The sequence below is a fragment of the Arachis ipaensis genome, chromosome B7, assembly GCF_059453495.1.
Source record: "Arachis ipaensis isolate K30076 ecotype BB chromosome B7, ASM5945349v1, whole genome shotgun sequence".
Taxonomy (NCBI): Eukaryota; Viridiplantae; Streptophyta; class Magnoliopsida; order Fabales; family Fabaceae; genus Arachis; species Arachis ipaensis.
The window spans coordinates 4,610,282-4,752,112 of NC_142442.1; the positions used below are offsets into that span (position 1 = coordinate 4,610,282).

General features: G+C 33.3%; 17 protein-coding genes across 23 annotated transcripts in view; 11 read left to right on the plus strand and 6 right to left on the minus strand.

Annotated features, from left to right (window-relative positions):
* Window positions 1–3,114, minus strand: part of LOC107609951 (protein DETOXIFICATION 41-like) — a 3,889-nt gene extending 775 nt beyond the window's left edge. Inside the window, exons 1-7 of one of the 3 annotated variants that reach the window (XM_088493348.1) lie at window positions 2,690–3,114; window positions 2,055–2,493; window positions 1,759–1,845; window positions 1,613–1,669; window positions 1,274–1,512; window positions 657–775; window positions 472–558 (exon numbers count right to left, since the gene is read on the minus strand). In XM_088493348.1, the coding sequence (XP_088349474.1) occupies window positions 472–558; window positions 657–775; window positions 1,274–1,512; window positions 1,613–1,669; window positions 1,759–1,845; window positions 2,055–2,493; window positions 2,690–3,017 (1,356 nt within the window). In that variant the 5' untranslated portion in view covers window positions 3,018–3,114. Of the gene's footprint in view, window positions 1–471; window positions 559–656; window positions 776–1,273; window positions 1,513–1,612; window positions 1,670–1,758; window positions 1,846–2,054; window positions 2,600–2,689 lie in introns of all 3 variants that reach the window. The other 2 variants (XM_016312016.3, XM_088493349.1) reach the window with 2 other exon arrangements.
* A 2,107-nt stretch (window positions 3,115–5,221) lies between these two features.
* Window positions 5,222–11,174, minus strand: MEE22 (maternal effect embryo arrest 22). Its single transcript, XM_016310935.3, has 8 exons — window positions 10,855–11,174; window positions 10,650–10,764; window positions 9,450–10,474; window positions 7,646–9,087; window positions 7,340–7,470; window positions 6,360–7,177; window positions 6,135–6,247; window positions 5,222–5,857 (listed from the first exon to the last, which is right to left on the minus strand). Exons 1-8 carry the CDS (start codon window positions 10,918–10,920, stop codon window positions 5,560–5,562), a joined length of 4,008 nt encoding a protein of 1,335 aa, XP_016166421.1. The 5' UTR covers window positions 10,921–11,174; the 3' UTR covers window positions 5,222–5,559.
* Window positions 11,175–22,715: 11,541 nt separating this feature from the next.
* LOC107608816 (Pentatricopeptide repeat (PPR) superfamily protein) lies at window positions 22,716–25,809 on the minus strand. 3 transcript variants are annotated; one of them, XM_088493502.1, is made up of 3 exons: window positions 23,804–25,809; window positions 23,275–23,692; window positions 22,716–23,057 (listed from the first exon to the last, which is right to left on the minus strand). In XM_088493502.1, exons 1-2 carry the CDS (start codon window positions 25,637–25,639, stop codon window positions 23,438–23,440), a joined length of 2,091 nt encoding a protein of 696 aa, XP_088349628.1. In that variant the 5' UTR covers window positions 25,640–25,809; the 3' UTR covers window positions 22,716–23,057; window positions 23,275–23,437. The 3 variants fall into 3 exon arrangements, with proteins under 3 accessions (XP_088349628.1, XP_016166037.1, XP_088349629.1); XM_016310551.3 differs by having other exon boundaries at window positions 23,275–25,809; XM_088493503.1 differs by having other exon boundaries at window positions 22,810–23,669.
* Window positions 25,810–28,335: 2,526 nt separating this feature from the next.
* Window positions 28,336–37,551, minus strand: LOC107608815 (auxin response factor 6). The gene is made up of 14 exons (XM_016310549.3): window positions 36,812–37,551; window positions 36,286–36,398; window positions 36,006–36,104; window positions 35,858–35,914; window positions 35,629–35,787; window positions 35,443–35,527; window positions 35,252–35,342; window positions 34,892–35,056; window positions 34,696–34,818; window positions 34,504–34,579; window positions 34,224–34,371; window positions 32,949–34,087; window positions 32,654–32,844; window positions 28,336–28,801 (listed from the first exon to the last, which is right to left on the minus strand). Exons 1-14 carry the CDS (start codon window positions 36,855–36,857, stop codon window positions 28,585–28,587), a joined length of 2,709 nt encoding a protein of 902 aa, XP_016166035.1. The 5' UTR covers window positions 36,858–37,551; the 3' UTR covers window positions 28,336–28,584.
* Window positions 37,552–43,539: 5,988 nt separating this feature from the next.
* On the plus strand, window positions 43,540–48,787 carry LOC107609254 (Pectin lyase-like superfamily protein). The gene is made up of 5 exons (XM_016311139.3): window positions 43,540–44,094; window positions 46,774–46,894; window positions 47,220–47,394; window positions 47,588–47,658; window positions 47,919–48,787. The coding sequence occupies exons 1-5, from the start codon at window positions 43,768–43,770 to the stop codon at window positions 48,554–48,556; spliced, it is 1,332 nt and encodes a 443-aa protein (XP_016166625.1). The 5' UTR covers window positions 43,540–43,767; the 3' UTR covers window positions 48,557–48,787.
* Window positions 48,788–54,123: 5,336 nt separating this feature from the next.
* Window positions 54,124–59,152, plus strand: LOC107609703 (Pentatricopeptide repeat (PPR) superfamily protein). The gene is made up of 12 exons (XM_088493962.1): window positions 54,124–54,537; window positions 54,819–54,918; window positions 55,424–55,649; window positions 55,791–55,893; window positions 56,016–56,080; window positions 56,506–56,622; window positions 56,724–56,822; window positions 56,976–57,129; window positions 57,542–57,651; window positions 57,793–57,933; window positions 58,195–58,290; window positions 58,593–59,152. The coding sequence occupies exons 1-12, from the start codon at window positions 54,489–54,491 to the stop codon at window positions 58,686–58,688; spliced, it is 1,356 nt and encodes a 451-aa protein (XP_088350088.1). The 5' UTR covers window positions 54,124–54,488; the 3' UTR covers window positions 58,689–59,152.
* A 441-nt stretch (window positions 59,153–59,593) lies between these two features.
* Window positions 59,594–61,950, minus strand: LOC107610008 (putative pentatricopeptide repeat-containing protein At3g49142). Of its 2 annotated transcripts, XM_016312077.3 has the most exons (2): window positions 61,417–61,861; window positions 59,594–61,333 (listed from the first exon to the last, which is right to left on the minus strand). In XM_016312077.3, the coding sequence occupies exons 1-2, from the start codon at window positions 61,471–61,473 to the stop codon at window positions 59,774–59,776; spliced, it is 1,617 nt and encodes a 538-aa protein (XP_016167563.1). In that variant the 5' UTR covers window positions 61,474–61,861; the 3' UTR covers window positions 59,594–59,773. The 2 variants fall into 2 exon arrangements, with proteins under 2 accessions (XP_016167563.1, XP_016167562.1); XM_016312076.3 differs by having other exon boundaries at window positions 59,594–61,950.
* A 4,236-nt stretch (window positions 61,951–66,186) lies between these two features.
* On the plus strand, window positions 66,187–71,165 carry LOC107609275 (Actin-like ATPase superfamily protein). The gene is made up of 7 exons (XM_016311161.3): window positions 66,187–66,832; window positions 67,789–67,936; window positions 68,501–68,692; window positions 69,040–69,168; window positions 69,539–69,708; window positions 70,140–70,270; window positions 70,726–71,165. The coding sequence occupies exons 1-7, from the start codon at window positions 66,532–66,534 to the stop codon at window positions 70,789–70,791; spliced, it is 1,137 nt and encodes a 378-aa protein (XP_016166647.1). The 5' UTR covers window positions 66,187–66,531; the 3' UTR covers window positions 70,792–71,165.
* Window positions 71,166–71,445: 280 nt separating this feature from the next.
* Window positions 71,446–75,298, minus strand: LOC107609028 (DEAD-box ATP-dependent RNA helicase 53, mitochondrial). The gene is made up of 7 exons (XM_016310846.3): window positions 74,697–75,298; window positions 74,436–74,563; window positions 73,863–74,274; window positions 73,494–73,592; window positions 73,191–73,415; window positions 72,849–73,010; window positions 71,446–72,419 (listed from the first exon to the last, which is right to left on the minus strand). Exons 1-7 carry the CDS (start codon window positions 75,084–75,086, stop codon window positions 71,937–71,939), a joined length of 1,899 nt encoding a protein of 632 aa, XP_016166332.1. The 5' UTR covers window positions 75,087–75,298; the 3' UTR covers window positions 71,446–71,936.
* Window positions 75,299–82,600: 7,302 nt separating this feature from the next.
* Window positions 82,601–87,848, plus strand: BAM3 (Leucine-rich receptor-like protein kinase family protein). Its single transcript, XM_088494304.1, has 2 exons — window positions 82,601–85,440; window positions 86,959–87,848. Exons 1-2 carry the CDS (start codon window positions 82,791–82,793, stop codon window positions 87,312–87,314), a joined length of 3,006 nt encoding a protein of 1,001 aa, XP_088350430.1. The 5' UTR covers window positions 82,601–82,790; the 3' UTR covers window positions 87,315–87,848.
* An 11,763-nt stretch (window positions 87,849–99,611) lies between these two features.
* On the plus strand, window positions 99,612–101,267 carry LOC107606477 (pentatricopeptide repeat-containing protein At2g34400). The gene has a single exon (XM_016308539.2). It carries the CDS (start codon window positions 99,612–99,614, stop codon window positions 101,265–101,267), a length of 1,656 nt encoding a protein of 551 aa, XP_016164025.2.
* A 1,321-nt stretch (window positions 101,268–102,588) lies between these two features.
* LOC107606476 (uncharacterized) lies at window positions 102,589–103,626 on the plus strand. The gene has a single exon (XM_016308538.1). It carries the CDS (start codon window positions 102,589–102,591, stop codon window positions 103,624–103,626), a length of 1,038 nt encoding a protein of 345 aa, XP_016164024.1.
* A 4,711-nt stretch (window positions 103,627–108,337) lies between these two features.
* On the plus strand, window positions 108,338–124,525 carry CHR5 (chromatin remodeling 5). Its single transcript, XM_088492899.1, has 31 exons — window positions 108,338–108,788; window positions 109,572–110,438; window positions 110,580–110,638; window positions 110,866–111,318; window positions 112,623–112,847; window positions 112,993–113,076; window positions 113,798–113,857; window positions 113,953–114,056; window positions 114,288–114,339; window positions 115,189–115,252; window positions 115,893–115,986; window positions 116,062–116,149; window positions 116,224–116,358; window positions 116,688–116,879; window positions 116,978–117,045; window positions 117,392–117,485; window positions 117,590–117,714; window positions 117,811–117,874; window positions 118,437–118,649; window positions 118,952–119,194; window positions 119,269–119,379; window positions 119,554–119,643; window positions 119,831–120,013; window positions 120,154–120,234; window positions 120,386–120,622; window positions 121,401–121,556; window positions 121,648–121,825; window positions 121,913–122,094; window positions 122,782–123,135; window positions 123,225–123,318; window positions 123,493–124,525. Exons 2-31 carry the CDS (start codon window positions 109,700–109,702, stop codon window positions 123,972–123,974), a joined length of 5,304 nt encoding a protein of 1,767 aa, XP_088349025.1. The 5' UTR covers window positions 108,338–108,788; window positions 109,572–109,699; the 3' UTR covers window positions 123,975–124,525.
* Window positions 124,526–126,349: 1,824 nt separating this feature from the next.
* AGT (alanine:glyoxylate aminotransferase) lies at window positions 126,350–130,666 on the plus strand. The gene is made up of 7 exons (XM_016310390.3): window positions 126,350–126,489; window positions 126,602–126,752; window positions 127,400–127,661; window positions 128,207–128,491; window positions 128,949–129,315; window positions 129,569–129,779; window positions 130,290–130,666. The coding sequence occupies exons 3-7, from the start codon at window positions 127,457–127,459 to the stop codon at window positions 130,425–130,427; spliced, it is 1,206 nt and encodes a 401-aa protein (XP_016165876.1). The 5' UTR covers window positions 126,350–126,489; window positions 126,602–126,752; window positions 127,400–127,456; the 3' UTR covers window positions 130,428–130,666.
* Window positions 130,667–132,713: 2,047 nt separating this feature from the next.
* On the plus strand, window positions 132,714–133,787 carry LOC107606475 (F-box protein At4g18380-like). Its single transcript, XM_016308537.1, has one exon. The coding sequence runs from the start codon at window positions 132,714–132,716 to the stop codon at window positions 133,785–133,787; it is 1,074 nt and encodes a 357-aa protein (XP_016164023.1).
* Window positions 133,788–134,915: 1,128 nt separating this feature from the next.
* On the plus strand, window positions 134,916–136,806 carry LOC107608682 (F-box protein AUF2). Of its 2 annotated transcripts, none has more exons than XM_088494186.1 (2): window positions 134,916–136,232; window positions 136,535–136,806. In XM_088494186.1, the coding sequence occupies exon 1, from the start codon at window positions 135,130–135,132 to the stop codon at window positions 136,228–136,230; it is 1,101 nt and encodes a 366-aa protein (XP_088350312.1). In that variant the 5' UTR covers window positions 134,916–135,129; the 3' UTR covers window positions 136,231–136,232; window positions 136,535–136,806. The 2 variants fall into 2 exon arrangements, with proteins under 2 accessions (XP_088350312.1, XP_088350313.1); XM_088494187.1 differs by having other exon boundaries at window positions 136,544–136,806.
* Window positions 136,807–138,164: 1,358 nt separating this feature from the next.
* Window positions 138,165–141,831, plus strand: part of LOC148550196 (uncharacterized) — a 5,061-nt gene continuing 1,394 nt past the window's right edge. Inside the window, exons 1-6 of the mRNA XM_088494365.1 lie at window positions 138,165–138,366; window positions 138,552–138,739; window positions 139,122–139,336; window positions 139,418–139,492; window positions 141,351–141,433; window positions 141,629–141,683. Of these exons, the coding sequence (XP_088350491.1) occupies window positions 138,165–138,366; window positions 138,552–138,739; window positions 139,122–139,336; window positions 139,418–139,492; window positions 141,351–141,433; window positions 141,629–141,683 (818 nt within the window). The remainder of the gene's footprint in view (window positions 138,367–138,551; window positions 138,740–139,121; window positions 139,337–139,417; window positions 139,493–141,350; window positions 141,434–141,628; window positions 141,684–141,831) is intronic.

A 141,831-nucleotide genomic window follows, 5' to 3' on the forward strand; every position in this document is an offset into this window, starting at 1 on the left:
TTTTTAAACACTTTTTTTCATTTTTTGTTTTTATTCTTCTTTTAGTTATTAACTTTATTTATTTTATTTTACAATTTCGTATATATGCTCAAATTATGTGACTTATTTTTTAAAATAAAGATGATTCTATTGACAAATATTATTTTGAACAATTTTATTGAAGTTAAAAATTAAAAAAATAATAATAAAATTATATTATAATTTGACTATTTTTTATTTGTATTTGATTTTTTAATTATTATTTTTTGGTTAATTTTAATGAAAGTTTTATTTTTCAAAAATAAAAAGCGGGCTAGCCCGCCGCTATAAAGCGGGGCGGGCTAGCATTTTGAACCCATTTTAATTGGTGGGGCGGGGCGGGTTGGGGCGGGCCGGCCCGCTTTGCCACCCCTACTAATATATTAACTTTCTGGCACTAAATTTCTCTAAAATATTTTAGGTTGTATAGTCTAATGTTTTGAATTTGATTACCTCATTATCCCAATTTGTTCTTGCAGTCAGAATTATAAGAGTTACTGTTTGTATGAAAACTCCAAGGATCATTCCCCACCAGATACCCTGTAAGAAATTCCAAATGCTTAGAATTACACTGATTTTAATACAAGCTTAGGAGCAGTAACTAATTAGTGAGGGAAATGGTAATGGTTCAAACTTACAGCTACTCCTAAAGATGTTTTAAAGCCAAGGACACATCCAACAGTAAGACCAATAACATAGTAACAAAACAAGTTAACATAAGCAACTATAGCTTGCCATCCACTTCCAATTGCAACTCCTGAAAATTTTCAAACAAAAAGTAAACTAATAAAGATGGAACATTTATTCTTTCCAGGTCTAAATGAACCATTAGTATCTAAACCATATTATAAAAGGTTTGATCAATTCAATCCAACTTGATTGATGTTTCATTGGATGTATTTATTTATTTAAGATAGGAAACAAAGATAACACATAAATTTTGTCTTGGTTTCAACTTTATAAAGACAAAAAAGAGACAAATTTTGCCTTAACAGTTAAGACAAAGATCTTTTATCTAATTTTGTATCTGTTTCATTCTCCAAATAGTTTGTATAGTATTTCTGTCTTGAGACATTTATCAAACTTAGCTATAAAAAATATAGTTGAAAGTGTTTTTTTATTATGTTTTATTCTTGGTACAATTTTATATCTCCCAATATCTCTTTCTTCCTATTTACTCAAACCTAAGACCTTGGATCAGAAATAAATGATAAACCATAGAATGGTGTTTATATATAGCATATAGTTTTATTACCTGAGAGTATAGGTTGAATGCCATTAAGGAAAACAGACATGGCTAGCAATGGAGTTAAGTTAGAAACATCCTCAATAACTTCAGAGTCAGTAGTGAAAAGCTTGCTCAAACCAACCCTGAAGATCAAGACAATGGCGCAAAATACTATACTGATCGCGACGCTCGTTCCATTTACTACAAACACTGAAAATTTTGCTACTCTTGGATGTGCTGCTCCTAATTCATTGCTAACCCTCACACTGAATTCATTGAAATTGTGATCAAAATCTTTGTCTGAAAGTTGAGTGGATGAAAAAAATTAACATAAAATAAAACTCTGTGTTTTGTTTTTTAAGTTACCTTGCAGCTGCACTAAGTCCTAACATAAATTGCATGTCCCAGTTCAAGTAGTTCATACTGAAAAGTACATAAACATGGAGATTATTGTTAGAAAGAAATTTGAACAATGGGTAGAAAGATCATTCTAAAATTAACTATGAACATACCAAATTGAAATCGTGTCCAGTGAAATAGTTGGATTTGAGAGCAGTCCTGATATAAGCACTAGTCCTTGATTGTACCATATCTCCAAACTACATTATCAAAAATATGTACATAAGTGGTTTTATTCTATAGATTTAACGTATTTTGAAAAGTTTAAACAGATCATTAGATATGAAAATTTCACACGATTTTATCACGTCTGATCTTTACCATTATTTTTTTTTTGTGCCGTGTCATGTTTGGGTCCTGCCTCTTAAATTAACAGTTAGATATTATGCGTAATTAAATCGTTACATACCATAACATGATAGCAGAAGCAAGTGTGAGCTTGAAATAAGGCCAGATTCCTTTGAAGGCTTTTAAAGTAAAGCCATTCCAAGTTTGGTTGCACCTTGGGCTAAGAACAATGTACAAACCATTCAAGAAAGCAAGAATGCACCAAGAAAAGCTGAGTGTGAGTGCTGCACCAAGAAGTCCATAATCGAAAACATAGACAACTAGCCAACTCAGAAGAACATGCAGAAGGAACACACCAACTGACATGTATGCCAAAGGATTCACTATGTTCTGTGCTTGCAGGAACCTCTGCATTGGACAGGTTACCGCGAATGCATAGAGCTGAATGATTAGTCCTCGGGCGAAAATCTGCGCCTGCCCAGCTATGCTGTCTGATTGACCTATGGCTTTTAGAAAAGGCCCTGAGAACCAATAGAGGAATGTGAGTAGCACAGCTGCACCTATGTGTAAGATGATTGCTCTTTGCAATATGACTCCCATTGCCGCGTGTTTCGCAGCTCCATAAGCCTGGCCACACACTGTTTGCACTGCACTCGCCATCCCCAACTGTTTGATGGAAATTTAGAATTCAAAACTGAGCATACTATCATAATATTACCAAAGATAAGTATGAGTTTTCTGAGAAAATAAGAATACATACCATAATTCCATAAGCAAGGCCTTGAATTCCAACACTAGCTATGGAAGCTCCAGCGAGCTCTAGAGAACCCAAATGGCCAGTGAACATCAATGTTACAAAGCTTAGCATGTAATTGAAAATGGATACAATAATGGAAGAACCAGAGAGGAGCCAGAGAAGCCTTGACTCCCAAGCAACTAGCTTCAGCCACCACCGTGCCTCGATTGGTTTGTGTTCTAAGAATTCCTCAATGGCATCAGCTGACAAAGATGAAACCTTTGTGTTTGAGTCTAGCAATGGTTGGTACTCCACAGACCCCATGGTTCTGTGTGTCTCACTAAGCATTCAAACTAGTTCACTACATGAAAAGTTATTGCTAGTAAACTTGTATAAATAAGATGTGGAAAGTTAGGTTGGTTCCTCCTGTGTATGCTTAGGCAAGCAGATACATATTATATTTAGGGGGCGACTTTGGTGTAGAAGCTCTTATGGCTTCTACACATGTAGAAGTCCAGTGGCGGATGGAGCTGAAGACACGTGTCCGAGGAAGGAACACAACTTGTGCTGGTGCAGGTGATGTGTAAGGCATGTTCAGTTTTTATCACGTTGGGATTATGACAGTCTTCTTGTGTAATTATGTGTATTAGCGCTTAATGAAGATATCATAATTACAGGCTTAGAAATTGGGCTGAATGTTGAGGGTTTTGTTTTGAAGAGCGTATTTTTTTAATTTAAGGGCAATGTTTATATCTAACAATTTTAGAAGCTGAAAATGTAAAAGATATATAGAAAGTTGTTTAATTTGTATGTAATTTGTTAATTTTTTTGGTTTTGAAAAAACAATTCAAATAAATATAATTACATTTAATTAAAAATATAATTTATTATCACTTATTGAATATGTGCTTTTTTTGGGCGTTTATATTTCTCTAAAAAAAAACTGTGATATTTTTAATAGTACATTTTGATATCTAGTAGATTTTGATAAATATGCCAGTTTTGATTAAGTAAATGAGTGACCATAATTTGATGTTTGGGTAACATATATAATTAAAATATTTTGTTTCAAAAGATATTATATTATAAAGTAATTTTACTACAAAGGTTAACATTCAATATTTTAAAAAAAGATTACTCGAAAAATAATTTATAGACTTAATATCAAAATGTTTAAAATGAAATGAACGATAGTAAACAACAAAAAAGCAATGCGATTGATGCTAAAAGACAATAACATCACTCCTAAAAAATGAATACAAATGAGTAACAAAAGATCGGGAGAATAAATTTTTTATAATTTAATTTTTAGCGTGAATTTATTAAAGATTGCAATTTGTAAAAGTGGTATATTTTTTGCTTTTTTAGATATAACGCTGATTTGATAAAATTTTTAAGTTTAAAAGTAACTTATTAAAATTAATTTTTGAAAGAATTTTTTAAAAATTGTAGCACATATATTTAATAAATACAAGTAACAACATTATATTCAGTAAAATAATTTTAAAATTTAAAAAATCATAATATAATATAGTTAAATAGTATTTATGTCATCCATTTTGAATGAATCTTTGAAGTAATATATTAAATTAAACTATTAAATTATGTAATTCAAATCATTTATAAAGTTAGTTTGATTTGTTCAACAATATCACAGTTTCTTTGAGAGAAATATAAACGCCCAAAAAAAGGCACATATTCAATAAATAATAATAAATTATATTTTTAATTAAATGTAATTATATTTATTTGAATTGTTTTTTTCAAAACCAAAAAAATTAACAAATCCCATATGACAAATTAAACAACTTTCTACGTATCTTTTACATTTTCAGCTTCTAAAATTGCTGGATATAAACATTGCCCTTAAATTAAAAAAATATGCTCTTCAAAACAAAACCCTCAACATTCAGTAAACTGAACGTGCCTTGCACATCACTTGCAGCAGCACAAGTTGTATTCCCTCCTCAGACACGTGTCTTCAGCTCCATCCGCCACTGCACTTCTACATGTATAGAAGCCATAAGAGCTTCTACACCAGAGTCGCCGCCTATTATTTAATTAGCATCATGAAATTAGTTAAAGTAATAATTATCGATTTCAAGTCTTGAGAATTGAAAAAATCCTTACAAAGGGACTTTATTCTTTTTATGGGACCCAAGTTAGATCAGGTTGAATTGGTCAAATTCTTAGTAATAAGACTTAGATGGTTGTAGTTAGATTGAAATCCTAAAAATACTATTATGTTTTGTTTTCTTTCTAACTTCTTCAGATGTTTAGTTGTCTCTTTCCTTCAATGGGCCACCTAACAAGTTAACATCAAACATTCTTCACAAAATCAGGTCATGACTGTCCTAGTGAGGAGTGAATTTAGTTGTTGAACAAATGTGTGAGCAATGACCGGTAGGTAGTAGCTTCAGGTCTTCATTTGACACTTGAGAAATATATCTAACACTTGAGTGAACCTAGGAGAAATAATGTCTTTATTTTGATTAATGAAACTAATGCGAAAGTGTCTATTTACATGAATGTAGACTCATGAGTCACGACCATTGTGTGAATCAAGCTTGATACTAACATTTAATTTCAAAAGTATGGAATTTTCCATGAAAAAAATAAGGTTACAAAAAAACAATGAATTTACATTACAACCAACCAAAGGGGGATTTATTTACAAGTCTAAGATGAACTACAGAAGCATACCCTTAACCAACCAAGTTGGAAGCCTCTAAACCTAACATGATATTTAATTTCCCAATATCTTGTTCAATCTACAAAACTTTTTTCAGGTGTGCAGTCAATTACATTTCAAAACAATGACTGCAAGAGCCTCCTACTTATTCAATTAATTTCGAAGTCTTGGATGGGTAATCAAACTTGCTACATACCATCATTGTGGTCTTAACATGGTAGATAGAAATTCCTGGTCATCTTTATCCAGCCCAGACGACCACTTCCTCAAAGTTTGCGCATGGTCGGAAATGGATTTAGAATATGCTGGAAGATTGATCTCAGTGCAAACAAGAGCTTCAGGATCAAGAGGAAGAAGGCCGAAAAGAGATGTCACGGCAGAAATCTGAAGAGAATTGCGAGCTTTCATGGAAGAGGTGTGATCCAGAAAAGCGAACAACTTATATCTCAAGTTCTCAACTCCCCGATCTTCATATCCAGCAGCATCAACTCCAATCCTGAAATTTTTTAAATTAACCCCAAAATTAGAAAATCAAAGAAAATGTCAAAGCATCAACCTCCATTAAAATGTTCCGTGGGTTGTCCACGGATATAGGATCACAAGAGAAACGGCCGTAAAATCATACATGAAACATTGATTATCTCTTCACATGCGGGATTTTAGTTGTTATAAATCTGACTTAAGTCAACTAATAGACTTGGCCTAAGCCCCTCAAAGAATAGTGGGCCATGGTTGGTAGCATCACAATCAATATCAATGCAACAATAATTTACCTGCCAAGTTGACCAAGAAGAACAATGATCGCAATACCAAAGCTTTCCTCTATGCCTGAATCAAGCATATCCAGCAACTGAGGAACGAGTTTGATGTCAGTCCAATGCCAGCCCTGTATTAAGAGAGAGAACCATTCGGTTAGTTTCATATTCATGCATCACTGAAGTTAAGCAACAGGTTAAATTCACAAATATGATATTCACTTGGAAATAAGAGAGTAATACCATTTTCTTTGCAACCAGCTCCACCAATGACAAGACATCACAAAGGCAACACAAGTCTACATTGCCAAGAACACCTGGTTGAGCAGCAGAAGAAACCGTGCACCTTTTCAAACTACAAGGTCCATCACAACTCTTGTAGGCTTTCTGAACTGCTTCCGGATTAGAGCATTGTCTGCCGTTAAAATTCTCTGGCATGAATCCAGAATCCGACAAAGCAACCTGTTCTATCCATTGAAGCCTATAGTATTTTATCTCTTCTAAGAGCAAGCATGAAACTGAATCAATGGATTCAGCACCTTCCAAGAATGGGCATTTAATACTTGTGCAAAATTCAGTATGAAGCTGATCGATTGAAGGAAGATAAGAAGTAGAAACTTTTTTGCTCTCATCCTCAAGAAAAATAACTAAAGATTTCAAAACAGTCACCATTGAACCAAAATTGTCCACATAAAAAAACTTCTCTCCACCCAAATAAGCAAAAATATGAAGGATAGTCAACAGCATTAAAGAATCCCATTTGCATAATCTAAGAATCTTGTATGAAGCTTCACAAATGAATCCAACATGATCAGTTGCAGCACATATAGAAGATAATATAATACTCCCTGCTAGCAATTGTTCACTTGTAGCAACCTCCGAAGAAAAGTTACTAATGCCATCTAGAGAATCATTGGAAGCATGATCTGCAGATGCCTCAGCAGGCACTGTATTCTCTACTAGAACTTTTCCTTCTAAAAGAAAGTCTTCAATAAGTCCAAGCAGCTCAAGAAAAGAACAAGTTTCTAAAAAGAGGATTCTTGTCTCAGCATCCAACATAGCTGCCCAAAAAGGAAAACATTTTAGTTTGATTCAATACTCAACAGCACAAAAGGAACATGAAACTCAAGTTTATAGAAAGTGCATATAACATGATATGAAAATATCTAAATAGAAACATTCAATTACATAAACAGAAATTGTATGAGAACAAATGAATATACCTGTGCGAATATGTTGGGCATAAGAATTCATGCAGCAAAATATATTGCCATCGCAAAGATTTCCAAATGTACTTGTAGAAGCCATGACAAAGTTGAACAGCATCAGCGTTAACAACACAGAAACCTTCTCCCTGAAAAAGATTAGAGGAAACAGAAGAAAATCAATACTATCAGTCCACCATCAATTGTCTTGAGCCCTATTGATTAATTTTGTCATGAATTGATTTGCTTGATAAATCAATAAATTTGAGTATCAAAACAGAAACTAAAAAAGGAGTGCATTGTTCAAAATCATGAGATACTTACTTCTTTGAGAGTGTGTCTTCCTTTTTAAGTGCAGTCAGAATGCTACCAACAGCCCAAACTGTTTGTGTATCCAAACTGCACCGAGCCATACAGGCTTTTATAGCAAAAAACATCCTAGATAAGACACTATGGTCCTCGATATTGGAAAAGACAGCACAAATTTTAGGAGGTTGTTTGTTTAAAGGTCCAATTTCATCCTCCGCCAGAAATGAGGCCCTGGAAATATCTGATGTGTGCATATGTGGCAATTTTACAACCTCGGCTTTACTTGCTTGTGTAGGCTTAATCCGTGAATCAGATGAACTATCTAAGTTTTCATTATTGGAACTGATTTCAAAATTAGTTCCATCAAGACCAGGTGAAGGAAACAGGTCTGCTTTTTGACTTGACATGCCTTCTTGGAGTGCTTCCTCTAGAAAGGGCTTCTTCAAACTATTATCCTCAAATGTTTTGTGAAATTCAATTTCTGGAAGTGATGGTGACAAGGGAGAATCCATTGCTCTTCTGTAACGTTGCTCATAAGAAGCATTATCTAGTTCTAAGAACTTCATATAAGTTTCATCAGTCATTTTATCCAAACTAATCAAAGAATCAAAGCTGTTTGCAGCACCACATGTCCTCACTTCATCAGGAGTGGTTTCTAAATTTTGTGCAGCATCACATATCCTCTCTTCACCGGCAGGAGTGGTTTCTAAATTTTGTGAGCCAGGGCAAGAAATGTGTTCGCTAACATTTGCATCCCCATAGATATTGGCTTTGGCCTCTTCTGTACCCTTCTTCGCAACCCTTCCTGTGCTAGGTACTGTGACAACTTTTTCAGTGTGAGATTTCTTTTTCTTCTTGTTGGCTCTATCATTATTTTTCTGTATACTGCTTAGATTAGGGAGCACGTCTCTCCCTCCTTCCAAGCATTTGTCTTCTTCTCTATACAACAAACCATGCAAATTAGAGAGATTCTGAGAAGACAAATTTGCAACACTACCAATATTATCATGTGTTCTTTTCCGCTTCCTATGGTTCTCAGTAACATATCTTTCAGATGAGTTGCACATGATTTGTCTTGCATTGAGGATCTCCTGATCCAACTTTGCCGATGCACTAACTGGGAAAGCAGTTGTTTCCTGTGAGCCCATCAACTGTCCATCAGAAAAAGATTCTGAATTGGAATTTACTGCAGAACTCTGTAACTTTGTTCTGTTGGGTCCTCTGCTAAGAGGCTTCAATTTAGAATCAATACCTGGGATGGATTCTGAGTAATTTCCACTAGATAGCACAAGAGGTTGAGTGGGCTGCATGTCTTTCCTCAAAGGATCACATGTGTCCATTGTTGTGCAACAAGTCTGCAGAAGCTCATTTTCAAGTTCACTATGCTTCGGAGATAGATTGAAATTGCATACTTGCCTCGTGATAGCTGAGTTCTGCATATATAGCATATTCCCAGACTGCAAAATAAACATCCAAGAAGTTAAGAAACATAGTTTTTTTTTTTTTTTTAATTAAAGAAAAATAAAGAAGAAGAAGAAACCATTGGAAAATCCCTTATTTATTGCTTTCAGAAAATCGCCTAATTCCCAACGGCTAAAAACCTGGTAGTGCACAGCTAATATGATTGTAAACATAAGATTTCCAACATCACTACAAGGGAGAACCAATAATTAAGTTCAAGAGTCCATGATTTTATAACCAAAAAAACATTATACAGATAAGAGATATCTACGTCCACGGTATCTTCATATGAGAATAAGCCAGAACAAGATTGTGACAGTGAAGAGAGGTGCAAAATAGAAAGTAAGGTGAAACCAACCTTTGTTTGTTCACGTCTTCCAGGAAACGATGAGAAGGATGCATCCAACATATCAAGCCGACGCAGGAGTTGAACAAAATCCGTCTTTATACGCCCTAATTCTTGGTGTAAAGAGTTGCGACGACTTGCTTCCAACTTAAATTTTTGCCTGGCATATTTTGCTCGTAGCTTTTCAAGCTTTAGTTGGCTTTTCAAAAGCTTTACATCACTAGTATCTTCAGCTTTCGCAGTAGGTACTCCGGCTGTTTCAACAGGTTTTGATACAGATAAGAGCTCAGATATCTTCTTCTTCAACTCCTCAATTGTCCGCTTATCCCTTTCAACCTGATGAGACATCTCATCCGCACGCCGTTTCTCTTCGATGAATTTCCTCCAGTTACTTTCTGCAAGTGCCTTCTGCTCCTTTGCTTTAACCATCTCTGAATCTGCTCGCTTCTTTTCCTCAGTCACTTTCCCCCTTTCAGTTTCAAGCATTTCTTTAGCTTTCGTCATCCCCAACTCGGCATCTCTTTTTCCTGCTAATATCTTCCGCTTCTCAGTCTCAAACCTTTTCGTTGCCTCTTTAGAGGCAGATATTTGAGAAGCCAGCTTTGTTTTTGCCTCATTAGCTTCTTTCTCCAATCGAACAAGCCGAGTCCTATACTCCTCAGCCTTCTCTGCTTCAACTTTGGCAATTTGCATCTCTTTTTCTGCAGTTTTGCTCTTCTCCGCTTCTACTGCCTTCAAAGCTTCAGCTGCTTTCTTTCTCTCCTTCTCCGAGTTTTTCTTCTCCTTATCCGCCTTTTTCTTCTCTGCCTCCAGGAGCTCCTTCAACCTACTGATTTCCTTTTCCTTATCAGCTATACAAGCTTGAAAACCCTCTATGCTCTCATTTCCATTCTTAGCATCACCACCAGGTTTCTGCCGAATCGCATCAATTTCAGACCTCAAGCTACATACTTCATTCTCTAAAGATACTCTAGCATTACATTCTTTAAGCTTCTCCTCAGCGTCTGCTTTGGCTCGCGCCTGTTCTTCTTCACATTCTGCAGAAAATACAACATTGCAATGTTCACTAATTACAACTTAATCCAATCTGTTCAGTGAATCCACTCGCAGAAATTCCACTACATATGCATAAAATTCTTATTCAGATTCACTACTCACATCCCAAAGAAAAAGGCATAAAAATAAAAAATTGAAAATAAATAAATAAATAACCTTGGCTGAGCTTCACATTTTGAGCCTGAACTTCATTGATTTTGGTTTCTAGAAGCTTCACAGCTTGGCGAAGAGCGTTTCGTGATTCTTGAAGCTTCGAACACTTCTTCTTCCACTGCCACAGAGAAGGAAAATAACTAAATAAATAAAGAACTCGGCTTTGAATGACAAATAAAGCGAAAAAGAGAAAAAGAGAGGGTTTTACCGCTTCACAGTGGGAGCAAGCAGTGGCGGAAACAGGTTCGAATGGGTGATCTGCAGAGAGAGCCATTGGCGGCAAAGAGGGAATGGAGAAATGTGAGATTCTTCAAACACTGGCATCGGAACCGAACAGTAATTAGAGATACACAGTGGCGGTGCAATCAAGTAATCATTTTTACGCCATTAAAACCCTAAACCCCCGTAGTAGAGATTCTACACCACCGTTCTCTTCGTTCTTCTATTTCAGATTTTCAGTCAATAAATTTAAACTTTTTTTTTTTCTAATTCCGGGGCTTTTTTTTTTTTTTTTGGTAATTGCAAAACACGGGAAAAGTAAAACCATTCTTTTTTTTATTACAAAGTTTCAAGATCATTTATAACTAAGTTTATAAAAATTAGATTAGACATCAACAAGAATCAATAAAATTAATTTGGATTGATTTAGGGACTAATTTGCTTAAGTAACGGTAGAAATTTAAATTCTGTCTTATGCATGGAGTAAATGACAGATTTTTAGATAAAATTTTGATTCACGATAAATTAATAGTTAATTTGTTGAGTTGAGATGTATTAAAAAAATTTAATAAAAATAAAACAAATAGAGTTTAATTTTAATATACTGATAATATAAAATATTTTACACATTAAAATTAAATTTTAAAAAAATAATTAATACACAAATAAAGCTTTTATTAGAATAATTTTTTGACGTCTTAAGAGCTTATTATTTATTAATAGCTAATTTAGACAAAAAAAATTAATATTAACTGATATTTTTTTGTATCGGTCTGATATGTAAACTAATATTAACTAACTTCCTTCTTTTTATACTAAAAGCATTAGTCCCATATATTTCTCTCGATAAATAAATCTTTCTATAATTATTGTTTTTATTTTTAACGGTGAGAATAAAAATGATTAAATTTTAAAACAATATCTACTTAATATACTAAAATTGGGTTTTTCCTCCGCTACTAAAGGTGACGTGTCGATCTCTCATGCCTCCGTTTTCTCTCCAAAACAAATAAAATTTTTTTCTATTCTAAATTATTTTATTGTAATTATATTATAATTAATACTAAATGAATAATATATAATTATACTAATTTAGTAACATATCTTCATTATAATTATATCAAATCAATATTTAATGCACTATTAAACTACTTATCAATTATCAATTAAAAATACTTTTAATAATTTTAATGATAATAATAATATCAATAATAGTAATAATAATAATAATAAATCTTTGTTACCCGATTCACGTATATCAAATAATTTTTCTAAATTATTTTATAAAAAATATCTTTAATATAATTATATTGTAATTAATATTTAATAAATAATATATAATTATACTAATTTAGAAACATATTTTTATTATAATTGTATCAAATCAAAATTTAATGCATTATTAAAAAATTACCTTAATAATAGGTAATTTACGTATTTATTTTTGTTTCACTAAAGTTTATATATAGTGTTTTCCTGTGGTACATGAATCTAAATTTGAGAGTTAATTCATAATTTTATATTTAGTATTTTTTTTTACTACTTCATAGAATAAGAATGTATTCTTCGTTTTTTATTGAAGTTGATCCTTTTAAGGTACAATTTATAATTTTTTATAATATTTTTCATATACTCATTCTATTATATTATTCTTTTGATAATTTTTTATTTGTTGTTACTCTAAGTTATTCTTATCGTCTAATGTTCCAGTTCGATTGTCTTTTGCCACAATCATTTACAATACATCACATCAATGAAATACCTCATCAAGTTGTCTTCACTGATTCGAGTTCCAACTACATGGATGTAAGCGTTCAAAGAAGAGGCAATAGTCTCTACTTTACCGAAGAATGGTTGGATCTACTCAACTATTATGACCAACCCAATGGAATGTGGTTAAAGTTAGATTTCTTAGGAGGAGCTCGATTTTTGATTGAGGAATTGCATCCACGGAACTTTATAGGGCAAGTTCAAGTTCCATCCCCTCCATGCTTTTTACGTCTGCCCGAAAATCTTCGAAGTGGAGCACATAATGAAATTGAATTCCCTCAGTTTCAGTTCAGTTTTGCTAAATTCGTGATAAATTCAGATATGCAATTTCAACGATTGGTAATATATTTAAATTTTCTTAGTTTAAGCTGTTCATTATTAGAATAATTTTTTAACATATTTTGATTTTTCTCAGAAATTACCAGCTTTCTTTTGCATGCATGCAATGTCATTGAGGGGAATAAGAGTTAGTTTGGTTTCTCGGTGTGGCAATTCTATACCTTGCCGCATTGCATGGATAGCGGATGATGAATCTTATCTAACAAGAGGATGGTCTGATTTTGCACGAATTCTAAATATTGAAACTTACGATGTTATTTCAGTTGGTTGTCATTACAAGAATGATTTTATACTATAGGTGACTAAGGACTAGAATATGTTCAATATTGTTTAGGTAATTTGGTTTTACTATTAGTATTTGATTAAATTATAATTATAGAATTTTAAATTATTGCCTCAATTTATATATTACGATTATTTTTTGTGGATGTGCTATTTTTAAATAATTTAATAAAATGAAGTAGTGTCAGATATTATTAAGTTTATTTTTATCCTTTATTTCTTTATTTGTATTTTCATTATATTTGACAAAAAATGAACCTACACATATATTAAATCGTTGACCTAAAGACAATTTATTTACCAATAGAAACATATTTTATTTATAATTAGAATAAAATTTATTTGCCAATAATCGGTGGATAAAATTGAAATTACACCCGTGTCATATAATTATAATTGATTAATTGGTATAAAATAAAATTATACCCGTGCCATGAGTAATAATCTAAATAATTATATCTTAACAAAATATAATTTGAAATAATTTATAAACAATTATCTTAACAAAAATAATTATTTAATAATTGATTTAAAAATCAATGCAAAAAATAATTATTAATAATAGTATTATTAACTGGGTAAATAATATAATTTCAAATTATTACTTGAAATATAAATAATATATGAAAATCTATTGAGTAAATCAATGATTTTGCACCTTAATAATTTGACAATTATTACTCAATTAACCAGTTAATTGAATTAGTAATAACAATTTTCAATTTCAAATTTTGTATATTAAGTAGTTATTAAAAACGGGGTAATAACGATTTACATGGGAAAATCATTGATAAATTCAATTAACTATATAGAAGATAATATACTAAAAGTTTTAGTATATTATTTATGGCAAGCGAAATTATTTTCTCAGATTTTCTATTAAAATTGAAATTAGTAATAGTTTAAAAAAAGGTTTATTAATAAAATTACTAATAGTCACATTTTTATACACAGGATATATGTTTTCTATATATTATTTAAAAAATATAATGAAACATGAATAATGAATGAGTATGTTATTTCTTCGACTAGCTAATTAATGCAAAATCGAGTACCCTTTTTTATTCGATTGAGATCATATTCTATTTGGTGAAAGTTTCAATCACCTTAATTAAATTCTGTCTTTGTGCCTTAACTTATATAGGTAGTAATATGTTACATATTATTTGGTATATCTAAGTAGTTATTTCCCATAGCAAAGATGTAAAAAATCATATTAAGGTTTATTGCCAAATAATTAGTAGATGAATAATAGTAGATTATATTATTTTAGAAAAGTATTTTCATTATAATTATATCAAATCAATATTTAATTATGATAAAATATGTTAATTATAATTATATCATAGAATTATAATAATTACGATATTTATGTTATATATTTTAATCATTTATGTACGTAAATAATTAGAAATCAATCAAATCAAATTATCACAGTAAATAATATGTTGTATATTATTACGAGAAATAATTCGTAGATAAAATTGAAATTACACCCGTGTCATATAATTATAATTGATTAATTGGTATAAAATGAAATTATACCCGTATCATGAGTAATAATCTAAATAATTATATCTTAACAAAATATAATTTGAAATAATTTATAAACAATTATCTTAACAAAAATAATTATTTAATAATTGATTTAAAAATCAATGCAAAAAATAATTTTTAATAATAGTATTATTAACTGGATAAATAATATAATTTCAAATTATTACTTGAAATATAAATAATATATGGAAATCAATTGAGTAAATCAATGATTTTGCACCTTAATAATTTGACAATTATTACTCAATTAACCAGTTAATTGAATTAGTAATAACAATTTCCAATTTTCAAATTTTGTATATTAAGTAATTATTAAAAATTAGGTAATAACGATTTACACAGAAAAATCATTGATAAATTCAATTAACCATAAAGAAGATAATATACTAACAGTTTTAGTATATTATTTATGGCAAGGGAAATTATTTTCTCAAATTAAATTTTATATAATTATAGTAAGTTTCTATAATTAAAGCAATACAAAACTGCTTCACTCTTTCATATACTAGGGGATTTCACTTGGAAAAGAGAATGTTCCATACTAATGGACTCGGGTGCATAACCATAACTATGGGTTCCAATGTACGAGATCTTGTAGCACTTACCAATGAGGCCCTATCGATTAGTATTATACAAAAGAAATCCATTATAGACACTAATATAATTAGATCTGCTCTTCATAGACAAACTTGGGATTTGCGATCCCAGGTAAGATCGGTTCAGGATCAATAATATTATACATATTTATATATCTTTTCTTTTATCTCTTTTTTTAAAATATTGACATATAATTAATGTAAAAAATATATAATATTAAACTGTTTTGTTATACATATATATGAATTTATATAATAACCCGTATAATTTATACGTATGGCATAATACATACGTTAAAAAAAGATTCCATAATTTTTGAAAACCACTATTTTGTTATATGAAATTGAAATTGAAATTAAATAATTTTTATTAATATAATTTTTTTTCTATTAGTATCAAGTATCTCCATTAAAAATTCATATCGTTTGTAATTAGTGTATATATATAAGTCGTAATAGTCAATTGTTTCAATTATTTTTCATCTACAAAATTCGTACCTTATTCGTATTTCTTTTTCTCTTTATTATTTTCCATACCTAATGGCTACAAGCTATGATTCTATCAACAGTATTACCTGTAGTAGATTATGTAATGAAAAGGTTTGGAAAATAAAGGCAAGGATTATAAGGTTATGGAAAGTTCCATCCAAATTTGACAAGAGTAAGACAGCTTATCTAGAAATGGTTCTCATGGATGATAAGGTAGGTTGATTATTCTACATGATTTCTTCGAGTGATGCTAGGTCCAGTTTATATATATTTACTGTTGACATTTTAACTTTATTTCGTGAGTAAACTCTTAGAGGAATCAACCACAGTGCGATTTAACAGAGTTGTAAGTGCTAATAGTCTTTTTTTTAATTTATTTTACATTGTGATAAAATCCATTGTTCAGTGAAGAATTATTTGGCAAAGATGTTTAAGAATGATCTGATAGAGGGGAAAGTTTATGTCTTCTCAAATTTTCTGATTGAGGAATCAAGCGGAATTTATCTTCCGACTACACATGTGTGTAGAATAACCTTTAAGAAAGAGTCACGTATAGTAAATACGATTGATGATCGTAACATTCCTGACAATCATTTCAATTTTCTCGATCATGCTGATATATTGAGACAAACAAATGAAAAAGCTAACTTATTTGGTGCGTAGTTAATTTGTATTATTATTATTATTATTATTATTATTATTATTATTATTATGTTGTTGTTGTTGTTGTTGTTGTTGTTGTTGTTGTTGTTGTTTCATTTATTTGTCTTTAATTTCATGCTTTTAATTCGTCTTTTTTTTTTAAATTAGATGTTATTGGACTCTTAACCGAAAAAGGAGAACTTATAAAATCATATTGAGTATTACTAGATTATTTATGGTCATATTGAGTATATATGCCTGATTTATTGAAAAAAGTAGATTAAATAACTATTTTATAGTTAATACAATTAACACTATATTAAGAAAAGAAAAACAACGCATACAAGTTATTCTTTTATTAATTAAATTATTATAATTAAAATGAAATTTAACATAACAACTTAAAATTATAATTTCAATCTTATCACGTGCATGGCACGGGTGATTAAACTTGTTCTACTTATAAATTTGACTACCGTCTCGTTATATATCCAAATTTTTTTGACAATCAAATGTAATAAAGTTAGTTTTTAAATCTAATAAAAATCAATTTTATTAATGAAAACGTATAGATACGCTCCAACTCTCAGTGTGACATGCTTCTTCTTCTTCGTATTCTTTTTTCTTTTTGCGCTCCTCCTTCTTCGCGTTCCTTTTTCTTCTTTGCATGCAGCTGTTGTTACATTTTTCTTTTCTTTTCCTCTTCATTTTTCTGATGATTTTTAGAAATATTGTTTCTCATATTAGACTTGAATAAACATATATTACAATCTTATTTAATTAAATAAATCTAAAAAATAAACTACAGACTAAAAGATCACAAAATAGCACCAAAATTACATGAATGAACATGTTTGTACTATATTACGATCTTATTTAGTTGAATGGATGTAGGTTCATATTTATTAGATTGAATTCTTGCTGAAAAAAAAAAAAAACCGAAATTTCTTACTTTTGACACCAAATTTTTTTAATTTTAACACCATAATGTTACTATAAAAATTTAAAAATGTCTTCTTAATGTCTTCTTATACTTCGTATACTTCAATAAAAATTTCTTTTTTTTCTTCTACTTTTGAATTGTTATTTACAAGACTCGAATTTAAAACCTTAACTAAGACCTAATTGGCAAACACTCAAATTCGTAGCTGAAATTGTCTTTATGTCTCTATCTCTTCTTCGAATCTGTTACCCACTTTGGGATTCGTGGCTCATTTAACTTTGGAAAAGTATAAATAGACAATGAGAATATTAAATAAGGTGAACAATTAAGATATAGAAATTAGGATATTTAATTCAATAAGTATGCACATGATTATGTTCATTATTTTTAATTGGATGGTTATTTCTTTTTATTCGATTTATTTATGCATAGTTAATAATAACTAGATGTTCAATTTATTAGGTGTGAAAATGATTATCCTAACGTTAAAGTTTAGGAGATAATTTAAGGATGAAACAATTTTTTGGTAATTGCAAAACACGAAAAAAGTAAAACAATTTTTTTTATTACAAAGTTTCAAGATCATTTATAACTAAGTTTATAAAAATTAGATTAGATATCAATAAGAATCAATAAAATTAATTTGAGTTGATTTAGGGACTAATTTGCTTAAGTAACGGTAGGAATTTGAATTCTTTCTTATGCATGCAGTAAACGACAGATTTTTAGATATAATTTTGATTCGCGATAAATTAATCGTTAACTTGCTGAGTTAAGATGGGTTAAAAAAATTCAATAATAAAAAATAGAGTTAAATTTTGATGCACTAATAATATAAAATATTTTATATTATCGTATAATTATATTATTTTTTTGAATGACTATTTACGCTGTTAATATAAAAGATAATTATTTTTATTAATGTAGTGTTACATAATTAGATGTATGTGTATTTTACACATCAAAATTAAATTCTAAAAAAATAATTGATACACAAATAAAGCTTTTATTAGAATAATTTTTTAACATCTTTAAGAGTTTATTATTTATTGATAGCCAATTTAGACAAAAAATTAATATTAACTAATATATATTTTTTTTGTATTGGTATGATATTTGAACTAATATTAACTAACTTCATTCTTTTTATATTTCTCTCGACAAATAGATCTTTCTATAATTATTATTTTTATTTTTAATGGTGAGAATAAAAATGATTAAATTTTAAAATAATATTCTATTTATAAATTTGGCTACCGTCTCGTTATACATCCAAATTTTTTTGACAATCAAGTGTAACCAAGTTAGTTTTTAAACCTAATAAAAGCCAGTTTCATTAATGAGAATGTATAGACACGCTCCAACTTTCAGAGTGACATCGCGCGCTTCTTCTTTTTTATATTCTTTTTTCTTTTTGCGCTCCTTCTTCTTCGCGTTCCTTTTTCTTCTTTTTTCTTCTTTGCATGCAGTTGCTACATTTTTTTTCTTTTTCTCTTCATTTTTCTGGTGATTTTTAGAAGTATTACTTCTTATGTTAGACTTGAATAAACATGTATTACAATCTTATTTAATTAAATAAATCTAAAAAGTAAACTGCACACTAAAAGATCACAAAATAGCACCAAAATTACATGAATGAATATGTTTGTACTATATTATGATCTTATTTAGTTGAATAGATGTAGGTTCACATTTATTGGATTGAATTCTTGCTAAAAAAAATTTCTTTACTTTTGACACCGAAATTTTTTAATTTTAACACCATAATGTTACTATAAAAATTCAAAAACTTCTTAATTTTGACATCAAAATTTTACCACAAACACAGAAATATCTTCTTAATGTTTTTTTATACTTCTTATACTTCAATGAAAGTTTCTTTTTTTCTTCTACTTACTAAAAAGATAATGAAAAGGAATATTCTAATTAGATGTTCTAATATTGCTAAGTAATCATAATGATTAAGATAACAAAAAATAAGGAGAAGATGAGGAGGAAGAGTTTTGAATTGTTATTTTTATGTTTTTTAAGAGTATTGCTTCTTATATTAGACTTGAATGAACATGTACAATCTTATTTAATTGAATGAATGTAAAAAATAAATTGTATACTAAAAAATCACAAGATAATACCAAAATTACTTGAATAAACATGTTTGTACTATATTAAAATTTTATTTAGTCGAATGAATGTAGATTCACACTTATTAGATTGAATTCTCATCAGAAACAAAAAAAAAAAACACCAAAATTTTTTAATTTTAACACTAAAATATTGCTACAAAAACCAGAAATCTCTTCTTTAAAATTGCATTTTCTTATTCCTTTTTTTTTTGCTCTTACTTCTTTTAAGAGCATTATTTTTCAATTAGACTTGAATGCACATTTATTGGATTAAAATCTTACATATGTAAAAATTTAAATATAACAATGCTGAAGATAATATAAAAAAAGAAAAAGAAAAGAGGAGAATAAATTCAAATGAGAAAAAAAGGAAGAAGAGATGGTAATGGTGATGATAACAATAATAACAAGAGAAAGATGAAGAAAAAGGAGGAAAATATCATAATAAAAAAAGGCAGTAGCAACAGCAATATACAAGAAAAAAAAGAAACAACAGAGACACAAAAAAGAACGTGTACGTGTATATAAATAACTTGGTTGCTAATATAACTTATGCGGAACATTATTGATTTGGCTATTGGATCTCATCTCCATAAATTTGTTACTAGAGAATAAATGTAACACCCTAACTTTTAGCACGTCATGATCGTACCACAAGTAAGGCGTTACGGACCTGATTTCCTATATTATCTATTTAATACTGAGCCTTTACGTCGATATCGCGTTTCAGTTTATAAGAAAATACCAGAAAATTATTTGTAGTAATTAAAATCACACAATTATTAATAATAATAAATGCTATACAAATGAATCCAATATAAAACTCAAATACAATACCTATCCCTCTGGATAAAATAAAAACCCTGAAGCAACAAGGACGAGGGAACTCTATAAAAACAACAGGAATCACAAGTAAATTTACTAATCGTCTGCAGCTTCTTATTGAATCTCCGAACCTGTGTCACTGAAAGGGTGGAAGATTTTGGGGTGAGAACAAACCACACGTTCTCAGTAGGGAATGAGAATGCCGTAAAAGTAATGAATTTAATGCAAATAATTAACTTACTTAGTAAAACTATTTTGTTAACCCTTTGAAAATACTTTTACTGCTACTTTAGATAAATAATTACTTTTCTTTAAATTTTTAAACTCAAAACAAATTTTAAATATAAAACTAGTCACATTTTCTGTCTCTCAGCCACATAGTTAATCATCAGTCAAATGTCAACTCGTAATCACTTTAATACACTCACAAACAAATAGTACAAGCAAGAGATTCAATTCAATGTACAAGCAAGTCACAACAAGACAAACAATACAATCACAAAGTAATAAAACAAGTAAGCCCAATCAAATGCAAATGTATGTGCAAACAACATGATACATGTCTATCCCTAACGCAGGCCATGAGCTCATGTGTCGGTTGCCTACTCGCTCCCGACATTACCCGGGCACGAGTCCCAGATATGGTTTTCCAGATGCATCAGTGTGCTTATAAGTCGTACGGCCAGGCCGCATCAGTGTGACTTTAAGTCGTACGGCTAGGCCGCATCAGTGTGACTTTCCAAATCAATAAGCGTACATCTGGAAAACAGTTCTCAATGTGTGGGCGTCCCCACTTTACATTTGGCACTAAGGCCCAAACAATGTCACATCTGCTCTCCTGTGGCAGACACTTCATTAATTAATATATTCTTTAAATCCTTGTTCTCTGCTCTCCTGTGGCAGAGATTCCTTTTCTTAATAAACCGAGCTCAAATCTTTACTTAAAACAAAATCTCTCCTTAAAATATTGGGTTTAAAACATTATGTTTTTCTTAATAAATCTAGTTTTAAAAATAGAATACACCTTTTTCTCAATTAAATAAATCTCAAATAATTTAATTTTCCAAAACCAAATCTTTTTAAAATAATTTTTCAAATAAAACCTCAGATTTTTATAAAATTTCGGCAGCACTTTCCCTAAAACTCGGGGTTAGCCACCCTTTTTCGGGTCCCAACTGAACCATTTTCAACCTCTTTTCAATCAAGAAATCAAATACATATTCATCAAAATTCAGTCACAAACACAACTCAAACTCATCATTTAGTCATTTCAAACAATCATAAATTATTTACAAATACCCACTAGACTTCCATGGCATTCATAGTTTAAAAACAGTTAATTTCAAAACAAAATCCCCTACCTCCGTATGAAATCAAAATCAACAAAAGTTTCGGAAGAGCTTTTTGACCGAGCTGATGAAAAAGAAAACGTCAGAAATCATTTGTGCCTTCTAGAACTCCAGTTGGTTGAATTCAAAGGGAAGAGGAGCTACGTCACCGTCAGCTTCCACCAAACAAAAATGACGCCAATACGTAAAGGAGGAAGATACAAACACTTTTACCAAATTAAATTTTTTATTGGAGTTACAAATCGCAAGAAATCGAAGTCAGAAATTCAGGTTCCATGGTTTCTCAATCTCTTTCTCTCACGGCCTTTCTTTCATTTTCTTATGGTTTCGGTTATGAATGAGAAGAAATGAAGAAGATTAAGGATAATAGTGATTTGTGGTGGTTAAGGTTGCGTTAGGTGTCAAGGTTGGATATATACATATTGCATTAAAGCCACGTTTCATGATTAAGGGAATGGTTATATGTATTAAAGGGTTACAAGCCACGTTCCCCCTATAATGATGATAATGAATTATTATAAGTGAATAGATATATATATATATATATATATAACAAATCTTTATTTGTTTCTTATATAGATATATAATAAATATATATAGTGGCTTATATGTATAATAATATCCTTCGGCCATTTTTTTTTCTTTTTGAACAATAATAATAATATTAATAATAGTAATAATAATATTTATAAAAATTAATTTAGACCGTAACTATCAATATAGTATTAATATAGTTTCTGATAGATAATTTAAAATAATAGAATAAGTCATAATTAAATTAAATTTTATTTTTAAATTCAAAGTATAAAATTTAATTTTAAAAACTCGGATTGTTATAATAAACAAGAACAATCGTATTATGAGTCCACTTTTGGTGTTAAACGCCAAAAAAAAAAGTGAAGAAAGAGGAAAAAGAACCACAAATGGTATGCAAATTGAACACAAAAATAATTTTTTTTCTTTTACAAATGTGGAATGCAAATTTTGATGTCAGCTCAGTTGTTCCAGTAACAGTAACATACACAATGAGAGCAATATTCTGCAATCTCAGATAGATGCCAAAACACAAAATAAATAATGTTACAATAGTATAAACTGACTAGCAATATTTACAAATCTAGGTATATTACATTCTTTTTCTATTTGCATGAGTTATTGTAACATAATGAGAGCCAGCAGATGATGATAATGCACATATTATCATCTTAATTGCACAAGCACAAGCACATCCTCACCCCTCTTCAGCATCCATGTCCCTCTTGCTTTATACATAAGATCTGAAGAAAAGCATTAATAAGAACAAATACTTCAAAAGTGAAGCACACAGGCTAAACAGCAAAGGGTATTAGAAATTTTAGAAGTATCATAATGCCTGTGAAAATAGTGACAAAAGATGGGAAGGTGATTTTTCTTAAGAATTTCCACCAATGGGGCATTCATTGCATTGGAATGCATGTATTTTCCAAATCAATAGAAGCATAAGAAAAACTGTACCTGTACAATTGGAGATTGAGAACTGGTGCTGAACAGAAAAAAATTGTTGAGATTCTAGTTTCACATGAGAAAAATCAATTGATTCAAATGGACTACCAGTATAATCTGGTATTCATCATGCCAACAGACAAATCAAATGAGATCAACCAGCAAATGAGAGGGTTTATCCCCAACTTGCATAGCCCATATCAACCCTAGAAGAAGGTCCTACTCCCCTTAAAACTCTTGCAAAATAATTTAGCAATATGTACCAGGTGATTTCATTGGGCACGAACCCGTTATCCACACCTTTATACATCATCAAACATGCTTCATTAAACAATCCCTCGTAGCAGTATCTACTGACAAGTGTGTTATACGTGATAGCATCGGGACGCATTCCTTCGGCTTGTAACCTGTTAAAAAGGTTCAAAGCTTCCTGAAGATGACCCATCTTACAAAGACCATTGATCAGACAGTTATAAGTGACTATATCAGGAATCAAACCACGATGAATCATATCCCGAAGAAATTGAAGAGCATCGTTTACCTTTCCGATTCTACAAAAGGCATTGATCAGAATATTGCAACAGTTGGTATCAGGAAATATCCCTTTCCCAAGCATTTCTTCAAAAAATGCCAATCCTTTTTCTACTTCCCCGGCCATACATAGAGCTTTAATAAGTGTCGTATATGTAATATTGTCGAGAGGGCACCCTCGAAATATCATCTCATCAACAAGCTTAAATGCTTGTTGAATTGCGCCTCTCCTAATAAATGCATGAATCAATGTGTTGTATGTCACAGTGTTGGCAATAACACCCTCCATGAACATGTCACGATACAAGCGCAGAGCCTCTTCCATCTTGTCATCGTTGCACATTCCAAATATTAAAGAATTAAATGTATAAATGTCAGGTTTACATCCTTTGCTTGACATCTCACCAAACAATTGTAGAGCTTCTTCAGTCCTCCCATCTTTACACACAGCACTTATCAGGCAATTGTATCCCACTGTGTTTAAACTGAGACCTTTAGCCCACATGGCATTCACGACTTCCACAGCTTCATCTAATCGACCTTGCTTGCAGAAACCATTTATCAATATAGTGTATGTGACCACGCAGGGCTCAAAACCTTTTGTTACCATCTCATGTAAGAATTCAAGAGCCGAGACCAGCCGCCCCTTCTTGCAAAACCCATCAATCATTATATTAAACGTGAAGCCATCGGGTTTGTAGCCTGAAATTACCATGTTATTGTACAAAAGATCCTTTGCTTCGTCAAACCGTCCCCTAGCAACATAGCCATTTATTAATGTATTATAGTGAACAGCATTCAGGTTAGGAATTTTATTCAACAAGGCCCTTGCTTCATCAACGTGTCCCGTCCTGCACAATCCATTAATCAAAAAACCATAAGTCAGTTCATCTGCACTGAAACCGCGAAGCAGCATTCGATCAAGCAACTTTGCTGCCTCATGAATCCTGCTGGCCCGGCAGAGGCCATAAATAACATCATTGAAAGTCTGCACATCAGGTTCGCAACCCATCAGAAACATTTCCTCCAAGAGCTTCATCGCCTCGTTCACTCTATTATTCTGCGAAAGAGTATGAATTAGAGTCTGGTAGATGATCGAATTCGGAACACAACCATGCTTCATCATGTCCTTTAGAAGTGAGCAAGCTGAATCAACCTCATTAATCATACACAATGCCTTCATCACCACCCCAAATGTAGAAACAGTTGGTGAAACACCCCTATTCAGCATGTCATAAAACACATTCGGCGCTACCTTAGGACAATTCCCGGCAACCAGAATCTCCAGCACAACATTGTAGGACTTAAAACTAGGTTCACAATCATAAACACCCCACATATCCAACAAAAGTCGAGTCGCCTGGCCCGGCAACCCAGCTTTCCCATAATACCTCATGATCATGATAAAGATTGATTCCTTAAACACAATACCCTCATCCTTCATTTGCTTCAACAACAAATCTATAGTTTTGAAGTCCCCATTAGAACCAAGTTTATCAATCAAAATGCAGTACACATCAAAGGAGTGGGAATAACCATTTTGTGAACCAGCTTTTTCAAACAACTCCATTGTAGTTGGAATGTCAAGTGGAAGCAAAAGCAATTTGCAAAGCTGGGAAGGGCTAATTGGGGAAAGTGAACTACGAAGTTGTTTGAGGCCAAACGGTTTGAGTAACCTCTCCCATTCATTGTCACTACTCTCTTCTTCTGCACTATCCCAAAATTGATCCTTTTTTGCTCCAAGTGTAGTGGTGGTGGTGGTGCAGAGTGGGAAAGATGCGATTTTGACGGAAAACAATATTGTTCTATGCACATGGATTGTTGAAGATTTGAATGATTTCAACATGAAGATTAAAGATTGAAGGAAAAAATGGAAGAAAGAAACTGACCCAGTGAAAGGAATAGAGTGTTTCGTCGACGGTTCTAGAAGCTTCTCGTCGGAGCTATGGCTGTGCCTTCTACAGACACTGCATACTTCTTTTCGTGAAACTGCGACTGTGACTGCATTGAGTTCTTTTTTTCCCCTCTATTTACAAGACTCGAATTTAAAACCTTAACTAAGACCTAATTGGCAAACACTCAAATTCGTAGCTGAAATTGTCCTTGCGTCTCTATCTCATCTCCAATCTGTTACTCAATTTGGGATTCGTGACTCATTTTTTTTTTTTTCCAAAGATAAATATTATTTTATTAATATAAAATAAAAGTGTTTTTGAAATACAAAAGAATTGGGTATTTCCATTTATCATCAGCTGTGACTGAAAGACTAAGAGCTTAAAGAAGAGTAAAGTAAGAGTAAAGAAAAAGTAGCATCTATCAGGTATGGTTCACGAGTTCACGCACTAAATTGCTAGCTTCTTTCATTATCTCTGGTGCTGGGCTTATTACCTTCTCAAAAACACACCGATTCCTCGCTTTCCAAGTGCTCCAACACAGCGCCGCTATGAGCAGGGTCTTTTGTCTACCGTCGAATTGAGCCGCTGCCCAGGATAAGACTCGTTGCCACCAATTGAAAAAAGTTTCTTCTTCTCTCATCCATAGGTCAGGGGTTATTAAGCTTAGGCTCCATATTATTGAAGACAAGGGGCATTGGAACAAAGCATGAGAAATTGATTCAGTCTTCAACATGCATCTTGGACAAGTGGCAAGAGTGGATGCGAACCGGCTATGAACTTGTTGCAACACCGGAAGCTTTTCATGAAGACTTTTCCATAGAAAAATCTTAATTTTATGTGGTAATTTCAACTCCCAAATGCTATTCCAGTTGTGTATGTTCTGGGACCTCAATGAAGTAGGAGAATGAAAGAATCCATAAGCAATTTTGTATCCTGAACAAGTAATGAAAATATTAAATAAGGTAAATATTGGAGATGTAAGATGTTTATTTCAATACATACTCAGATGATTATGTTCATTATTTTTAATTGGATAGTTATTTTTTTTATTCGATTTATTCATGCACAATTAACAATAACTGGATGTTCAATTTATTAAGTGCGCAGATAATTATCCTAATATTAAAGTTTAAGAAATAATTTAAGGATGAAGTATTTTTTTACTTTATTAGACTGTTTTACTTTTTTATTATGTTTTTATCACCGTTAACCGCTTGATAAAATAGAATGATTAAAGTAAAAAGTTTTCATTATCATCTCAGATAATAGTTAAAAAGTTTAATGCAATAACTATCTGTATCTTAACATGGCGCTAAGGACTGAGAATGAAAGACTAAGATTGTGAAACAGAAATTGATATTGTATTTAGTATAAAATGTATTGGACTGAGTTATGATTTAATATTATGTGTAATTTAAAATAAATATGAAGATTAGAGGATAAATTTAGAATTTGAAAAATTAAATTAAGATATTTTTGAGAATAAATATTATTAAAGTTTCAGTTCCCTTATGTGCTCACTTTTTGGAAATACTGAAGAGACTACAACTTTAAAAACAGAGACTAAAATTTTAATTTCATTCTTTAGCTACCAAATATAATACTAAGTCACAGTCTCCTAATCTTAATTTTAGTCCTGCAACAAAAACAATATCAGAGACCAATATAGATAAAAAAAATACTAAATTAAGAGACCAAATTAAATAAATCGAAATTTTAGAGATCAAATTAATATGCGAAAATAATTTGGAATCAATATAAAATTAACTCAAATGATAAACCAATTAGTCACCAAAAAAAAATGATAAACCAATTATTACCTTATAACACGATATTTACACACTAAATTAAGAATTAACTATTATATATATATATATATATATATATATATATATATATATATATTCTCATGTGATATTTTATATATTTTTTATTTATATTTTATATTCTAAAATATATTTTATACAAATAATTAATTTTATGATTTTTTTTATATACACATAATATAATTAATAAATAAACGCGTAAAATTTTACAAATCAAATTAAGAATTTAATCTTGATATATTATGTAAACCAATTTTACTTATGTATCTAATCATGTAATATCGTATCCAAAAATAATTATTTTTAACATAACCTACATGAATAGTCACGGATGTAATTGAACAACAAATTGAGAATATATGAAAATTCATTCAAATTAATTTTACCCTTCCAAATGAATTCGATCTAGAGGTTCTTTTCTTCATGCACTCCTGTATAACTTATCAAGATTTTCTTCTTAATCATGTAAGATCCTAAACAAGAATCATTATTTATTATGCAATAAAATAACCAGTTAAGGTGGTCAAGATATAATTGAATATCTCTCAGAACCATCTCCGTTAACGGAAATGTTTGGTAACCAAAGAAAATCAGCCAAAAACAGCCATAACTTGCCTTATTTAACATTCATTAATTGTTGCAATAATTAATTAATGCTAAATAAGGCAAGTTCTAGATATTTTTTTGTTTACTTAGCATTACCCCTTTGTTAATTATGATGAAATAAGAATTAGCAACACATATACAAATGATCCCAAAGTTTCAATTATAAGAGCCTTGAAAAAAAGATATGATTATGATAATAATAATAGTAACTGCTATAAGGAACTAACCATTACAGGAACATGTTTCATTCACCTACTATAATTTACAGTCATTTGCTGTTGATCTGTATTAGGCACTTCAGAAGCAATAATACATCTCAACCATTCATGTTTCATTTGTATAAGAATGTTGTGCATGTCCATACAAGGAAAAAAACAGGTAACATAAAAAATATATATATATTCTGCCACCATAATAATATTCTTAAACTAATGTAATATATTCTATTAGAAGTAGAGAATGTGCTAATAGTGAAGGGACCCCATTGATGCCATACCATTGCTGGAACTTCTCAACTCTTGTTTACCAACACCATAATTATTGTCACAAGAATTGGTAGTAGCAGTAGAAGAAAGCTTTTGAGCTGAAGGGGCAGAAGTAGAAGGAACAACACCTTTCCCCATTTGTTGAACTTCAAGTGGAGATAGTATCTTAATGGACCATACACTGTTCACAAACTCCCTGCAACAACGACGACGAAAAATGAAGTGTAAGTCTTTCGAATATGAAATAAGAAATCGGCAAAATCTCGTGTAGCGGTTTTATTTTTGCAGAATTGATTTAGCTAGAATTGAACTCCGCCTATGTTACACTTGCGGTACATAGCCGGTCCCAAGCCCGGATAAAGGAGGAGGGTTGTGTTAGGTCTTCGGCAACCAACATAAAAATATAGCCGAACCCCCATGACATGAATCAAAGACATTATTGCGCTAAAGCTAGGTCGTTGCCCGGAAGCAACGCGCCGTATGGCTCGAGTACGGTGTCGAAGCAAGAGCCGCTGCATCGGTGCCCGGATGTAGTGTTAAATGAGCAAGGGTTCTCGCGTTTTCGTGAACGGACGAGGGTAAATAAGCTAGTTCACAAAGGAAAAGGTAAAGGTCGAAGCGACAGAAGGTTGAGATTTGGGACATGGAACATAGGCACTCTAACAGGAAAGTCCATGGAGGTGGTGGACACCATGACAAGGAGGAAGATTAACATTATGTGCCTACAAGAAACGAAATGGGTTGGTGCAAAGGCTAGGGAGTTGGATACTTCTGGTTTCAAACTTTGGTATACAGGAAAGGTGAAGAATAGGAATGGGGTTGGAATAATTGTGGATAAGCAGTGGAAGAAAGACGTAGTGGATGTCAAGAGGGTGGGAGATCGGATCATCTCTATCAAACTTGTGGTGGAGGGAGGTGCTTTCCATGTGATTAGCGCCTATGCACCGCAAGTGGGTTCGGATGAACAACACAAGATAAGGTTTTGGGAGGATCTAGAGAGTTTGGTTCAAGGCATACCTTTGGGAGATAAGATTTTCTTAGGAGGAGATTTAAATGGCCATGTTGGGAGAGAAGTGACTGGATATGGGAGTATTCACGGAGGCCATGGTTTCGGGGTGATCAATGCCGAGGGTAAAACTATTTTGGACTTTTCCTCAACTTTTGATCTTCTCATTGCAAATACATGTTTTAAAAAGAGAGACGAACATCTTATAACCTATAAGAGTGGCATGACAAGCTCTCAAATCGACTTCTTCTTGTTGAGGAGAGTCGACCGGAAATTTTGCATTAACTGTAAAATTATCCCGGGAGAGAGTTTGACAACACAACATAGGGTGCTCGTCATGGATTTTCGCGTTGAGCAAAAGTTGAGGAAAAGACATTATACGAAGAACCCAAGAACGAGGTGGTGGCGGATGAAAGGGGAGGAACAAAGAAGCTTCCTAAGACGGGTAGGAGAAGAGGCAAAGTGGGATGGGAATGGAAGCGCGGAAGAGATGTGGAGGGAGATGGCAGAAGTTATTAGAGGAACAGCAAAAGAAAGTTTTGGTGAATCTAAAGGAATAGGACCAAGAGACAAGGAGTCCTGGTGGTGGAATGCGAGTATACAAGAAAAGATAAAGATAAAGAGGGGATGCTTTAAAGAGTGGTCTTTATGCCGCAATGCAGATAACTGGGAAAAATATAAGGCGGCTAAGAAAGAGACAAAAGTGGCTGTAAGTGAAGCAAGAACAAGAGCATATGAGGGTCTCTACCAGTCTTTGGGCACGAAAGAAGGAGAAAAAGGTATATATAGAATCGCAAAGAGTCGGGAAAGAAGAACGAGAGATTTGGATCAGGTTAAGTGCATAAAGGATAAGGATGGAGAGGTGTTGGCCCAAGAGGAGAAGATTAATGAAAGGTGGAAGAGCTACTTCTACGAGTTATTTAATGAGGGACAGAAGACTCTTCCGAGCCTTGGTCGATTATGCACAAGGGAAGAAGATCAAAACTTTAACTACTATCGAAGGATTCGAGACTTCGAGGTAAAAGAGGCTCTAAAGCAGATGAAAAATGGCAGGGCAGTAGGACCTGATAATATCCCGATTGAGGTTTGGAAGGGTCTTGGAGGAAAAGGCATCAACTGGTTAACCAAGCTTTTTAATGAGATTTTAAGGTCAAAGAAGATGCCTGATGAGTGGAGAAAGAGCACCTTGGTACCTATCTACAAGAATAAGGGGGATATACAAAGTTGCGGAAACTATAGAGGGATTAAGCTTATGAGTCATACTATGAAGTTATGGGAAAGGGTGATAGAACGGAGGTTGAGAAAAGAGACACAAGTAACAGAGAACCAATTTGGATTTATGCCAGGCAGATCTACCACTGAAGCGATATACCTATTAAGAAGGATGATGGAGAGGTATCGTAGTAATAAAAGGGATCTACACATGGTGTTTATTGATTTGGAAAAAGCGTATGATAGGGTACCAAGGGAGGTCTTATGGAAGGTTTTAGAGAAGAGGAGAGTAAGGATCGCATATATTCGGGCAATTAAAGACATGTATGAGGGGGCCACAACTAGTGTGAAGACTCAAGGTGGTGTGACAGAGGAATTCCCTATTGGTATAGGATTACACCAGGGATCATCCTTAAGTCCATACCTTTTCACATTAGTCTTGGAAGTACTCACAGAGCACATCCAAGAGCCTGTGCCATGGTGCATGCTTTTTGCCGATGATATCGTCCTTATGGGAGAGTCAAGGGAAGACCTAAATAAGAAGTTGGAGTTATGGAGAGAAGCTCTAGAAGTGTATGGTCTGCGCATAAGCCGCAGCAAGACGGAATATATGGAATGTAAGTTCAGTCTGAGAAGGGAAAACTCCAATATAGAGGTGAAGATCGGAGAAAACATCCTGCGAAAAGTTAAAAGTTTTAAGTATCTTGGGTGCATCATACAGGATAATGGAGAGATTGAACAGGATGTAAATCATAGGATCCAAGCAGGTTGGTCAAAATGGCGGAGTGCATCTGGTTTTATATGCGACAAAAAAGTGCCTTTAAAACTTAAAGGTAAATTCTATCGCACCGCTATAAGACCGGCTATGCTGTATGGTACGGAGTGTTGGGCGGCTAAAGGGGAGCACGAACATAAGTTGAGTGTGGCAGAGATGAAGATGTTGAGATGGATGAGTGGTCATACGCGATTAGATAAAATAAGGAATGAAGATATAAGGGAGAGAGTTGGAGTAGCACCCATTGTGGAAAAGATGGTTGAATCGCGTCTCAGGTGGTTTGGACATGTGGGAAGAAGACCGATAGAACATCCAGTCAGGAGGGTGGATGAGATGGAAGATGGACAAAGGGCGAAAGGCAGAGGAAGACCTAAGAAGACCATCCATGAGGTGGTCAAACGAGATCTACACGTAAACGGTCTCTCTGTAGACATGATACATGACAGAGCACAATGGCGTCGTTTGATTCATGTAGCCGACCCCACTTAGTGGGACAAGGCTTTGTTGTTGTTGTTGTTGTTGTATTTAGCTAGAATTGCTTTTGGAGTAATTTACATGAGTTTTACTTTTCCCACAAACAATTGCCTCTATTGATTTTGAGAAAAGAAAATCAAACATCATAGAAAAATTACAATAAATCAAAAAAATAGAGAAACAATAGTTGAAAAATATCCATAAATTCAAAATTTCAGCAGTCGAACCGACGACAAAAAATGTAATACTCCCTCCATTTCAAATTAACTGTCTCTTTTGAGTTGTGCACAAGTATTAAGACAAACATTAAGTTTTGTAGAAAATATAAGCAATCAAAAGAAAAAGACTAGAGTATCCATAATACTATTTTCGCTCTCTATTAATTCTTTTAGTGTTTTAACTTTCTCTTTCTATTCAATAGTAGAGGGCATAATAGATAAAAGTTAATTAATGACTTATTGAAATTAGAAAGACACTTAATTTGCAACAAAAATAAAAATGAAAAGAGAGTTAATATGGAACAGGGGGCGTAAATCGTTTATCAACAAAACATAGAGAGACATTCGAATGAGGTGACTTACTGCCAGGGATCATCACCAAGAAGGAGAATGTCATTCTCCCGGTCAACAAATACAAGCTGCCAGCCTGATCTCTGAGGATCCTCTAGTTGGCCTTCAAGGCCAAATAACCGAGCAAGTTCACTGCGCAGCTCGTCATAGCTGCTGAACTTCGAAATGTCCAGTGACCTGCCTAAGGACCTTGACTTGTGAACCTGTCAAGATTTCACATTCAAAAACAATGCGAATTTTCTACACATAAAATATAAAAATAAAGGCATAACAACAATAAACGAAAAAAGAAGCTAGTCATCATCACCTTGACAAAGGTTCCAGTTGGAGTATTGGATTGGTCTACATTTTCGGAAGACTGCAAGAATCCCGATTCATCAACACAACTTGAAGTTGTTACGTTTGAACTTAGGGGGAAATCGGAGCCAGGAGCATTAGCACCACCACAATTTGGAGCAGAAAACGTCATTGACAATGAATCGTTCACGTTGCCTAGATTTCTAAGGTTTTGCATGCCATTTTGCAGCATAAGAGAAGAAGGATCTATGTTTATCCCAAACAAAAGATTGCTATGAGGATCAGCTGCACCTTGATATCCAGAATGTTCTCTTCCAGGAAACGGAGGCAAAGCGGTAAGTTCGGACACATTTGATTGTGATGTTCCCAAATTTTCCACCTGAGGCAATACACACTGAGCACCAGCTGATGGTACCTGAGATTCAATGGTTATTTGCTTCGGTAGTAAGGCTCCAGAAGACATGACAGAGTTCGGTCCGTTCCGGTTAAGTAACTGTGATGCTCCATCCTGAGAGAATGAGCCTAGTAGACTTTGCATAGGGGAAACATCAGAGCTTGAAACATGATTCCTGATTGGCTCGGGAAAGCTCTGCTGCTGGCAATGTGAAGCAAGGGCTTGCAAGGATGGAGATTGAGGTTGTGTAGCTGATGCAAAATTAGACAACGGAGAGACTAAATTCTGTAACTGCTGCTGAACAGGCACAGTTTTTAGTTGCTGCTGCTGTTGCCGCTGATCGCTATATGGGTGGTAACGATGCAACTGCTGTGGTGAAATCTGTGACGGTGCAGGAGTTTGATGTTCTTGAAAATTTTGTAGAAGAGTGTTTTGGGGCTGAGACTGTGGTAACACTTGTCTCTGTAACTCAGATGCAAAAGCAGAAGGAACATTTGAAGGCTGCTGAAACTGCAACAGAGATTGGGATGAAGGTTTCGAAGGATCCATCGTCCTCATTTCCTGGAATGCAGCAGAAGTCATTGCTTGGTATAACTCCGGTTGGAGTCCTGGCATGGAAGCATCAAATCTCGGTTGCATCCACGGTGTAACACCAATCCCCTGGAAGTTCAATGATTGCATTCCTTGATCCCCAAGCCCACTTTGGAGCCACATGAAAGGAGAATTAATGCCCATGTCACCACCATCCTTGAGACCTGAAGCACACAAATCGAATGGCAAAATGGTCTTAACAGATACCATGTCATGTACCTCGCAGCATAAAATAAACCATAGCATACTATCGTAAAGATCCGAGCGGATGCCATAATAAATTAACAATCCACCATGTACCGTATAAAGAAGGTAGTCCAGATGGCCAAGGACGCCTCAACCTCAAGGGGAATGGAGATGGATACATTGGGAATGTTGTCAAAGGCTCAATCTCCCACAAGGAGACTCTTGGTTGCCTATCTCCTGCAGTAGACTCATCCCAACCAACCTAAACCAGCAGGCAAAAGTTAAAGAACAAAATTCAACATTATCATTTAGGAAGGTATAAGATACCTCTAATTGTGATAAAATCTATCATGGCAAAATATATTGCTAGAAGAATTAAACAGTTGTAACAAACCTTCACAGAACGCCAGTGTGAATTTGGCCAGCGGACTGAATCTAAATCACTAATGCCTGTTATAGTACCCATATATCTGTTCGATGGTATTCAGTGAGTAGATATATCAATGCATGTATGAACATCATATCAGCAATACATCATTTGGAGCCTACTAAAAAAGAAGGGATAATTATGATAAATAATACTTACCGACGGACACTTGACTCTTCTGTCTCGAAGAGCATCCTAAACCGCATACCAACAGAAACTCGTGTATGATACACTGCTTTTACATACTTGGTCAAGGGAATGACAAATTCAGATGGGCTTGCCCTAAAGCAAATCAAGTAAACTTAGTAAGGTTTGAAATATTATGCTTTTGAACAGTAGAATTATAGCAACCAACCTAGGATTATAAAATATAGTAAAACGGCTGTTTGTGGCAGCTGCATGAGCTGCAGCAGCGAGGAGACCAATGTGCATGCTATCACTTGACAGAACTGATGATGGCATGACAGTCTGCGGACGATTTGCTCTCCGTATACCCAAAAGTAATTGATTTTTTTCATTCCTGTAATAAGGTAAAAGAGAGGTTATGATTATATCTGCTTTGAATAGAATTTCCTTTAGATTTTTGAAACGTATAACTGATGGATGCAGATTGACATATTAGATAATGAAATAAGAGAAAAAGAAGAATAATCTCAGCTAAGGTAAGTGACACAACTAGCTTAATGGCAAGTTGGAATATCACGGTTATAAGTACCATATGAAAAGAACAGAATCACCAGCAACAAGCCTCTTAGCACTGACAAAGACACTCCACCCAGTAGTAAGAAGATGCCTTTTTGGCTGACCTGCAAGAGAAAATTGAAAACTACTAAGAAGGCAGCAAAAATAAATATTTACGTTATAGGTCATAAAGAAACTAATGCAAGGACTTCATGAGCTACTAACCTCGAAATATATGTCTGAATTTCCATTCATTATCATGAAGATCTCTAGCAATCAGTTCTTGAGCAGGAGGCTGCTGTGTGTAATCCTGAGAAACAAAGAAAAGCATCAACCAGATCAACGGTTCTGACAAACTAATAACTGTATCTCAAATAACACAGACAGAATCACTAAGGCAATATGACCTACAAGAGGAGGAAAGACTTTTTCAGCTGCTCTTCGAGGAACAGAAAATCCTCCGTGAGTGCTGGTATCACTAGCAGTTAATGTCTTACAGAAGTAGTTGGTTGGTTGTTTGCTGGGAGTACCCAATTCGGCCGGAAGTAGATACACATCCTTTTGTTCTTGCTACAAAACACAACTTGTCAATATATGATCATGAATTGAAGAAAGTACCAAACAAGAGAAAATTACATACTGGATTTAGAGGTTGCAGAGTCATCTGAGCATATACTTCATCTGTTTCAGCATCAGCCTGAAATCAGCATGCTTTAAAAGGCTTAGTGTAAGCACACAAAATTGTTCTTAATCAGATTTACTTTGAAGTTTTAAACAATTAATCCTACATGCATCGTCACGTTGTGGAGCTGACAGATAAGCTGGGGCGGCAGGTTAGGGTAATTCGGAATATGTGCATCTGCTTCCCTGTTGGTCGAAGCAGCTACCTGTAACAACATATAAATTTGTCAAACAAAGAACAGCAGATAGAAATGAAGCTTTAACAAGCTATCCTGTGGCTACATGGGCATAACTATCACATAATGACTTCACAAATATCAATGAGAAGCAACCAAACGAAGAATAATGAGCTCAATCAAACTTAACGACCGAAATAGCATTACTGACCTGTTCGCTGTGACCTTGAGGAAAGTATACTACACGACTTCCAACCAGTGGTAGAGAAACCAGAGGACCAGCACATGCATGCCATAGTTCAGAATTCAAAGTTTTCTTCTCCCCTACACAATCACAGGTTAAAATGAATGCACACGACTTTAAACTGTTAACGACGTTGGTCATCAAATGATGGAACATAACTCAAAAGGACACCATAGTCCATGAACTACCTACCATGAATGCATACACTGCATAATTTTGCCCAACAGATAGGAACTTTGAAACATCATAACTTATACTCAAAATTAAAAAACATAATGCACAATAACTACGTATAAATAGGAACATGAACCTTAAACTAGAGATGAAAAATGCACATACTTGCAGACCAAGCTTCAACTCATAACAAAAATTAGTGTGAATTAAATGCTAAGTTGGCACATAAATAAAAACTACATCAACAAAATGAGGTAAGAAAAGATTGAAAATTTATTAAAGTAAACAAAAGTGGGGCATCAAATATTAAAGAGCTTACCTTCTTCTTCAGCTGGTTGATTAAACCCAGAGGAAGAAAGCTTCATGCTTTCAGCTACGGATAAAGTTCCAAGCTACTAAAAACAAAAACCCTCCACCCTTTTCAACCCCAAGTCCAATAGCATTCAACAATTAGTTTAGCTTCATTGAATCACAACCCATTCATATTCTGATATCTCATAGCACAAAAGTACATAACAGTAACACACTCCACCCCGCCCCCCCACCCACCACCCTCCCAAAAAGCTCCAAAATTGGAACAAGAAACAAAGCTTAGCTCAGCTACACGAAATCATCATCCAAAGCCATTTCCAATGCAATACCCAACCCTTATGGTTTTCATAAGACAAGGGATCCTCAGCACCAAGCAACAGCCTTTACCACATTCAAATCAAGCATCATCCTGGAAAATGAGAACCCTTCAGCCCCACAACACAAAAAAGCCCTAATTGAACAAGCTCTCAGCACAAAACCCTAGGTGCCCCAGATCTCAAAATTTGAGCTTTATGCAAGAAAAGTGGCATAAACAGTGGAGTTTAACAGGGGGATAACGAAGTTCAGACTTCAGAGCTCAGGGTGGAGAAGGTGTGTGAAGTGAGAGTGACATTCATGCTGGTGGATTTATGAGGACCAGAGAAAGAGAGTGTGAATGTGATGTAAGAGAGAGCAGAGAGAGAGAGAGAATAAGGAGTGAAACCGAGAGAGGAGTACATGGCTATGTCTCAGCTTTTTCTTTTTTATTTCTATTTTGACCAAAGAAGACTCTTTTATTTTTTTATATGAACAGTGAGAGTGGTAATAATTGACTTCATTTTTTACTCCATTTTGGTTACTTAATAACTTAAAATGTGGGCTAATTTTTTTTTGCTATGGAAGTAGAAGTGGTGATATACCTTAATATTGTAATTTTTGGTGTATTTTAAAATTGTGGAAGTACACAAATCAGAGGGTCCGATTTCTGTACCTAAAATTTTTTAATTTTTTTTAAACACAAATCAGACGGTCCGATTTGTGTACCTCTCACAAATCGGACGGTCCGATTTCTGTACTTCTAATAAATCGGACGGTCCGATTTCTACTTTTCTAGTTAAACGATTCCACATTTGAGTATAACCCCCCAACAATCCACATTTTAAAAAAACACCATTACCATTCCAATATTAAAAATAAAAAATTCTAAAATGTGTCAAACAAGGCAAAGAAATTTTGAAATTTTATGTGAAATCGAACAAATAAATTAAATATGTAAATTATAAAATTATAATAAGATTTAAAATATAAAATTTTTAAATTTATTAAAAGTTTTATAAAATTGATTTATTCACTTAAAATTATAATAAATCGATATTTTAACTATTATATGGTATCAAGAATTAATTTAAATTTAAGATTAATAAAATATGGACAAGAGTATTTTAGACTTTATTTTATCGGGATTTTTTTTAAATAAATATTTTAATTAACGAAATATACATTTTAGAATGTTTTTATTGAAAAGTATTGATAAAAATCTAATTAAGTAGCAAAATATTTATATTTGTATTTATTAAATATCTGAGTAAATTATGTTTCGCATAAAATTTTTTTGTTATTTAAACTAAGTTATCAAATTGATGGTGTACCTGTTGGTTATTTAAGTAAATATTTTCACTTAATCTACCATGTATATGAAATGCAAAATAAATTTTGTTATTCACTATTTAACTAAATAATTTTATTTATATTAAACAAAATAGACGTTTATTAGTGTAGTCATTAATTATTTTAAGAGATATTTTTATTTGCATTATATTATACACACGTTTAAGTTAATTATTTTACTAAACATTTTCATTATTCAAGTAAATTTTTTTATGTAAATAAAATTATAATTTAAATGTTTGTAATTATTTACTTAAATAGTTTACTTATAAGTCGAATTAATTATTGATTCGGTATTTTTATTATTTACCAAAAGCCTCGCCTACTGCTTTTGAGGAGAGTGAGTCAGACACTCCCACCACCGAATGCCATTGTCTCGTATATGAGGGAAGCCAGGTTCAGTGACGCGCTGCCACTCAAGGATTTTGTGTTCGACAACTCCTTGATCACGGCATTCGTTGAGTGTTGATGCCCAAAGACCCACACCTTATATCTGTCGTGGGGTGAGTGCACGATTACCCTATAGGACGTCGCATACCATATCGGGCTGTAGGAGTGAGCATGGGTAGCGGGTACCCGATTACCCATCCGAACCCAAACCGAACCAAATAAATTGGTTCTGAAACCAACGGATAATCGGGTCCAACCCAAACCAAACCAATGGCTTTTGTTAGTGATTGGTTCATATATGGGTTTTGGGGGTGCGGAACCCGAACCAACCCGCGAACCCGATCATATATTAATTAAATAAAAAAATAAATAAATATATATGGCTTTTCCATTAGACAATGATTATTCATTATTAATATGTTTGGATTTTAATGAATTTAGTTTTTAATGTATTTGGTGTCTAACATGTTTGGATTATTTCTATTGATGTTACATGTTTATTGTACTTGTTGAATTTTTAAGATAAAAATTTGGTTTTTTTTATGAATTTCAAAGTCATCGGGTACCCAATTACCCGAACCGAACCAATCCGTTCTTAATCGGTTTGGTTTGGTTCGGGTACATATAGAAAAAAATACAAATCCAAACCAAACCGAACCAATTATATTTTGATCGGTTCGGTTCTAATTTTACCATAAACCCGAACCAAACTGATACGTACTCACCCTTATCGGGCTGCACACTAATGGAGAGCCCGTAGGTAGTTGCTTTCGTAACTTTCACACATGGTATGGGACCGGAGTCTGGGAGTTGGTTGAGAAACTACTCAGTGTCAGACCTCCTGTAGTCCAACAGTAGGGAGCACAGAGGAAGGAGTCTTTTTTCCTGAAGTTGACATGACTTCAGGAGCGTGTTCGACAGATGCCAGTTGGTACTGGTGACCCAATCACCTTCCGACAGTATGCGAGGTGCTACATATTGTTGATGATCGGGGGTTACCTGATGACTGATAAGTCCAATAATCAGGTTCATCTCTGGTGGCTCCCATTACTAGACGACTTTAAGAGGTGCCGAAGTCTGTCCTGGGGATCTGCGGTGCTAGCATGGACGTACCATTTTTTATGCTCTGTGGCCCACTGCTCCACCACAGACATCGACGGATACACTCCTCTACTGGTATCTTGGATATACCAGAGGTTCCCTAAGTGGTGTCCACCTGAGCGACAAATTTACATGTTCCTTATGGCTGCAAGGTAACTGTTTAGTTTGGTTTTACTATTCTTCATTTTTCGCATAACATTATTAAGACAGATTGATTGAATGGTGGTTAATGTTGCAAATGTCCACAGGTTGATCGGCATGACACAGTAGAGCAGAGACCAACACGAGGGTTTGAAGTGATAACTCTGTCTAACTGCACCTTGTAGGAGTGAGATGCTGACGAACGGGTTTGATTGTATCAATGGGAGGATGACACGGCAAATGAGACTGATGTCCAACTGTCGGTGGTCTTGCAACATTGTGGGTACCAAACACGTGTGCGCTCCTCCCACCCTACGCACCTCCCTAGCAAAATAGAACAACAGTGGTAAACAGGTTCAACAAGCATGACAATGACAATAGAGAATATAGAACACAATGAATCTTTAACTTACCAGTATCCGAGATTCTGTCGGAGAGCAACACTGAGACTCTAAGGAAAACTTGTTGCATGTTATCGGCAACGCACATGGTACTTTAATCAATCCGACTCCACTATTCGGTATTCAACACTTATGCGAATGCTGTAATTTTTCATATCCTGCATTACTGCATCTCTACTTTTGAATCTGTGGCCAACCCTAACTCCACACCACTGTCCAAATTGTAATCTTCCTCACCCGTGTAGGAAAATGGGTTCTTCTCTTGCATTGCGTCTAGATCCAGCGTACCATAGTGACTGGGTACAGATGACAAGGATGGAATTGGGTGTGGGGGAGACAGAAAATACCTACGTGATGCCTCGATCGAAGGATATGGTACAAACTCTTCCTCATCATCATCATCATCCTCAGAGGAACCGCTCTTGTTGCTATCCACAACATACTCCTCGTCGGAGTCCTCCCCGTCGACCTCTATGTCTTCCACTGTACTAGCAACATGAATCGGTGGTGGTGCGAGAGTTGGGTCATCCTGGACGAAGTCTGACGACTCAAATCCACTGCCACTGACGTCACCAACCCCGCAGAAATCTTCATCACGTGCTCCGCCATGATTCTTCCATGGATGTCAAACATCAGGCGCACATGCTTATCGCCGTAGAGCCAAAATAGACGAAACCGAAAAACTCAATTTCCCATCGGTACTAGCAATCTATACCCCACCCTTCCGATCTCTTTTCTCCCGCTACCATCGATGCCACCTAATATCAGACTCTTCAATTATGCTAATGAGCTTACTGGCTGGATACGCAATAGAATGAGATTCTCACACTCAAATGTCACTTCATTATCACTATTTCTTATACGACAATTCGGATACACACTTACAACCAAGTATCTATTACTACTGGACATTTTGGCTTATTTTCGGAAGGAATAGATAGAAAAGAAGTAGTAAAATGTTTGTGGAGAATACAAAGAGTTGCACATTCTTTTATAGCTATTAAAAATTTGTCTTAACGTATCTCGTTTACAGTGTAAATATCATAATTATTTTCTTATCTCGTTTATAATGTAAACGAAATAAGATAATACGTACTTCGTTTATACTATAAACGATATATGCGCTTCATTTCTTCTTGGCCTTATCTCGATTACACCAAATATGTGATACATTTCGATAAAAATGCTCTAAATGGTATATTTCAATAAATAAAATATTTATTTTATTTATTTAAAAAAATCCCAGCTTATCTTACCTACGTAGCCATGCTATAGATAACTAAAATTATTATTTGCACCTTAAATCAATTATTATAAATAGTTTAATTTATTTTAATACATATTTTATATTTTAATGCGTATTTTATTTTAATAGCTAATTTTCGTATATATCTTATATGATTAATAAATAATCCTTTATGATAGATGTGAAAAGTTCTTTTCAATATTTTGCAGATTATAAATAGGTTAATTTGATTAGATTTAATATATTAATTTAATTTTTAAAAAAATTGTAATTTTTTATTATCTACGTCATTTTTTAACGTCACGTAACACATTAAAAGTCATAAATGACAATTTTATCAAAATACAAATTTAAATGATATAATTAATTTTTAAATACTAAATTAAAAAATTAAATTTTAAAAAAATTAAATTGATTCATGGTAATTTTTCAATAACCAATTTAAATATTAACCTGATATTCATATCCTGTGATTCTAATGTTTGTCAAAATTAATTGGATTTAGTATGACTATTTAAATTTTTATTCTTATTTCTAAATTATATTAGATGAGATGTTTAGTCAATATTTACTTTTAACAATAAAGTTAGGTGTTTAAATTGTTTTTAAACCAAGCCTTCAACTAAATTTATATGCTTTGTAATAAAATTTATGTGTTAAAGGAGTGCAGAGACAAAAACTAACCGATAGACGTATATTTTTTTGGTCAAACTTATATATCGATTTGGTTAGACTTGATTAGTAGAAATTTTGTATATGTAATATTATTGTTAAAATGTTTAAATATATCAATAAAATGAATAATTATTGTAACTAATTTAAATTGGTCGAATAATCAATTTATTTGTTTATTTAAATAAGTGTTAATAATTCAAATTGCATTTTGTGTATATAATAATTTATTGACTAATAATTTTTAAATAAAATTTAGATTCGTAATGAATTAATTTTTAATTTACTAAATTAAAAAATATGGTAACAAAAAAAATGATGGCTGTTGTCTTGGATCTTCATTTACAATTCAATGATTTGAGTGCAAGTTGCGATAAATAAAAACAACTTTCATCTAATTCATAGTTTACAAGTGTTAAAATTAGAAAGCCATATATGTAATATTGTAATAAAGCGGCATATGTGGAGAAGACATTCCTCCTTCTTCTTTAATATATGTATATGGATATGTAATACTGTAATAAAGCGGCATATGTAATATATGTAATTTTTACTCCGTTCTTTTTTCTTTTTTATTCTTTTATTTTGTTGTCGTATTCTTTTAATTTTTTTGTGTATTTTTTTAATTATCATTCTTTTATTATTATTATTATTATTATTATTATTATTATTATTATTATTATTATTATTATTATTACGTTTTTTTTAATTAAGATTTATTTAAATTTAAAAATAAATTTAATATATTTTTATTGGTGATCAAATCTTTTTGATCGATTATTTAAAACTGAACTAATTTTAATTCATTTGTATATTAATTAAGTAGATAATATATTAGTAAAAATTCACGTACATTTATTTTTATGTAAAGTTAATATTTAAAAATAATTAAATAATTTAACAAATTTAATTAAATTATTATCTAATAATTTTTAATTATTAATTTCACACACAAAACATAACACCTAAATCTTCGCCTATTATATTTAAAAGTAAAAACTTATACACAATTATTTTCATATAAAATTAATACTTAAAATTTATTAAATAATAATTTAATTAAATTTATTAAATTATTTAATTATTTTTGAATTATCTAATTATTTTTAAATATCAATTCACATAAGCACATTTTTTACGCGAGTTTCTACCAATTTTGAAACACACAGAGAGCATTAGATTCTTTTCTATGTGGAGAAGACAGAGCAGAGAGAAAGCAAATGATGCACCACTTTTAATGCTCCCTTCACTCTTCACTCTTCACAACCATCTACCATTCTTTTTCTTCTTCTTCTCTCTCTCTCTCTCTCTCTCTCTCTCTCTCTCTCTCTTCAATTCTCCAAATCTCACTCACAAAAGCCTAAAATGCTTCTCCCAACAACGCTCCTAACCTTACTCTGCTTCTTCTTCTTCGATGCGCTTTCCGCTGAAGAAGTGGTCACGTGTTCCAACATCGTTCCCTTCCCTCGCCGCACCGACAAAATATCCATAACGGACTTCGGCGGTGTTGGCGACGGCGTTACTCTCAACACCAAGGCTTTCCGTGAAGCAGTCTACAGAATCCGTCACCTCCACAGGAACGGCGGCACCGTCCTCTTCGTGCCACCTGGCATCTACTTATCGGAGCCTTTCAATCTCACCAGCCACATGACGCTCTACCTGGCCGCCGGTGCCGTTATCAGAGCCACACAGGTTCCTACTACAACTAACTAATTAAATGCGATACATGATTCTGCGCTTTTTTAATATTTTAGTTAGAATTCAATTTTGATGTGATAGCTAAAATAATTATTTTTACATTGATTTCGAAATATTTCGTGAATGTTCATAAAAAAAAAACGATATGATTGGAGGAATGAGAAAAACATTATATATATATATATATATATATATATATATATATATATATATATATATATATATATATATATATATATATATCAAAATTAAACTCTTTTAGTTAATAATATATTTCAATTAATAGAAATGAAATTGAAACTTAGCTAAAACTTGAAGAATGAGGATTAAACATTTTTTTTCAATTCATTGATTAGTTTATAGTATTCATTGAAAATAAGATATTTGTGAAGCATAATTATAAAAAAAATATAATGTGATTAGTAAAATAGTATTTTAATATAAAGATATTCAAACAAGTTTAATTGTTCCGTGTAAAACTAAAAATAACCCCTCAAGTTTGATTGACATTGGTGCACTCTAATAGGAGCAAATAAGATATGGAAATCATAAAATTATGTAGAAGATAAAAAATAAAAGAGAGTTTTATTGTTTATGCTGTTATGCATAATGTTAGACTTTAGTGCATCCAATGAGGTGTTGTAACTTTTAACATTACATAGATAAAAGTGGTTTCTCTTTTTTAGATTGGGGTGAAAGGTAATTTAATTACTTTTATTCATAGTAGAATAGTGTAAAAAGAGTTTTACACGTAAATATTAAAATCAACAAATTCCTTTATTTGATGCGATCATTTTTTTTTTAGAAAAAAATAATTTTTCTAATATTTATATTTAAACCGGTATCTTTTATTTTGACTGACATTTAAAAGTTTGTTTAGACTTCACAGAAAAAAAAATATTTTACTTGATTTTTAGAAGTTTTTTGGTTTTTTGTGGGATTTCAGATCAGGTTAATTAAGTAAAATGCTCTACGAAGCTGTAAACTAGTTCAAATTAATTAAGGCTGGATTTAATGTCACACGACCTAACCTATCGTTTAGACATTTTTTTCCCAAAATAAATATTTAGTCATTTATGTTGCTGTTAAACATTTTAGGAAATAGTATCAAGTTTTATGATTACTAAGGTTCTAATTAAAAACTTTGGATAATGACTTTATTGGAAAATATTTGAACATGAGGTTTATCCATATTATTTTAGCTTTAAGCAGGTCCATTTGTAATTTGTTATCTTGTCTGTATGTGTTTATTACATTGCTATGTGAAAACTCTTGCTGGGCAATACAGTGAAAGAAAAAGACTTAAGGTCTTGGTTCTATTCATACTTGACAAGCGTCCATTTTTTGCTACAAGTACCAATGACATTAATAAATATTCTATGGGAAAACACTATTTTAAGGTCACAGATTAAAATTACAGTAGCAATTTACTACAAAGCATTCCTTCTTATATATGGTTATCATGATGGTTTGGGTCCATATGACCACGTTTATTAATATGGTTGGTAGCAATGTACTATAAAGTCATAGATGATTGTATAATGGATCATATTCATTGGAAACGGACAATCTATAATGGCTATGGCGGGTCCCTTTTTAGTATGGGTGAGATTGAAAAAGCATATTGATGGGTCTTTGTCTTCATCACTAGCATGGCAGCATGTGCATGACATTTATAGCCTTTAGCAAAAATAATTTAATGGGGCAGCATAGATAGCTGGCACTGCTGTCTTTTTCATTTGATGAACAAGTAAGTGTGTAAATACTGAATAAGATACTGACTTATAGGAGGTTCCATATATATGGTGGACTAATTTTAGCCACTTCTCATACTTGTTCAATCTTTGCTCATTGAAGCAATTTGTATAATGTGACATTATAAAATTGACTAATAGAATTTGGGAAGGTGAAAAATCATGGTGGGTAGTTATTTGGGATTATTTGACACTAGGTTATGCACTGTAGTTGCATGGAAATTAAATCCTTTATTCTTAGGCGTAGGAATGTTGACATTGTAATACTTAAAACTTAGGCAGCTTATAATAGCAACGTTTTACCACTACTTTGGTCAATTACTTGTTGGAGTACTCCTTAGTTCTTTAGCATTGCTCCTTGCATAAACAATATTGAAGTATCCATTTTTATCTTCCTCATGAATGCATGGTTATCAGCTAGCCAGTGGCTACACACAAAATCAACATATATTCGATCACACTCAACAACATGCCAGGTGGTATAAGTTCCAAAGCTTCTGAGTCTGTTTGGACCTTCAATATGTATCCATGAACCATTATAGTGTTGAATATCAACATATCTTTTTTCAATAAATTAACAAACTTAACAAATGCTTTCTCTGCTAGTAGGTGAATATAATCTCCATTTCTCATAGTTAGAAACTTAACAAAGCCTTTTCCCACTAGATGGGATTGGCTACATGGATCAAAACATCGTTGCATTCTGTCCATGCATTGGGATGCGACAAAGTTTTACGTAAGTTGTCGCAAGCCTAACACAATCCTCCTCATTTTTCTGGGCTTGGCACTGGCTATGTAAACATAGGCCGAGTTCAATGCTCATTGTTAGAGATTAAAAAAGGTTTAAAAGTAAAAGTTCAGATGAACAATGACTTCAATGATCCTAAAACTATTTGGTGCTCTTCTTTGCATTCCTTAGGATTTGTCAACTTGGCCCTTGATTGCACCATTGCCATCTTATGGCAGAGGAAGGGAGCTCCCCGGAGGAAGGTATATGAGTTTTCTCCATGGAGATGGACTTGAGGATGTGATAATCACAGGTTTGTATCTAATAATATTCAATATCTTCTGAGGAAACTATGAAAAAATATGTTGCTAATGCTTAATACTAAATCAAATTTTCATTTTATATAGTTATACCACTGAGTGCACCATATAACTTTCTATAAGTATATAAAGCATGATATCTAGAATAATTAAGAGGAGTGAAAAGGAAATTGCATGCTGGAAAAGCCTTGTATTCCATGGTCATAATTTTATTGATTGCATATGGAGCAGTAAGCTTCTCCGGTTATTTTAAGTCTTTGGGCTATCATGTAAAAACTGGACTGATTCTCTTTCTTATCCATATTTATATGTTCATAGGGGAGAACGGGACAATTGATGGTCAAGGAGAAGTGTGGTGGAACATGTGGAGAAAGCAAACACTTAAGTTTACCAGACCAAACCTTGTTGAATTTGTGAACTCCAAAAATATTATAATTTCAAATGTGATTTTCAAGGATTCTCCGTTCTGGAACATACATCCAGTTTACTGCAGGTATTGGTCAAGTATATAGGTCATGAAGAGTTATCTTTTTCTTTCTAACGTTGGTTTAACATGATTATGGCCAATTCTTTATAAGTTTGTACTATTACTTAATAGTTCATGCTCTTGTTACTTTGTTGCTTGTGGCGGCTTGGACTAGCCATTACCTTGAAATCTGATTCGAAACTTTCTTGCTTCCTTCCAGCAATGTCGTCGTAAGATTCGCCACTATTTTGGCCCCACGTGACTCTCCTAATACTGATGGAATTGATCCAGGTTTGTATATTATAATAAATAATCAAAGGACTAATGAACCTCATTATTGTTGTATTATTGTGAGTTTTACATATTGGTTGTTGTACCTTTTCTTTCTAAGATAAACTATGCATTGTCTCATACAGGATACGAAAAAATATTGGGATTATGAACATTGATTATTCCATGAGTTCAGTTAGTGGATTGTTACCTTGTTTGAAAAGTAAGATTATCCTTGTTTTGATTTAATCTTATATAATATATATGATTCATGTATGTAGATTCAAGTTCAAATGTCTGCATAGAGGACTCATATATATCTACTGGAGATGATCTTGTGGCTGTGAAGAGTGGTTGGGATGAATACGGTATTGCTTATGGTCGCCCTAGCTCCGACATTACCATCCGGCGTGTAACTGGTTCATCTCCATTTTCCGGCATTGCAGTCGGCAGCGAAACCTCCGGCGGGGTGGAGAATGTGCTCGCCGAACACATCAACCTTTTTAAGATGGGAGTAGGCATCCATATCAAGACAAACACCGGCAGGGGAGGGCTTATACATAACATAACAGTGTCTCATGTTTATATAGAGGATGCAAGGAAGGGAATAAAGATTTCCGGGGATGTTGGGGGCCATCCTGATGACAGGTTTGACCCTAACGCCCTCCCAGTTGTGAAGGGCATAACTATCAATAATGTGTGGGGTGTGAAGGTTCTTCAAGCTGGCTTGATAAAAGGGTTGAATAAAGCACCTTTCACTGAGGTTTGTTTATCTGATATCAACCTTCATGGGGAGACAGGACCTAGAACACCACCTTGGCAGTGTTCTGATGTGGTTGGTGTTGCTCATCAGGTTAGCCCTTGGCCTTGTTCTGAGCTGATTAGCCAACAATCTGGATCATGTGGCAATTTTTCATGAGTTTATGTTGATGGAGGATTTTTCCCCTAATCAAGTATTAATAGTGGTAACTAAGTGCTTCTCATATTGATTTATTTATTATCGTGAAAGAAAAATGTTCTCAACTCATGAATATATGATTTATGATAAGCACATACTTGTAACTTGTTCCCATTGGACTACTTGTATGTACATGCAGCAGGATCTCAAGTTCGAGAAATCAAAATTAGAGGATTGAACTCTTTCTTTCAATTAATTTCCGCATTTTTTACTAGATACTAAGGGGAATGAAATTGATGAATTCAAAAGCCATTTTAAGCTATTTTCTTAACAATGGATACTAGTCAAACCATAGTTACATGAATTCACCGACATATAGCATACTAATTCGCGTCTTTTTCACATAAAGTATTTTATAGGAGGGATAATTGAGAGTGATTATCACTCAATTAATTTTTCAATTTTCGATGGACTAGTTACCAAGATATGACTGGAAACAATTGAATTCAAGGGTGAATCTAAGGGTAAAGTATGCTCTTTTTCTTTTAACATCAGTTATTGATATCACACAAGATATAGAGAGATGATTAATGTCATATTTATAAGTGAAGCTAGCACTATATCTCAAAGAAAGTCTTATCACATTTTATATAACAAAAATGCTGCATCAAATGTCATACAATCTATGTGCCAAGGACACTAGTGAAGTGATTGGATGATTGCTTACTTGAATATAAATTTTGGTTTGGTAAAATTTTTAAAGAATATCGTGTTTTTTGAAAAGCACAAAGTTTTTTCATTTTGTATTTGATGAATAAAAAAGATTATATGCTTATATTTGTAATTTTTAAAAGATATGGGTGTTTTTGAAAGTACGGGTTAATACTCAAATTCGTCCCTGAAAGATCACGCGATCTTCATTTTCGTTCTCGAATGATTTTTTTAATCAAATTAGTTCCTGAAAAATAAAATGTAAGTCAAATTAGTCCTTTTGTCAGAAAGTACCACGTGGCATACTTGACATGTAAAAAAGTTTTTAATAGTCAAAATAGTCCTTGAAAGTCCAGACGTAAGTCATTTTCATCCCTCAAATTTTAAAAATTAGTCAAACTAGTCCTTATATAATTTTTTTTATTTTTTTTTCATAATATTAAATTTGAAATATTTTTTGATACTACTAATTTTAATAGAAATGTAATTGACAAACAAAACATTAGTAATCGTATCTTTTCTTCTTAAAAATTTTTTCAATAAAATTATCTCTCTCCTTTAATTCTTCTCAAAATCTCTCTTATTCTTTTCTATTCTAAAACCTTTTTCTTACATTATTACATTTTGCTGGAATATATATATATATATATATATATATACTCAAAATTAAAATGTATGTATTTATTAACCTAAACAAAGTTATATGCTCAAAATCAAAATTTATGTATGTTAAACTAAACAAAGTTGTACCACTATTTTTTTTCTACTACATCTTTTTAAAACATATAGGATATAATGGTATAACTTACATATAGGATGTAATGGTATTACTTACATAGGATGTAATACCATAATGGAAAAAAAAAGATGTAGTAGAAAAAAAAATAGTGATATAACTTTGTTTAGTTAAACGTACATAAATTTTGATTTTGAGCATATAACTTTGTTTAGGTTAATAAATACATACATTTTAATTTTGAGTATATATATATTCCAGCAAAATGTAATAATGTAAGAAAAATGTTTTAGAATAGAAAAGAATAAGAGAGATTTTGAGAAGAATTAAAGAAGAGAAATAATTTTATTGAAAAAAATTTTAAGAAGAAAATATACGATTACTAATGTTTTGTTTGTCAATTACATTTCTATTAAAATTAGTAGTATCAAAAAATATTTCAAATTTAATATTATAAAGAAAAAATAAAAAAATTATATAAGGACTAGTTTGACTAATTTTTAAAATTTGAGGGATGAAAATGACTTACGTCTAGACTTTCAAGAACTATTTTGACTATTAAAAACTTTTTTACATGTCAAGTGACACGTGCCGCTGACTTGCCACGTGGCACTTTCTGATAAAAGGACTAATTTGACTTACATTTTATCTTTCATGGACTAATTTGATTAAAAAAAATCATTCGAGGACGAAAATGAAGATCGCGTGATCTTTCAGAGACGAATTTGAGTATTAACTCTTGAAAGTACCTAAGAAGGAACTTTTTAAAGATGACTTGTATTTATTAAAATTAAAAAGTCTAATATAATTTTATATTACTTAATATTTAAATTTAATTCTTATATTAATATCTATTATAGTATTTTTAAATTTTAAAAGTTATTTTATGAAACAAATTTATTGTTATTTGTGTTTATTAAAAATTATTTTTAATTTAATTTATCAAAACATAGATGTTACCATTTTTGAAAATTTATTTTTTAAAAACTAATTTTTAACTTTTTATAAACTAAAAGTTTTTATAGTTCTGTTCAAAGTTCAAACAAAGGATAACAAAATTAGCATCAGGCCAAACTAGAGTAATTTTTATTTTTTATAAGCGTAAGCAGTTATTTCTAAATTGTAAAAAGAATTATGAGAGATTTATATACATGTAATACGAACGTGATTTAAAATACATGCAATAATATTATTTTTCAACCAACAAAATCACCTAGAAAAACTCAAAAAAAAAAAAATAGGGCTCATTTTTTTTTGTTGCTAAGAATAAGCGCGAATCGGGTTGAATATGTCCAAAATTTTGATTCGATTCGCACTAAAATTATCGGATCGAATTTCAGATATATCCGCAAAATATATAAATTATTTAAAAAGATTATTTTTATTAAAAAATATCAATAAAATTATTTTTTTCACTTTTTTAAATATATTTATTCTTAAAATATTATTAAATATATTTTTTTAAATAATAAAAATAAAATAATACAAGATATATGATAATTATTAGTTGAATTTTTTTTGTGTCTAAACAAAAGAGAAAACCAAAACAAACACCTATCCTAAATCAAAAGTGATGATTTGCTGGAGAACATCACTAGGCTTTGACCAAATCACATGATTGAGATTACTTCTTATTCTATATCTAGTCATCCAATTCGCCGTTTTATTTGCTTCCCTAACTATCCAATCGACTTGAACAAGATCTTTATAAAAGCTCATGAATTTTGTGAACTAAATCAACAACTTCAGATGTGTACTCACCACCAGAATCATGCAAAAGGTATAAAACGTCCAAACAATCCGTTTCACACATAATATCTCTCAAACTGCTGTCTCAGGCTAAGACAAGCTTCCTCCAGACTGTAAAAAGCTCACATCTGGTGATAGATCAGGGAGGAGAACTACCAGAACAGTCCGAGATTCAACTCTCATTAGAGTCTCTAATAATACAAACAAAACTAGCCAAACTCAAATCAGGGAATAAACTTGCATTATAATTAACTTTAAAGCTATTACCTACAAGGGGTTCCCAACACCAGCGATTCTTGAAGGTGTTGTAGGAAGAATACCGGTGCATATGAAGTCTCAGGTCCATGATAGTGCTTCTGATAAGAGCTTTCACCTTATGACCCATCCAAAGATTCCCAACATTGAGAACATCATTACACCTATATCTCCACAACCACTACACTCCAGCCCCAAAAAAAACCTCATTACTAGGCACGACTTTTCTAAATCAAGCCTCAATGGAGGTACCTTCAAACGAGTCAATAAAGCGAGGGTCTAACATTTGCCAAAGACTCTTAGATTTAACACAGTTCCGCATGCAATGTTCAATTGTCTCTTAAGCTGCATTGCATCTCTGGTACAAATCCGAACTAGCTAGATGCCGCTTGAATCAGAAAGCCTCCGTCGGGAGAGCGTTATGAAGCCCAATCCACATAGTGAATTTGATCTTTTTCGAAAGATTTAAATGCTAAAGCCAGCTCCAATCACTATTTCCATTCCAATTCACTTTATATTTCAACAATCAACTGTAACTTTCTCTTGTACTGTACCATTTTGTCCTTGTAGGCCACCAACTCCACCCCAGATTAAGGTTCGCCGAATTTGGGTAGTAAATGAATTGCTTAACTGCAAGAGGAATTGTTGTAGCAAGCATATCTACCATCTAAGATCCATCACGCCATAAATCAGCCACTATGAATTCTGACTCAGATATGTGAACATAGGGAACAAGATTACAAAGTCTTTCAAACGGGATCCATTAATCATACTACACAGATTGATGCACATCCCTTATATTCCACTTAAGCCCATATTTAAGAGCCTCATATGTTTTAAGAATGTTCTTTCAAGTGGCCGACGCATTCGGTCCATGACTACCACCAAAACAATTCGAATTTTGGAGGAATTTTTGCATCACAAACTGCACCCACAATTTGTTTTTATTATTGAAACAATCCCAAACCAACCTGCCAAGAAGTGCCAGATTAGCACAGTATGTATATCTTACACCCAAATCACATGCTTTTTTGGGAGTAATAGCTACTTCCTTAACCAATGGCAACCTTCTCCCATTATTATGGCCTCTCCATAAGAACTGTTGCATCAGCGAATCAATCTTTTCACATGCATACTTCGGAAGGAGAGTAACTGCATGTTATAGATCGGAACAGAAGTTATTATTAACTTAACCAAATAAAATCTTTTTGCTTTATTCAGCAGACACCCCTTCCAACTAGTAAGCTTGTTCTGAATTTTCTCATTGACTTCTTGAGTCGTCCTCCTAGAAGACCTTTTATACCTAATATTAACCTTTAGGTACCTTCCCAAGTCCTGACAAAAACGAATACTAGAGACTCACGAGAGCATTTCCATCCTTCTCACAGAAATATTCTTTGAACATTGAACCCTAGACTTACTAAAATTCACCCGCAGGCTTGATGCTTTGGAGAATAAGTCCATGCACTTCATAACTTCCTCTACTTGAGTTTTCATAGCTTTACAAGATACCAGATTACCAGTAGATCATCAGCAAATATCAAATGAGATATTTTAGGGTCATGTCTGGAAACTGATACCGGTATCCACGAGTCTTGAGAAATCTAATGGGTAATAAAACAAGCAAGACACTCCATACAAAGTACAAAGTGATAAAGGGATATGGAATCTCCTTGTCTCAAACTCCTCTGAAAGTTAAAGCTTTCGAATAAAACATAAAAATAATATTTAATTAATTATTTATTTATTTTTGTAGATCTGCAGATATGCAGATACATATATAAAATCCGCAATTTAATTTTATTAGTGTGTGGACTGGATCCAATTCGATAGTCTTGCAAATCAGATTGATATCCATAATTTTCAGATCAGATTCGGATAAATATCGTGGATATACGAATTGAATCCGACACATGAACACGGAACACCCCTATTTTCTTTTCTCTCAACCACATCCTTTTGTTTCTGTTTTTTCAGTTAAAAACGTTCAAAAGTTTTATATACCCAAATATTAAACGTGAAAGTAACTAAATTTTATGTTTGTCGCAAAAATAATAATTCAAAATAACAGATATTATTAAATAATTATAAAAAAATATTTTATGTATTAAATTTAAAACTTAGAAGAAAAAAAAACGAAAAGAAAATTGGCATTTTGGCATATTCGGAATCTGTGGGGAGTAGCAGCAGTAGGTACAGCCGCAATTAGAACACAAACAAGAAACAAACGTAGCTCCAAACTTTCAACTCTGCAACACTTTCTGAACCATTAAAGCTTAAAGCTCACACCTTTCAGTTTTGGGGTTCGAATTCCACCTTCCAACTCCACAAAACGACAGAACCCTATGGCCGTTTCAGCAGCAAATTCACTTTCCTTTCTCAACACTGTCTCTGTCACATAAACAAAACAACAAACACATCATCTTCATATCATCGCATTCTCTCTCTCTCTCTCTCTCTCTCTCTCTCTCTCTCTCTCTCTCTCTCTCTCTCTCTCTTCTGATGGCTATTGTTGCCGCTGCAGCTGCTGCTGCTTCTTCTCTCCCCTCTGGTAATTTTTTCCCCGTTGCTCAAAACCCAACTCATCAACTTGAAATTAAAAAAAAGAGTTATTTCTTTTTTTTCTTTGCCCCCCGGGGGGGGGGGGGGTGTTCTGTGAAATTTGAGATTTGGATTATTTGTTAAGAAAAAAAAGAATGCAGAGCATAGAGAAGGTCATGTAATGTAATGAAATTATATAAAATTAGTTGTGGGAGTGTTAGGTAACTATTGGGGCCGATTTGTTTTGAATGATTGAGTTTTTGATAGTACTTATTGTACACTTAATTGCAGAAGGGATATGTCATTCAATATCATGTGGAAATGGAACCACGAGCAATTCAATGAAATCTCCTATTGATGGTAGAAGAGTGCATGACTTTACTGGCATGAGGTGCTTACATGAGTAACGGTTATCTAATATCTATCCTTATTCACAGAAAAGATTGATCTGCTCACTGTTCTCTTGCTGATATGATTGTAACTGCTCACCCTTGATCCACATGAACACAATATTCATGTGTTATTAACTATATGTTGTTGTCGTCGTTGTTTGTTGCAAGATTTGAATTCTCTCAACCAAGTAATTTTATGGCATTTCACATGATTTGAAGAGGAACCACCTAGGATCATGAAAATAAGAATGTTATAGTTTTAAATTAGTAATATAATTATTGATCATATCACAACAATATTTTCGGTTGGCCTTATTCTCTTGATTCTGCAACCAAATATCCATCCAATGTTATTCAGTGGCAATTGACAAAATCAAAATGTGTGTCTGCATTTTGTTATATCGGTTCATTATCGTCACATTTCTAATCTTAGCTTTAGGAAGTTATTGTTCCTGGAAGATATAACTTGCATTGTTTACTGAAAATCGTTTTGGTTATCTTTAGAGGCAAAAGTTCAGTTTTTGGATCATCACACTTCCTTTGGCTGTCCATGGGTCACGATCTGTGCCTTTCAAAGGTTTGTGTTGCTGCAGACTATTCAGATTCTGTACCGGATTCATCTAATTACATGAATAAACAAGGTTATCATCCTCTTGAAGAACTGAAAGTTTCCCACAATACTCGCCCAGCTAGACTCTCTCCTGCTGAGACAGCAAGAACCACTGTTGAGGTTTGTGGCTATATACTTTTTTTGTCCCCCCCCCCCCCCCTTCTTTTTTCCCCTTAGATGCATAATTTAGTGCATTTCATTTGCTGGACATATTGAAGCATCTGTATGCTTATATCAACTTGACCTTTTTGTATGTATTAGGCTAATAGAAATGCTTTGCTGGTATTTCCTGGAACTGTACACTGTGAACCACATGAACAGATTTCATGGTCTGAGTTTCAATATCTTGTTGATGATTATGGAGGTTTGTATATATGTGTGCGTGTGTATGTGAAATGCGAATTATCATGTGCTTGCATTATTTAATGATTTAACATTAATTTAATCACTGAATGCTTAAGCTTTCTATTGCCTTTTTCTGTGTAGACATATATTTCATAATCTCTGAAGACGCAAACATTTTGGAGGATCGTGGTGCAGATAACCCAGTGGTAAGAACTGTGCAGATACACCTTAAAAGCTAGCTATTAAGGAAGAAAAAACCACTTTCCTTAAATACAACATCAAACATCCCATACTACCTGATGTGAGACTTTGGACATCCCATAATATCCAAGTCTCTTAACAATATACCACCCGTGGAGAACCGATGTCCATGGCAACTTCACTCTATCAACACTGACCACAACAAAAACTTTGATTACATTGTTAAGTATATAAGGAAAGTGGGAAACTACACCTTAAAAGTTAGCTATTAAGGCGGAAGAATCACTCCTTAAATACAACATTAAGCATCCCATACTACCTGATGCGGGACTTTGGGCACCCCATAATACCCAAGTCCCTAAGAGTAGCCTTATTTATTTCATCGAAGTTGTGGTTGTGAAATTGACGTTCAAGATTTGACTCTCTTCAGAATGCTTTGATTGGAATGGACATTCCCATATATGATAATAGAAGAACAGCTAGTCAATATGACCTTTTTGATGCTGGAAGCAATGAGGAATTCCCATTTGATGATGACTATGTTGAGGTTTGCATTTTCAAATGCTTAGGTTACAGAATGTTATTAGTTGTTCTAGCTACTACTTCTATTGTATGCACAAAATTTACAATGTTATTTTCTGGTAACAGGTTCTGGAGATGGAAGAATCTAATTTCCCAGTGAATTGGGGGCTGCCAGATACTACCAGCATTGTTCATCCTATTTACTTTTCCAAGTGCTTAACAAAGGTTCTCTCCCTCCCCCCCACCAAAAACACACCAAAAAAAAAAGGAAAAAACTTTTCTTTCCTCTGTCCCCTTTTTTTTTTCGTGTTGCATGGTAGAACTGATTACTAATAGTTTCAAGAAATGATATTGAATCTTTGTAAAATTCTTATGCAGGCTTTGAACATGGAATATGACAAGAAAATGAACCATCCTTCAAATGGTGTTTCTATTTTGGGGTATCTTAGACCCGCTTTTGTTGACGAAGAGTCATATCTGAGAATGATATGTCACCCCGAAGATGTGGATGGATACAACTTGGAACGTATAGGTATCTGGTTTTTCTAATCTTGATATTCTGGATCATCTGATTTCTTGTTTATAATTTGCTATAAAGTCATTATGGTTTTTCCATGAGAAACTTTTTAAAGTTGTACTCCTTTAAAATTGTTGCAGAAAGATCTTGTGTAGTTGAGTGAAGTTGTGTATTTATTTTATTAAACATTCAAAACTTCATAGAAGTTGGTTGAGTTTCAACCACTCTTTCCTAGGATGCCAATCTAGTGTAGGAATACCTACAATGCATGCTTGTTATTTATCATTGCAATCCTATGAGTATATCACTAGCAAAGGCAGATTCCCCTCTTTCCAACCAGTGTATGAAATCTTACTTTCTGTAATACAGAATCATACATAACTTGTCTTTCAAACTTGATTTTCTTTTTTCATTTTTAAACTTTTAGACACTGAAGAATTACGCTCAAAGAGTTTTAGTGATCGAAGAGACTCTGGGTTGACACTATATCGATTGGAGATCCTGAAAATCAAGTTATATTCTGTGTATGGATGTCAGGCATGTATCTCAAACTGGCTTCATACATATGCTGAATAATGTTATCTCTACAATTTGGAGTTTTGTTTAGAGAACAGAAAATGTACAGAGCCATTCTTAATTACAAGTTATGAATGTTCTGCCTACCCAAAATATTTGCAGTCCGATATTAATTCGCTAGACTTTCAAGATGCTGAACCCGATATTCTGGTGCACTCTTCTTTGGCAATTCTGGAACACTTCAACCAAAACTGTGATGATGCTCTTAAAGCTCTTTGCAAAAAGAAGGGTCTTGATGTTGAGGTAATCCATATTTTCAACATTTTATCCTTATTTGGTTATGGTATCTTTCTTTAAAATTAACATGCAGTTTGAAAGATATAGTGTTCATAAAAGGATGAATAAAATGTCTATATAACATATTGTCATAAAAGTCTTTGAAACAGCTTAATGAAAATTTACACCATACAACCATTATGTTTGAGAAACTAATTTGACTCAAGGTAATGAAAATTAATAGGTTTTTGCTGATTTATTTAGTTCATTTTGTTACTTGGCTTTCAGGGAGCTTGCTTAATTGGGGTTGACAGCCTAGGCATGGATGTTAGAGTTTTCAAAGGGTCAGAAGTTAAAACGCATCGCTTTCCATTCAAAGTGCAGGTAAGCATCTTAGGTTTAAATAAAATGCATATTTTTTCTGGTTGATTCTCTGATGTCATGGATCCTCTTAGTTGAACTTCTTGCCTAACACAAATAACAGTTGTTTAGATAGTTTAGTTACAATCGTTTGGAAAATCTGAGACCACCACGTAGGTTATTATTGCGCACCATCTAATTGACCCTTCTCATATAAGCTTTTGTGAAGTCATGGATATGAGTTTGGTTAAAGAAAAGTGTCTCTCATTCTCTTGTGATCCCTTTTCAAACTCATAAATGGATTTTTTTCCTCTTTCCATTTGCAGGCCAACTCTGTATCTGTAGCTGAAAAACAGATTCGGCAACTTTTGTTTCCCCGATCTCGCCGAAAGAAGTGTGTGAAGTCATGGCGGAGTGCTTAGAATCCGCCAAGAGTAGACTATCCCTAAGCCGAGTTGGTCCTTATTTTCTGATTTTCCTTTTCTTTCTGCCTTAATTAGAGCCTGATCCGGAGCAATTAAGATGTACATTAAGATGTATGAATAGGTCTATAATTTGTACATTATTTCCAGGTTAGTCCTATACCTCAATTTTTCATCTATATCATGAAGTTTAGGCAAAAAGGAAGTTAAGGGCATTGCCCACTTTTTACTAAGGGGGATGACTGTATGCAAGAATCAAAACTTACCAGTCTTTTGATCCTTGCTGGCTAAACCAACCCCCATTGGCCTCTATTTCAGGTTGTAAAAGGGTTAAGGTGGTTGCTAACTTGTTTCCTTTTCACTTCTCTACTTCCTTAGTTCAAAACTCCAAAAAATTGTAACCTCTTTTTCCTGACAATAATAAGAATAATAAGTGGTGCCAAGGGTTTTCTTCTTTACAGAAATTATAGTATGGCTTTATATTATGTTTTCACAATTATAAGAGTAACACTATAGTACAAAAATTGTAATACCCAACCAAATTTGAGTTACTATTTTCATTCCTGATTTCTGTCAGAGTATATTCTAGCCAAATAAAAGCCCTCCTAGTGAAAAGCGAAATGAAGAGTTAACTATTATCTTCTTGTTTAAAGAAAGAATATTGATCAAACGTTAAACTTGATCATTGGAAGATTATCTAACGACTAACTAATTGTAAATTCAGTGCATTGATGTATCCGAAAAGAGTCAATGACTAGAATAAATGAACTTACTCCACAACTGGAAACAATTTTATTTGAAATAGTATGAGAGACTAAATATTGACATTTTTCAATTAGGAGAGAAATAAATAATCCAATTGAGCATGGCTTAGTTGTCCAGCTCCAGCCATGGTTATATTGCTATTGAATTAAATCGCTTAGTAAATTAAATATCATATTTGGAACCAAAAATATTGAATAAAAGTTGAGTATATTTGTACAGAAAAAATGTTAAAAATAAATAAAAATCTCTGCCATCATATACAGATTATATTTCAAAATTATTGTAATGTTGTAGGATACAGTTATACTCTCACTGGGAACTCACCAATAATCTCCACAAGAGCATATACCATCCTTAAAATGGTGGAACCGATTGGTGTCCCTAACGACAATTTCCCGTCCAGCAATCTTGGAGATAAGCTTTGCAGCAATATGACAATCTCCGCAAACACGAAGATTTTTTGTGATTCTGATTGGAGAATTTTGAGTATTCAGCAGAGCAAACACAATGGCTAACTTTTCGCTGTGGACAGCAAGATGGCATTCCTTGTCCTCCTCCTCCACATCATGAAGAGCAGAATCGGTCTCAGGGACATAACCTAACTCTTTCATCTTCCCCACTAGCACACCAAGCTCTTCATAGATCTCCTTTGATTGTGGATGCAACGTGTCACCTGCGAGAAAAGTATGAACCTGATTGTTCAGCTCAACATTGCTGATTCCAGGTGTTTTTCGAATTCTCCTTCTCTTCATTAATGATCGAACAGCAGTAACTTCTTTCCATCTTCCGGCCTTGGCATAAATATTGGATAGCAAGACATAGTAACCTGATTGCTCAGGAACCAACTGAAGTAGGTTGTCAGCTGCTAAAACCCCAATGTCCATGTTGGAGTACACACGACAAGAACTAAGCAGTGTACCCCACACCCTTTCATTGGGCTCCACCGGCATCTGCTTGATGAAATTGTAAGCTTCATCTACTTGACCGGCACGCCCTAAAAGATCTACATAACAAGCAAAGTGTTCAATTCTTGGTGTTAAGTTATATTTCTCTGTCATCTGTTTAAAATAGATTTTCCCTTCATCCAGTAATCCTGAATGGCTACATGCCGAAAGAATTGCGACGAAGGCAATTGAATCTGGGCTCAGACCAGAATTTTGCATTTCTGTAAAGAGTTCCACAGCATTACAACCTTGTCCAGCCATAGCATAAGCAGATATCAATGAAGTCCATGAAGCAACATCACGAAGTTTCATCCTATCAAATACTTTTCTTGCATCATCTAAACATCCACATCTAGCATACATGTCTATTAATGCATTTTCCAATAGCAAATTTGGACACAATTTCTTCCAATCAACATATTCATGAATCCTCCTTCCTAACAATAAAGCTGAGAGATCCCCACAAGCTGGAAGAACACTAGCGCAAGTGATTGCATCAGGTTCTACCCCAGTTTTCTCCATTTCTAAATACAACTCTACAGCTTTGCTAGGCATAGAATTTTTCATATATGTGGCTATCATCACATTCCATGAAACCAAACTCTTCTTGTCTAAATTCATAAACATATCCCTAACATACAAAACATTATTAGATGATGTGTTACTTACAGCTGGCATGAGACTAGCCAATGTACCTGCATCTGGTTTTTGTTTCAAAGCCTCCATTTCCCGACAAACCTCCAATGCATCATCAAACTGCATATTCTGCGCATATCCTGCAACCATTGAGTTCCACGATACAACATCCCTGCTTGGCACTTCATCTAGAGCACGCCTTGCCTCGAGCAAGCAACCACATTTCCCATACATTGCAATGAGACCATTCCCAACGAACACATTTGAATCAAGCCGAACCTTCAGCAGAGCTCCATGCAGCTGCAACCCAAAGCTCAAATTGTCAGAGCACGAGCAAGCCTTCAGAACACAAGGGTAAGTATAATGATCTGGACTAAACCCACCATTAACCATGGCCTTGAAAACATGCAATGCATCATCAAACCAATGGTTATTGACATAACTTCTAATCATGACATTATAGAACACAACATTTCTCTCAGGAATTTCGTCAAACACCTTCCGTGCAAACAAGGGTTCACCACAAGCAGCATATGCTCGTATGAGCTTGATTCCTAGAGATGGGTTGTCATGAAAATTGAGGTAATAAATCTTGGAGTGGACACTTTTCAAGGTTTTTATATCTGGGTATTGGTCTAATGCTTTGCCCAGAAGTTCCTCATAAAAGAAGGGGGTTTGTGGGGATGACAAAGTTTTTATTTTTGAAGAAACAAAGGCTTTTAACTTGGGCAAATGAAGAGGTTTCATGAATTTGAGAATGTTATTTTGTCTATGTTGGATTGCATGGCACTGTACCCACTTGGAGCTTCATTAGCACCAGAAACCAATACAACCATGAAATGGGCTTCAATCTCCATATATATAGCTTTTGCTTCGTTTCAACTTTCAAGGAGAAAATGAAGAGAAAGAAGATGAAGACAAAATAAGAGGAAAAAGAAAATCAAAAGTTTGTAAAATGATAAATATAATCTTATTGTATGTATAATAAGAAAAAGTATTGGGAATTAATATTAATTGTGTACAATGTGTATAATGAATTAAAAAAATGTAAAATTAAAATTAAAAATTAGATCATTAATTAATTATTTAATTTTAAATTTTAAAATTTGAAAATTAAGATTAGTATTTAAATTTAGGAAAAGTCTACGGGGCCAGCAGTTTTGTTGAATTTTGGCCAGCATGTAGCCAGCAGAGAAAGGTGAGTCATTGGATGAAATCTCACACCAATCTCACACCATTAAATCATCATTGATAGCTATTTGATGGCTACCAATCACAAAAGTTGCTGGCCCCCTAGCATTACTCTTAAATTTATTCACACACCATGTACGGTTATTTTTAATATTATCGTAACCTTCAATACACGTCTAAAATCCACCGTCATCTTCTCCGGTTCTCACCTCGCGTCACTAAATTTCTCACCGACCATACCGAGACCGCCGCATCCTCCCACCGACACCGTCCTCACCTCCACCGGTCAGCCCAATGCGCCTCTCCCTCCGACGCTCAGCCTAACGTTGCTGCCGCTGTTTTCGTGCATCTCTTCCGAATCGGCTTTGCTTTCTCCCATTCCTTCAAGCCTCTCACCGATGATACACCATGCTCTTCTTCTTCGGATCCAAGCATGGTTAGCTTCTTTCATTATTTGAGCCATATGCTTTACAACAGTGTCGCTTTTGTCATGATTAATCCTTCAAAATTATGTTTCACTACAATAATAGTTACTTCTATTTATTCATCTTCTTCTTTTATTTTAATGGTCAATTTAGGATGGTCATTTTAGTAGGTATGCGGGTGGTTATTTTATTTTTTTGTAGATTGTTATTTTGATTGGATTGAGTTTAGTTATATATAATTAAAATATGTTAGATGTTCAATTCATTAGGTATGCGGATGATTATTTTTATCCTTAAGTGGATGGTTATTTTTATTAAGTGTGAGTGGCGCAAGCCAAGTAGCGACGGTGAAATGTGATGATTATTGATGAAGGTGGGGTGGCCGCTGGTTGAAAAAAAAGAGAGTATTGAAAGATTTTAGATGGTTATTTTTTTGAAATAATGGATTTTTTAAAAATTTGAAATTTGAAATTTAAAATTTGATGTGAATTTATTATTTCGTGGGTAATTTTTATTTTTAACTCGTATTGGACTAAATAAGTATTGTACACATTGTACAAATACCCCGACTCGTATAATAATATATAAATGTAACCTTTTTTTTGAAATTTAAAAAGATTTTATAAACTATTATGATTATTAGAAAATGTTAAATTAACATAAAAATGTTGTATAAATTTATGTATTTACTTGTTTTAATAAAATTAAGTACGCTAAATAAGTTGCCAATGAATTATAACTCAAATGACATAATCTTTTAATACTCATTTAAGAGGTTGAGGATTAATGTACAAATATTTTTTGGCCTACAAATTAAATATCTTAAATTTATAATTTTAATATAGTTGTGGTAGCTTAAGTTGTCCAACCTGTTATTATTTGACCAGTATTCTATTTTCGTATTAAATATTAAAATGGGATCTATTTTGTTTATTTTATTGTTATCAATGTCATGAAATTTTTTGGTATTTTATGAAAGAGGGGTTATAACTTATAAGAAGTGCCTGTATAGTGGTGGCAAAAAAATTTGGAGTTTGGATTCTACACACATTTTTATTCTTTCTTTTATGATTTTTTTCTCAACAAAACGATAGAAAACCCCATTCTCTTTTCATGTTTTCTTTGTTGATTTTCTTTTCTCTATTTTTTCTGTTGAAACAAAGGAATATTAGTGTGGTGAGAAGTGAGAAGTGAGAAGTGAGAATTCATCGATGGCTATATCGAAACAACCAAATACATGCATGTGCATGGATAAAGTTGGACGTGAAAAAGCTATAATTAATCTTTTAAATAATTTTCTAAACGTTACGACAAATATAATAAAAATAATCATTAAATTAATTATTTAATATTTATATATATTAATTCAAATATTTTTTAACTAAATAATTAATTATTAAAATAATTAAATTTATTATAATAAAATAATCAAACTTATTGTAAATAAACAAATAATTAAATTTATATAAATAGTATAATAAAAAATTATTGAAATGTTAAACACATATATGCACAGTGATTGATTAATAGTTGATTTTTAATATATACACAGTATAATTATTTAGTAAAATAATACATGAAATATTTGTAAAAAAAAGAAGCATATTTTATCAAACTAAAATTATTTTTAAAAAACTACGATGTTATTTCTTTAAGATTGCTTTTGTCAAAAAGAAATTTTTTCAAGCTAAAATATATTAGGTTACTTCACTACTTGTCTTAGAAGGTAAAAATTTATGTACTATTAATTTTATGTGAATTTGATAGTTGAGAGATGATAATTTAGTTAAATTTATTAAATTATTTAACGATTTTCAACTGTTAATTTTAGATGAAATTAACTGCACCTAAATTTTTATCGTGTTAAAATTGTGTTTGGATGTCTTGAGTAAATTATAAAATAGGAATCACTCACATAAAGACACCTAAAACATCTTTTTTTAAGATATTTTTTAACAATTAAAATTTAATACATGTAATCGATTAAATCATATTATTTTTATTAAAATTAGACCGGACAAATCGATTTAGCTAAAAAAAAGTAAAGCAAACTTTAAATCAATCTAAATTAATATTTTTATATAAAAAAAGATTATAATATCCCTATTATAAAAAATGACTAAAATATTTATATTATATATAGAAAAGAATATTTTAATTATTTTTTTATAATAAAAATATTGTAGTCAATTTTTATAAAATAGAATATTAATTTAAATTAATTCAAGATTTAATTTATCGATTTTCAGTCAAAATAATTTATTCGATCTCATTTTGACAAAAACAATACAATTTAATTAATTATATATATATATATATATATATATATATATTAAATTTTAAATGTATTTATCTAAATAACTCTATTATAAAATTAGTTACCCTGAATTATGATTATCACTAATCAGATACCCTCTACTTTTTAGTTTCTACAAAAATAATAAAGATATTTCGGATAAAATATATAAAAAATGAAAGAAATAAAAATTTAAATAAGATAATACACAAAAGACTACATTGGTCATTTTCTGAAATTTCTCTTGTGATGTGAGCTGTCCTATTCGCTTGTCCTTATCCACAGTCAGCAAAGAACTATTCAATATTAAATTATTCTATATATTAAAGATACAATAATTAGTGCAACCCCAGCACATATTTGCATTTATGGACTTCCTACCTACTTCTTGGATTTTATTTTATGCAAACAAATATCAGAATCATGGAACATGAGGGCTAAATAAAATGTGCTCCCAGTCCATAAATAAATAAATAAATAAATAAAATGTGCTCATCTCTCCCAATTGAAACTTTACTATGTTAACACAATAACACCCCAACAAAAAACCTATACATTAAGTGTAAGTTTTTATTGACAATTTAATTTCTTAGATTTATATTAGCATTATTAGTGAAGATTTAATTTAATTTAAAAAAACTGTAGTTTTAAAATATTCAAATATATTAATTTTGTTCAAAACAAAAAGTTAATTTTAATGAACTAACCATTACAATTTTGTTACTACGTTATTAGTCAATATCATGAGTAAAAAACATAAGTATTTATAATCACGTGTAGTGTCTTCTATTATTAGAATATAGATTGACTTCAAATTTTTATTCATGTAAAATTAAAATAATTATATTAAATATACATAAAAAATAATTATTAAATTAATTATTATATAAAAAATATATTAAAATACATAAAAATATTATACGTATATGTATATTAAAATTAGTTTTTAGATTAATTATTATATATTTATATATAAATATATATATACATCATTTTACATATTTTTAATATATTTATGTGTATTTTATATAAACCACTAATTTAACGTTTAACTTTTAATATACACATGATAGAATACAAAATATATATTAAAAATATATAAAATAATATATATATTTAGATACAAATATATAATAGTTGAATTAGTAATTAATTTTGTGTGTAAGTACAGTATTTTTAGAATAAAAATTACCAAAATATTTTGTATTTGTATATAAAAAAATAAGTAATTAATTAGGGGGTAAAAATTGGGTGTATTGCGCATAGGACTTTTCGAAATAGTCTTTCTCTCTCTTCTTGTTTGGTGGAAGCTGCAAAAAAAAATTCAACTTCCTCTGGAGAAGGAGTAATGGAGTATAGAGGGTAGTGGCCGTCCAATTGGGACACCCTAAAATCGTTAAAAATTCAATTTTTAATTTTTGTTCACTTAAATTTTAAATTTTAAGAGTCATCTATTTTCTCTCCTTCTCCTTTGTTCTCTTCTTGCTTGTCTTTGCCCCTTGTCCTTTTTTTGCCGTTCAACTTTGATCTCTTTCTTTCTCTCTCTAACGATTTCGATTCAAATAGTGTGTGTGAGTGAGGGAGTGATGACGCCGGAGCAGGAGAAAGAGAAGGAGGAGAAGGGGGAACAGGAAGAACAGGTTTTGGTCCTTGATGCTATGAAGAGGTATAGGAATGGTGAAATTTGGGATTTTGAGGATGACATGGCTGTCTCTGATGGACATGGTGGTGGTGAGAATGGTGTTCTTTTGGGTTTGGATGGTGGAACAACATCAACTGTCTGCATTTGTTTGCCCATGGTTCCTTCTTTTTCCCATTCCCAGCTCCAGTCTCTTCCAATTCTTGCAAGGGCTGTTGCTGGCTGCTCTAATCACAACAGTGTTGGAGGTAATTGACTAATTGGAAGTTGCCTTTTTGTTTGATTTTACTTTGTGGGTTGGTTTCAAAAGTTGATTTTGTTTCTGGCTTTGTTTGGTCTGAGTTCTGCTAATTTTAGAGAATGGTTTTGGTTGTTTTGGTTAGTTAATTCAGTTTACTGTTCAGTGGTCACTGGTTATTTATCATATTCAATTCCCTTTGTGGATTGGGTAAATTGAGGAGAGTAATAGTGAGAGCAATTTAGCTTATTGGGAAGTACATTCTCCTTTACACATTTGAGGGGGATGTTGATAATGGCTTAGGTAGGTAAATAGGTGAAGGAAAATCTATTTTGTATTGGAGAAAGTTGTTGATATTTTATGTAGGTAGAATGCTAGTTTTTTAACTTATATAACAGCCTATAAGGTAGCAATGACTTGTGAGAGACTATGGCCTAGAACAAAGCTCTTGGCTATTGATAGGGAAAGTTGCAAAGTTTTGGTACCTTTTCTTTTGTTTGAGCAGTTTATAGTTTTAAAACTCTGCATTATCTACCACTCCAATGGCTGTGTTTTAGGATGAGTGTTTCTAGTTTTTTCATATTTTGTTGGGAGGGTTGTATTATTTTAATGGTTTTTGAATTTCATATTGTCATTTTTTGTCTTGAGATTTTCTTTTTTCTTTCTTTTTCTCTTTTTTTTAACTCCACTTTGTACCTTCTGTCTTTTCTCAATAATGAATTTCTTATTTTGATCTTTTTCAACTCCACAAAGAACAAAAGTTATTGGTTGTGCCTCCTTGCCAAGGACACACAGCATTTTTATTTGCTCCTTTTACAAGAAAAAATGATGCATAAATAATAGACACAAATTGATGGTTTCAGCAATTTTTTAAAAATTAGAAAAATTATGTGATAAATGAAAAGAAGATCATGTCACAAAAGTAGTTACATTGTTAGTTGTTGCCATGAATAACTTCTTCTACAGAAATTGCTGCAAGGGAAACATTAGAGCAAGTCATGGCAGATGCCCTTTCAAAATGTGGTTCAAAACGATCTTCAGTCCGAGCTGTTTGTTTGGCTGTATCTGGTGTTAACCATCCAACAGATCAACAAAGAATTCTCAATTGGCTTAGGTTGCTCAATATAAGTATACATTACCTTTTTTTTCGGATAAATAAGTCATGTTGTTTGTGTTCTTTAGCTGTTAGAAGAAACTTAACAACTATACTTATTTGATTTGTTGGTTAGTTTTCTCTATGTAATGCATTATTTTTTCTCTGTCTTATTTATAATTTAAGAATACAATTGAGTCTGTTATTTATCATGGTGTTTTTTTTTTCCTTCTATATATTAATTAAGAACAGGAATTTGTTTCTATATCCTGTCATAAATAATAGCCTCGGCTGCTTCTAGTTTTTCTATTTTGTTGTCTTACTCTAACTGATTAATACCGGATATCTTCACCTTTTGAATTTACAGAAGCAGTATGCATAAAGAATTGATATTAGGACACAATGAAATTAGGCAGCTTATCTGTAAATAATTGAAAGTTTAAATTAAATAGTTACTTGTTTGTGCATTTTCCGGTTCAGTTTTTAAAATATTTTGTGCCTTTTAGTTTCCATAGCAATAGTTTCTCCACTGCTTAATGAAGATGTGAACTATCAATTAAGATATGTTGTGACTTGATGTAACAGGGATATATTCCCAAGCCACGTGAAGCTGTATGTTCGGAATGATGCTGTGGCTGCCCTGGCAAGTGGAACAATGGGTAGGCTTCATGGATGTGTATTGATTGCGGGCACAGGGACCATTGCATATGGATTTACAGAGGATGGCAAAGAAGCAAGGGCTGCAGGTGCTGGACCTGTCTTAGGTGACTGGGGCAGGTAATCTGCCGTGATTATTTCTCTGTCTTTCATGATCTCTCTCTCTCTCTCTCTCTCTCTCTCTCTCTCTCTCTCTCTCTCTCTCTCTCTCTCTCTCTCTCTCTCTCCTGTGCCGAACATAGGCACAGACTAAGAGTTCAATTAGCTAGAAGAGGTTTATAGTTTCTAAGTTAATCTGGCCTTTTACTTTTTCTAAAAGCCCCTTCGCTCTATGCTGGCATCACTAGTAATATGTCCTGGAGAGCTACAAATAGGGACTCGGGGAAGGTCTTTCTTTTGAATTTCGACTTGATCACTTGATTTCTGCCTACTATTTTGTTGAAGGTATGCATTTTTTTTCTCTGCAGTGGATATGGAATCGCTGCACAGGCCTTAACTGCAGTAGTAAAAGCGCATGATGGTCGAGGTCCTAGTACAAGGCTTACGAATAGTATTTTACAAGCACTCGGTCTTTCTTCCGCAGAAGAATTAATCGGGTACAGTCAAATGATTCCACATTTCATATGTTTAAGTAAACTAGTACATTTTTTGCTCATTTTGTGGAGACAAATGATGAGGTCCTTAAAAATTTGGTATACATTAGTCCCTTGCTTGTCTGTAGGATAAATGCAGCAAGTTTTTAAAATTTTATTTCAGAGAACCAAACTTATAAGTCAGAAATAATTTTCTGATTGATATATTGGTTATTTTATGTTGTTGGATTGAATTTTGAAGTCTACAATTATATGGCTTCATTTGGCTTATTGATTATTGTCTTCTTTCAATGAAAATTTATCCATCCATACAATTGAGAGAGACATTGGATCACAAAATCACAGTATCTTTGGTTGTCACGTTGAAAATCAGGTGGACCTACGCAGATCCATCTTGGGCGCGCATTGCAGCACTTGTACCGCTTGTCGTGTCCTGTGCAGAGGCTGGGGACGAGGTTGCAAATAAGATTTTGCTAGAATCTGTACAAGAGCTGGCTTCAAGTGTCAAAGCTGTTGTAGAGAGACTTGGATTAAGTGGTCAAGGTTAGGGGTTATCTTACTTCAAATACTTGACTTTTATACCCATTAGATAGGTATATATAGGGACGAAAAAAAGGTCTGGGAATCTGGTTTTCTAATGTAATCTATATTAATAATACTCGGAAGATATTTATGAAGCCTGTTCGTAACTCTTTTGAGGTAACAGTTTGATTTTAGGGTGATCTTTCAGCAGTAACTCTACAACAAACTCATGTTTAGTCGTAAAAGCAATTCAGGAAACGTTATTTAAAATTGCATTCGATGCTGCGCGTGGAGTTTAAAATGGAATATACCAAGGAAATTTAACTCATTGACTAGGCCTCAAGAACGTCCTTTTAAAACATGGAAACATTGAAAGCACGAAATGTTGGATCATTAACACGAGCTCTAGATTTTTCCTGTCTGTTATTGACATATGATGAGAATTTTGGCAGATGGCAAGGATGCTTTCCCGCTTGTGATGGTTGGTGGTGTTCTTGAAGCGAATAGGAGATGGGATATCGGAAAAGAAGTAGTAAACTGCATTTCTAAGTACTTTCCCCGGGTACTTCCAATTAGACCAAAGGTCAGTATAATATGTCACTTGTTTTTATATTTCTGCACAGTCCTGCTTTTATATTAGAATTTATTCTAAAATTATGTTGAATATTGTTGCAAACTTTTAATAATGTTTCACAGGTAATTAACTGTACACATAGACAACAATTTTAAATGTATTAACTTGCAAAGCAAATTTATGTTGTCATCTAATAAAAATCAAAAGGAACTGCCAATATGATCCATTTCTATGTAACTTCCATATGACATGGCGATTTCTGTAATTTCTATTGAATAACACTGGAAAATTAAACTACCAAAACATGAAAATTTGTAATTTTTTTTTTTTTTGGAATGTAATGAACCTTTCTGCAAAGCATATAAGTGTCAAGTTTTCTCAATTGAATTGCGACTTTAAAAATCAAAGAGCACAAATCATACCTTGAAGAATAAATTTTGAAACAACTTTGGTTTATTGAACAGGTTGAGCCTGCTGTTGGAGCAGCATGGTTAGCTTGGAACTTTTTCATGAAAGAATGTTATAGTTAAATATGTGGTTGCTGACAAATGTTGGAGCGGAATAAGAGAAAGAAGACACTCTACAACCTCCATTTCTTAGTGATTAGAATTAGTACACAATGCCTAAACTGAGAAGCTAAAGGATACAATTCATGTAACACGCAATTTATATTAGCACATGGCACTTGCCACTTGTTAGACCTTAGTTCCTTTCCCACCCTCTTGATTCCCTCGTATACATATGCTTGTGTAAATAGCTTATAGTGGTTAAACAGAGTTGTGTCTTAAATTCTTATTTGTGATTAAACTTCTGTCATTTTTGTTCTTGATTGTCACACAGTTGTATTTTTTTTGTTTTGTTTTAACTTTTCATGCAATCAAGATCAGAAGGATGCATTCATAAATTTTATATTTAACATGTGATTTTAGTGTCCATTTGAGCTTCAGTAAAGTAAGAAATATTGTTAGTTTTGCGAGTCATTAATACCATCTCCAATTCAAAATTATTCATGTGCCTGAATGCAACTTATTTTAGTCTACTTGTGACTGTAATTCATACAGCTCAGTTGTGCAAACCACCAAGAAAGAAAAAACCAATGTAGACTTTAGACAATCTAGGAATTGTGTGAAGATTACAATGAACAAAAAGACAATTGAAAATATCAATTAGAACCAATGCCAAGGTGAAGGAAACAAAAAGGATTACTGATTGATAATATTACACATCAGTTAGTTTAGAATTTCTTTTCATAATAAAATGTAAATATAGTATAGAACAGCAGAGCATCCTACAGCTTCCTAAAGAATTTTATATGGCCCAGGAACTACTACCATAAATACATTACTAACTGGATAACCACTCCATAAAGCTGCCTCTTCAAGATTGCAATATGCCTACAACACAAATGCAAGGCAGATGATTGGAACCCGGAAGCATAACAGGGTCGTTCCCGTTCTTTTCTTTCACTTCTAGAGATGGAGCATGAAACAGCCCCAGAAAAGAGAAATCCAATACCTATAGAATTTTATTGTCCTTATGCAATAACTTCTCCACTCTTTAGTGATACGATCATTTGCCTAAATGCCTTAAGTTTCCAAGAAAATGACAGTAAATAGAATCCAAAACTAAACCACCATGAAGCGAAGGTGGTGGTGCCCTGATAGCATTTATGAAGTTAGAATCTTCCCTTATTGTTCTGATCAGCAACACCAAAGGCACTAGATTGACTTGAGCCAAAAGATCCAAAACCACCTGAACGATCTGAACCACCAAATCCCCCAAAACCACCACCACCTGAACGATCTGAACCACCAAAACCACCTGGACGACTGAATCCTCCGGATCTACTCCCCGATTGACCTGAACCAAAGCCATCAGAGGAGCCAAACCGACCAAAGCCTGATCCCCCAGATGAATCACCTGAAAATCCCCCCCTGGGTCGACTCATACCAGAGTCACCAAAACGACTAGAAGTTGACCCAGAATTTCCATAGCTAGAGCGGCCAAACCCAGAGTTTCCATAGCCGCCTGAACGACCAAATCCAGGACTACGACCAAAACCTGAATCACCAGATCGACGATCCCTTCCACCTCCATAAGAACCGAATCGTCCACCACCCATGTCCACTGATCCAGGATCAACAGCAATCCTTGGTAGCTGATTAAAAAAAATAAATTAATAAATAAATTCAGCCATCTATTATGCACAAAAGGAAAAATAACCTAACAAATAATGTAAGTTAGCAGAGGAACACCACAAATATATGACAACAACAAAAGCCCTAATATAAACAACTTAGAAATGGTAGCTCACTGGCTGCTTAAGTGCAAAAGTGTATTAGACTAAATATTTCAGCAACTTAGTACTGTAGAGGACTATCGGGTGGTTAGCATATCATGGTAATCGAAAAACTTTAGTTACAAACTAACAATAAACTTTTTGGAACATCTCTGAAAGGGAACCTTAACAGTTCAACAGTTGAGCCAACTTTTAATTTCATAGAACCAGAAAATTAATGCTAAACACACTACATCTTCAAGTAAATAGAAGAGACAGGCAGAAATGGGTAGGGTGCAAATAGATCACCTCTGAAAATCTACATCCCACATCACGCTCAATGGTCTTAACAGCCCTGGATTGATCTTCAGTATAAACAAGAATAGCAGTTCCTTTCTTACCAGCACGACCTGTTCGTCCAGATCGATGAACAAATATCTCCGATGAATTGGGAAGATCAAAGTGTATTACCTATTTGAAGAAACCATGTTAAGTGGTCACATGTAAAGAATTGAGTAACTTAACAATAGCGTTCTCTATCTCAGTATTTGCCTATAGTCCTATACATAATGCAATACACAAAGATGGCATACAACATTGACAGAGACTAGATGCATACAACACATAACACAGTAAAAGTGCAGGACTTACAAGATCCACATTTGGTATATCAAGCCCACGTGAAGCAACATCTGTTGCAACCAAAACGTTAAAATGTCCATTTCTGAATCCAGCCAGAGTTCTTTCCCTCTGAGCTTGGGATATGTCTCCATGCAAGGCCTCACATTGAACAGTTTTTGCCAAGCCATATGTTAATCGATCGGCGTCACGTTTGGTTTGAGTGAAAACAATGCATTTTCCTCCTTTTGCATGTTCCTGGCAAGGGATATACTTTAGGGAAGACAGCAAAACAAGTCCATTAACAAGATTAATTGTACACGAAAGAAGACATACTGTTATTAGAGGTCCGAGAATTCCTGCTTTAACATACATATCAGTTGCAATAGAATATAGCGAAATTCCATCTGCCAACTTCTGATCAGATTCTCCAACCTATGGCACCAATAAGTTCTCAGTTAAAAAATGATCAACATGCCATCATAAGCAAGCAACTTAATCTCAAACAGATTTTCTTTCAACATCAAACAGTTTGACTACTTTGCTAATAACCATATCAACACAAATGCACCAAAACCCCTGTTGTTTCATATGAAAATCGATATTCCAATCCTCGACAGAGACAAAATGAGTTCTGTTGGGGGGAATTTAGCCTTAATGCTCCAAGAAATTCTCCTAGTGCTTAGAACATGATTGCATACTTACAAGATCAATGGTCAGGGGATCCTGTAGGTAGTTACGAGTAATCTGCTTTATCCAAGAAGGCATTGTTGCAGAGAACATAAGAGTCTGACGTTTAGGGGGCAACCTCTCCAAGATCTTTTCAACATCTTCTTGAAAGCCAACTTGAAGCATCTGATCAGCTTCATCGATAACAACATACTTAACTTCCTGTAAATTCAGGGCACCTCTGTTTAGAAGGTCGATAATTCGGCCAGGCGTGCCTACAGCAATATCAACACCGTAATCAAGCTGCCTCATCTGACGAGAGATGGGTGTACCCCCGTAAACACAGATGGTATCCAAGTTAGGTGCTGCTTCCTGGAATTCCTTCTCAACCTGTCGTGCAAGCTCTCTGGTAGGAGCCAAAACCAAAGCCAAGGGATTCCTTCCTCGCCTGGCACAAATCACCCACAAAAAAACTTCTAAGTTAAACATACAAGTGAATATTTTATAATTACTAGCCACACCAAATCACCTGATCCATCTTCAATACAATCAATTTCAAACAGAGCAACAAAATAGAAATTCAAGTGGAGAATACATAAATAAACCAACCCATGCTTAGCATTGAACTGAATGATCTTATCTATGATTGGTATCCCAAACGCAAGAGTCTTTCCAGTTCCTGTTCTAGCTCGACCAATCATATCACGTCCTTGCATAGCAGGTTCCAGCACAGCTCGCTGTAATTCCACCAAATTCAAACCAATAAAAACAAATAAATATACAAAGTCATCATCAACTTAAAGCCACTAAATTTCTAAAAAATTTCACTGTTTTTCATCAAACCACACCGAAAATGATTTTTCATTTTACCTGAATAGGAAAGAGCTTGAAGATTCCTTTCTTTGCAAGAGCAGAAACAATATCCTGCGAAATCCCAAGCTTCGCGATCTCAAGACCTTCATCGGCGCTGTTCCCTCTAGACCCTTCTTCGTAGGCGTAATCCTCAACTGCAAACTCCGCGCGAGAACAGAACGAGGAGCGGAAATTCAATGGCCCTGAATTAGAGTGAAAGGCTCTCCCTTTCAAAAACCCAGTTAACCCGGAGAATCGTCGGAGCTCGCCGACGGGTGAATCTCCGGAGGATGCGGAGGAAGAGGTGAGTTGGGGGAGAAAGGGGTCGGTAGCGGAGGTTACGGCGGCGGCGAGAGAGCGCTTCGTGATAGCAGAAGAAGAAGTTCTTCTGAGGATTGTGGTTAACATTTTGAGCTGCGTTTGTATGGAACAGAGAGAGTGATGTGATTATGTGAAAAGGGAGAGACTTTATTTTCCAAACCCTATTTAGGGGTTTAGGGTTTTAGGGAGAGCAGCGCGAAGCTTGGGGAGCACAACACTGAACAGAGTGAAGAGAGAGAAACACAATTCAGAAGATTTTTGTTCGACTGAGAGCTCCAATCCTCTACGTGCAAGACTACTTCACTACTATGCTACGCTCTGCTTTTAGATTTTTTTTTTTTCTCTTAGAGTTTTAAGTCGAAGAATAGTTTCTCTCTCATATTTATTTGTACTTTAAATTTTAAATTTGTACTTTAAAGGGTAAAGTATGATCTTCTATTTTTGAATAGTTTTTCTCTTATATTTATTTTTAGTTCTATCTATAAAATAAATGGTGAGAGATCGTACTTTATTCTCTAAAGTGAAATTCAAATTTTAAAAAATTCAAATTTTAAGTCAAAATTAAGCTCTGTTTAAATAAATAACTTAATTAATTTTTAAAAAAAAATTAAATAATAAATATTTATATTAAAATTATTTTATATTTAATTTTTAATTTTAAAAAATTATAATTTAATTTTAAAAATTATATCAAATATTAATGCTATAACTTTTTATAAATTAAAAGTTAAAGAAAATTAGTTATACATTTATTTAAACTGGCTTTTAGACTTCTTTAAATTGAAAAAAATTAATAAAATGAAAAAAAATCAATCATAATACGTGTTTATAAAAAAAATTCATTATTAAATTAATTATTTTTTAAAATATATTATGTTGGCCCTTAAGCTTCGTATGTTTTTTCTTTTCGGCCCGCTCAATATTTAGAACTTCGTCTCGGCTAATTGGGTCCCAACCCGGGTCGTATAAAATGAATGGAGACCAAGTCACTTTTCAGGTTCGGTCCAAATAAAAGAATTAGTCATAGGTTACACTATTAACAATGGGCTTACTTATATACACTTGTATTTGGATTTTGGACTGAATCTCTCACCAAAAATAAAATTTTCAAAATCAACTTAAGGTCCAAAAGAAACGGTAAAAAAATTAAAAAAAAAAACATGAATATGCTTATATTGTTATATGCCCGTGTTTAGTTTTGATCTAAATTTAGTTTAAATATAGAATAGAATAAAGAAATGTAGATAGAATGATAGATTCTAGATAAAGATTGATTCCTTACTTTACTGACATGTTCCATTGCCTTCCCATGTAGCAGCTACTGTATAAGGAAACTTTAAAATTCATTAGTTTTATTATTTTTTATTTTTTTAAATAAAGCAAGACCATCTTTGAGCTACATTATTAATGAACACCTTGTCTTTTTTCTTTTTTAGTTTAGTAACAAACTCTGTAATATTCCTTAAACTACAAGTAATTTAGAGTTAAAATCCAGCTCTTATAATCATATTTGCACGTGCATAAAAATTGATTATATTGACCACATTTGATTCAAGAATAAAATAAAATATTGAGAATAAAATATAAAAAATAAAAATATAAAAATTAATATTTTTATATTTTATTTAGTAATAAATTAAAATAAATTATAAATATTTTATTTTATTTTATTTTTTTATACAAAAAATTTAAAAAAATATAATAATAAAAATATAATTATAAAAAATTGATAAAAATAAATAAAAAAATTATATTTTTTGTTAGTATTTTTATCAAAAATAATATAAAAAATATTAATTTAATATTTTTTAATATAATATTTTTATTTTTATTTTATCTGTTAAATATAATTTTATACTTTTATATTTCTGTATGTCTTAATATTCCATATTTGTAAACAAAAAAGCCATTTAGATAAAGATATTGGTGAAGTAATATAAATCATGCTTTAATCAAATAAACAACATTTATAAATATGTAAACTTTTTAATGCATTGATGATTAATTCATCATAACAAGTCCTTACTTCAATAAAATGCTAGCTTCAAGTTGTAACCATATATATGTCATTGCATATCATATCATAAATCAGTTGGTATCATGCATTTATATCTAGATAAATAATATATATATATAAGTCTATTAAATGAGGAATCTTTGATAGGAAAAATATGATTTGCCTGCATCTTTTCTCCATTGCTGCCACCCCTTGGTCAGTGTAGGGAGGCATCAGACAAAAACATAGGGTGGACAAAGGAAGGGTTTTATAATGTGATTTTTATTTTTATTTTTTAATTCAAATTCTATCTTTGGCCCTTATAATAATATAAATGTATGTTTATCTCATTGCACATGTCAATATATATAATTATGTATGGTGATAGGATGAAGTTGGAATAGAAATATTAAATTAAGGGAATTATATAAATGAGAAAAGGACTCCCAAATTTCCTTTTTTTTTTTATATAAAATATGTATACATTTTTGTTTAACCCTCTTAAAAATTTTATTTGTTTCTTTTTTTATTACAGAAATAATTTTTACTCCCTTTCAAAAATTTAATATAAGTGTGTTTCTAGTTAAAAATTATTAGATATTTAACATATTTGACTAAATTATTTAATATAATAAGTATCAATATCTTAACTATTATTTTTATATAAAAATATTTTTATTTGTAGTATTTATAGATGCCACTTTATTTTATTTTTAAAATACTTTTAAAATAAATTTATATCTCTTAATGTTACAATATTTCTATCTTGAGAAAATTATCTAACTCAACCAGGAGAGTTTATAATAATCATAATAGCTAGAATCTCAATTTAACTTCTAAAATCTTTCGATATTACGATTTTAAATGAGTCAATCAATTTTACAAAATTTGTACTAGATCTGATGATTTTATGATTTAAATCTTGTTAAAATTTTATATTATACGTACTTAATTTATTATTTTTTTTTATCTAAAATCTCCATTTTCTGTACCTTGATAATTACTATTATAATAGAAGATTTAGACATCCATAATCTTCCAAATAATTCAATTTGAGACACAAAAAGTGTACCTAAAGTACTTGGTGTTAGTGGCATAAATAGTGTTTAAATGGTAGAAATTAAAATGGGTCCAAACCCCACTAAAACACAAAAGAAAACAATGAATTCCCAGAATGGGACCAACATGTTTTCCAATCAGTATTCCAGGTCCCAACTGTCATGCCTTGAATTGAAGCATATACATGACCATGCCAATCTTAGTTTACTTCCATTGACCAATTTCAATTTGATAATAATAATTTAATTTTAATATATTATAATAAAGAAAAAACAACTAAGGTGAGAAAATAATAAATAAATAAATAAATAACTAGGATAGGAGTTTCTAGTAAGAAGGAAAACTGAAAAAAAAATATTGATGAATTTCTTTAAGATTATTTAGAATATTTAGTTAAAAAAAATAAAATAATATATCAGAAAAAAAAATCAGGTGTTGAAATAATTATTAATAGATTATTTTTGAGTTATAAGAAATAACTGAGTGTAAATCTTTTTTATTATTGATAATCATATAAAAAATAACAATAAAATAATTTTTTTTATTAGTTTTATTTACTCGATTGTCTCTATTTTCTATTTATTCTATTTTATTGTGTTGAGTTTTTTTTTTTTTAAGTAAATAAATAAACAAAGAAAATATTCAAACTGGTCCACATTTTGAAAGGGGATTAAAATGATGGATCCCAACATGCTCTTAAAAGAAGAATCAATGGACTTTGCTTTTATCTTTATTCACGTTAAAGTGAAAGGGAGTGATATATATAACTGATAAGGCTATAGTCTTAGAGCACTGTGCTTTTATTCTTATGATGAAATTGTAACTAAGCAGTATATATACAACAAAAACTAATTTGGATTGCTCGAGTAGTCAATTCACTCGTCTGTTTAAATAAATGTCGGAAGTTCGAATTCTACCTGGTGTATGCAACAATTTATTGACTAGCGACAAATCTTTAAATATAACTCAAATTCGCGACAAATTAATCCTTCGAGTTAGGAAATACCGTAAAAAAAAAAAAAAACATATATACAACAAAGTAGATAAATAAAATAAAAAATTAAAAACAAAGGTATTGGGGACCAATGGTATCTACCTAAAAAGAAATTAAACTGTTTGAATTTTGGAGCTTATGAGCTGACCAAGGTTGATTTCATCCTTATATCCTCATTATTTAACTATAAAGATTGTCTCTTTCTTTGAGTTGGCTTCCACTCAAGTTGTTGTTGTTGTTATTGTTCTTCTACTAAATTTCTTTCTAAACATCATATTAATATTTTCTCTGAAATGTTGTGTAGGTCCACTTAATCTCAGGGTATATAATTCATTGTTATTTTTTAAGAAACATAGTAAGTAAATCACTATTGAAACCATTATAATTTATAACCAACCACTTTTAGACATCTTGGAAAGAAAGTAATTATAGAAATGGTAAAAAAAAAGTATGTTTTATATTGAATTCCTAAAATTATAATTAATTAAACGATATATTAAACTTTTTAAATTGATGATGTAATTTATTTTCTTTTTGGTGATTTAGTTAGATATGTCGATTGGATTGGTGATGAGTGCATGATCTCAAAATGAGAGATTAATGCAGCTGGATCCACCCCCACTTTTTAAATTTCATCTCTCAACCTTGTTTTTTTTACTATATACGAGTAAAATAATAAATAAATTTCTAAAAATTTATATTTCGAATAGATTAATCTCTAAAAAAATATAAATAAAATTTTGTATAATAATAAATATGAACAAATTAGTTTAAATTAAATTTTTTTATAATAATTGTAGAAGTTAATTTAAAAATAATGTGTTTGCTTTTATTATTTTAAATAATTTTATTTATATTTTTTTTAAAAAACTAATATATTTAAACAGTAAATTGTTAAGAATTTATTTATTATTTTACTCTATATATAAATATAATAATATATGCATTAATGCATATATGTAGAGAGAGATCATTCATAACACAATTTATGGAAAAGTAAACCTCCAATAGTTAAAGATGGCTCCTTTACTTCATCTTCATCTAATTGAGTAACCAATTTTTTAGTAACTTTTCCATAATCATTCCTTGATTTAAATCAATGATTTGATAATATGTTTGATATGTTTAATGTAAACATACACGTGCTAGTGCTTCTTTAATCTGGTTTTGATTGATTACTAACCTCATAATGTTTTTTCCCCCCTCTCTTTTGAAAACATAACATGAATTCTTATAATATAATAAGGGCTTGAATTGCCATACAAGATGATGAGGAAAGATAATTAGAAAGACATCCATCGATAAATGTAAATATAAATACTACACTTTTGTTAACACACAAATTATTACATATATAACCATTGTTACTCTTTCGTATTAGCTTAAACTTTTGAGATAAACGATTTTATAATATAATATCAAGAATTTTTTGTTTGAAAAATTTAAAATTTGATTCTTAATAAACTCTAAAAAATAAAAAAAAACAACATAAAACAAATAACAATAGAACTGATAAAAAAAAGAATTTTTTTACGAAAGAATTTTCAAAATATTTTTTTAACACTTAGATTAAATGGCTGAAATTAAAAGAACTAACATTAAAAATTACTTTAAATTAGATATAATTATAGTTATTCATATAAAAAAATACAACTAATCAATCTTTAGTTAATCAATATTAATTTTTGTTAAGATTTATAATTTAAAATTTAAGATAAACAACTTTATATTAAAAAAAGTTAACTAATTCATCAATATTAGTTCATCTCAACAATATATGTTACTAATTCATCAATATTTAAAAAAAAATCAATATTATCAAACTGATAAAGTTTCTAATAGAGTATAACAATAAATCAATAATAGACTTTATTTAAAAAAAAATGCATTTTACTAATTAAAATTGAAACAGAAAATATCCATTTTCATATTTATGTTTTTGTATTTTTGTTTCTATTTCAGAGAAGTAATATCCAAAAGTTACCAAGCCTCAGAATCACAAGGTAAGATTGAAAAACATTATAACATTATTATGTCACAATGCAATGTATGTTTTAACATCTAACAATAAAATATATAATATAAATCTCTTCCACACATTTAAAAACAAAAATAGGTACACTCACCTTGCACATTGTTATGATCTCATTGATTCACACGATTGGTACCTAAAATATATGGTTTAAGATTATATCGTATCAGCTGCTTCAAGATTCCAAAATCTTGTTCAGCATCTTATTGGACCAAGTAAAGATAATGTTTAATTATTCAGTTAGTTTTTATAATTTCACAAAATTTATAATTAAATTTTTATATTTTTAATTAAGTATTTATATTATATTTAATTTAATAATTAATTTTTTTATATTAAAAATATTAAAATTATTAAAATATTTTTATAAAAATATATATATATATTTAAAAATTTAATCAGATTTTTAATTGTAGATATTTTTAATTGATAAAAAAATATTTATTTAGTTTTTAATATTTTTTATACTAAAAAAATTTAATTATAAAATTAAAAGTAATATAGAGACTTAATTAAAAAAATATATAAAAATTTAATTATAAATTTCCTAAATATAATGTATCAAATAATAAAAGTAATTGGGCTCAAGAACCGACAGAATACCAAAGAAACATTATTAACTGGTTATATATCAAAAAATGGTCTGTGGTTATGCATTTTTCTATCCAAACACCACTTTTGCTTTTGCTTTTTAGAAAGCTAAAGATGACACCAAAGTTGTGTGTGTTTATGTATGTGTGTGCGTGAATGTGGGGAAAAATAAAAAGAAATGAGAGTGAAAAAAAAAAAAAGGAGAGACATAGGATGCTGTTGCAAAAAAAAAATATTTACATAATATTAGAATATATTTTTTAATGTGTATTTCAAAAGTACTTAAAATTATTTATTTATATTTGAAAGTTATATGTAAGTTTAAGAATGAGTGAATGTTAAATAAGACCTAACATAAACATTTATATGTATTCTATATATAATGGGAATAATTAGTTTTTTTGAAATATTTTTATTATATATAATTTATAAATTTTTTGTTATTTTCAAAATTTGAAAACAAAATCTTTTAGTTAAGTTATAAATCACTTATCATTTTAATTAACTTTTTTTATTATTTTTACACATATTTAACAAATAAAAGAGTGAATTAATATGCATGTTAGTGTATGTCTATTTATATACTAGTAAAAATAAAGAGAACAAAAATATTTTAAAATGGAATAGTATATTCCAAAAAATAAATATTTTGTCTTTTTAAAAAATACAAATAGAAAAGTTGTGTAATTTTTATATACATCATGAAAAAAATTAATTATTTTCTTATATTAATTTATCTACACAAAATAGTTAAAATAATAAAAGATTTTTTTTTTGTCAATGAGTTATAGCTCAAATGGTATAGTCTCTACATACTCAATTAAGAGGTTGCGATTTCGAGTCTCCTATCTTTGATATAAAAAAAATAAAAGGTTTTTTTTTCCTTTCTATTTTGTTTATTTATAGAAAGTTAGATGTGTGTGCAAAGCATATGTATATGTTTGCTTGTTATTTTGGTTTGGTTTGGTTTTGTTTATGCATCTTCCAATTTCATCACACAAACTTAAAGCTATAACCTTTCTTCTCTCTGCATCTTCTTTTGCATATTCATATTCCAACTTCACTTCCACCCTCAATAGTATCTTCTTTTCTTAGCTTAGCTTCCTCTAGAATACTAACATGGCTGCTACTCCTTCTTCTTTCAGTTTTGCACTCTTTGCCTTTCTTTTTCTTCTATCTCTCACTTACCCTTCTTGTGTTTCTTCATTTCCTATGTCCTTGAGAAGTCAAGCTTCAATCTTGGTTTCTCTCAAACAAGGTTTTGAAGTCAACAACAACACTTCTATTTTGTCACTCAAGACTTGGAACATGTCCAACTACATGTCCCTTTGCACTACTTGGGAAGGTGTCAAGTGCGACCACAGAAATGTTTCTGTGATTGCACTTGACATATCCAACCTCAACCTCTCCGGATCACTTTCGCCGGCCATCACGGGACTAAAGACCCTTGTCAATGTCTCTGTGGCCGGCAACGCGCTCTCCGGAGAGTTCCCTAATGATATCCACAAACTACCATTGCTGAAATACTTGAACATATCCAACAACATGTTTAGTGGAACTTTGAGTAGTTGGCAATTCAATGAACTCAAGGAGCTTGAGGTTCTTGATGCCTATGACAACATGTTCAACGGATCACTCCCTCTTGGTGTCACTAATCTCCATAGCCTCAAGTACCTGAGTTTTGGCGGGAACTACTTCAATGGTTCAATCCCTTCAAGCTATGGAACATTGTTTCAGCTCAATTATCTTTCTCTAGCAGGGAATGATTTGAGAGGTTTCATACCAATTGAGCTTGGAAACTTAACCAACTTGACACAACTTTTCTTGGGATATTACAACCAATTTCATGGTGGAATTCCAAAAGAGTTTGGTAGGTTGACCAACCTGGTCCATCTGGACCTTGCGAATTGCGGCTTGCAAGGTCCAGTTCCGGCCGAGTTGGGCAACCTTGACAAGTTGGACACACTTTTCTTGCAAACAAATCAGCTGAGTGGAACAATCCCTCCTCAATTGGGGAATTTGAGCAGCTTGAAGTCTCTTGATCTTTCAAACAATGAGCTAACAGGTGAAATCCCATTTGAGTTCCAAGGCCTAAAAGAGCTTACACTATTGAACCTATTCATCAATAGGTTGCATGGTGAGATTCCAAGTTTCATTGCTGAGATGCCTAATTTGCAAGTGCTGAAGCTTTGGCAGAACAACTTCACTGGTTCAATTCCTTCAAGGCTTGGACAGAATGGTAAATTAACTGAACTTGATCTTTCAACAAACAAGCTCACAGGACTAGTTCCAAGGTCTCTTTGTTTTGGTAAGAAGCTCAAGATTCTGATTTTGCTCAACAACTTTCTCTTTGGATCTTTGCCTAATGATCTTGGTGAATGCTACACACTTCAGAGAGTTAGATTGGGACAGAACTACTTAACAGGTTCAATACCAAATGGATTTCTCTATTTGCCTCAACTATCTCTTTTGGAACTTCAGAACAATTATCTGAGTGGTTTTCTTCCAAGAAGCACTGATGCACCTTCATCAAAGCTAGGACAGTTGAATCTTTCCAATAATCGCTTATCCGGGACCCTGCCGGCTTCAATCGAAAAGTTTCCTGATTTGGAAATCCTTCTTCTTCATGGAAACAGATTCTCAGGTGAAATTCCACCAGATATAGGCAAGTTAAAGAGTGTTCTCAAGATGGATTTGAGTGTTAACAACTTTTCAGGTACTATTCCTCCTGAGATTGGTAAACTTTCATTGCTGACATACTTAGATTTGAGCCAAAACCAATTATCTGGTCCAATACCAATTCAGGTTTCTCAGATTCACATATTGAATTATCTTAATGTCTCATGGAACCATTTGAATCAGAGCCTTCCAAAGGAACTTGGATCCTTAAAAGGCTTAACTTCAGCAGATTTTTCTCACAACAATTTCTCTGGTTCAATCCCTGAACTTGGTCAATTCTCAGTGTTCAATTCAACTTCCTTTGAGGGAAATCCTGAGCTATGTGGATATGACATGAATCCATGCAACAATTCCTCATCATCAGTGTCACAATCTCATGTCAAGGCCAATTCGAAATCCGGGGTTCCGGGGAAATACAAGCTTCTATTCGCGCTCGCCCTTTTAGGCTGCTCATTGGTGTTTGCCACACTGGCAATCATCAAGAGCAGAAAATCGAGGCGAGGCGCGAATTCGTGGAAGCTAACAGCATTCCAGAAGCTTGAATATGGAAGTGAGGACATCATAGGTTGCATCAAAGAGAGCAATGTGATAGGAAGAGGTGGAGCAGGAGTTGTATATGGAGGAACAATGCCAAATGGAGAACAAGTAGCAGTTAAGAAGCTTCTAGGAATCAACAAAGGTTGTTCACATGACAATGGTTTATCAGCAGAGATTAAAACTCTAGGGAGAATCAGGCACAGATACATTGTGAGATTACTTGCATTTTGTTCAAACAAAGAGGACAATTTGCTTGTTTATGAGTACATGCCAAATGGAACCTTAGGTGAAGTTTTGCATGGCAAAAGAGGTGAGTTTCTTGGTTGGGAAACTAGGCTCAAGATTGCAATAGAAGCTGCTAAAGGCCTTTGTTATTTGCACCATGATTGTTCTCCCCTCATCATTCATAGGGATGTTAAGTCCAATAACATTTTATTGAACTCTCATTTTGAGGCTCATGTTGCTGATTTTGGACTTGCCAAGTTCTTGCATGACTCTGCTGCTTCTCAGTGCATGTCTTCCATTGCTGGTTCCTATGGCTACATTGCTCCAGGTATATTTCTATATTCAACTCTGTCAAAATTTACTATTATACAATATATATATATATATTAAAAATAAATTTAATTATTTTGTTAGTTCTTATAATTTTATGTAATTTAAATCTTTATATAATTTTTTTTTGGAATATTTATTTTTATGTTTAATATAGGATGACTTGTGAAATATTTTTAAAGTAAATATTCTAAAATATTAGTATTTTACACAAATAATAATTAGTACAGATTTAATTATAAATTTTTATTTAATATAAAAATTCAATTACAAATTTTTAAATTATAAAAATCTAATTAAAACTTTAATAAGAGTATAAAAATTAATAGAATAATTAAATTTTAAAAATATTTAAAATTATGTATAAATATGTGATAATTGATTTACTGATAATTTTTTTTAGAATAAATTACTATTTGTACCGTGAAAGATACAGACGCTAACAAATGTACCCATATAAGAATAAAACGACAATTGTAACCACATAAGATAGTTTATGTGTGCTAAAAGTATCCTAACAGACTAATTGCGTAACCAATGTCCGGGTACTTTTGGCATACGAAGACCATCTTTCGTGGTTACAATTGTCGTTTTATTCTTATATGAGTATATTTGTTAATATCTGTATCTTTCATGGTACAAATGATAATTTTTTTTTTTTATAAACTAGATGTTGTTTTTAAAGTTTTTTCAAAATGAAAGGTCAAAGGGAATCTTGAAAGAAAATGTTGCATGGTTTATATATTCTTTCTTCTTTAGCAGTGCTGCAAGAATAGCATATACTTTGGATTACTTGTTGTTTTTCTGGGTCCACATGCATACACTCTCTGCATGTACGTGAATTCCTAGAGACTAGTTACTCAGCCAAATTAAAGGTTCCACTAACACAAAGGAATTTTCTTTTGCTTTTTTTTTTTTTTTTCTCTAAATGGGTTTTGTGTTTGTGCTTTTGCATGCCTTGAAACCATAAATACTCTGAATTATTCAAAACATTGCACCTTTTTTTTCTTTTTATTTTGACCAACTCCCTCTATATTATTATTACATATCATATATAATTATATATGGTATATGCTTATATATATTTATATTATATATATATAGTTCTTTCATCAAGGTTCCTGCCTGGGATCTAAAAGATATGCTTTCCCAAAACCCAAGAAAAAGAAGCATGAGCATGGTACAATAATAGATTCATCTAGATTATCTTTTCATAAATTTTAATTTAATTTACAGTAACTTTTTTATTATTGTTTCAAAATTCAAAATGAAGCTTCTTCTCTAGCTTTTATATATAATAAATATTAGTTTCTATTTATGTCTTCCCACCCTCACTCACATGGTGTATGTCCTTAGAATTTTATTTATAAATAACTTTAATTTCCATTAAAATAATTAGTGTAATTTGTCTATATATTCAATAAAAATTTAACTATGTCATATGTTGTTCTATCTTACTGTGTTGAGCTTTTTTGTTTTAAAAAAATATTTAAAATAATATGCATAATTTTTGCAGAATATGCATACACATTGAAAGTGGACGAGAAAAGTGATGTGTATAGTTTTGGAGTGGTGCTGCTAGAGCTTCTCACCGGAAGAAGGCCGGTGGGCGGCGATTTCGGCGAAGAAGGGCTAGACATAGTTCAATGGACAAAGCTCCAAACAAATTGGAACAAAGAGAAGGTGGTGAAGATCCTTGATGAGAGGCTAAACCAACACAATAAAATTCCAATGGATGAGGCAATGCAAGTGTTCTTTGTGGCAATGTTATGTGTTCAAGAACAAAGTGTGGAGAGACCAACCATGAGGGAAGTTGTTGACATGCTTGCACAAGCAAAACAACCAAACACATTTCAAATAACAACAATATGATTGAAAAAAAGTGTATGTCTAGGGTTTATGTTGGGTTAAATTTTTATCACTGCTAGTAAAGGGTGCGTTTGGTTTGTGTTTTTATATTTTATTTTTATTTTTAATATTTTCTGTTTTTTGAATTTTGTGAAAAAAAAGAAAAACAGTGAAAACAATAAAATTATATTTTTTGTTTTCACTTATTATTTTTTTTTCATAAAATTCTAAAAAATAAAAATTATTAAAAATAAAAATAAAAAATAAAAATATAAACCAAAGGCAGCCTTAATTTTGTCCTTTGAGTTTTCAATTTTCTGTTTTTTTTTTAATATTTTTTTATTTTAACTTTTATTAACACTTATTAGCACTAGAGTGAGAGTGAAGCAAGAGAAATGTGTTGTGAGAACATTATTGAAAAAGTCACTATATATATAGTTGGACCATGATAAATTAGACAAAGAGAGGGAGTGGGATCAATGTTAATACCAAAACTCAAGTTTGTACCATACATTGGGATTGAGAATGAAGTTTGACTTATTGGTTTGTGTTTGCTAATTGAGAAATGTTTATTTCTTCAGTTCTTTTTTTTAGGTAAACCAAGTTGATGAGATATATCAGATTCATAAAAATTTTGTTCAGCATTTTATTTAAGAATTTAATTTTAATATATTAATAATATAAAATATTTTATACAGTTATGTAATCTCAATTATTTTTTTAGCTAACTATTCACGCAATCAATGTAAAAAATAATTATTTTTACTAATGTGATGTTATGCGATTGGATGCATGTGTAAAATGATTTATATTCACGGTACATAAAAATAATTTTTTTTTATTTAGTACTATTTTCATTGAAAAATAACTACGCATGTTTTAAGATTTTAGTATACGTATATTAAGAAAAGTATACAACTCTAAAAAAAATTAAATTATTTTATAGAAAAATATTTTTTTTAGTAAACAATTGTGAAATAATTATTACAAATTGAAAGAGATAATTAAAACATAGGGTAATTGAAGAAAATAACTAATTAATGTTGTATTAAAACATCAAAATGATAAATATTATTTCACAATAATTTAATCTTAATTAATAATTATTTATGGAGAGACAAATTATTGAAATAATGGAGAATATCGAGAACTTTTTCTTTTTAATATTGTATTATTAGAGGTGAAATCCTTCATCATGAATTAAACTGTGTGTTGAACACAACTATGGCCATTTACAAAACGTCAATGACGTTTTGTGTTTCTTCAATTAAAATAATATTTTTCTAACAAAACGTCAGTAATGTTTTGTGTTTTAATAATTAAAATAATATTTTTTATTACAAAACGTTAGTGACGTTTTGTTCTTTGATGATTAAAAAAAAAATTTTATTGCAAAACGTCAGTGACGTTTTGTACTACTACCACAACCCTGTAGAACACCAAAATCATCAAATATTTTTGCATTTCACATTAAAATTATCCATATATAAAAATTTTAGCCGAATATCGATTGTGTATACATAATAATGTATTCAGGTGACTTATCTATAGCTTTCCTGCATAATTATATATTCACCTTATGCATCTGATGAAAATAATAATGAAATATGATGATGTCAAATGTTTTGGCATGAGGTAAATTTTTGTTAATAATTATTAGAGACATTTTTTTTAATCATCTCTGGTACCCCATAATTCAAATGTTTTGGCATGAGGTAAATTTAACTAAGTATATGTCTTGTCACTTTCGTAGGAAATTATTTTACGTGATGGAACATTATTACTTTTCTTTTTTGGTCCGCATGGAATTACTTTTTTTTATAATAAGAAGTATAATTTTTCATTATAATATATTTATTTATCGATATAAAATAAAATAATTACATAAATTTCAGTTGAAAATGCTATGTTATCTTTTTAATAATATTTTAACTAATATTAGTTAGATTTTTACGTTCTTCAAAAGATATATTTATCTTTCTAAAACTATATGAGAATATATAAATTTGTAATCTTAAACTTTTTTTCGGATTTTCTTTCTTTTCAAAGTTTCAAAAAACACAGAAAATTTGTTTATTTTCTGATTTTTTTAAACACAAAAAAAAAGAATAAAAAATAAAATAAACACTAAAAAAATATGTCTTTTATATTTGAAACTACATTAAGTCTGTTACATGTACATTTTTTATAATAGACATTATTTTGATATCAATATATTTTTAACAACTAATATGTATTCTTTTTTGTTAATTAGAAATAGTTTTAAATATAGAAGGAATCTCTCTTCTACATAATAGAATTTACCTTTAAATATATAATTGATTAATAATAATTAATAGCTATATTTTTATATGAATGTCAAAATATGTAGTGTACACATAATATTATTGAAAATATATAATCTAACTGCCTTTTTTATTTTTTTGGTGTAGATTGTAGAATCTAACTAGCTAGGTACCATACTTGTGTTGTAGTTTATACGGAGGTGGTTTGGGCCTACTAGCTAGTAAGTACTTTTTTTTGTTGGGACTAGAGCTAGTAAGTACTTTAAACATTTGAGCCACCTAACACTGATCCCTAGAATCCTTTTCCAGGAACCTGGGTCCATGACCAAAACATCTTTTTGGGCCCAATTTTTCTTGGTTGTTTAACCCAATATTAGCTCAATTAATTCTCTGACAAAAAGCAAATCAATTAATTCCGACCAAAAATATTTACTAATTAACTTGAGTACCATTTGTACCTGAGGAAAGTTTTTGATGCTGACAAATATATCACGAAATAACGAAATTAAAATTATAATCATAAAAGATCAGTTCCGTATAACAAAACTATTCAAATCCTAAAAAACTATCTAGAAATCCAAGATTATCCTTTTTAACCTAATCCAGCCTATCTTAATCCTTAACCCTTTATCTCCGAAAAAATTCATCCTCTTCATATTGCCATCATCACCACTGTCGTCCCCACTATTCTCTTTATTCCACTTCATCAACGATTTTTTAACCAAAACCAACCTGTATAACCAATTAATACTGAGAAGAAACAGATTTCTAAAACTAAAGAATCAATAGGCGTTTCCATTTCCAGAATCATACAACATTCTCATAACCTCGAACAACATGAAAGCATCAACACAAGCGTATTGAACCTGTTTTGCTGTGAGCCACACGTTATCCCACGACTCCGATTGACCTTCAAAGGCTTCTCAATCTCCAATCTGTGCACTCTCTTCGCAAGCCTCTTCATCTCACTCTCCCCCAGCATGCTCTCTGCCAGACCATTGTCGTCGCTTCCTTCTGTTTATCACCACCATTCTCCTCCTTTTCTTCATTGAAGAAATCTTAGCTTCCCTTTTCTTCTCTTTATTACTGTCTTCGCCGCGTCCTTCGGCCTCGCTGCTGTCGTCGCTGCACCTGGAGCAGTTGGCGCCGCCAAGGCACACGCAACGACGGAAGAGAAAACAGAGTTCGACATTGATCGATGAGGTTTTGAGCAACACGAGAATCGCTGTGATTAAGACTGTGAGAGAATTGATGCATGCGCATCATGTTGTGTTTTCTATGCTTTTTCATATAAGAAATCAATTCATAATGTTTAATTATGAAGTGTTTTTGGTGCTTAAGTTGGAAATTGCTTTTATTCCTTTGATTTGATGAATTTTGTAGAAAATAAGAGAAAAAGAAGCAAAAAGTACAAAACAAGCTCAAAAGAAGAAAAGAAGAAGTTTTGGACACGCTTTGAAACTTAGGATATGCTTTGAAGCCTTAGGCCACGCTTTTGAAAGCATGGCCCCTGAAGCGTGCCAAGGGCGTGTGGAGTGGCGTGCACTATGGCATGTGAACCCAAGTGCGGATGGGCGTATATGTGGCGTGTGTGTGTGCTTAGCGTGCACTATGGCATGTGAAGTGGCGTCTCTAAAACTACACGCCTTCGAGCCCCCAAAAAGTGCAATATGATCATGTGGAAGGCGTGCCTGAGAAGTGGCATGCTGGGCAACTTCCTAGAGGACAAATTCTTGCAATCTAGGCATGTGGAGGGCGTGCAAGAGAAGCGGCACACTGGGCCACACTTCAGCCACACTCCATAGTGGACACTGGATCTGAGGGTACAAATCACTATTCTTTTAGTGTTACAAACCCGACGTGTGGCTGGCGTGCCTGGGAAGTGGCACGCTGGGCCAATTTTTCAGAGGACAATTTCCTGTAAACACGCAAGGTGACCTCTTCACCTTCAAAAGATCATAACTTGAGATACAGAGGTCCAAATGACGTGCTTCTAATGGCGTTAGAAAGCTGACTTTCAGAACTTTCTAACGATATATAATAGTCTATAGTGGACACTGAATCTGAGGGTGAAAATCACTAATATGTCAGCGTTGCAAGGTTGACGTGTAGCCAGCGTGTAGAATTTCACATGCCCTTGAACCTGTAAACACGCTAGACTGACCTCTTCACCTTCAAAAGAGTATAACTTAAGTTAGAGAGATCCAAATGACACGCTTTCAATGGCGTCAGAAAGTGGACTTTTAAAACTTTCCAATAATATATAATAGTTTATAGTGGACGTTCAGTTTGGGGCCGCGAATGACCCCATCTTTCAACATTGCAAGGTTGGCGTGTGGACTGAAGTGCGGAGTAAAGTAGCACACCAGACCAACTTTTCAAGGAGAGTTCCAAACCTTTAAAAGCCTAAAGTCTCACCAAAGTACTATTTCAAAGGCACTCCACATTGAGCCACTTCTACGACCTCAATTCCTTCATTTATTCTTCAATTCTTCAAGTCTCCAATAAGAGAATAAAAACTTCACAAGTCCAACTTTCAACCAAGTTGTAACGACCCAACTTCTAGCCTGTCATGACCAAGGCTAGTAGCCAGGTGCTACTATTTAGCTGACTTTAGATACTTTAGACCATATATTAAGTGTATACATATGAGCCTGTAGCGCTAGTCGAGAATCGTGTAGCTAGTCGCGCATGTTGGAATAATTGTAAATTAAGCAGTTAATACAAAAAACAGAAAAGCATAGCTTAGCATACACATATCACACATGAAAATGCCCGGAGGCTTAGTTCATCACAAAACACAAATTCATACTTAATTACTTACTATATTATGTACATACTCCATCTGTAATGCTTACAGGCCTCGGCTCACAAGAGCCACCCTAGACTGGGACCCGTTCTACATTATTAAATAAATAAAAGACCTAGCCCTCTAAAAAGACTACTCAAGAGTGAGGGCAATGACCACTACTACTACTACTACTACTACTACTACTGATGTTGCTGTTATTTTATCTCCAGAAACTGCTGTCACAATATGCTAAAGCGAGGGAATCACTTTGACGCGCCGGTGATGTTGCTGCTGCTCGCATCCTTTGTGGAGTCCTCTTCCCTGGTCTCAAAAGAACTAGAGTACAGATCTGCCATCATCTGGTCAATCCACGCCTCTGAGCTAAACTCGGTTGAAAGTGCAGAACCAGAGCTTTCAGGAACCCATAGCCCCTGGAATCTTGGCTCAGCTATAGGGGATGGTGGTGGAGCATCGGGCATAGGTACATCAGAAACTACTTGATCCTCTTCAGGATTGAACCATGGTGGATACTCAGGTATGTCAATGATCAAAGATTTCGGTTTTGGCTCTGCCATATTCAGAGGGTAAGGCGGAAAAGGATACTGGCCTCTGCCGGGGTGAAGCTCGGATAGCAGTGTACCATAAGGCATGTCAGGGTCAAACTCCTGGCTGAGCAGAGGGTGAAAGAAAGGACGGTCGAGAAGATAGTAGGTGCGTGTACGCGGACTACCCCAAAACACCGCGCTCTCCGTCGCGGGGTCCACGTATCTGCCGTACGATGGGTACTCAAAGAAGATCACGCCGGTCCCCATCTCCGGACATGGGAAAAAGGGGGTGAGAACCTAGGGTTCCCAGTAGAGTACTATACGAAAAACCTAAGGAGATCCGCAGCCTAAGTCTAGTCGTTCATAGGGTCACCACAGTAATCAATCATATAAACAGATATAATTACAGTATAACAGTCACATACACAAGTAATCGAACACAAGCAAAGAAATGCAGAAACCAAATATGATGCATGTCTGGTCCTACGCAAGTCATGAGCTTATGCGTCGGTTGGCTACCCGCAGCCCGATGTTACCCGGCCCAAGTCCAGATATGGCTACTCCACTGGGTCGGTCGCGCACCGATGCTCGAAATACAATCGCGGCACTAATAAAGAATGGCTCAAAAATACAAGGTGCTCCCAGTGAGTAGCAGTCCATATGGCGGGTGTCCCCACGTTCATATAATCTCTGGCCAGGCGGGATGGAAGTCTGCTCTGCCAGGAACTTCTTAGCACCTTGGGGTTTACAGTTTCTTCTTCCGCGGCACATCTCAACAGAATTTCTTTCTAAGGGACTTCTCCTCCCTCTTTTTATAAAAACTTGTGCCCGGATCTTTCTTAAAATGTCTCAACCTTGTCACATTTTACCATTTTGCCCCTTTTTATTTAACTTTTCTTTTTACCGTTTTCATTAGGTTTTTAATGATGCTTTCACCCCTAATGTTATTATTTTATCATTGTATCTTCATATTTTTTTCTAATATACTTTTTTTCCTTGATTAATTTAATTATTTATTTTTAATTTGACTTTATGCCTGAAATTACTAATATGCCCCTAAGTACTCTAGTTTCTACTGTTTAACCTTATTTAGCATCAAAATTTTACCGAATTAATCCTATTAGTTGCCTATGATTAAAATTATTCCTAATAATTTTATTAAATGCCAATTTTCACTCTAAGGGACCTAAAACCAAATTTACCATTTATTAATTTTATTTACTTATTCTAATTACTACTTTTTACCGTTTTACTTCTAACTTTTACTAAAGCTTTTATTTAGGTCTGAAACTTTTTTATAATTATAATCTTGACCCAACTAATTTATATAATTACTATTTTACCCTTAATGATACTAAATTCAGAATTTTACTTATTTTTCATTTAAATTATATTTTTGACTCTCTTTTTATCCAAAAATTATCATAACACCCTTTTTACCCTTCCTCTTTTGTTCCATAGGATTAAAATTATTTTTGTGAATACTTTTTAACTCTTTTCTACCATGATTTTCGTGCTCTTAGTGACTGAGATTTCAGAGGTGCAATTTTTATGTTTTTCTTCACTTTTTGTGACGTCTAAAACTTGAAACTTAAACCCTAAGCGCTTCCATGTTTCCGACTGTTTTCACACAAAATCCAGAGGCAATATAACATTATTTTACACATATTTATCAAGCCAAAATAGTGGTAACTCACAAAATTTCAAGAAATTCAAAACAAACATAAATTCACCACAAAGCGGCTCATATAAGCACCGAAAACAAGCACAACCATACTCTAGCTAATCCTAACCGTTACCTCTTATGTAATTCAGTTAATAAACCTTTTTCACACTAGAAAACGTGGATACAAGGGCAGAAACACAGCTGGTGGTGGTGAGTTTCATTTTTGGGCCTAAAGTATCGCAAAACGTCAGAATTTAGCCACTGTGAGCTCGAAACTCCTTAACTCCCTAGGCGTGCTCCATGGATTCTTCAAGAGAAGTTCTCTATACATAGAGGAGAGTAATGATTCATAATAGTTACTGTTTCTTTTAAAAAGAAAAAGAAAAGGAGAAAGAACAAGAGTTTACCTAGCCGAATTCGGTAAAAACGCAAAGATTGGTGAAAACGGACAAGAGTTTGTACTTGTATGGTTTGAGTCCTTGAAGAAAACTTGGAGAATAGTGTATAAATGGTTATATAAGGGGCTAAAAACGCAGGTATGGTGTGCATAATTTTCTCTATTTCTCCTCTCTCATTTATGATTCTTATCTCTCTCTTTATGGTAAAATGTAATTGAATTTTTGCTTTCGTAATTCCTTAAATAAAATCTGAATTCTAACTTAATTAAAGGTGGCAAAAGAGGGCTGAAAAAATTAGAGAAAAATGGGCTGATATCAAGAGAGAAGGGGCGTGATTTCGAGGAAACACAATCAGCGTCATAATGACGTGTTTATATGCAGTTAACCGCGGTTAATTACTCGTGGTTTAAAACACAACAGAGAGGGGTGAGAGGCTGAGATAATCTCGGCCTAGAGGCTGAGAGATGGGGGCCGAGTTACTTGGATAGTAAGCAAGAGGATTCGGGGCCTCTAGGAATCGTCTGCGGAATGCTAGACAGAAATTCGGTTCAGATAACTTTTACCGGGCGTTAAAACGATTAATGGCTAACAATTATTTTTAAAGAGGTGAATCATAAAGGGATAGCTAATATAAATCTAGAGACACATTTACTTGAGTAGAAATTACTTTTACCACTGGTTCTGAGGTTTCCAGTTACGAGAATTTTTTTCGGTGCACGCACAATCGTCACTAAAAGTGTTTTTGCGGCTCAAAAATTTCTGGTGTGGTAATTAGCCAATGGTAAGATAGTATTTAATATCCATTAGTCAAATTTGACTTAGAGGGATTAATTACTCTCATAAAGCCAAGTTTGACCTCGTAACTCTCTTTTTTTATTTTTTGCGAGAAAAATCTTTTTACCGATAACCTGGTTCTTACACAAGTCCACTCTAACCTTCATCCAAGCCATAATTCACAATCAATCAAAGCCTAAAGACCCACTAACAAGCAATCAAGGCCACAAAAATTATCTAGAAATAGTTAGAAAATTTACATTTGATGTAATTTGAATTAAATTTCATTTAAATTTGTAATTTAGAATAGCTATAAATAGGATTTTAGATTCATCTTTTAGACCACCACCTTGGAGGAGAGTCTTCTCACCCTCATTCTCTTCTTCTCTTCCATTTTCTTTCATACACTTTTTTAAATATTTTGTTACGAGTCTCTAACTCTTTTTATTGGAAAAGAGAACTCTATTGCAATTTAATGGATTAATTTATTTTCATTATTTATCTTCAATTCTTTCTTTCTTATTTCTTTAGAAAGATTTTTCGTTCTTCATTTTAAAGATTCAAATGTCTTGAGAGAGAATTTGAATCTCACATGAATTCCATGAGAATTGAAAGAGGATTATGGAATTGGGGCTTGAAGATCTTTCTCCCAATTCTTATGAATTTGAGTTTGGGATTGATATGTGACATGTAATCAACTTATAACTTGATTCATAAAATTGTGCGGCTCTAAATTAGAGACTAATCTCCATCTCTTCTCATAAGCAATTATATCAAGACATTGGCAATTGATTAAGTTAAGAGAAATTGAATTGCCAAGACATTGGAATTCAATTACTTATAATTTGCCAAGAGATTAATGAATGCATGATTGAAGAGGAGATGAAATTTATTAATCTTGACAATGCAATATCGCTTGATCCCAATCCCAATGTTCTTTTCATTCTTAATTCTAGTTATTTACCTTCTTACACTTTACTTTCTTACACTTTATTTTTCTGTACTTTACCGTCAATTTATTTTCTTGTCATTTTATTACTTTTATTTACTTCTTGTTCCTTAATTACTCATTATTCAAATATGGCCGTCTAACTAAAATAATCAATTAACTATTGTGTGTTTAATCTGTTTAATTTTGTGGGATTAACACTCATTCACCGTGAATTTATTAGTTGATACTTGATACGACTAGGGGTGTTCGCGGTGCGGTTTAATTCGATTTTAAGGAAAAAGTCATCCGATCCGAACGCTTAATTTATGTGCGGTGCGGTTTGGATTGGATGAACCTTTTTAGAAATTCGATCCGATTACAAGCGGTTTGAATCGGTTTGGATTTGCGGTTTTTTAAATAAAAAATTAATTACATATAACAAATCTCAACATCAAATTTTAAATAATCAACAATGACATAACAAGTCTTAATAATATCTTAAAAAGCCAACGATAACATAACAATAGAAATAAAATTATAAGTTAGTTAAAATAAATAAATAAATAACATTTTAAATATAAAATATTTATTAAATAATAATAATATATGAATAATAGAAAAATGTATAACAAATTGAACATGTTATAAGTATAATTATAAATATAATAATAAAATAATAATATTATAGCACATTGTGCGGTTTGGATTGGATTGGATCGGTTATGAAAAATAGATTCGAAATCCGATCTAATCCAACAATTTGTAAAAAATAGAATCCAATCAAATCCGAATTAGTACGGTTTTAATTGGTTTTCGGTTTAAATTGAATTAAATAAGCAGTTTAATTTGGATCGATTTGAATTTAAATACCCCTAGATACGACTCGATGCACTTACCGATAATTCTACAGAATATTACCTTTATAAATTTCGTATCAAGGATTGACGAGCCTTGTGCTAAAGGAAGTGAAGGAATTGATCGAAGGTTTGCCGAAGTAATTTAACGAATAGGTTTCGAAGGATGAAGCTGATGAAACAAAGAAGTAGCTTGAAGAAGCTGGTGCCAAAAAGGGTTAGGGATTATGTGTTTGTTTGGGTATTATTATCTGGAATAAAAAATATTTTTTAATAAAAAAATATTTTTTTTTATTTTTTAGCGTATTTGAAAAATTTTTAGTAATAAAAGTAAAAGTAATAAAAAAAATATTTTTTTGAGAAGTTATAATTTATATCTTTTTTTAAAATATTTTTTTTTTCTTAAAAAATAATATTTTTCATATAATAAATAAACAAAAAAGTACTTTTATATTGTTATACCCAAACATAATTGATAAATAAAAATATCTTTTTACATAAGATACCTAAACTTAAAATTACTTTTACTTTTCCATAAGATCTTTTAAAAAAGATAACTCGAAAAAAGATTTTTTTCTTAGAAGCTCACCCAAACAAGCTCTATAATGGCTTGGGTTAGGTTAATAAGGATAATTTGAGATTTTTTATTTTTGGGTAGTTTTTTAGGATTTTGAAAGTTTTGTCTTCCAGAATCAATCTTTCGTAGGTATAACTTCAATTGTATTGTTTTGTGACTATAATTATCAAATACAATTAACTCACTTGGGTTGGTTAAGTGGTCAGTTTATTTGTCTGCTTAAGTATGTGTCGAAAATTTGAATTTTTTGTATATAGCAATATCATTAGTTAGTAACAGACCTTTAAATAGAATTTAAATCTGTGACTGTTCTATCCAAAGATTCTATAGATAACCAAAAAAAATTTAAATACATTTGCATGAGAAAGCATCTAGTCCTTTTCACACACAAACTCAGATGAATGCTTTGATTTTATGAAGCTTGGTCACTAACTCGCTATCAATTTATATATATAAACAACCAAATTTTTTTTTTATATATATAAAAAGTTCACGTTGGTCAACATCAATCTATTATCTATTATATATTAAATATGAATAAAGTAGGATTTATCAACTTGTAAGATTTGTATTTATTGGCCATTATTAACATGTGATATCACGTTATTAAAAAATACTTAGTAACATTTGTTTTGAAGTATTGAGACAGAAATTAGAAGACTAAAATTTAATATCATGTTTATTGGTTCAAAGGCTGTTATTAAAATTTCTGTCTCTGTCATAAAAATTTCAATATTTCAATACCTTCAAAAAATGGAGACACATAGAACTAAAATTTTTAAAAATAAAGATTAAAACTTTAATAACATTTTATACCTAAAATATCTTTATTTTAATTAATTAATTTTAATTTTATATTTTGTACAAATTAAATTAAAATTTTATTCTTATTTTAATTTCTTTCTTATACTTTACACCAAATAAAATATTAAAATTTATTTCAATCTCTATTTCCCCACCAAACTCAAGGCCTAAGGGATATGTTCTAGACTTCTAGACAAGACAATCCTTGTTGGGAATTTGTGGCTTCACATCTTAAAGTGAAAGGAATAAACTCTCTAGCGGACAAAGTACCATCCAAGATTTGTGTCTCTACTCTCCTAGTCATTTTGTTGTCCTTAATAATATTTTTAAGATATTAGTTAGATAAATAAATTTATGACAAATTTATAATATATGGGATTAGTATTTTTTTTATGAAACTAAAAGACTATTCTATTTTAAATACTTTTAGAATAACAAAATTTTATGTATTCGATTTTAAATTTCAAACAAATTTAAGTGTTTACTAATAGATTATTAAGATACAAACCAAAGAAATTTATGAACAAAACCAAGTTAGTTGTTTACTCTTGAGATTAGCGAGTTTTAAAGGTACTTGTACTTGTTCATATCTCATGCACAAAGCACAAACCTTTGATGCATCTCTTATCAAGATTTGCCTTGAGAACAGTGTCTACCATTGCAACCTTGTCATCCAATCTTTCATGCCAAACACCAATGTTGTCTTTGTTTCCCACAACACCCTTTAGTAGTGATCCCCATTCATGGAACATTGCTATTTCAAGATGTCTCAAGAATCATAGAAACAAAGAAGCCATGATCCTTTTCCTCAAAATGAGGAACAATACTATTCTTGTTAGGCCAGATAACTTCACCTATTCCATTGTACTCCCCTGTTGTGATCATCTGGGTCTTGTTTATCAAGTTCATTGTGAAATGATCAAGCTTTGTTCGGTTTCAGACACTTGTTTGTGGACTAATCTTATGCAGATGTATGCAAGTTTTGGTGTTTTTGAAGATGCAAAGAAGGTGTTCGATGAAATGCCTGTTAGAGACTTGGTTGCTAGAAATGCTTTGTTGTCTAGTATCTCTAAGTGTGGGCTGAGTGATGACTGCTTCAATTTGTATAAACAGCTATTTGAGGAAGGAGATTTTGGTGATGAGTATACTTATTCTATTGTTTTGAATGCGCTAGCGTCTCAGTCGCAAGTGGTGGAAGCAATGCAAGTCCATTCGAATGTGATCAAGTTGGGGTTCTGTTCTGATGAGTACATTTGTAATTCTTTGTTGGAGTTGTATTCTAAGCACAGTTTAGTGGACTCTGCAATGGCATTGCTTGAGGAGTTACCACATAAGGATGCGTTTTCATGGACAACTATTGTTACTGGCCTTTCACAAAGTGGAAATATGGATGATGCTATCTTCTTGTTTCATAAAATGCAGTCATCTGGTGTGGAGCCTAACTCATTCACCTTTGGCGGCTTGCTTAGCGCATGTGCCGCCACCAACTTGCTACAGAGAGGAAAACAACTCCATGGTCTTGCCGTGAAACATGGATTTGAAGATAACTTGGTGGTGGGGGCTGCAATTTCGGATATGTACTTTAAATGCGGCGAGATGGACCATGCATTGATGATGTTTAAGATAATGCCCGAGAAAGATATTGTTGTTTGGAATGGAATGATATGTGGGTATGCTCAGAATGGTGAAGCAAGAAAGGCCTTGAATGTTTATGATGAGATGATGCTATTAAGTTCATCATCAGCATCCGAAATTTCGCCAAACGATGTAACTTTCACTGGTGTGCTTAGTGCATGTTGTCACAGTGGTTTGGTGAAAGAGGGTTGTGAATACTTCAGCCAAATGATTCATAAACATAGGATCAAACCCAAAATAGAGCATTATAATTGCATGGTTGACATGCTTGGAAGAGCAGGGTTACTTGAAGAAGCTGAGGCTCTTATGCTACAAATGCCTTATAAGCCTGATGATGTAATGTGGAGTACACTATTGGGAGCATGCAAGATGCATAGGAATTTAACAATGGCAATGAATATATCTCAAAACCTTCATATTAATGGACCATGGAGTTCTTCAAACTATGTGCTGCTTGCAAATTCTTATGCCAATGTTGGTGAATGGAGTGAAACTCAGGAGGTTAGGGAAATGATGAATTTGAGGGGGCTTAAGAAAAGTTCAGGATGTAGTTGGATTGAAATTGGAGGCTACCTATATCCATTTCTTGCTGGGGATGATAAATCACATACTCAAATTGAAAGAGAGCATCATCATGCTTTAAAGAGCATGTGTATTCACATGCATGGAATATATGAAGAAAATAATGTGCTGAATTTTGATGCTAATGATGATTGATGGTTCAAAATAACTTATATTAATACCATTGAGCCTTTATTGTAAATTTATTTCATGTCCTATAGGCTATATTTACATGTTCTATTTTGGATTATATTCACTAGTATATCAATATATTCACTTTATTTATTTATTTATTAAATGTGTGTAAAAGTAATAAAAATGAATTAACTGATATGAGTATGACAAAAGTCTTATTTGGGTTGGGCCTCATGAAGTAATTGTTGGTACTTTTAAAAAGTTTTGAGAATCTGTGCAGCTGTGCTATAATATAATAAAAATTAAAGCAAAAATAGAGAAACACTACATTAATGTGTTTAGTTTTTGGTCCAGGCCTAAACAATATTTTCGACCCAAAAGAGAGGGGAAAAAAGAAAAAAAAAAAAAAGCAACTTTCTTTCAACGTGTTAAGCTATACTTAAGCTTAACCTTAACACTTCATTATCATTAAAGAAACAAAGACAAAACAAACACTATCATTATTGGGTTATTTTCATCTTAGGACAAAACTAAGGAGAGAATGGGATGGTACATATGTGCATTCAATGTCCCCTTTTCTTCTTTTGAAGTGTAAAAAATAATTTTAAAAAAGTTACCTTCAAAATATATATCTTCTATCCTTTTGATGGGTATCATTAAATCAATAAAAAAAAATATTTTTTTAATATATTTTTTTTATTTTTTAGTGTTGTACCGTATCCTAAAAACTAGGAAACATCCGATGTATAACTCGGCCACGTTGTGAAAATCCAAATTCACACTCAACGGAAAAAAAATAGCATATAAACGTAACTCCCCAGAGAATTTCGGATTGCGCCGAGATTCACTCAAACCAACCGTTACGCAACTCACATCTTAAACCTATAAGAGCAATGAGATCAAACATACAGAGATAGACTTCATTCGCTGAAAGCCATAAAGACTTCAGAGCCACAATTCTACTTCAGAATTATATTCTCGACAATACACACTTCTTACTTTATTTATCTTATTTATTTCCTTTACTGACTTGAGTGTCGGAGTCCCTTTTGCAGGTACCACGCTCGGGTCTAGATTCACAAGGGTGACGTCTGCTCAGCCGAAGCTACCTGAAGACGAGGCTGACAGCAAGTCGAAGCATAGCTCGGACGTTGTATCCTTGTAAGAACATTTGGCGTCCACCGTGGGGCCCTGGTTAATTCCACCTCACCCCAAACTCAGTTCCTACTAACGCACATCTTCTTTGTTATCCTCCCTTTTTTCCTTGCAGATAACAAGAGTATGATGGACTATTCGGAAACTCATCAATCCAGTCAAGCCCACGCCGATCTTCTGGCCGCTAATGCCGCTCTCCAAGCGGAAAATCAGAGAATGGCCGAATTGCTGGCGGCAATGCAAAACAAGGAAGATCGGAAAGATAGCAAAAGAACAGACGCTGAACAACACGACGAACATCAATCGGAATCCAACGCAAAGACTGGGGAGACACCCCCAAAAAATGGAAGACGGTGAACCAGCCATGACCCTAGCACCATATAAGGGGATCTGGGATCCTAAAGTCCACGTCACCAAATTTGAGTCTATGATGTTCCTCAACAGTGACTCCGATCCAATCTTATGTCGATCTTTTCCTACGTTTTTAGATGGAGCTGCCCTATTATGGTTTTCTAACTTGCTTGCAGGATCCGTAACCAGTTTTGATGACTTCGCCAAGATGTTCATTAATCATTTTGCAGCATCTAAAATCTATGTGAGGGACCCGGATTATCTCAGCACAATCAAACAAGGGCAACACGAAAGCCTGAAGGATTACATGACGCGCTTCACTATAGCAGCCATAGAAATCCCCGATCTCAACCCGGAATTTCAGCTACATGCCATAAAAAGCGGTCTCCAACCCGGAAAGTTCCAGGAAGCTATAATTGTGGCAAAACCGAAAACACTGGAGGAATTCCGAGACAAGGCCACCAGACAAATTGAAATAGAGGAACTCCGTGAAACACGAAGAAACGAACGACTACCATCACGGAAGAAAGATGACAGGCCGACGAGGTCAAGTAACAGAGATTTTAAAAAGCCTTCTAAACTAACACCGAAATTTGATTCATATACCAGGTTCAACACCAGGAGAGAGGATATCATCAAGGAGATACTTCACAACCGACTTATAAAGCCACCAGTCAAGGCAGGGACATACCAGGATCAGAAATACGTGGACAAGAGCAAACACTGTGCATTCCATCAAAAGTTCGGCCACACCACAGATGAATGCGTCGTGGCCAAAGACCTACTGGAAAGACTAGCGAGGCAAGGGCTACTAGACAAGTACATCGGCTCTAGAAATCGGAAGGACATAGCTGAGGAGCAAACCGAGATATAGCACGGAACGCAAAGACAAAGGAACATACCGAGACCCGGTAGAAACCCCTGCCTCGAAAGGAATCATAAACTACATTTCAGGCGGCTTCGCCGGGGAGGAAGCACAAACACAGCCAGGAAACGAAGCTATCGAGCTATGATGTCAGTGGAAGGGTCCAACCAAAACCCAACAATACCGACCTCAACAGCAAGTATCAGTTTCAATGACGGTGATTTCAAATCGCAGGCACCAAACTTGGACGATCCAGTAGTCATCTCAATACATACAGGAGAGCTAACCATAAAGAAAGTTCTACTTGACCCAGGAAGTAGCGCCGACGTTCTTTTTTATTCTACCTTCAAAAAGATGCAGCTAAGTGACAAGGCATTACAACCATCAGGAGGAGAGCTAGCAGGATTCTCGGGAGAAAGAGTTCCTATATCAGGTTATGTATGGTTAAGGACAACACTAGGAGAACCCCCAAACTCCAAAACACTATACGTCCAGTTCTTGCTAGTCGATTGTGCCAGTCCTTACAATATCATCCTAGGACGCCCTTCTCTTAATTCATTTAGAGCTATTGTTTCTACTATTCATCTATGTGTCAAGTTTCCCTTGCAGGATAACACAGTAGCAATAGTCCATGCCGACCATAAGGAAGCCAGACAATGCTACAACGCGAGTCTGAGGAAAACCACAAAAGAAGCCATCTCGAGGATCCATTCAGTGTACAACTCAGAAAACAACCCTACCTTGGCAGAAATGGACCCTAGGGACAACAACAGTTGCCCCTCTCCAACGGGTGACTTAGAAAAGATACAATTAAATGAAACAAACCACTATACTAATATCGGTTCAACTTTCTCTGCAGGAAGAAAATAGAACTTGGAAGACATTAAAAACCAATGTCGACTTATTCGCCTGGACTCCAGCGGACATGCCAGGAATGGACCCAAACTTCATATGCCATAAACTAGCAGTCAACCCCAACGCCCGACCTATAAGACAAAATAAACGTAATCTGGACACTGAAAGAAGAAATGCAGCAGCAATAGAAACGCAAAAACTGTTGGATGCTGGTTTCATCCGAGAAGTCCGATTTTCCTCATGGTTAGCAAATGTGGTTATAGTCAGAAAAAGGTCAGGGAAATGGAGGATGTGTATAGATTTCACAGATCTAAACAAGGCCTACCCAAAGGACTCGTACCCGCTGCCGAACATTGACAGGCTCGTAGATGACACCTCAGGTTACCAAGTGCTGAGTTTCATGGACGCCTACTCTGGATATAACCAGATACAAATGCACCCGGATGACGAGGTTAAGACAGCATTCGTAACCAACCAAGGTAACTTTTGTTACAAAGTAATGCCTTTCGGTCTACAGAACGCGGGGGCCACTTATCCACGACTAATGAATAAAATATTTAAAAATCAAATCGGACGGAATATCGAAATATATGTTAATGACATGGTCGTCAAATCCAGTTTAGAAAAATAGCACGAAGCCGACCTTCAAGAGATATTCCAACAACTCCGAACATACAACATGAGGCTGAACCCGGAAAAATGCATATTTGGAGTACAGCAGGGCAAATTCCTTGGATTTTTACTAACTAACCAAGGCATAGAAGCCAATCTCGACAAGTGCCAGGAAATCCTGAACATGCAATCACCAAAGACGATCAAGGAAGTACAACGACTCACAGGATGCCTAGCAGCCCTGTCAAGATTCTTACCAGCTGCAGCAACACGATCATATAATTTCTTCAAGACTATGAAAAAATCAGACAAATTTGCGTGGACAGAGGAATGTGAAAAAAGCATTTTCCGAATTCAAGCATATCTTGGGATCACCACCCATACTCAAGAAACCAGAACAAGGTAAGCCACTCTTCTTATTCCTTTTAATTACAGCTAACATTATTAGCTCTGTTCTTGTAACAAAAATGGAAAAAGAACAACATCCGGTGTATTTTGTAAGCAAAGTCTTACAGAATGCCGAGACAAGATATCCAATGATAGAAAAATTGGCATACGGACTAGTGATAACTGCTCGGCGTCTGAGGCATTATTTTCAAACACACCCGATCATAGTTCGGACAGGCTACCCTCTGCGACAAATACTATCAAAGTCGGACCTAGCAAGACGACTGACAAAATGGGCAATTGAACTCTCTGAATTCGATATATCCTACCAATCAAGAGGATCACCTAAAGCCCAAGCCTTAGCCGACTTTATCTCAGAATTCACAGTCAAGGCAGAACACATCAAGACATGGAAACTATATGTGGATGGCGCATCCAACGAAAGCGGATGCGGAGTAGGAATCCTACTTAGATACGACGATGGAGTACACGCCGAATAGTCAATCAAGTTCCTCTTTGAAACAACTAACAATCAGGCCGAATATGAAGCCCTACTAGCAGGCTTGAGGTTGGCCAAAGAAGCAGGAATCTCCAACCTAAGAGTACACTGTGACTCACTCCTCGTAGTACAACAGGTAAACAGTCAATTTTAGAGAACTAGGAAACTTCCGACGTATAACTCGGCCACGTTGTGAAAATCCAAATTCACACTCAACAGAAAAGATTAGCATATAAACATAACTCCCCAGAGAATCTCGGATTGCGCCGAGATTCACTCAAACCAACCGTTACGCAACTCACATCTTAAATCTATAAGAGCAATGAGATCAAACATACAGAGATAGACTTCATCCCCTGAAAGTCATAAAGACTTCAGAGCCATAATTCTACTTCAGAATTATACTCTCGACAATACACACTTCTTACTTTATTTATCTTATTTATTTCCTTTACTGACTTGAGCATCGAAGTCCCTTTTACAGGTACCACGCTCGGATCTAGGTTCCCAAGGGTGACGTCTGCTCAGCCGAAGCTACCTGAAGACGAGGCTGACAGCAGGCCGAAGCATAGTTCGGATGTTGTATCCTTGCAAGAACAAGTGTATTTAATAAAATTTTAATAATAAAAATAAAAATATTTTTTACATAATAAATAAACTACAAGTACTTTTATATTGTTATATCCAAATATAATTGATAAATAAAAAGATATTTTCTTAGAATATCTTTTAAAAAAAGATAACTCTAAACAATTTTAATTAATTTCTAAGCATATTTTTATCTATAATATTTCTGTCTCATCGATTATCTTACGATATATAATCACATAATATTTAACAACATTCTTTTTTTAAATATTTCAGGTAAAATCAGAATATCTAATAAATTTATCACTAGATCACACCAATATAGGTGAACTTAACAATAATATATGTTATTTAATGTAAAAATATTATGTGTATATTAAAATGGTTTAATTATTCTGTTGGTTCCTATAGTTTCACGAAATTTTCAATTAAGTCCCTATACTTTTTTCCCTTTTAACTGAGTCTTTGTACCAATTTTTTTTTAATTGGGTCCCTACAGGTTTTTTCCTTTTATTTAGGTCCCTATACCAATTCTTTTTTTTAGTTGGGTCCCTATAAAATTAAGCCAATTACTACTAAGAAGGACTTAATTGAAAAAAAAATTTAGTATAGAGACTCAATTAAAAAGAAAAAAAATATAAGGACCTAATTGAAAATTTTACGAAACTATAGAGACCAACAGAGTAATTAAACTTAATAAAATTTAGCTATTAAATTAGTTATTATATATGAATATATTATTTTATTATATATTTATATATTTTTAATATGTATTTATATTTTTTTATTAAAACTTATGTGTATGTAAAAATATTATGTTATTATATTTATATATTATTTTATATATTTTAAATTGTATTTATTATATAAATTTTATATAAATAACTGATGTAGTAATTAATTTTTTATACATAAATAATATAGTTGTATTTAATGATAAATATTTTCTTTTTGTTTTTTAACACGTCAAACACTAATTCGTTGTGAATCAGAATTTAAGAATTCGTGATTAGCCAATAAATTATTATATACAAGTGTCATCGAACTCCAACAATTATTTAATCATATTAGTGAGTTATACACTTGATTAACCCAATTTGGTTTGCACATTTTCTACACATATAGTGGGGTTAGGTCATTTTTGGCCTATAAACCAAAACGTTCCTACCCCCACGCCCTAGACCTTACCAAAAGTTACCGGGATGAGAAACACCAACACGTTGCTACAAAATAAAACACCCTCTTCCCTTTTGGTGATTGATGTATCCTTGTTCCACACATGCCCTCTCCAAATTACAAAACACCCCTCCTTTTTACTATTATTATTTTTGTGTCTAATTATGCATCAAAATATGACAATTCACATAAATTTTATTGGATGTTAGAGTAAATTAATTATGTGTTATAATTGCATAAAATTATATAAATTTGAATATACTTTTTTTTTATATGTCGATCTACAATCTAAAATTTAGATTGTGTAATTAATTGATGATATTAAATATTTCACATGAACAATTCATAGAAATAATGTATCTCTTTTCACATCTACAATTTTATGATGATGATATCGTTTTACTTAAATAATAAATAGATAATTAAAACTAAAATAAGAAGGTGCTAATTTACCAACACCGTTTGATTGTCACGTGGACCTATCTCGTTGGTTAAAGAGTTAAAAAAATAAAAACGAAATGCCTAATTTTATTTATTTTTTTCACGTCATTATTATTAATGTGCCCTTTTTTGCGTGTCTCTGTAGAAAAAATAAAAAAATATAAATGAATAAAAATAAATTAGGGAAAAGGGGAAAAAAAGGACTTTGGTTTTTGTTTTCTCTCTCATTCGCCTTTCCATTCTTTCGTTCTTTCTTTCATCTTCACATCGTCGTCGATTAATCCAAATCCCTCGTCGTTTCACTCAAAATCGGAAGTTACCGCCGCCGCCGTCGCAACCGGCGATTCTCAGCCACTACCTCCGCCTCACCTGCCTCATTCTAAATCTCACTTTTTAGCGTTTACCTATAAACCGTAAACTGATTTTTTTGCTCTGTTCCTCCGTTTTCCCTTATTTCGATTTCCGCCACCGGCGATTTCGTTTCCGGTGAGTCTATTGTTCGGAGGAAGAGGTGCGCACGATTATTAACCTGCGCACCGTCGGTTCATCGCGGTTCCTTTCCTTTCGGAGCCGAATTCCATAGAACTCTGTTTCGCTCTCTGTTTGGTGAAAGGTTAGAGCTGCGCTTATTCTCTTTCCTTTAATCGCTCTGTGCTCGCTTTCGATTCGTTCATTGCGTAGTGATTCGCTTTCGGAAATTAGGTTTTCCGATTGTCGATTTAGGTTTGTTTTTTTTCCCTCTGGTTAGGGGTTTTAGCGATATGCTTCGTTGAATTTGCTTGTTGATCCGTTGGTTTCCCTGCCTTGATTCTTTTTTCCGTTGATTTTGGGAGATTAACTTGTTTTTGATTTGGTGTTGATGGTTTTGTGCATTGCAAGGGTGTGGGTTTTAGCTGAATTCAGTTTTGACCGTTAGACACTGGTTTGAAGCTGTGCTTACACTCGTTGCTGAATGGGAGAATTTGTGAACTTTCTTTGATGTTGACAGGATTGATTTCTGCCTATAATAAGTTCAATTGAGTTTGCTTTGCCAGCTTCAAAATTGAATTTGAACTTGCCTTCCCTCTTGCCAGTTGCTTGGTGGCAGGAGGTGTGTGGAAAACTAATAGCACAGAGAGTTTAACTCACTCATAAACCATTTGCTTGCAATGATTTTCAGCTAAACTGTAATTTGTTTTTAAAAACTGTGCACCTTATTAGTTCTGTGAAAAGAAGAAATGTTCTTAAAAATTGTTGTAATGCATTTTCTCTTTGTCCTTATTACCTCGTGTTTTCTCTTTTGTGTATTGAAATTAACTTGCATTATTTCTGTAGTATACCTATGTTATGACTGCGTGTATCTGCTCCAGCTGAGCATAATTCAAGACCCTACTAAACATTTATCACTATTCTCCAGGTTTTTGGGAGACATCATAAACAAAAGCATCAAGCAATATATAGGACTAATTTGTTTACTATGATTAATCACTTTCACTGCGACGGAGATTGAAGTTAAGAAAATTTAAGTTAGTTATACATCACAGGATGGCTTTCTTTAGGAATTTTCTAAATGATAATGTCTCCCATAGCGTCATTGAAGATAAAGACCAAGAACAGAATGCTGATAGAGTACATAGATCAGTAGGTAATGAGTGTGTGGATGCAACGTCTGGTGAGAAGGAATTTGATATGAACATGGAGGCACAATACCAGAGTGATGGTGAGCCAGATGGGGTTAATGGAATGCAAAATGAAGCAACAACTGATGATGGAGTTGGTGAGAGAGAATCAAACTTAGAGACTACTGGTAGTAAAACAGCTATGGTTGGAGAGTGGGGTTCAACATTTTTTCAGGACTGCCGGCCTATGTGCCCTCAGGATGGTTCTGACTCTGGGCAGGAATCGAAAAGTGGATCAGAATATAGAAATGAAGATGGCTCTGAAGAAAATTCGTTTGATGGAAGAGGGGACAGATTAGACTCAGAGGATGATGAAGGACAAAATGAAGCAGGAAAAGCTCCAAGAGGCCAGTCTGATGTTCCTGCTGAGGAGATGTTGTCTGATGAATACTATGAGCAGGATGGGGAGGAGCAGAGTGATTCGCTGCATTACAAGGGGGCACATAAAGCAAGCGGGTTGAATTCATGGCCTCAACGGATGTCCAACAATGCCAACAGCACTGGGCGTAGGAGGTCTAGAATTGTAGATGATGGCGAAGATGATGACGGTGATAATGATGATGATGACGGTGATGCTGATTATGAGGAGGAGGATGAAGGAGATGGTATGTTAGCACTGCATTTGTATAACAATTTTTTCTTAGAAGGAAATGCTGCACTTAAAATAATTTCTTGTCGTTGTTACTTATTATGGTTTGTTATATACCCATGATGCATTTTTAATATCTTTTTGTCACTTATTGCAGAAGATGACCCAGATGATGCAGACTTTGAGCCTGCAGCAGGTGGTCGTGCTGCAAACAAGGTGCTTTGTTTTTCTTTTTTCCTTTTTGTGTGTGCGGTCATTCTTGCTACCCAGTTCTAACATTTTTTTTAATTAATTAAATTTTCATATATCTTGTTCCTTTTGGGGGACAAAGGGTTTATATATGTTATTTTGAGGTAAAAAATTGCTGTACTATTAGCTTTGAAGTTAACATATGTTTTTGTTCTGGTGAATTTCTAACTTATTATGCTGAACTGCTATTCCAGGATAAAGATTGGGAAGGTGAAGGCTCTGATGAAGATGATGACAGTGATGTAAATCTAGATGTTTCAGACGATGATGATGATGACGACGATGACGATTCTTACTATGCCAAAAAACCTAAGGCAAGGCAAAGAGGTAAAGTTGGACGAAGCATAAAGTCTAGTAGAGATCGCAAAACATATGCTTCGTCTGGTCGACAGAGAAGAGTTAAATCTTTTGAAGATGAGGAATCAACAGCAGATGATTCTGACAGTGATAGTGATGAGGATTTCAAGAGCGTAAAGAAGAGAGGAGCTCATGTCCGCAAGAATAATGGTCGCTCTTCTGCAGCCAGTAGTTTATCTTTGCGCAACAGTGAGGTTCGCACGTCTAGTAGATCAGTTAGGAAGGTATCATATGTTGAAAGCGAAGAAAGTGAAGAAGCTGATGAAGGGAAGAAGAAAAAGTCACAGAAGGTACAGCCTACATTTGACATATTTGAACATGGTTTTTGTCTATCTGATGTCTGTATTGTACTGTTAAATCTTTAGGTGTTATTAATGTACTAAAATCAGCATTGCACTGTCAATGTGATATCCTAGAGGTTACTTTAAACATTTAGTAGAATATTGTGAGGAAGTTATATGCTTCTTTGGAAAGGAATTTTTTGCAGAATTTGTTTTTTTAATATAAATAGAAAAAGGTTTTATTAGATAGAAAATACAGAAACACAAGCCTTCATGAATAGGTGTATTTTGCATAAGAATATTGTGCAACAAATTAAAAACGATGATAAAATTTGCCTTATTTACTTAGAGCTTACAGTGTTGCGACAAATCTACAATTTGCTTGTTTAAAATTTATTTATGGAAGATTGAGTATTTTAAGGGGTGCAGTTTAGAAATTGATGCTTTTATCCCATTCATATTGCTTTTTAAGTGAAAAAGAATGAATCCTTATTGTGGTTTGAAGAGGGTTACTTTTGTTGGCTTATGAATTTGAATGTTTTGTCTATAGAGAATGGTTTTTGGCCACTTTGATAACTATCCACATTAGTAAAAATTCAATTGGGGAAAAGTATTTTTATTTTATTACATTTTTAAAATTTTTTTATTTGAGGCGTGGTGGTGGAGAGATCTCAATTGTTAGGTTTTGTTGGCATATTATGGAGCTTAGTGTAAAGTGGCCAATTTCATTTGTTGTGGCTTTCATGATGGAGATTTGTCATTTACGCACTATACCACTTTTCCAGAAGAATTGATAAATTGTATGTCAAGTGGGTATATATCTTTGTTGTGTGCTTCACCGGCCCTTGTAAAAAATCTAGTTAATTGTATCTATCAAAGGTTCGACATACTCTGATCTACCCATGATGATTGCTGGATGAAAAGAGTTTTTGGTTCTTGAGCAAACTTATTATCTCTTTTACATTACTATGATTTCACCCTACTTACTTTACACTCCTGAATTATCTATATTGGTGTGATCTTTTTTATAGCATGCACCTTCGATGAAATTTTTTATGACAAGCTATTTTAATGGGATATGACTAGATATCTGGAATCTATATGGTGTAAAAGTTCCCAATCTTTATATAAGATTCCCTCTCAGACATGCTGAGAGTTTGGAAAGTTATGCTTTATAGATAATTCCTTTGATTGGCTTTTGCTCTTGTATAGAGGAACGCTTATCCTCTATCTTGTAATTTCCTACTCTATTTAATGAAATTCTTCTTTTATATATACACAAAATTGGCATGATCTTTTAGAATATTTTTCAGGAAGAGATTGAAGAGGATGATGGTGACTCTATTGAAAAAGTGCTTTGGCATCAGCCGAAGGGCATGGCTGAAGATGCTCAAAGGAATAATAGATCAACAGAGCCTGTTTTGATGAATCACTTGTTTGAGTCTGAAATTGATTGGAGCGAGATGGAATTCTTGATAAAATGGAAGGGCCAGTCGCATTTGCACTGTCAGTGGAAGTCTTTTGCTGAGCTGCAAAATGTATGAAATTTTTTCCTATAGTTTATTTTGTATTCTCTATAGTTTTGGTTCTATTAATCCTTCATCTTTCAGCATTCTTCTTCTATTACTACCTTTTTTCTTTTCCGGTTGAAATGTAATGCATTCTATTTGTGTGATATTACAGCTTAGTGGTTTCAAGAAGGTTTTGAATTATACTAAGAAGATAATGGAGGACATTAGATACAGGAAGACAATCTCAAGAGAGGAGGTAATATTTGCAGGAGGATATTTTAAGATACTATTCAATTATTGTTAGGGCACTATAGATAGTCAGATACTGCAATACTACAAAATCTTTTGCGGAAATTTATTTAGGGAAGTAGTTTATTTTATAACTCCATGTTGTTGTTGGAAGGTTGCTTCTGGTACAGTTGCCTTACGGGTTATTCTTATAATACCATTATTAGCACGTTGTAGTGAAATCTTCTTTGTGGAAGGGTCTATTCACTGGATTGTGCGAAGTGGCCGATCATCCATTATAAATTATTCTTGCCCTTTAATGTTGTTTTCATTTTTACTTTTATTTTTTTCACCTTAATTTCTTCAATTTATTTCTTTTTTGTATCTGCAACATGAGAGAGGCGTCTTGCATCTGGCCTCATCAATAATTCGTTGAAGCATGTAGACAATCTTTTTTATCTTTTAAGCTGTTGGGTTGGGGGGTTAACTTATGAATGAGTTTTTATTTAATTATATTTATTTTTAAAAGTGTTGACATTGTATGTTAATCTGTGTTCTAGCTCCATATAGTTTTGATGAAATTTTAGATAGCAACTAGGAACTTATATTTTAACTTATCTTCTAAGATGTCTTTGTGCATGTGCTTTTATCCAGGATTTTCTCTTAACATTTCCGCAAATACAAAAACAGTTAATTCGGTATTTTGGGTCAGTGTTTACTTTTTAATGGCTTCTTGGCTCCAAATGCAGATTGAGGTCAATGACGTGAGTAAGGAGATGGATTTAGATATTATTAAACAAAACAGTCAGGTTTGCTTTCCTGCAGTTCATGATTGTTATTGCTTTTGTAATCCCTTTTACTTGTTATGTTTGAAATATTCTTACTTTGAGCTTTGGAATTTCAGGTGGAAAGAATAATTTCAGATAGGATCATTAAAGATAATGGTGGCAATGTTATTCCTGAATACTTGGTCAAGTGGCAAGGATTATCCTATGCTGAAGCGACCTGGTACATTATACTACTGATTTTGTAATGCTTTTTTTCCCAGTTAGTTTTATCTGCATCCAGTTTCTTCATAATAGAAAGGAGGAAGGATTAAAATCTATGCATCATTGGTGCATTTCTTTTTACAACTTCATACCCCTATTGCATATGGAGTTGCTTTTTACAGTTGAATGTGGTTTAACTGTTATTAGGTATATTTTCACACTTAATTTGGTTTTGCTCAACTGATATTAGGGAAAAGGACACTGATATTGCTTTTGCTCAACATGCTATTGATGAATATAAGGTATTTCTCTCTCTCTCTCTCTCTCTCTCTCTCTCTCTCTCTCTCTCTCTCTCTCTCTCTCTAGGGCTGGGTATGCAACTATACAGAAATTAGTGTGGCATGTGTATAAGGAGTGTGACACACATGTTGAATGTTGGAACGGTAAAAACTAAACATGACTTTGGATGGGTATGATATAGCATGGATATTGCGCAAGTTATGATTTTGATTAATTCAAACAATTATGTGGTATGCTATATGGAAATGGAATGGCGTGTTGGGCAGTAAAAGGTGGACATAAGCATAAACTTAGTGTGGCTGAGATGAGGATGCTTTAGGAGACGAGTTACTATACTCGAATGGATAGAATAAGGAAGGAGGACATAAGAGAGAAAGTCAAAGTGGTGACTATTATTGAAAAGATTCCATTCGTCATGGTATCAATACTTAGTAGCACATTTTTTGAGCCGGTAGATACTTTGCTGATACATAGCAATTGGTAGTGAAACATTGACATTGGAATCAGTGTGTGTGTTCCCTTTAACTTCTCGTTAGGGTATCCTTGTGACTCTAATGTTGGACATATCACCAAAATCTAAATGCTTACATCTGATGTTAAGTTGTATTGTGTATTTCTGCCACCAATCCCCTTAAAACTACTAAACTAGGCTGTTAATAATGCTTGGTGACTACATTAGTGGATGATATGTCCCGGGTAGAGTATTCTTGGTGTATCTTCTAATATAAAACCACCCACTGGTGTAAGGCTGGACGGTGGTTGGTTTTATTGTGTTGCTTGGATGTCTTATCAGTTGTCTGCTTGTATACTTTACTGTGTACTAAATTTTTTGTTCTATCATATTTGAACAGGCTCGTGAAGCTGCAATGTCTGTTCAAGGAAAGACGGTAGATTCCCAGCGCAAGAAGAGCAAATGTTAGTATCAATTGCTGTTTGCATGTTTCAGTATTTTCTGCCCTACTCTTCCATTTTTTTCCAATGGAACCCTTGGCATTTCAATTGATCCTTGCTTTACAGTTGGCATGGTTGTTTGCACAGTGCTGTTTATTTTCTTATCATTCAGCTAGTACATATCTTTTATCCTCCTTGATTTGTTGGAAAAAAAGCATCAGTAGTCTGGTAAAATTTTGCTAATTTTTCTATGTTATTGCATAGCTTCTCTTTGTAGTTCTGAAGACTACTATAGCTGAAAATCATTAGCATAATATAGCACAAAGCTGCTATAATTCCCCCCACGGCCCCACCCCCTCCTCAAAAAAAAAAATCACATATCACAGGAGCAGTATCAGACATGATTAGTCTCTGTTTTTTAGTTTGCATATGTAATTTTCAAGGATAATATTTTCTGTATTCTTTTATTAAGGCATGAGGTTGAGTGTTTGATTTTCCTATATTTGGTCACTTTTTGTTTCTTTTAGGTGTTATGTATTCCTTTGTTTTCCTGATGGAGTGTTGTTATTTATTATCATTATTAATAACAGTACAATTATATCATGTAATATTACCTCTCTAAATTCTGATTTTCGAACTTCTACTTTATGGATGAATTGTGTAGTAAGTCTGCGGAAGCTTGAGGAACAACCCGAATGGTTGAGGGGTGGAAAGCTCCGTGATTATCAGCTTGAGGGTCTGAATTTTCTTGTTAACAGGTTTGCATGTTTGTAGGTTTACATAGGATATGCTTGTCCTTTTTGCGTTCTGAATCTATCTATTCTATTTTGCAGCTGGAGAAATGATACGAATGTCATTTTAGCTGATGAAATGGGTCTTGGTAAAACTGTTCAGTCAGTTTCAATGCTTGGTTTTCTACAGGTACCGTATCTTCTCTGTTAGGTTACAAATACACTTGCAGAATGTTAAATTAATCCACTTGTTTCTTTATACAGAATGCCCAGCAAATCCATGGCCCTTTTCTTGTAGTTGTACCACTGTCTACTTTATCAAACTGGGCCAAAGAATTCAGGAAGTGGCTTCCTGATATGAATATCATTATATATGTTGGAACTCGTGCAAGTCGAGAGGTGAGGCATATATGTGTGAATTTTGGTTTATATGGGAATGAAGTATTATGTTCTGTCATATATGTTAGTATATTATAAGTAGATTTATCAGCCTGGCTAAGTATGCTAACTGCCAAGTGAGTAACATCAAAAGGAATCTTGCACTGACTTAGTTATGAACATTTTTATGTAGCTTATATTGTGAATTTTCTTGAATCTGCATGCTTCTGTGTTTTCGTCCTAGTATTTTTTATTATCTTGCTTGATGTTAGAGAAGATAAGTAAGCTATCTTTTATGTTGTATTACGGTGTTATTGTAATCAATCTTGATTTTTTCTGTGTTGTGATAGGTTTGTCAACAATATGAATTTTACAATGATAAAAAGCCTGGAAAACCTATTAAGTTCAATGCGCTGTTGACTACATATGAAGTAGTTTTGAAAGACAAGGTTGTTCTCTCCAAGATCAGATGGAGTTATCTGATGGTAGATGAGGCTCATAGACTAAAAAATAGTGAGGCGCAGCTATATACAACACTTTCAGTATGTAACTTCTCACTTAATGTTATTGTTAAGTAGTTCTTATGATACTGAGGTCCATCTCCTTCTTATGATGGTTTGTGTTTTCTATTATGTTTTAGGAATTTAGCACCAAGAACAAGTTACTTATCACTGGAACTCCTCTACAGAACAGTGTTGAAGAACTATGGTATTAATAACAGTTTCCTTTTATGTTATGCTTGTCGAAATGGAATTTTCGTTTTCCTGGATTTGTATGATTTATTGATGTTCATGTTCAGATAATTGTCAGAAAAATGTTGATTGCACATTATATTTAGATTATCCTTCAGCCAGTCAGATGCTTGATGCCTGATTAGCTGAGTCGTCCATGATTGTTGGTTTATTGTCATATCACGTCCACTTGTCTGGGTTGTTTTTTGCCTTTTCTTTTTCCCTTTTTTTTTTCCTAAGTAGGTTCTGTTATTTTGTTTGTAATTTCTTTTTTTCCTTCTTGTCTGGGTACTAATACCCTTCCCCTTATTCCTTGTTTATAGGGCTTTGCTGCACTTCCTTGATCCTGACAAGTTCAGTAGCAAGGATGATTTCGTACAGAACTATAAGAATCTGAGTTCTTTCAATGAGAATGAGGTATAAGTTGTCACCAATACCCTGATCTTTCATATTAATTATTTTTTCTGGTTTTGATATTACGCTTAGTGTAATTCACTGTTGATATATTACTTTATCATTAGCTTGCAAATCTTCATATGGAATTGAGGCCTCACATACTGCGAAGAGTTATCAAAGATGTCGAGAAATCGTTACCCCCTAAAATTGAACGTATCCTTAGGGTTGAAATGTCTCCTCTTCAGAAACAGTAAGTGGAAATTTTAGTTTGGGGAAGATTTTTGTGTTTGAAAGTTATTCCTGTAAGTTACCTTCTAAGTTTCTGCTGGTGTTTCCATTCTTGTAGGTATTATAAGTGGATTTTGGAGCGCAATTTTCATGATTTGAACAAAGGAGTTCGCGGGAATCAGGTTGTAATTCTTCTACTGATTCTATCACAGCAAAATTTGTAAATAAACCTACATTTATCCTAAATCCATTCTTAGCATTGATGTTTTAGATAGACTGGGCTGTAAAATGTCAGTACTGTCCTTGTTATAAATATTGTCTATATTCATTTTCATTTTTTTTAATATAATGCTTTTACTTGGATTTCATGTGTGGTTTCTTGATTCCATTCACCATTCATTCTTATAGGTAATAAGCTGAGCTGTTGGGGTTTCTTTTATTATTTAGAAGTTATATTTCTTTCATTTAATGAAAAATAGGTGGTGGATGGACATGCATTAACATTTACAGTGTGTCAATAAGATAAAATATCTTTCTTTTTAAACTGTAATACAATGCTATTGGAGTGGAAGAATCTAGAAAATGTTGATCTCTATATTGCCAGTTGAACTGAAAAATTTTCTTGTTTGTGTCCACTGTTGAATTGAGAGGATTGATTTTATATTGCATATATATACGTCTGAATATTTTTCTCCTTATCTTCATTACTAAATTCAGTTGTATTCTGTTTCTTCTATGTTTCAGGTTTCCCTTCTAAATATTGTAGTGGAATTAAAGAAATGCTGTAACCATCCCTTCCTGTTTGAAAGTGCTGACCATGGCTATGGTGGGGACTCTGGAAGTAGTGACAACAGTAAGCGAGAGAGAATTGTCTTTAGCAGTGGCAAGCTTGTCATACTTGACAAGCTACTTGTCAGATTGCATGAAACCAAGCATCGTGTTCTGATTTTCTCTCAGGTTTGTTTGTTGAAATTGATGTGGACTTGCTTGTTAGATGGCTTTCGGAAGCTTCTAGCTCACAATTTTACATTGTACTACTACTGTCGTTTATTACTGAGGTTGCACACACTCTTTTAAGTTCGGTTGAAATAATCGTAAAGGGTGAATCTAGTTTTAGGTGTTTTGGAGATTGTCTATTGTTGTTTACACATGCAATTTGTAAGACTGTAACTATCCTTTTTTGCTTTAATTTGCAAACATATATAAAATGCTTTAAGAATTGGTTCATCAATTACTGAGTTATCATAGGTGTAATGCAGATGGTCAGGATGTTGGATATACTCGCAGAGTATATGTCGTTACGCGGGTTTCAATTTCAGAGACTTGATGGCAGTACAAAAGCTGAGCTTCGTCAGCAGGCAATGGATCACTTTAATGCACCTGGAAGTGAGGATTTTTGTTTCCTCCTTTCAACACGTGCAGGAGGTCTGGGTATCAACCTTGCAACTGCAGATACTGTCATTATATTTGATTCAGATTGGAACCCTCAAAATGATCTGCAGGTAGATAACTCATCTGGTTCATTATTAATCAACAAAGAATAATGGGTACTTACAGATTGCTGCGTGTCTTACAGGCAATGAGTAGAGCTCATAGAATTGGCCAACAAGAAGTTGTGAACATATATAGATTTGTGACAAGCAAAAGTGTTGAGGAGGATATTTTGGAACGTGCCAAAAAGAAGATGGTATATTCAGAGCTATTGGATATCCAACTTTTATCTCGTCTTCTAAAATATCTTTGCTCCCTGACCTTTCAATTATATTTGCTTTTACGTGAATATCATATATCTGCCTGGTTATTGACAATGCCATATGGGTAACATTTTACATTTTCTTTTTCATGTGAATGTGTTCTATAGGTTCTTGACCACTTGGTCATACAAAAATTAAATGCAGAGGGTAGACTGGAGAAGAAAGAAGCAAAAAAAGGAGGATGCTTTTTTGACAAAGTAAGGGCATTGTGAAATCTTTCTACTTCTACCTATTTTTGTCACCCTCTATCAAGTCTTAGTACATAATTTTAAAAAATGAAACTACTGGTTGATACCATATTTGTATAAATTGTGGATTCAATTCAATTTTCGTTTTAGTTTGTATTTAATTACAATATCAATTGTTTTGTTTTTTACATGACAGAATGAGCTATCCAAAATATTACGATTTGGAGCAGAGGAGCTTTTTAAGGAAGAAAGAAATGACGAAGAAAGCAAGAAACGACTCTTAAGTTTGGATATAGATGAGATTCTTGAAAGAGCAGAGAAGGTTGAAGAGAAGGAAGCTGAGGGAGAACAAGGAAATGAATTATTAAGTGCATTTAAGGCAAGATATTTGGATGGGACTCTGGATATTTTTTTGCTCAACTTTCATATAATTCTTTTTGATTTCATAAAGGGTTAAAATCATTCTACAGGTTGGTAAATTGCTTAGGTATTTCAACTGTTTAATTTTCTTGTTTCCAGGTGGCCAATTTTTGTAACGATGAAGATGATGAAAGCTTTTGGAGTCGTTGGATTAAGCCCGATGCTATAGTCCAAGCAGAGGTTTGATCCTGTTCTTCTCCATGGATATATTTTTCTTCAAAAGAAATATGCTTCCTTTAAAAATGGGTTTATTTATTCTTTAGATGTTTCTTGTTGAGTTTTGAGGATTATATATACCTCCATGGTTATATTTTTCTATTTCCTTTTTTAGGATGCTCTTGCTCCGCGTTCTGCAAGGAATATTAAAAGCTATGCAGAGGATAATCAATCTGAAAGAAGTAATAAAAGAAAAAAGAAGGATCCTGAACCACCTGAACGAGCTCAGAAACGCCGGAAAGCAGAGTACTCAGCTCCTGCAGTACCAATGATTGATGGAGCATCTGCCCAAGTGAGAAATTGGTCATATGGGAATTTATCTAAAAGAGATGCACTCCGTTTTTCTCGTTCAGTAAGATTCAATGACTCAGTTTTCAATAATTTCTAAGCAAAGTCTGTTGCATTTGGTGTGCCCCAATGGTTGAGGACCCTCTTGTATTTACATGATAAGTATGTTGATAATTTTAAGCAGTTAAGGCAAATCAGTCTCATGCTAAAGAAATGGCTAGTTATACACTGTAGGATCATCAGTTAAACTTTATGCATTTCCACTGTAAAATGAGTGGAGGTAGGGCTGTAGGGGTGTAGATGCTCAGAAGGAAACTAGATTGCTGGAGCCTTTACTTGTCCTGAGGATATGATGATGTGAGGCTCGAATTTTTTACTTAGTAGCTTGTTGTGGCTGCTGGCGCCAAACTAAACTTTGGTCGGAGTTTGGGTAATGGGTAGTTATTTGCATGCAATTTAGCAGAGATAAAGCACATTCTATTTCCTGTGTGTGAATCTGAAACAATTGATGTTTGGTTTTCATTTCCTTCCATGAATTGTATAAGGAAGTCATTAAAATGCATCTGGAAAGTATCTGCCTTGTTTGTGTAGTTTGCTACACTTGTTTCATTGATGGTATTTTATATGATCACCTGTATTTGTTTCTTGACATCTATTGTAGCGGAGTATTTTGTTGGCATTTTGAAGTTGGGGTAGGGATGGGTTGTATGTCTTGTATGCTTGTAAGTGCTTGGCTATGTATCTGTCCGTCCTTGCTGTTTTTGTACATGTGTAATGTATGTGCTCCGTGTTAGTTTCTTTGCGCTTAATATTTTGTATGTTCTACCCAATAAAATGACCAGGTTATGAAATATGGGAATGAGAGCCAAATTGACTTGATTGTTGCTGAGGTTGGTGGTGCACTTGGAGCTGCTTCACTTGAAGCACAGTGTGAACTCTTCAATGCTCTAATTGAGGGTTGTACAGAGGCAGCAGAACTTGGCAGTCTGGATCCAAAGGTTGTTTATATATATTTTCTATACAAATTTATTTTATTTATTTATTTACCTAATTTCCTTTGATACTTATACCGTCTAGTATTGCAACCAGGGGCCTTTGCTGGATTTTTTCGGTGTCCCAGTGAAGGCGAATGATCTACTTGCCCGTGTCCAGCAACTTCAACTCCTAGCAAAGCGCATTAGTCGGTATGAAGATCCCATTCAACAGTTCCGTATTTTATCATATCTCAAGCCTTCAAACTGGTCGAAAGGTTGTGGATGGAACCAAAGTATGTCTATCCTCTGTAGTTTGTATTGTGCATTCCAATGGGTTACTTGTTTGTTGCTTTTGTTGACTCTATCTTGTTCATGGACAGTTGATGATGCAAGATTGCTTCTTGGAATACATTTTCATGGATTTGGTAATTGGGAAAAGATTAGATTAGATGAACGGCTTGGTCTTAACAAAAAAATTGCACCAGCAGAACTCCAACACCATGAAACTTTCTTGCCACGAGCTCCAAATTTGAGAGATCGCGCAAATGCCCTTTTGGAGCAGGTCTGCTATTTCTTCAATTATAATCTCAGCATTATGTTCTTTTGCTTTCTCTATATGCAGTATGTATAGCTGGAAAATCTTTTAAGGGATCTTAAACTTGTTCCTTTCATCTCTATATGCAGTATGCTCTTTTCCACTATCATTCTTTCTCTCAATTTCAGTAAATACTTGATGCTTGCATGCCCAATAATATAGGTTTATACTCGAAACAAATAAATAGGAGGCATAGAAGCAACACTTAGAGCAAGGAGGTCTTAATGGGATTGGAGGGCTGGAAAGTAGTGGCACGAGAATGGAATTTGGTTTAGGGGATTAGGGAATGAGTATAAAAGGAGGCATGTGGGGATGGAGATGGGGGGAAGGAGTGAAAGCATGGGACTGGCACGGTTTGAGTGTTGACTTGGAAGGGAGGAAAAACTTCTTTAAAGTGTGAATTGACTTTCTTTCTATTCATCAAATGTACTTTCTATGTATATAATCAAGTTGATAGTCTTTTCTTGTTTGTGTCTTTATAAGATCTCTTGAATCCTCTCCCTTTTCAATATTTATGACGTTGAATGTGCAGTGCTTTTCAGTTGTTTCTTTGGTAGTTTGGTTCTTCATTGTTGATTGATGCTTCAACTTATTCTGTAATCAATTTTATTGCTTGTGACCTGCTGTGATGTTTTCATTCTTCTTTCTGTCTAGGAACTTGCTGTTCTTGGTGTGAAAAATGCTAATACCAGGGCTGGACGGAAACCTTCCAAGAAAGAAAGAGAACATATGATGAACAACACGCCACTGTTGCGTGGGCAGGAGAAGAAGAAAATGGGTTCTGCTAAAGTCAATGTCCCAATGAGAAAGGATAGACCTCAGAGACCGCAGAAGGTTGAACCTATAGTAAAAGAGGAGGGCGAAATGTCAGATGACGAGGAAGTATATGAGCAGTTCAAGGAAGTAAAGTGGATGGAATGGTGTCAAGATGTGATGGTTGAAGAAATGAAAACTTTGAAACGGCTTCACAGGTTGCAGACAACCAGTGCAAATCTTCCAAAGGAAAAGGTATATCTTTAGCAGGATTACGTCTTTCCTCTTGTTATGTACATTTCAAATATGTTGTCTCTATTTACTTTTCGCCCATCAACTTTTAGGTGCTTTCAAAAATACGTAACTATTTACAACAACTTGGGCGAAGGATAGATGAAATTGTCATTGATCATGAAGAAGAGCCATATAAGCAAGATAGTAAGTTCTTTTTCCCTGTTGAAATTGAGTTTATTCATTTCAATGAGAAGATACTGTTCTTTGTATGTCTCTGGATCCTTTTTTTTTGCGCCTGGTCTCGTATTTCCCTCTTAAGGACAAGTATTGGCCTGTCTAGATCCCTATTAAAATTTATACTTTCTTGCCGATTTACAGGAATGACTGTTCGGCTGTGGAAATATGTCTCCACCTTTTCCCATCTTTCAGGGGAGAGGCTTCATCAAATATATTCCAAACTTAAACAGGAGCAACAAGATGAGGCAGGGGTTGGCCCCTCAAATGCCAATGGTTCAGCATCTCTTTCATTTGGCAGAAATGGAAACCCATTTGCTCACCAACTGGAGAGGCCAAGAAGATTCAAAAATGTTACAACCTACCAAATGCCAGAACCAGTTAATAGTACAGGGAAATCTGAGGCATGGAAACGAAGAAGAAGAGCTGAAAGTGAGGACCATTTCCAGGGTCAGCCACCACCTCAAAGAACCATGAGCAACGGTATTCGTGTCACTGATCCTAGTGCACTTGGTATCCTTGGTGCTGGACCATCTGACAAACGTTTTGCCGGTGAGAAACCGTTTAGGGCACAACCTGGTGGGGGCTTTCCTTCAAGGCAAGGCTTCTCTTCAGGTATAAAGTAGCTAGCTTTTTGGGTTCAATGTGGCTGGTTCTTTGAGTGTAGGCAGCTAGCTTTCACTCAACATGCACACAGCTTCAGCTATTGTATATTCTCTGGAATTTTTTTTCCACCCATGGGAATAAGAGCTTGCAGATCCATTTTTGGTGTCCTTTGGTGGGTCTGAGAAATATCCCAGCATATGGGATTTCCATCCTTGAAACACGTGGCTGAAGCCGATGAAGATCTGGCGCAAGATGAAATTGAGTCTTGCAGAGTTTCTTTGTTTTTCTACTTTCAGTTACTACCCTCTTGTGAAGATGAGCCAATCAAAGTGTTTAGAAAGCAAAAATCTTGAATAGAACAAAGAATATTACCCACTTGCTATAGACATACTTAGGAAAGTGTACATTGTCAGTTTTGCAATTTCATTGAACTTAACTGCTCACTCCATAAAGTATTTTAGTTGATGCCGACAGAAGTGTATTTGATTTTGTGGTAATTATTAAAATCTCAAGATTTTGTAGCTCTTTCAAGTGAATGAAAATTAAACTAGGCTTCTTCCCTAGTTGCTACTTTTCTCGCTTTTAGTCAGAGGGATTTTGGTGCTTTTCCTGTAATTCATAAAACGCATGTACCTAGGTGATTCGTAATACATGTTCCTCATGTCTAGCAAATTTCTGTTTCTGACTTTCTGTTGGATATTTTTTTCCCCCTGTTGGTCTGACAAGCTATCATCAAGGTAGTTGTTTTGCCGTAGGATACTGTGAACCTTGATTTGAGTTGCAAGCTTGTGAGTTGTGGACTTGTGGAATATATTATGTTGTAATATATTTAGAATACACATACTGATTGACTACAGGTAGTTGTTTGATGTTTAAGTTAATAGAATTTGACAGGAGGTATTGAAGTTAAAATGAATTGGTTTCTTGTTAAACATTGTTAGATTTGATAAATTAAAACTAGTTTTACCATAAAGTATTTGACAAAACTTATCCCCGTCCCTCTTTTTCCTCAGTTGCTGGAAATATTTTTTGCATTGTATAACTAATCCAACGTAGAATGTGATGCATCTCTTATATGTATAAATATTTCTTTATGAGAATTTAGACTCCATAGAAATTATTATCACTTCTATAAAGTACAAAGGAAAAAATCCTCTAAAGTTGTAAGAAAAATTGTAAAGTGATAAAATAAGAAGTTCACCATCAGTAAATTTGTAATTGTTACTATGTAAGAATTTTACTATCTTGATTTAAAGATGATTAGATTTTTATTTTTTATTTTTTTTACTTTATCAATTTTTTTTATTTCAGAAGAGTTTGATCCAATTACAATCAATATGTTGGTTAAAAAAAATCTCAAGATATATCAGGAGGAAGCGAAGCAAATTCTATACTGAAAATCGAAGCCACTTCACTTTCTGGGAGCAGAAAATGAACTGAACAATTAACATAAAGGACAAAGTTTAAGATGAGGGAAGAAAATAGAGACACTATTGTGAGTATTGATTATGAGGCAGTTCCGTGGTCACAGGTGGATCTTACATAAGCAGTCTCAAACTTGGGAGATAAAGCCAAACATTGAAAGGAAATCCATAAAATCACAAGACACATTGCTGTGTGGCCTCATTTCCTTCCACAGCACCACCCAAGTGTGGTTGACATGCTATTATCTCTTTATCTCTCATCTTGCTATCTCAGCCTCACACTTCATTGTTCCAAAATTCCAAGCTCTTTATATGTATAGAAATTTCACAACAGAGAAATGTTGTTTATATATATAATCAGACTTTTAACTGATATAAAAAGAGTTTAATTTTGATGCACTAAATAGTATAAAATATTTTATATGGTCATCCAATCACATATATTTTTTTGCTAATGTAATATTATATATAAAACTATTTTATATTGACACGTTATATTGGTGGGGATTTAAAATCCAAAAACTAAGAACATTACAACGTTATTTTGATAACTAATGTTTGAATAACTTTTTTCTCTCATTTCTTAATCTGTGCTTTATCCAATAAATCAAGGAACCTAAGTATATGTCTCAAGGCACATGAGCTTGGATGCCATGCCTTTATAGTTTGGACCAGTTTATCATGTGTTCAATAAAGTAGGTATAAATTTTCCAATATAAAAGTACTTTGCCTTCAATCGATATGCCAAACATATGATCATATCAAAGATTTAAATGATTGATTTGGTTTAATGAGTTTATCACTTCCCCGAAATGATGGGACGTGATTAATATTTAATAAACATGGTGCACTATATAGTTGGAAAAGTATAATAAATAAAAAAAATATCTATATATAATATATTATAACGTGCCAAACAAGATAAGATGAAAATCAAGCAACATAAATAGTTGTTACAAGAAAAAATATATGAAGAAAGAAGCAGTGAATTTGGACAAAAGAGAACAGATAAAGCATAGGAAGAGGGAGAGGCTGAAAACATATATGATGTGTCTTTCATGCGAGTGTAAATCCAAGCCAGAAACTGAGTATTCACATTCCTGGCCTCATGGTAGCAAAATCTTGTTCCCCCTTATCTGCCACGTGTGCAACTCAGTGGGTCCCACCCTTGCATTTGATTGGTTCTTCCGCTCTCTTACTTCATAAATATATTGTTATTGCAGTTTGCACTTTTGGTATGTAACATAAGCTTGTTACATGTTACATACTAACAAGGGAAGAAGAATTAGAAAAGAAGAAGAATTGCACGTCTTATTATCTTCCCTTAACCAAATTCCACACAACGAAGATCACTGAATATTCTTCCTTATCAAGGTACTCTTCTAAATTCTAACATGCTTGAATTATTGTTTTCATACTTCATACATGTTCATACTTTGATTAATATGGTTGAAGTTTGGTGAAATTCACTGGAAATCGCTTTTCTATTCGTGTTATGTTACCAAAATTCTAAAAATAGAAGAGAGTTTTGTTGAACTTCACTAAAGATTAGAAAAAGTGAGTGTAATTTTTTTTCCTTCTTCTAAAAACTGTTCCATGTGTTTATACATATGATTCTTTCTATGAATTTTGTTAAATATCTTGTCTCTGTCTCTGAATATGAGTTGCTGTCTCTGGTTTTGTTCATATTAATAGAAGATTGTGTCATGTGTTAGCTTTGTTATTGGTATGAAAGTTACAGCATGAAAGAAAATGAGAAAAAGAAGCTATTTTGTGATGTTCTTTCCACAGAATATATATTATGCTTTGTTTAATGTAAAACTTGGTGAGGATTCAAAGAGTTTTTTCAACTAAGATTTTCAGTTTCAGTTATCAATAAATGGTTTTATTATATAGGATTTTGTCCAAGGAATATGTGTTATGTCTATGTAATTTTGCTTTAATTTCAAGCAGCTTAATCCTATTAGCTTATGACCAACTATTCAAAAAGTTGCCAATACTTACAATTAAAATTTTTATAGGTGGTATCTTTTTGAAGGAAGAAGCCAAGAACGGCTTGAATTCTAAAGAAGGAAAAGATGGATTACGTTTACGCGCCAGGAAGAAACCATCTCTTTGTTCCAGGGCCTGTCAACATCCCTGAGCCGGTCATCCGGGCGATGAACCGAAACAACGAGGATTACCGTTCTCCGGCGATTCCTGCATTGACTAAAACCCTGCTTGAGGATGTCAAGAAGATTTTCAAGACTACTACTGGAGTCCCATTTCTCATCCCTACAACTGGTATTGTATAATAAATTTAGAACTACCCAAATTGTTCATAATAACCTATATTATCTATTTTTTCATCTAAAGGATTTTTATAGTTACCTTATTTGTACTCAGTTCTGCCTTGTATTACAAGAAAACAAAAACCAGTATGTTGACTTAGTATACAAGATAAAATAAGTACACAGAATATTTTTTTAGAGGATTTTACTTCTACGAAAACGTCTTTATTTGAAAATGGTATTGCGAATCGTTAAATGGTTCAATCAAACATATTCAGTTAAATTATCTAACAATTCGCAATACCATTCTTTACATGAACTCGTTTCGCAGAAGTAGCCACCATTTTTCTACAAAATAAGTATATAAAATAATTAATAAATGCTAACAAAAATTGTAATAATTCAAGCTCAGATTACTTATGCATTTGGAATCATGATTTGTGAATTGGAACCAAGTGAAACTTGACTGCTAAGTTATTGGATGAGATTGTAGAAAAACTAGTAGACGGATTATAATTAGGGTTCTTAAGAAGTAACGGTTGCGAAGCTTTGTTTCAGGTACCGGTGCATGGGAGAGTGCACTGACAAACACATTGTCTCCGGGGGATCGAATCGTATCATTCTTGATCGGGCAATTCAGCTTGCTGTGGATTGATCAGCAACAACGCCTCAACTTCGATGTTGATGTTGTCGAAAGCGAATGGGGCCAGGGTGCAAATCTTGATGTTCTGGAATCAAAGCTTGCTTCGGATACTTCTCACACTATAAAGGCAATTTGCATTGTCCACAATGAAACTGCAACTGGTGTCACCAATAACTTGGCCAAAGTTAGACAACTTCTTGGTAAGTCTTCAATCGAATCGAATTGAATTGAATTTGTATTAGGGTTTCATCCAAGGTGAAAAACTCGCGTGCAGTTATTTTTACGTGAAGCTGATAGTTAAGAACAATTAGATAGCGATTCTCAACTATCAACTCAACTGCATGCGAGTCTCCACCTTTATGCAATTGTGTGATCTTGTTTTGATTTTGTGTCTTGTATAAACTACATTTCTGAATATGAGAGATTTGAACGCCAACAATTATAATCATGAAAGATGTGATACTTATAAAAAATGTCTTAGTCCTACCATTTGTCAAAGTAATCTAATCTTTGAGGGATAATCAATTTACATTCTTTTTATGATTAGATTTGTCAGCGTTTGAGTCTTTCATAATCAGAAATGATAGTTTACTCATTTTGGTTTGCTCACACACTTGTTCTTCGATGGCACTGACAATGTATAATTGTGAGAATCAGATGACTACCAGCATCCAGCTCTGTTCCTTGTGGATGGAGTTTCTTCGATTTGTGCACTCGATTTCCGCATGGACGAATGGGGAATTGATGTGGCCTTGACTGGCTCCCAGAAAGCTCTTTCGCTTCCCACAGGGATGGGTATTGTGTGTGCAAGCCCCAAAGCACTTGAGGCTTCAAAGACTGCTAAATCAGTGAGAGTTTTCTTTGATTGGAAGGACTACTTGAAATTCTATCAGATGGGAACTTATTGGCCATACACTCCTTCCATTCAATTGTTGTATGGCCTCAGAGCAGCTCTTGATCTCATCTTTGAGGAAGGACTTGAAAATGTTATCATAAGGCATAAACGTTTAGGCAAAGCAACCAGGTGAGATCAGATATATTAAAAGACAGAGCCTAAATTACACTGACTTCTCAGCATCCATGGATTTTTCCATGTCATGTTTATAGATGAAGTTATTGTCACATTTTGCATACAAAGGTGTCAAATGTTTATATAGCTTAAATCCCAGCGAGATTAGTGTATCCTACTCATAAATATCTTTGAAAATTAGAAATATTGGTAGAGTTTTTGCTTTTGATCAAAGGTATGTAATAAGGACTCAATGTGGTAAATGCAGGCTTGCAGTAGAGGCATGGGGTTTGAAGAATTGCACCCAAAAGGAAGAGTGGGTCAGTGACACTGTGACTGCAGTTGTTGTTCCACCTGACATTGATAGCGCTGAAATAGTGAGAATTGCATGGAAGAGATACAACATGAATTTAGGATTGGGATTAAACAAAGTTGCTGGCAAGGTTTTCAGAATAGGACATCTTGGCAACTTGAATGAGGTAACATTTATTTTCTTATAACCAACATCATATTGCAAGACATTAGTACATGAAATTTAGAGACCTAGGCTTCATTTGGTAAAGCTTTTTGGAGAGTTGCATGCAAGCACCACGTTTTGTGTTTGATATTTAAAAATATCATTACTTATGCTCGTAGCTTTTAAGTTTGATTTATTGAACATAGGTGCTACGGCTTTTAGAAAGCTGTATTTCGAAAAGTAAAAGTTTTACCAAACCGACCTTTATTTATCATGTACTCTTTATCATGGAAGAGAAACTTTGATTCCAGAAATTCAGAAACTTCAGTTTATTGCTCACTCTATCTATTCTTTACTCTGTACTAAACTATGATAAATGTTTAACAAAAAATTTAGCACCTAAATAATAAATTCCAAATAAATGCCATACCATAAAAGATTCAACAAAGATTTTACATTGTCAAATTGCTAATTACTACATTGTTTCTACCTTTTCAAATGTTACATATTTCTTTTGAATCATATGTTGCAGTTGCAACTGTTGGGTTGTCTTGCTGGTGTGGAGATGATACTCAAAGATGTTGGTTATCCTGTGAAGCTTGGAAGTGGTGTTGGTGCTGCCAGTGCTTACTTACAGAACAATATTCCTCTGATCCCTTCCAGGATTTGATTGATTACAGAACCAGGCTACCTTAATTTCTTTTACTACTACTGTTCTTTTAATGCAAGGTACTTTCTGTAAGATATACATGTTATTGTGAGGCTGAAGAAGCTGAACATATATTGTGCTACTTTAAAATGCATTGCTTCTTTCATTGTCTTGTATATCAGAAACTACTACTAATACTACTTCATCTTATGATGATGACCTTGTTTTATGTACATTAAATTCATTATCATTTACTATGATGTCACCTTTGCATAAATATAGAAAGATATCATTAGTATAAGAGTTAAAGAATGTCACCTTAGAGGATGAAAGAGTATATGTATAATAATTTCTTAGCTAATTTTCTCTTTTTGCTCTGAATATACGTATAATGAAAGAATATATGACTTACAAAAATTGTTTTAATTCGTTAATACTTAGAGAAACCAAAATGATTCATACTTATACCTAACAAAAGTAAGCATTAATTACATTATATTTGTGAAAATAAACCCTGATAACTATCTTTAATTCTTTTTTTTTTAATGGGTTCTGATAAAACGTGCGATATTGTTTAAAAGAATAATTTTTTTTTTTCCAATATATTCAATTCATAGAAAATTTAGAAAATAAACATTTAAAAGTATACCAATGAGTTATAACTCAAATGACATAGTCTTCCCATATTCAATTAAAAGGTTGCGGGTTCGAGTCTCCTATCTTTGATAAAAAAAAAAAAAACATTTAAAAGTATGCCTGATATTTTCTACAATTGTCCTAAAGAGTAAAGACACTTGTTGGCAAGACCTTTTTTTTTTTTTTTTATTTCTGAAAAATAAGCACTTCAATTCAACCATTAACATCATTTGAGTGAGAGCATCTCAGTTTAGGGTCTAAAACGTATAAACCACAAATTTCAGGGTGTTAAATGCAATTATTTCTATTTTGCTGCTGTCGGCGCGGCTTCGCGCTTCGTGGTGTGAACTGTCTAGGAGCAGTGATTGGCGAAGCATAACAGTTTAGCTGTTTAGGGGACTATAACACAAAAAGCATTAAATTTAAGGAAATTAGTTGCAAATATTTTTATTTTGCTGCCGTCGAGTTTTTTCGTGGTAGCTTTGGCGCAACCATGATACATACAAGCTGCACTTTAATGCTATCATGATTCATGCCTTCTTTCACTATTTTTTTCGTGTCTAAACATGGAAAAAAAAAAAAAAAGCAAACTCACCTTTTTTTCACTATTTGAGAGTGTTGAATTTAGTTTAACTATTATTAAAAAGGAAAAAAAAAAAAAACCTACGCCATATTTAATTCAAATGTTTAATCAGTATATTTTAATTTTTAATTTTCTAAAGATTTTTGTTTTACCCCTTCCTCTTATTTTAACCAACTAACAAATATATATTGCTCTTTCTCTTTCATTTATCGATATTTTAATACGGAACAGGAAAAAAAGCACAAATAGTATTTTATATCTTCAATACTATACTTAGGAAATAAATACTTGCATAGTTGCATGTTGACACTTGAGTGCTATTCATCAATCAACGTATAGACACTAGTTTGTAATATTTTCTTGTGCTCCCTCCTTAGTTCTTTATTATTGCATATTTTTTAACTTCTACCTGTTGCACCGTATTTATTCATGTTCTATTTTTAGGATAAAGGAAAAACTTTTAATTTTCTACGATGTAACTGTGCTAAATTTTTCCAACTAACAATCTATGATAGAAAAACTAGAATGAACTAACCGTTGATCTTCATGTCCAAAAACCACAAAAAGCTATGCTCCCCTAGTTAGTTGTAATGATAAGAATTCAAGTGTAGGGAAGAGAGGTTGTTGGTAGTTCAAACTTTAAATTTGATTGTCCATAATGCATGCACTAAAAAGCTAATGATATTTTTATCTAATTTTAGTAATTTTATCTGAGTAATTAAGGTAAGTGTTTTTGTACAGATAGAAAAGGTGTAATATAAAAATAACTGAAGAAACTAAACATTATTGTTGATAACAGAATAATAGATTCAGGTGCAATAGATGTACACCGACTTGATATTCTGTACAAAATAACAAACTCGCTAATACAAGAATTGTTGTGCAAAAATAGTGTATTTGTTGAAAGAATCACAAACCAAGCTATCCAATGATTTCACTCCTACAACAAGAAAAAAACAATTTCTGCTGGTATCAAACTTCCCAGCTATGCCTAAACCATTTTCATTTTTATTAAATCTATATTTCCCAGACATCGATCTTTGCATTGTGATTGTTTAATTTCATAAGGTCTCTCTCAATTTACAAGCATGAATTTTCCTTCCATTTTGACGCAAAAGAACCATCAATTAAACAGTAGTAGTAGTAGTAGTCCATTTGAGCTTCTCCCAGATGATGTCATACTCATAATATTCAACAAAGTTCAAGATGCCAAAACCCTAATCAGCTGTTTCTCTTTCAACAAGCATCTTGCATCTATTGTCTACCAAACCAATATCATATCACTCTCATTCCTTGCCCCTCATCATTACTCATACCTTTCATCTCTTTCCTACTACAAAAGAAATGCTAGAAACATAAAAAGAAGATATAATAATTATAGGAAACTCACCAGTGCTGATTCCGTAGACTTGGTCAACTCTGCTGTCATCAATTTCCTAGCCACCAACCTCCTCGAAAGCGGAGGCGGCGACGACGAGTTCGACGATGATTCTCCCTCCCTGCGCCTCCAACCATTCCACCAAATCTCGCACCTCAACGTTGAGATATGTTCAGATCTGATCACAAGTTCCGACGATGTCTTCCGATGGAAAGCTAGATTTGGCAGCAAGATGAAGAGTTGGTCCTTGCTTTGCTGCTCAATGGTGCTTCAACGATTCGTGGTCGGTGATTGGTTGCCGGAATGGCCAAGAGCGATGGCGTACAACAGATTCCGATTCCGAGAGAATCGGATGAATTCGTGCTTCAAATCAGCGTTTGAGAGGTATGAGTTGGTAAAAGAGATGGCGGCGCAATTTCCGACGCTAAAGACGATGAAAGTGAGTGATGTGAATAAGGAAGGAATGTTAGCGATGACGGAGGAAGAGATGCGTGATATGAGGGGTTGTTCATCGTTGAAGGAAGAAGAAGAGAGTAATAATCTTTTGTTAGGGATGTGGTATGTGCCATTGTTGGAACTACCAATGGCGAATTGCACGTGGAAAGATGCAATGATGATTGTGATTCTTCCTGTGGAAAGTAAGGGTAGAGAGGTTGATTGCATATTTGACGGCAATGCGGAGGAGAAGATGATGTTCTCGGAGGCCATAAGAGAGATGCTCAAGCCAAACAAGGCTGACCACCGTGGCTGGAGATTGCAATCCGCTAAAATTCAATTCCGATGACCAACCTCATACACATCTAAGTGCTATCAAATCTCTCTTTATACTTATTTCTTTATGTATATACTAGCCACTCAAAACTACTTATTCATGGCCATTCATATGTTATTATGTTGTATATATTGTACATGTAGATACTTGTGTGTGTTTTTTTCAAGAGCAGCGAAAAAATTATTCATCATTCTTCAATAAGATTAATTATGACATGCTCACAAATGAATAAAAACACCCACAAAACTTAATTCTTGCAATTACAATTGTTTAATTTCTATACTCTTAAATGTTAATTACAGCAGTTTTATCAAGTAGCAAAGGATATAGAAAGGGGAGCAACAATTTTTATTTGTATACCTAACATTATTCATAATTTATCGTCAAATTAACTCCTATATATGTATGTTGTGCCACTAAAATTAAGTCATTAGAAATATCATAAATGATCACAAATATTTATAGGAAATTCATAGTTAAGCACCACATACATTTTATTTGCCAGTAAACAGTTCACTGATGTGTCAATAAGTTAAACATGACCAATGTCCAAAACTATATGAATTATATATGAATAGGAAAATATGATTTAATAATATTTTACTTTTACCTGTATTGTAAATTTACTAAAAAAAAAAGTAAATTAGTCACTAGTATTTTTCAAGAGAATTTTGTTAGCCAAAAGAAAAGGATCGATAGATGTATCCCAAGGAGTTATTGCAACAAGAAAAAATTTAATACACCGTTAGTATAAAAAAAATTTATACGTAGATCTAATTACATAATAACACAATAATAAAAATAATTATTTTTTATATTAATTATATAAATATTATTTAAAAAAATAAATATAATTATATAATTATATAAAATATTTATGCATCCAATTAAATTAAAAAAACGGTGGATGGTGGAATAATTCTTGTTTTCAACGTATCCTTAACTTGGTTCCATCCCACAAAGAAAAAGGATATTTTCTTCCTTTCTTTAAAAAAAAAATATATTAAGGGGAAAGGACTTATTTTATTGCAACTTAGTAGCAAAATAGCAATACTCAGTACTCACTTATCCAATATTTTTGTTTGTTTCTCAAATTCTCAGTCCTAACCCCGTTTCCATTCACAATTCCCATTTGGAAACCGCTAACTCGAATCTTCCTACAACCTTCGCTCTCCCCTCTGAGAAAACCAGGTTCAAAACCGCGTTCAAACGCTTTTCCTCTCCGTTACATAACCATTATCAACACTCCTATTTCACCATCATCTATCTTTCTCATACACGCAAATATCTGACATCCCCAGTTTAAAGTTTTAACCTCTCTCTTTAACCTTTCCGTTTCAAACTTTCAATTCTAATGGGTTCAGTTTCTACTTACAAAAGAAAAGAGCCAGAGCCAAACAGCCCCTTTGACACACTACCGGACGATGTTATCCAGCTTATACTCAACAGAGTCAAAGACGCTAAGACCCTCGTTCGTTGCCTCACACTAAACAAGCGTTTCGCTTCTATTATCCCCCAAACCGACGTCGTTTCACTCCCACTCTTCGTCTCTCAACGCCCTCACCACAACAATAATCAAAATAATAATGGAAATAATAACAATTTCAGCAGGGGCAATCCTGTAAATTTAGTTAAATCAGTGGTCAGTTACCTCATCGCTAAATTCCGCCGCCGCAACAACCGTCACAGCAACCGCGGTGGTGAAGGCGATAATTCTGTCCCTGATTCTCTGTGCCAGTGCGCTCCGAAGCTACTCAAACCGTTCCGCCGCATCACGCACCTTCATTTCGAGCTCCACACCATTGGCGGCACCGTCGACAAGGAGTTCCTCAAATGGAAAGCGATCTACGGCAGCGAGCTCAAGACTTGCGGTGTTCTCTGCGCGACTTCGTTTCGCCGATCTAACGACGGCGAGTCGGTGCCGTTGAAAGAGGAACAACAGGAGGATGAAACGGTGCCTCATCCGCCGCCGTCGGTGCCGACTGAAGAGTTCAAGGCTCGGATCATGTGGACAATCTCGTGCTTGATCTCGGCGTCGGCGAGGCATTTCTTGCTGAAGCAGATGCTAGCGCAGTTTCCGACGCTGAAGACGGCGACGATAAGTGATGCGAGGAGGCAGGGGAAGTTGTCCATGGGGGAGGACGAGATCCGAGATCTGAGGGAGTCGCTGAAGGAGGAAGGCGCGACGGAGCTAACGGCGGAGCGTGTGGTGCCGGACCTTAGGATGAGGATGTGGTACGCGCCGGAGCTTGAGCTTCCGGCGGCGAGGTGCGTGCTGAAAGGAGCGACGCTGCTCGTGATTGGACCTGCTAACAGCAAGGAGGAGATGGTTCCTCCAGCGGATATCGGTTATGACGGTGATGCGGCAGAGCAGGCGTTGTTCGCGGAGGCGCAGAGAGAGATCGTGAAGATGAAGAAGCGGAGTTGCTACGTGATGGAAATGACGTCGTTTTGACGGTGTGTTACGTAACTATCATAACTGAACGACGACGTCGTTTCAGACTACAATAATAAATGCTCAGAAAACGTGGAATTTTAGCTAACATGAATTAGAGGATAAAATTTTGCGTTATAACAAGTTAAGCATCGTGTAAATAACAAAACCATATGTTAATAGCTATAATAATAATAATAATTAGTTGCGAATAAGGTAGCCTTTTACGTCATTGTATCTGACTAATATCAAAAGGGTATGACATTAACATTGAGTTTCATTAAAATTCTTGTCTAGGCTTTGCTTAATTTTGAGTTCTAATTAGTTCATGCAGGGAGTAATTGTATGCATGTGAAGAGGGGTTTCCCGTTACGTCACTTGAGGATTCGATTCATTGAATCAAAAAACTAATCACTAAATGCTATGAAAGATGGGGCGGTAATCAAAAGGATAATGCTCAGAAAAATAGAGAGCAGCTGTTTTACACACCATATACACACATGCCAATGCCATGGCATGTTTTGTCAATCTGAAGGCTCCTTGGGCTCTTGTGCAAATTGACATTTCTTAACGAAGGATGATATGTGTATATTTTTTAATATATATTTTATTTTTATATTAGAAATGATGGATAAGAAGTATATAAGAAATAAAAAAATGTTGCTTTTTGCTTTTATACTATAAAAATAAAATATACAAAAGATATATAAACTTTTTGCTTCCAGAAAAATTTATTATTTTTTATCAACAATTAGTTGACAATATTTAAAAATATGTTATTAAATTGTTAGACTAAAAAAATTAAACTAATAATTAAAACAGTCATGCTATATATACAAGTTTTTTTGGCTTACAAATCTTATAAGTTAGGCTAAATTCAACAAAAACTACTCTCACCCAATTCAAGCGTGTTAAACACGCGCCTTACTGAACCGTTTTCAAAGTACGCTACTCACATTATGACCGACTCTTCTTCTTTCTCAATCAAAAATGCAACCGTCGAGATTCAAGGCACATTTGGAATCTCTGAAGAAATGTTTAAACTCCTCGCCAACACTCGACGAAATCAACCAGCAAACATCAAAATCTCCATAAAAAAACACCAAACAGAAAGAATAAACATTATTCAAGGTACTGTTTAACTTATCTTCTAGGTTTTTAAGATTTCTCTTTCTGTTTCACTGTTCTTGGTTTAGATTTGATATTGCTGTTTTAATGAAACTGTTCAAGTCGTTTACGCTGTTTTACGTGCTTCTAGTGAATAGTTTAACGTGTGTTTTCATCTATTTTTGTGCATGTTTGCATGTTTTGAAGTGAGTTTGTATACATATAAACTCTGCATTGTATTTCAAGTGAAATCATTTTTGGGTGTATATGGCCGATTTTTTGGTGTATATGTCGGAATTCGAATGTGACTGGTGCTTCTAGTGGCACTTTGAACTTAAATATCATTCTGAACTAATATAATGTCATATAATCCAAAAAAAATAGAGGTATATGGGACTGATATATATATTAAGAGTATTGAAATGTAACTGCTGCTATTGTACTTATGCTTGACTTTGTAGTGTCATTAAATGCATTGTTGGTTGAGTTGAATTTCATTTTGAACTCATTTAATTTTGTGTAATCCAAAAAATAATAAATATGTATAGGAGTGGATTTGGGTGTATGGGACTAGTATTTGGATGTATGTGGCTGTTATTTAGGTGTATATGTCTATTACTTGGCTGGTATATTTATCTATTGACAGTATTTTTTATTCCTTACAGTAAAATGACAACCAAGAACTAAGGTGAAAAAAATACAATGTAAGCACATATATATAACTTAGAACAAGTCAATTTTTTCTAATATAAATATAAGTTATTTAAATCACTCTGATTTTGCTTTGTTGACAGCAAACCAAATACTTGAAATGTGCCACGCGACTATTGAGTGAAAAATTTGAAAACATGATTGAGGAAAAGAAGGCCATTGTTCGCGAATCAAGATTTGGTGGTCTCATGCACATCCCGCCAATGAATATTCCGCACAAACTGTTAAAGGAGTTGGCAAATTCCTTTAATTTGGACAAAAACAAACTGGAAACAAGCCATGGTTCGTTTAAAGTTAAACCCAAAATAATAGGGGCTGCCCTTGGTCTCAATGCATCAGGTAACCGATTACAAAAAATCTCTATACTTGCATTCTCTGTAATCTATTCTTTGTAATATCTTATTCTGATCTCATGTAATCAAGTAATAAATGTAGGTGTATATGAGTGATATTTGGGTGTATTTCAAGTGATTTGGAGTGTAATTTTTTTTCTTTTTTATGGGAAAATCTATTTTTCGATAAAGTGAGTTTTAAGGATCTCTCGGAGGAGAACAAAGTGATTTTTAGGAGGTTCCAGGAGAAGACATTAAAGAATCTGACCGATGAGATGATGAATATCGGTGTTGGTAACAACCAAGATCGCTTGATGTTCAAGAGGATTTTCATCTTCTATATTCAAATGACATTTTTGTTGCCAACTACGATTAATAAAGTATCTCCTATCCACCTAGCTCCAATTTTTCGGATGGACAACATAACGGAGGGCAACTGGGGCACCCATGTGTTGAATTTCATCATCAACGGCATAACTAATTACCATTTGAAAAAGAAAAAAATCAATTGACGGCTGCCTCTATACCTTGATGATAATCTATTTCTATCTAACAAAACACGCAGACAAGAAGGCAGAAGCAATTCCTGGACCTCCCTGAGTTAGCCACTTGAATAGAGAACTGGTGATTGCGAGAATCAGAGCAGAGATTGATGGTCATATGGTAACTGAACAGAATACTTCTCTCTAGTTTGGGTGTATATGAATATTATTTGGGTGCATCTCATCTGAATTGATGTGTAATTGGTTTTAAATGTTTAAGGGCATTATCAAGAAGGCGGAAGTGAAAAAGAAGTTGAAGGAAATGAAAGAAAAAGAAAAGAAAGAAAAAAAGAAAAAGACAAAAAGGAAGAAGGCAAGTTCATCCGAGAGTGATTCATCGGAGAGTGAACTTGATTTTTCCTCTGAGTCTGAGTCTGAACAAGACTCAGAGGAAACAACAGAAAGAAGGAAACAACCCACCCGTACAGCTAAAAAGTTTGTAATATTTTGGGTGTATTTTGTCATTTTTAGGGTATTTTTTGCTAATGATTGGTTGCCCTCTAGAATGGTATCCAGAAAAAGGAAGCAAATTTTGGAGGATTCCACTTCAGAGAGTGAAAGTGAATCTGTGAAAGTGGAATCTGATAATGAGTAAGATTCTAAATTATTATTGCATCGCTTTCTTTTCTGTTTATTATCAAAATTTGATGTTTTAACATAGTGTTTATTATTTAATTTCAGAAGTGAAGAATCGCCACCAATAAAAAAACAAAAATCAAAGAAAAAAATTCAAACTCGACCGAAAAAGTATGCACTGCTTTCGATAGTATTTTATCATCAATTTTGTTGTGTTTGTATGATTCATACTTTTTTATTTCCAGGACACAATCTGATAAACCCCAATTTGTGGTTTATCTTGTGTTGAATTTGGTAGGTTTTATCAACTTTTCTCACATTTATTCATTGAAATAGCATGGTTTTGTGAATCTCTCCTCATTTGTGCTTAAGAGTGAAAACATGCTTTTCAGGCCTTAAATTTGCTAATTTTAATTCACTTTAATTCCATTCGATGCCTTGATATATTTGTTGAGTGATATCAGATTCATAAGGCAAGTATTGGATGGAAGATGTGAAGAGAAAAGCATGCAAAGTGGAGAATTCATGAAGAGATGAGCATTTGGAGAATTGAAGGTCACGCGCACGCGTCACTCACACGTACGCGCGAAGAGGACATTTAAGCCACGCGTAGATGGAATTTGCCAGCGAAGCACACACGTGACACTGATCACGTGACCTCATTAAAGTGAAAACGTTGGGGGCAATTTCTGAGCTTCCCAGATCCAAATCCAACTCGTTTCTGAGGCTATTTGATGCAGAATTCAAGATTGGACAAAGGGGGAGCAATTAGATTAGCTTAGGACCATGTAGGGTAGTTTTCTAGAGAGAGAAGCTCTATCTTCTCTCTAGAATTAGGGTTTTAGGTTAATTGCATCTTAGATCTAGGGTTTAATTCTTACTTTCATCTACTTTTTCTTGCAATTTATTGTTCTTTCATCCTAGCTTTTCTAGTTTTACTTGTCATTTTCTTTATTTTGTTTCTTTTATGTTCTTATGGTTAATTTCTTTGTTTATTGTTGATTCCTTGCATTGGGTAGTTGTAGATTTTATTATTCTTGTAATTTTACGATACTTTCTTTTTATGCCTTCTAAGTGTTTGACAAATGTTTGGTTGGATGTTAGAGTAGTTTTTTGAGTATTCTTGGCTTGGAAAGAGAAATTGGGTGCTCTTGAGTCATTAATACCCAACTTATGTTGGTGACCTAGAGTTTTAGTTAATATTGTTTCCATTGACTTTAATCTCTTGCTAATTCAATTAGTAAGTTAATTAGGACTTTTGGATTGAGATTAACTAGTCTTATTTGACCTTCTCTCATGTGAATATAACATTGTACTTTCTTCAAATGTTGGAGATGACTAAATAGGATTAGCTCTTGTTAAGTATTGTTGTATGATAATTAATGACTAGGATAGAAAGCCTTTATTCTCAATCCTTGCCATGAATGTCTCTCTTTATTACTTGCTTCTTTAGTTGTTTGCTTTACATTTCTTACCATTTATTTTGTTGCCCTTTTATCAACCTAACCCCCCATGATACTCGTCACCAATAATTGAGCACTCGATTGTAATTCCTATGGAGAACAACCCGAGACTAATACTCTCGGTTATTTTTATTGGGTTGGACTTGTGACAACCAAAATTAAACTTTGATTGAGCATTACTTGTCGGTTTGGAACTATACTTGCAACGAAGTTATTTTCTCTAATCGAGAAGAAATTCTTAACCGACGATTCTGCTCCATCACAATCCAAAAAGAGAAATCACATTGTTCAGCATTCGTCTTCTGAAGAACAAATTCAATCCTATGATAGGTAAGATACTTCGTAAAACTATCTTACCCTTTATCATTAAAATTATATTTGTTAACATGTTCTTTTGCATGTACTGTCAGAACTGATATTGGAACTGAAGTATTACAAGAATTCTTAAGAGAATCAAAAAAGAAGAAAACCAATGAAAAGGCTACTGCACAAGGTTTGTTATATTTGGGTGTATATTACTGATTTTAAGGTGTTTTGGTTGCTGATTATTGTTTTTGGTTTCCCAGGATGAAGGGAGTTGGGCTGCCATCGACGGAAGGTCACTATGACTCATTCGAAACGTAAGATCCTTTATTTGATAGAATTTTGATATCCTGATTTAACTAAATAATGTTTTTACTGAATGAAGTTTATTCTATGCTTAGAATGCCGGAGGTGAACTTAGGAAGCGAGAGTGATCCTTTGTTTTAACGACAAACTAACCAAAGCAGCGTAAACAAACCCGCAGATAGCATGTATTTTTTGTTTCTAATATTGGTTGCTTAATTCCTTTTTTACCATCTGCTTCTAATTTTGTATATATTTTTTTTAGCAAAAAAAAGCCCTTTAATG

Coding starts and splice junctions, on each gene's coding strand:
- LOC107609275 (XM_016311161.3), top strand. CDS start 66,532: ATGACGCCGGAGCAGGAGAAAGAGAAGGAGGAGAAGGGGGAACAGGAA. Junction 67,937..68,500: donor AGAATTCTCAATTGGCTTAG/GTTGCTCAATAT, acceptor TTGATGTAACAG/GGATATATTCCCAAGCCACG. Junction 68,693..69,039: donor GTCTTAGGTGACTGGGGCAG/GTAATCTGCCGT, acceptor TTTTCTCTGCAG/TGGATATGGAATCGCTGCAC.
- LOC107610008 (XM_016312076.3), bottom strand. CDS start 61,780: ATGAAACCTCTTCATTTGCCCAAGTTAAAAGCCTTTGTTTCTTCAAAA.
- LOC107609028 (XM_016310846.3), bottom strand. CDS start 75,086: ATGTTAACCACAATCCTCAGAAGAACTTCTTCTTCTGCTATCACGAAG. Junction 73,011..73,190: donor ATATACCAAATGTGGATCTT/GTAAGTCCTGCA, acceptor TTCTTCAAATAG/GTAATACACTTTGATCTTCC. Junction 72,420..72,848: donor TGGGATGTAGATTTTCAGAG/GTGATCTATTTG, acceptor TTTTTTAATCAG/CTACCAAGGATTGCTGTTGA.
- MEE22 (XM_016310935.3), bottom strand. CDS start 10,920: ATGGCTCTCTCTGCAGATCACCCATTCGAACCTGTTTCCGCCACTGCT. Junction 7,178..7,339: donor TGCCCAACATATTCGCACAG/GTATATTCATTT, acceptor CTTTTTGGGCAG/CTATGTTGGATGCTGAGACA. Junction 5,858..6,134: donor CTTCTTGGTCAACTTGGCAG/GTAAATTATTGT, acceptor AAAAAATTTCAG/GATTGGAGTTGATGCTGCTG.
- LOC107608816 (XM_016310551.3), bottom strand. CDS start 25,639: ATGTTGAAATCATTCAAATCTTCAACAATCCATGTGCATAGAACAATA.
- CHR5 (XM_088492899.1), top strand. CDS start 109,700: ATGGCTTTCTTTAGGAATTTTCTAAATGATAATGTCTCCCATAGCGTC. Junction 111,319..112,622: donor AGAAGAAAAAGTCACAGAAG/GTACAGCCTACA, acceptor AATATTTTTCAG/GAAGAGATTGAAGAGGATGA. Junction 119,380..119,553: donor AACGTGCCAAAAAGAAGATG/GTATATTCAGAG, acceptor TGTGTTCTATAG/GTTCTTGACCACTTGGTCAT.
- LOC107606475 (XM_016308537.1), top strand. CDS start 132,714: ATGAATTTTCCTTCCATTTTGACGCAAAAGAACCATCAATTAAACAGT.
- LOC107606477 (XM_016308539.2), top strand. CDS start 99,612: ATGTTGTCTTTGTTTCCCACAACACCCTTTAGTAGTGATCCCCATTCA.
- LOC107606476 (XM_016308538.1), top strand. CDS start 102,589: ATGCCGCTCTCCAAGCGGAAAATCAGAGAATGGCCGAATTGCTGGCGG.
- LOC107609254 (XM_016311139.3), top strand. CDS start 43,768: ATGCTTCTCCCAACAACGCTCCTAACCTTACTCTGCTTCTTCTTCTTC. Junction 46,895..47,219: donor TGAGGATGTGATAATCACAG/GTTTGTATCTAA, acceptor ATATGTTCATAG/GGGAGAACGGGACAATTGAT. Junction 47,659..47,918: donor TACTGATGGAATTGATCCAG/GTTTGTATATTA, acceptor TCATGTATGTAG/ATTCAAGTTCAAATGTCTGC.
- LOC107609703 (XM_088493962.1), top strand. CDS start 54,489: ATGGCTATTGTTGCCGCTGCAGCTGCTGCTGCTTCTTCTCTCCCCTCT. Junction 55,894..56,015: donor TCTTGTTGATGATTATGGAG/GTTTGTATATAT, acceptor TTTTCTGTGTAG/ACATATATTTCATAATCTCT. Junction 57,934..58,194: donor AGAAGGGTCTTGATGTTGAG/GTAATCCATATT, acceptor CTTGGCTTTCAG/GGAGCTTGCTTAATTGGGGT.
- AGT (XM_016310390.3), top strand. CDS start 127,457: ATGGATTACGTTTACGCGCCAGGAAGAAACCATCTCTTTGTTCCAGGG. Junction 128,492..128,948: donor CAAAGTTAGACAACTTCTTG/GTAAGTCTTCAA, acceptor TGTGAGAATCAG/ATGACTACCAGCATCCAGCT. Junction 129,316..129,568: donor CGTTTAGGCAAAGCAACCAG/GTGAGATCAGAT, acceptor TGGTAAATGCAG/GCTTGCAGTAGAGGCATGGG.
- LOC107608815 (XM_016310549.3), bottom strand. CDS start 36,857: ATGAAGCTTTCTTCCTCTGGGTTTAATCAACCAGCTGAAGAAGAAG. Junction 35,057..35,251: donor GATTCTGTTCTTTTCATATG/GTACTTATAACC, acceptor ACCTTATTACAG/GAATGAAAAAAATCAATTAC. Junction 34,088..34,223: donor TGGACTACCTTCTTTATACG/GTACATGGTGGA, acceptor TGTGTGCTTCAG/GTCTCAAGGATGGTGGTGAC.
- BAM3 (XM_088494304.1), top strand. CDS start 82,791: ATGGCTGCTACTCCTTCTTCTTTCAGTTTTGCACTCTTTGCCTTTCTT. Junction 85,441..86,958: donor CTATGGCTACATTGCTCCAG/GTATATTTCTAT, acceptor TAATTTTTGCAG/AATATGCATACACATTGAAA.
- LOC107608682 (XM_088494186.1), top strand. CDS start 135,130: ATGGGTTCAGTTTCTACTTACAAAAGAAAAGAGCCAGAGCCAAACAGC.